Raw genomic sequence first — 104,560 nt, 5'->3', positions numbered from 1 at the left:
GTCTGGTTTTGCTCCCCTTGTCTCGTTAGGCCTGATTTGCCCCAGCTGTGTTTCCCTCCTGTTACCCATTCCCTGATTGCTCCCTCTGTGTATTTAAGCCCTGTGTTTCTTTGTGTCTGGTTGGTGATCTACCGTCATCTTGCTGTGTAAGTTTATTTTGGCGTCTCGGTTTTTGTTACTGTTTGAGTTTAGCATTAAAGCTGTTTTGAAGTACACTCTTGCCTCTGAGCGTCTGCGCTTTGAGCCCTCCTTACCACCACTCCTGTCTGCACACAGCCCTAACCTGACAAAAACTGATCGGTGCCAATGCCATTCCCAATATGCACTGGCTGACGTCGGGGCAGCACAAGTACGAGCATTTTTTTTTTTTTGCCGATGCCCGTGATGCCGCCCCCCACCACGATGCCACCCTGGGCAACCGCCCGTGTCGCCTAAAAACCACTACTGCCCGTAGTACAGAGTAGACAAAATCATTTTGTCTGGAATTAAAGTTCAATCCCCAATAAGTGTATCCAGACAATTGAAATCTGATGCTAATTTTTTAAAACAAAGGCTTGCTAGGTGCCTTCCTGCCGTTACGCCCTGGTAATCCCAGCGCAGTAATTTTCTTCCCATTATTATTCCCATAAATCTGTGAATTTTTAAACAGTTCCCACTTTGTTTGTTTTTGTATTTATTCTGATATAATTAATCCCCCCCCCCCCCCCCCCCCCCGCGCATCCCCCTGTTGTGCCACCCGTTAATAAAAAACCTGGAAACGCCCCTGTTAGTTGACACTCGTAGGTCAAACAGCTGTGTGCGTGTTTACATGAGCGCGTGAGACTGTGAGAAGACTCCAACACACAGAGAAACGTGTTATAAACGACCTTTTACGACTTTTATGTGAAAACACAAGCCTGAGCATCAGAAGCGCTCATCCTGCAGCTCACTGCCCTCTCGTACTTTGCATAGATACCGTCCTTGCTTCCGGACTTTTTTATAACTTGCGGGCTATAATGCAAGTTAACTTTTACTTCCTTGTACACTCACGCGGATAGAGGAACTGGCCGTTTTGCGGGTGGCCTTTTTGTCAGCGCTCTACATCCTCTCCTGTTTCACTTCAAAACTCTCAAATCATGATTAGATAGAAAACAAACGAGCGGCGACTTTGGGAGCTGTAAGGAATCGATTTCACTCACAAGGTAAGCCGGACACTTTACTTTTCTTTATTTTTTTTCCTTCTTTTCTGTTTTTGGTGTCAGTTTTCTAGCGACCGCGGTGTGACACAGTTCAGCTAGCTGAGGGGAAATCCGCTTTTTGCTGGCGGCAGCTGCAGCAGTGTGTGCGGGGCTGCAGAGGATGTGTCTGACCAGGCGGCTCAGCGTGGAGGCAACTCCGTGTCAGAGCGGGACCGGTACCTCCGAAAGCCTTCACGCACGGCGCACTTTACATTTCTTCTATGGGGAACTAGTTTTGAGGTGAACCGTTGGGTCCACGTGGAAGAGTTTCACCCATATTTAATTCCAATACTTCAAACTTCACTGTGTTGGTCAGGATAATAGACACGGGGCCCTCTGCGGCTTTAGTGTGGGGCTTTGTGTAGCTGTTGTGCCATTTTATTGTAGTTTTGCGCCACTTTTGTGAGACTTGTTCTATTCCATAAAAGTCGTTTTTGTGTGATATTGCATTTCCTTGTTGTTGCTTCTTCTCCTGCCTTGTTTGGGGTTATTTGTGTGCTTTTTGTCTTTGTTGGTCGTTTTACGTCAGTTTCACTGCTGGAAGGTTAGTTATTGAATATTAAGAGGTCGCAGATTAGTTGCTCTGCTAAAAATGTCTTGCATGAATAACTGTAATGAGATGATCTCATAATGTGGTTGTATTTTTAGGCAATTTTAAGTGATCTGTGCAGGAGACCTGATTTAAATCAGGGTGTGCACGTTATTTTAGTTCATGCCTCTTTCTCAAGTGTGCCAGACCATTAAAATCACAGCACCATAACCCGTAATGTCAGTATCTTTAAGTAAAGCACATTATGAGAACAATACGTCCTTAAAAAACTGTCAAATAACTAAAATATTGTTTTGGTTTTTTTTCCTCCTCAAGTTAGCAATCCATCTTTAAAACAGGAGTAATAGCGTCTATGTTTCCCACATTCAGTGACTCTGCTGTCTTTGGATCTCAGTGGAAAGGCACAAAGCTTTACATCTTCACCATTCAAACAACTAATTCACAATTCAGGTCTTTTCATGCCTGTGTGGCAATACTGGCATCACCACACCAGGAGCAGTGTGCTTTTTCTTTTCTGAAAAGGTCTTTGGCACAGGATTGTGTTTTCTGCATTAGATGTTTCCTCAGCAGCACGTTCACTGCTGCTAAACAAGTTTTATTCTATTTAGGGCCGATTTCTGATTTTAAATGGAAAAAAAAAATGTTGAATTTCCAGCTGTGCAAGGCACTCGTGTCAGACAACATGGCCCCTGCTTGGTGTGGTTGGCTGATCACAGGCATGGGCGACTGAACTTGCTAAGAGCATCACTGAGGCGGTGCAAATTCAAACCAGAGAACTGTTCAGAATCAGTGCTCAGACTTTTACTGGCAAACCTGTGGGGTCTGTAGATGCAGAGGGAGCTCCTTACAAAGACTGTTTTGGAGATCTTTGGCTACGTGGAGTGAAGGATTACAGGAATTCAACCAGCACGCAAGCTGCGGGAAATACTTGCACACACCCTTCCAAAAAGCCAGCGCAGCATTGCCTTCGTTAAACGCTGATTGGCTGTAAAGGTTAAACAGGAAAGGGAACGACCATAGAAGACTTTACCACAATGATAAAAAAGCACAAAAAACAACAAAGATCAAAGAGGCATGGTTAGAAGCAGAGACGGTGGACAGTTTCCACTGTTTTCAGTTTCACAACACCACCAAGGTCTCTGTATGTCGTGACATTTATCTTCTCTGTGGCAGGGATGAAGCTGAAGGACCAACAAGTGCACAGCACGAACACGAGTTTCTCACGTTAGTAGCTGTCCCTCAGATCTGTATCTCTGCCCCTTTGTCCACAGCGACAAGATGTAGACGTATTTCTGTAAATCCCAGTTGTGCTGGGACCATTTTACCCCTGATGGTGTTGCACTCAAATGTCCATCTTGTCCAGAGTTATGTGAATAAAGGCTTTCCTGCATGGGAAAAGATAAAAAACAAACACAATAAACCCCAGAATGTGAGTTCTACTGCACATTTGCAGCTCATCACAGATGCCGTCCACCTGTCCAAAACTCACAAGAATCGTTATTTGTCCTACAATATGGGTCAGAATTGAATCAAGTTTGCATTCAGTGTTCATGTAATGGGTCTAACACGAGGTCACCGGTTTGTCTCTGTCATTCTCTCTCACCAAACCTAAAGAACGCATCACTCTCTGTTTGTGCTTCACACACGGATCGTGAGCCAGATGAGCAGCGACATCTAGATTCCCCTTTATGATCACCAACGTTTGTATGAGGAGTTGTAATTTAAGGATTTTCTGAGCAACTGAAGTTTTCTTCCATTCTGTTGACTGCAGAGGTGAAGTATATCACAGACAAATTTGTCACATTTATTCAGGAATCTCTAAACATAATTTTCTCTTCAGTTTGCATCTTGATCATCATCTTGTGTCTCAAATTGTTTCTCAATTTCCTGGTTCCTTTTCTTCCTCTTTGCATTGCTTTTGATCAGTTTGAGTTCACACTGTGTCTGTTTTGTTTTTGGTTGTTGTGTATTGCTTTAATTATTGTGTCCATCTACGGTCATTCTTTGGCTCTTTGAGGGTCATTTTGCATCTGTTTCTTTTTGTGTATCATTTGTCATTTTGTGTCTCTTGCTTTTGTGGTTTGAAGTCCTTTTTGCCACACTGTGTCACCTTTTGCCCTTTTTGTATTTCGTTTGGGTCTTTTTGCCTCCTAATGATTTTGTCTGTCCTGTGTCTCTGCAGTTTTGCTTCTTTTGTCTTTTTTGTCATATTAGTCTATTTTTCCTCATTTCGTGTCTCTCTTTTGGGTCCTTATGTGCAGAGTTGCTATGTATTTTATGCTATTTGTTCATTGTGCATGCGTTGTGGTCATTTTTGAGTCTTTTGTCTTTCATTCTTCTTGCTCATAGCGCGCCTATTTTTGTATAAATATAGTATAAATATCCAGATGGAGACACAAATCATCTTCTATGAGAGGCAAATGACTTCAACAAGACATGAACAAATTCTAAAGAAATTCAAGGACTGAAAATAAGATTTCTGTTTGGGTTGCCATGAGAAACAATGAGACACCAAATTACCAGAAAAAGACTCAAATGGACCATAAATAGCTGCACGTTGCCTTCATTCAGCAGACGTGTGTCCTACAGCTCGTAGTCTCATAACCTTCCTTGTCCTTTTCATTTCACTGAAAAACCAATGCAACGACGTAGCTGTAGCTCTGTGGAGCGCTAACACAGCCGTCTGTGAAAGTAAAGCACCTGCAGAGACGTTAAAACTAAACGACAGACCCCAGAGTCACCGTATCTGTATCGCTGCTTCTTTTAAGGGCAGATATGCGGAGAACATTTTCATGCACGTCCTCTTGATCGTATTGATGGGGCTAACGGGTCTAGCCTGTTCTCTTGTTCCTTTTTTCTCACAGCCTTTGGCCGTAGATGTCTGTTGAAGTTGAATGAATACATTGTTGGCTGGCAGGAGGGAGATGGCGAAATGCAAACAAACACCAACAGTAATGTTCGCGTCCACCTCGTGGATCTAAACTCACTGTTGATGTTCACAGAAACACGCTGCTCCAGCTGCTAATAATCATTTTACTTCACTATGGCAGTGTTTGCTTAAATGGTTAATATTGATCCTTATTATTCACTGACACCGTCCTGTGAACTGTGTGCGTGTAAGTGTGTGCAATCGGTTTGTAAATACTGCAGCAAGTAATTAACTGGAATATTTAGTTTTTTTGATATTCCAAATAATTTCCCAAATATGTGATGAGCAGTAAAACAGCCGCCTTGAGTCAGTACTTACAACATAATGTAAAGTGTTTCATCAGGTTAACTGGAAAGTTTAAGCAGACTGACTAATCTCAGTATTGTAGCTAAATTTGTCAAAAAGTAAACTTTTTGCTGTTTGAAAAGTTCAAATCTGTGTGGCAGCCGTAGGAAATGGCTCTGCAAAAGATTTCTGCAAGAAAAATAGAATTTTTAACGCTTACCATTTGTTCTCTGCGTGAACAGAGAGGCCAGGCTTCAGTCCCCCGGTCTGCCCCGATTACCCACACCGACGACGTCCTGTCCTTGAAAGTGTTCGCACGTGTGCGTGCAAGTCCATGAAATGTTTTGAATGACTTCTGATAAAATTTGGCTTCCATCCATGGAGATCTTCACGGCCCGCTCAACGATTTATTGGTGGAAAATTTACAAAAAGCCTTTTAAATTAGAAACTATGATCCTTACAAGATCAAAACTGCGTGGACAGAGCAACATGTAGGAAGCACCATAAAAAGATTTAACATAGCATGTCATATTTGACCTTTGACCTCTTCTTCAAGGTTAAAAGAATGATCTAAAAGTGATAATAATGCTGTTTGGAGCTCTTTAATATGGAGATACGTTTTCAGATCGACATACGTGTTAGCATGGGATACTTACTGAGTACAGCTGATTAATTTATTATTGTGACTTTGTTATCCACCTTACAGTAACAGGTTATTACTGTTCAAATATATAACAATTTAAATACATGTGAAATATTACTGAAAAAGTTCCTTTTTTTTAGTTTTAGAAAAGAAAAATACACTTTTTAATTTTTAATATTAAAATGTAATTCAATAAGGTAAATAACTGTTCAAACTGCACTACAAACTCGTTAAGGACGTTAATGTAGAAAAAAGCCCCCAAAATGAACAAACTGTAAATAATTTGTTAAATCTCGTATCAGCTGGTAGCGTGATGTCACATATTTATTATCATTTATGCAGATGTTTGCAAAAAGAAAAGAGCAAAGTAACATTCTGCATATTTGGTGGGTTTTTTCTTTTCTTTTTTAAATGCATTTTAAAACTGTTTGATCCAAAGTTCATATATGTGTAATTGTTAAAGAAGCAATGAGCTAAAAGAGGCTAAACCACAGGTGTCCAACTCCAGGCCTCGAGGGTTTTAGATGTGTCCTTGATCCATCACAGCTGATTTAAATGGTTAAATTGCCTCCTCAACATGTCCTGAAGTTCTCCAGAAGTCTGCTAATGAACTGATCATTTGATTCAGGTGTGTTGAAACAGGGTGAGATCTAAAGCCTGCAGGACACCGGCCCTCGAGGCCTGGAGTTCGACAGCCCTAAACAATTTAGCAACTGTGTGAGGAGATAAATAATAATAATATCAAATCTCTTTCATGTGTTTATCGTAAAGCTTCAACAGTTAAACTTATTTGAATAAATGAGTCGAAATTAAGTTTTTTTGTTTTTGCCGCTTCAGCTCTTTAAAATCAGGTTTCATATATATTGCTGCAGTGAAGCGAATGCCATTAGATCTGCACTGTTAGTCCTCAGACTAAACAAGCTGAAGATGTCAGTTTGTTCTACTCTTTTCTTAAAAAGATGCGTAGCTAAAGTTGTTTTCATTACTGTTTAAATGGGTTTTTTGTTTCTCTGGTGCTTTTCATTCATATTTGGGTTGCATGTAAACAGACTCATTATTCTAACTTTCTTTTATGGCACAAGTGAGTGGATTAAAGTGAGCCACAGACTCAGTAATGCAGCCAAATTATGAATGCATCACCTCTGCGTAGGCCTGTGGGGTTTTGAGGAAGATGTGAGATAACGTTGTCCTATACTGCAGAAATGATTTGACTTGTGATAAATACCCAAATATTAAGACAATAGCCATACAGTTCATGTTGGGGATAATTCAATCCAGTAAAAACGCCGAGTGTAGAGCTTAGAAAGACCGACGGACACGGACATCTGTCCTCTTTCCTCTGCTGCTGCGGCGCATTCACTGCCTGCAGGTGTTGCTGCTAGAAAGTGAGAGGAGGCATTTCTCAGCCTGCAGCCAAGTTAAAAAAAAAAACTGCTAGATTTGAGAGTGTGGCACATTAAGCAACCAGCTGTTCTATATACATACATACATACATACGGCTCAGCGTTAGCTCAGTCAGAACAAAACTGCACTCTAACTACGAGCAGAAAAACACCAAATAAGAAAATAGACTGAAGCTTTTTTAGATTCTAAATGACACTTCTGAAGCGAAACGTTGCACAGGCAAAAATGAAACTGTTACAGAGACAACAATCCTTTTGTGGAGTACAAGAAAAAAGCATAAAGGAAGTTTGACGTCTGTATGATTTAAAGAGCTGTAGCGCGTGTTGCACCTCACCCAGCACCTCAGGCTGATGTGTCATCTTCAAGGTGCAAATCTTCATGCTCTTTCTGTAACATGCATCTCTGTATATCTGCTGTTAATCACCCGTAAATGATTCTTTTGTTCCACAGCATCTTAAACAAGTTGCTTTAGACTTTAGCTGGTACCTCACTGCAAATATTGATATTAACCAACACGTCTTTGCTGAGGATGAGCTGGATCCTTCAGCCTCTTCAGTGCACGTGCTGAACTCAGCAACTTTCTGAGTTGCTGAGGCCACAGTGGCCTAGTTTACAGACAACCACAGACTGTATATAAAAGATGGGCACAGCGACACAAAGCCACATATAGGTTTTGGGACATGGCGGTTGCTGTTCTGGCTGCTGCTCTGTTACTTTTTGGAGCCAGAAGCTGCACTCGTAAACTGCACGAAGGACACATACATGATTTGTTGTTTTTGTAGTTTTGCCTCTTCGCGCCACCGCAGTGGATTTTAAATCAAACAATCGATATGTGATGAAAGTGTAGACGCTCAGCTTTAAGTCTTAAATACAAGGGCTCATTAACTGGCCACTCATTTTCAGAGGCTTAAAAGTAAATTACTAACATCATTTTCAATTTAAAAATGGATGAAAATCATTAGCAGTTCATAACTGAGCCCGTGGACATCCCTACATGCCGTTTCCCCCCCGAGATGCTCTGCCAGGCTTTTGCTGTGGCTGACTTCTCTTGCTTCATCTGTTGCACAGGTTGCTTTCGGCTCATTGTCCATCTGAACTTTGAAGTCTGTCCACACGGTTTTGCAGCATTTGTGTGAATCTGAGCAGAGTGCAGTCCTGTCCACAGTTCATCATGAGCAGTCACATCATCAGTAAACACCAGTAACACGGCCTCCATGACCTGTTCGTTACCTACTTCATACTTTTGTCATGTCGTTATGTCGGTAAAAACAGGTTAACCTCGGTTTAGTTAGTTCAAAGAGGCTTGTTTGGATGTTTAATCTGCTTCTTTTAAAGCCTGGGCATCTCTTGATGACAGCGATACTCCTTCCTCCTCATGAGTGTTCCTGACTTGGTTAGATGTTGTGAAATAGTTTTTCCTTAACCATGGAAATAATCCTGTCATCCACTTTAGTTTAGTCTTTGGTCTTTCAGTCTGTCGGTGCATTCCTTCTGTTTATGAATGAATCCGATTGTTTATATGGTCAGTTTCTGATATCTTTCTAACCGGTTTATTTTTGGTATTTCAGCCTGATGGCCTCCCTCACATGTACTTATATTGTTTTCAGCTCAAAATTACAGTTAAATGCGATAAAGAAGAGAAAGTCTGACTCTATTGTTGCATTATAGCTTTTTTAAATTTAAATCTTTTCTATAGAGATTTCTGAAACAGGTATAAATTCTATAAAAAGGTAGGGACCTTAACCCAGCGGTTCCCAACCCCCAGGCCATGGACCGGTACCGGGCCGCGAGAGTTGAGGCTCGGGTGTGAAATGAATGGTTTTCAGGGTTTTTTTAGCGTTATTTATTCATTTATTTATTCATTTATTTCTTTATTTTACCATTTTTATCATTAACCTGGTTTCCCTGAGTCTTTTCCCGTGTGTTATTAATAAATCTTGGGTTTTTTTGGTACCAGTACTGGTTTTATTTCTCTTTGAAAATATTGTCGGACATAAACTGGTCTGTGGCACAAAAAAGGTTGGGGACCGCTGGGTTAACCAATCCCAAACCCCACCCATGACCTGCTGACCCCATTCACAGCAGTACAATGCTTAGCTGCCTACCATCCTCTTTAGCCAATACACTGGCTATGGAAGCATGTCATACAAGCCAAATATAAAAACATGCAAAGTATCCCTGTAAATAGCAGCTTTGTGTTTCTATGAATGCATTCCTTTGGCACCAAAGGTGGTTTGGCTGAAAGAAACATCACATCCTCATTTCACATAAACACATCTTCCTGAAATGTTTTCCATACAGTCGTGCAGGATGTTCACCTGACTAAGGCCTCAGTTTGTGCTTAATAAGTATGAGGAAATTTGTTAATGTAAATAAGATCCTTAATAGGGACTGTCCCTCACTGGACTTCAGTAGGAAAAGCAGGGGCATAGTGCTGTAATTATGTCAGTTAATTATTCACCTTTCCTCAGAACACTGAAGAATGCTCAGTGTTTAATGTTTCAGCCGTATTCACAGGAAAGCACATCCTGGATTTTTACACATACAGACGTACTTTTAATCATATGTAAAGATAAAAATGGCATTTCTTCTTAATCTATGCTCTGTTTTGACTGTAACTCTTCACTAACATTTCTTAATGTACTGTATTCAGTGTTGTGACACACTTCACAAGAGGTAACTCAAAGTTTACGCAGCTCAAAGTGAAATCTTTCATGTTGGAGGCATGTTCAGTCTCCAAGCGGTTTATTTGTTCTGTTTTTTTTCTCCTTCTCTTCACCCAACCCCTGACAAACAATTGTTACAACTACTTCTACTCAAAGAGCTCAAAAATATTAGACACATTAACAATGTTATGCTGAAGTGCATGATAGTCACAGTGTAAGGAACTTTCAAAGTGTTACGTTTTTGTGGAAAGGTTTTCACAGTCTCTGTGCAGTGCTGTGAAAAACTGCATCATCTGAGACTCTACAGGCCTCAGCTGGCAGGCTAAGTGTTAAAGTTCATGAAAGGACCATTAGAAAAGGACTGAAGTACGGCTTTCTCAGAAGGGTTGCCAGGAGGAGGAAGCCTCTACACTCTAAAGAAAAAACGACAGTCAGGTTTGCAAAGCTGCATCTGAACAAACCAGAAGACTTCTGGAAATATGTCCTTTGGACAAATAAAGCAGGATGCAGCAATGCTGCAGTGGTGGAGTCCTGACCTCAGCCTGACTGAAAGCTTCAGAGAGCTGTGAGACTGATGAAGTCATACAGAAAACAATTACTTCTTGCTGAATCATGAGGTGTAATTAGTTTTTCACAGGGCTGCATATTACAAGGTTTGCTGCCTTAAAAACCTTTCTTTTACGGTGCAGTTTTAGCTCCCGAGAGAAACTTGTTAGAGCACTGTTGCATCACCTTCATTTGGGTACTTGGTCCTAGTGCACATTTACCTCACAGTGTACTGACTTCACCTCATTGCATAGTGAGTTGATAGCTTCTCCGCTACATAATAACAAGCTTGTTACGTTCCCTCAGAGTGACTTCTTTAGCTCAGAGTTAGCTGTTGCAACTTTGAGTTTTGTTACACCAGCAACAATATCCTCGAAAGGCCTCACCACCATAACTGTCTCCACCTGTGTGTCTCCAACCGTTTCAGTAGCGTACAGCTGCATGTCCCATCCTCTGCAGTGAGAGTAAGACAGAAAATCCCCCCGTGTCATAAATTTGCTTTATTTCCTTCGTGAAAACAAAAATAAGAGAAAAACTTTGTGATATTTTTAGAGGAATTATTTCTTTTAGGTGATTAACATCATTAACTAACATCATTCACTTGGCATTTGTCAGCATCATCAGTGAAAGTTGTGGCAACAGTGGAGATGTTACTGCACCATCCTGGTAGGTGTTTGCTGGATCTTTGTAACATCTGTGTAACAGCCAGTGTTGGGTAAGTTACTTTAAAATAGTAACTTAGTTACATTACTAGTTACTTCTCTCAAAAGTAACTCAGTTACTTCAAGTTACTCGTTACTTTCAGAGTAACTAGTTACTAGGCAAAGTAACTTTGGTTTTACTCAGAATTCTCTTGTTAATGTGTTGCTTCCATAACTTTGCAGTCTTCTAGCTTGCTTACTTGCCACAGTGCACTGTGCCACCTACCAATAGAAAGGAAAAAATAATGTGCACATTTCCACGAGAGAAATCCCACGCCTGGACCGTCATTGACTGCTGCCATGATTCTAGCCTACGTCACAGCGTCATGTGCACCTTTTACATCAACACAAAAACTGCAGTCGTGGTGCTTTGACTGTACTCAGAACTCGGAAATTCTGCCTTCTGAATAGGAAGATGTAGGTAACACCAGACTGCAGATGAGCTGCATACAGGGCTGGACTGGGACAGAAAATTGGCCCGGGCATTTTGACTAGAGACCGGCCCACCATTATAGGAAAAATCATAAAGCCTTTGAATGATAATAAACACTGACTGTTGTGACAGTGATGTTCACTGTTTTGATGGTATATATGCATCAATCTATCAATCGTTTGTTGTAAGATTCAGATAATTATTTTTTAAAAGCTAGGCATTTTAAATGAGAATAAGAAAGAAAAGTATTTCTTTGTGCCCCCCTTTCCCTGTTAATGCCCTACATGGCCCCCTGGCAACACTTTGCTAGATCCGCACCTGCACAGTTACCAGCTGTCAGCTACCTAAAAAAGGATCCTGGTGTTATTTGTCTCTCAGAAACAGTTCATAACTTCCCTTCAACTCATTCATGTCACCTAAAAGGTAAACCTGTTTCTCCATCACCTGCTCAGCTCTGATGATCCAGTAAGGACATCTCCTGGTTTCATCTTCATGTTTCCCTCTCACCAGATAACCAAACCGACATCATGACCAGCAGCTTTACAGCTGTGGCTCCAGCAAACATCAGCTGATACTAGAAATTAATATTAAATAAATTCTAACAACAGCTGATCAAGCTTAAACGTGCTGCTGTTGTTTAGCGCGACTGGTTTCCTCTTTCGGCGCAAAGTGGGCAATAAACAAACAAGAGAGCCGATCAGCTGATCATTGATCAGTTTCATGATTGAAGTAGAAACAGGAGAGAGAGAGGGTGAGAGGATGAGAGAAGAGGCAGCTGTGCAGCGTAAACACAGAATAACACCAGCTTTGTGCCTTTTCCATTGTAGCTGAATTACGGGACAAACTGTTCCTTTTCACCTCAATAAGAAACGCGTAATATTTTCTCTGAATACCAGACGGGACGGTTGGCAACTCTAATAACTTATGAACAAAATAAAGTTCAACATCATTAACTTCATAGCACCCACCCAGCTGTATAGAAACTCCGTCATGCTAGCTAGCACGCAGTACGGAAAAAGTCAGAATAGCGAAAATAAACTTCACCTAAACCTGGTTTATATCTGACCCAGAGAGACTGCAGGTCATAACTTCTTACCTGAAGTTCAGTTCACACTCGGACCGGCGGCCGCCTCGGGTCTCTTTTCCTTCTGCGTCCCCTTTCCTTCATCCACCTGCTGGCCTCCACCACTTGCTAATGTTACTGAATCTGTGGAAGCTCCGCGACAGCCACCACACGAAGTAACGAGTAACGACCCTATCTAAATCCCAGTAACGACTAACGCGTTCCTGATTTTGGCATAATAACTAGTTACCGTGCTCGTTACCACAATAATAACGTAGTTACTGTAACGCGTTACTTAATAATGCGTTAGTCCCAACACTGGTAACAGCGAAGCCTGTCGACGTTACAGTAGGTTGCAGTTAGCTGCAGTACCAGCAGAGGGAGATATTTTATTTTAAGCCGATATGAAAATAATGAGTTTAAACAGACTTTACTAACACATGTAAATGCATATTAGCCACCTAGCTTAATCGTTCCTGGCATGTATTTCATACCTTCCTTGTTCACTAGCGATTTCTTGGCTTTAAATGTATCATCTCCCCCTGCAGGTGGGCTGCTTGGACCGGCGTGTCTGTTACGTGCTTTCCCGTGAAATTAGGTTGCTTGGAGACATTGTTTGGCCTGACAATAACAACAACAAAAAAGAATAACAAACAAAAGCTTTCAAGCTTGTCTAAGTTTGCACTGTGTCATGCACACCAACAAACCTCATGCTTCTCATACTGACCACACCCTCCCAGTTTGGTGATTTCTCTGATGTGTCAGTGATGCTGCCTGCAGCCCAGGCATGCAAACTCTAATTGTAGTTTGCTTCTTAAATGGAAATGTCATTTTAAAGCTTTTGAGGGTAATGGTATGTAGATGTTGTCTGTCCGTCTGCAGGCGTCTTGAGTTAAAACTGAAAGACGTAACCTTGGTATGCAGGACTGAGATAATTGTGATTAAAAATCGAATCAAATTGAAAGCGAACAGATTTTGGACAGTTTATAGACTGTATTTTTAAGATGGCACAGCATCTTCACACAGTGATTTCTGGAGGCTTGGGGTTTACACTTTGACCTTCTTTTTTTTGAGTTAGAAGTAGACACTAGATGAGTGTAATGGCGTACAGGTGCAACACACAGGTACACATATGCCTGCTAGTCGAGTTTCAGGAGTGGAATTAGCGGCGCGCTAGCTGCTACAGCTGCCTGGACCAGCACACATGCCACTCAAAGCAGCTTCTCCCTAACTTAACACAGTTGTTAGGAAGGGGGAAATGTTCGGCAGAGGTCAGTTTTTTATACTAGTCTGCAAACATGCATATTTGTGCTGCAAGTCCAAGCATTTAACTGTGGGGATCTGTGGCCGACTCACTTTGGAGTCAGCCTCAAGAGGCAGCTAGAGAAACTGCAGCTTTTTGCACTTTGCGACATGAGTGCTTATGTAATAATGTACATGGGTTGAAATGTCAACACACTGACCGGAGTTGCAGCATGTGTGATCTCAACTTCCACTTCCTTTTGTATTCTGCTGCCTTTCTGTTAGCACACCCCGCAAATGAGATGAAGATATGAAAAAGCAAAAATAGAAATGGTGCCAGATGTGGAGTTTGGACGTGGACCCACTCGTCAGAAAAGACGTGGGTGAGGTCAGCTTCCCATTTCAGGCTAAAGTAGAATCCAGATATAGTGAAAGAATTAACGTGTCGTCACACGGCTCAGAACATGGACATTCCTGTGCAGTGACCTGGATTCAAGTGAAACCATAAAGTCTGAAAACTGGGATGAGATGTAAATGAGTGATTTCTGTTGTTTGTCGTCAGCACCGTGTCAGCCAGAAGGGTCTGAAGCGACATGTGGCTATCGCAAGTCTCCCAAAGCAGCCAGATGACTGTAAGACACGCAGAACTACCACAAACCACACGGTCATGTTGCTATAGTCGTTTTGCTTCACCGGCTATGTATCATGCAGATATTTTGTATCTCCTAGTAGTTGTTTTGTGACTCTCACTGGTTGTGTTATATCTGTTTATGGCCAATTTGCATCTCTTCCTATCTTTGTGGTCATTTTGCATCTCCCAACCTGAATAAGAAGTAAAAGTTCACACTATATGGCTCGTTGTCCTGGGCAGTAATCCACACGTGCATTTATTCACTGTTTTCAGATCAAGTATGTGCATTTATTATTTTTTCTTAATTGTATGTGTTAGTAAAAAGCATCATACATTTCTTGTCTGAAGAAGGGACACATCAGTAGGGATTCTGAATAGACTCTAAATATCTGTTTCGCCTCCTTGTGAAACCGTTGTGTAGTTCAAAACTATTTTTAGGCTCTTGTGTTGTGTCATTGAGGGTCTTTATTTCCTATCAAGTATTCTCATTACCTGCAGATCTGCTGTGTTTTCCTTGCACCCCCTTCATGCCACTCCTAAACCGAGGGGTTCCACAGAGTTCAATCCTGGGTCCATTATTATTGTCTTTACATTAAATGATACCTGCTAAAGACTAATCTTTTAATTGCATTTATTATCACTTTGAAAAACACTTACTTACAATAAGTTCATTTACAGAAATGGCTCACAGAAAATTGTACTGTATGAACCTGTTAAAGGAATACAGAAGAGTAAAAACAAAGGAAACAATAAATGTCTTTAAAAACGATTTAATGAAACAGAACTGGGATGAAGTGTTCAGAAACAGGATGCGAATGGTGCTTATGATGAATTGCTTAGAATATTTACATTATTGTATAATACAAACTGTCCAATAAAGCAATATAGTAGAAAACATGAATATACGGACTGTCCACGGATAACAAAAGGTCTGCAAAAGAAGGAAAAATGCACTATACAGAGATTTCTTAAGAAAGAGAACCAAAGATACTGAAATTAGATATGAAAGATATAAAAATAAGTTAATGAATATACTTAAATATAGTAAGAAGGAATTGGGTAATAATAGAAATAATATTAAAAGATCATGGGAAATACTGAACAGTGTTATAAAACATGGGGCTGGACTAAACAACCATCCCACGTATTTCAGTGTTTCAATGAATATGAAGAATATAATATGGATGTTGTAGCAAACAGCTTTAATCATTTCTTTGTAACTGCTGAAGCAAATTTAGCAAGAACGATCACTGATCCTGGGACAGCAGAGGATAGACAGAAATCCTTATTCAATATTTCTCACAGCTGCCGATGAAAATAAAGTTTTTTAAATTGTCAAAAAATGTGAAAATCAGAAATCCTTGGATTGTAATGATACTGATATTCTTTGAGGGTATTTTAAAACCATTTACTTACATTTCAAACTAGTCGATTTTCAGAACGAATGAAAATAAAAAGTTATAGCTCGGGCAACAAACACCGATTCACAAACTACAGGCCTGCCTCTTTACCTCAGTTCTCAAAAATACTTGAAAAACTGTTTAACAACCGACTGGAAAATGTATAGATAAACTACTCACCGAGAGTGGGTACGGCTTCAGATGAAGAAGATCAACATCATCGGCACTATTAGATCCAACAGAATACATCACAAATTCCACAGACAAAAATCAATATGTGGCCGGGTTGTTCATAATCTTGAGAAAAACATTTGACCCTATAGATTAGGATATATTAATAAGAAAACTGGAACTTTATGGTGCCAGAGGCGTCGTTTTAAACTGTGTTCTGAATTATATAAGAGACAGGAAGCAGTTTGTGAAATGAAAGGGTTATTGCTCTTTATGTATGGGCATTGCTTGTGGTGTACCCCAGGGCTCAGTTTTGGGCCCATAATTCTTTAACTTATACATCAATGACACCTTTAAAGTGTTCAAAGTATTACAAATGTCACTCTTTGCTGATGATACAAACATTTCCTGCTCTGGTGATGATCTGGGACAACTAACCAAATAAATGAAGTTCTTTACAAAAACACATTGTCATTAAATTTGAATAAAACTAAACTGTGTTATTTGGTAATAGCAGTTTAAGTACAAATGTTAACATTCAAATGAATGAAGTTGATACTGAGTGAAAATACATTTCTTGAGGTAATAATAGATGAAAAACTTAACTGGAGAGAATAAGATATGATATATAACATATAATCATTCCAAAGTATCAAGAAGCATTGCAGTACTAGTAATACTATTGCAATGCTAGTTGCATTACTAGCATTGCAATACTAATCCAGTCCAATGCTGTTAGTATTAGACTGGACTTCATATTTTCCACTGTTCACTGGTTTCACCTTACGTAAGCTATTGTGCAGAGGTCTGGGGCAATAACTAAAAAACAACATTGCATTCACTGTTTACTCTTTTTACAGTTCAAATCATCCACACTGCAGGTTACAGGTTATATACACACTCACTACTTTCTCACTGTTCTTTTTGAGAGAAGGAAGTTATAACTTAAGGTGTTTTTGTAACTTCAAGCTGTGACTGTGTGATACCGGGAACAGTCTTTGTGTTTCTGTGCGTGCAGTGAAGCTGTGGACCAGTCCGAGTGTGGAGTTGAGGCAACGTCCAAACATAAAGCAGTTTAAAAAGAGTTATAAAGAAAGAAAAATGCTGAAATTCAGTGAATATCTCTGTTTAGCTTATGCTTACTGTATTATGCAATTAACTTTAAAAAGTGGAGGTATTGGACGGTGGGAGGAAGCCGGAGTACCCGGAGGGAACCCACGCAAACACGGGGAGAACATGCAAACTCCACACAGAAAGACCCCGGCCTGATGGTGGAATTGAACTCAGGACCTTCTTGCTGTGCGGCAACAGTGCTAACCACCGTGCAGCTTGTGGGGATAGGTTAATTGGATAACCCAAATTGTCACTAGGTGTGAATGTGCAAATGAATGTGAGTGCGAATGGTTGTTTGTCCCTGTGTGTTAGCCTTGCGACAGACTGGCGACCTGTCCAGGGTGTACCCCGCCTCTCGCCCTATGACAGCTGGGATGGGCTCCAGCGCCCCCCGCGACCCTGAAAAGGATAAGCGGAAGTGAATGGATGAAGTGGAGGTATTGGTTTTGTTGTGTGGAGTCACAGTTTACTGCAGATTATATCAGTAAGGAAGCTGATTAAATGTTGACTGATAACTTCTGGCGAAGGGGTGGGATTAGATACGTGTGCACGTATCCAAATATTAGCTCTATTTTTGTGGCATTTTTTCTAAATGAACTTCTGTCTATTGTTTACATGATTGAAACAAACAAACAATACTTTTTCTCTAAAGGCACACATTTTCAAATTAAAGACCTGCACATTTCAAAGTAAAACAGCAACCAAATGTATTGAATAAACACAACATTAATAATAAAACATGATTTTTTTTTCCTGTCATCATCGTATTTCGTAACTTAAATAAAGGCAGGATTGATTGAGTGATGCCTTCTGGAGTAAAGGATGATTTATGGAGCAGGAGGAGAGGTTTGTTTCTCGGTGAGTTTGTGGGAAAAACATACGCTCTGCTTTAAAGGCTATTGCAGGATTCATAAATGTGTCACAACAGGGAGGATTTTACTCTAGTATGCACCAGCTGCAAGGTGCCTGTGATGACTGATGGGTTAGTTGTTGTTTAAAATAGTCTCAGCCAGCAAAAACTCATGTTTCCACGTTTTCCTAATTATTCAAAAGTCACGCTTCGGCTTTCTCCCACCCTGTGTCAGCTGCAGAGATGGCTCGTTTGGGGCAGCAGGGCGAGATGACTGAGTACAGGAAGATCGTGATCAAGCGGGACCTGGAGATGGGCGTGGTCATGACGGTGTTTCGGCAGAAGGCAGAGCGCCTCACTGTGCAGGTCATCATGGAGACCCGTCAGGTGGCGTGGACACGTACCGCGGACAAGACCGATGGCGTCTGTAAGTATTTGAGTCTCAGTTGTACGACCTGAGGGTCCCACTGTTGTTTCCTCTGTAAGGCTTGTTGTCATACACCGTGATGCTCCAGCTCAGAATCTGTCAGGTTTGGTTCACAACTTTCAAAAATGGGTTCATCTGAAGCAGGATGTGACATGTTTTAAACCACACCATCCACACTCCTTTCTCTGTGACCTTATTTCCCGTTTCCTAGTATCTATATAGCGGATGTATGTAACCACGGTAACGTCCGCCAGTGTTTTGGGCATTTTAAAGCCACAGTGTTACCATTTTGGTCACTGCCTCATTTCTGTTTCTTTTCTGTGACCCTATGACTAATCACAACATCCCTATAAAAACAAATATCAAACCACACCTCAAAAAGCCAGGAGGCACATTAGTGTATAAGAGGTACCACAGCACATAGAACAGTACCTGTTATCTCCTGCACTTCACTGCTCATTGTGTAGTTTTGAATATCAGCTTCATGAAGCTTCAGAGATGACTGTGGCTAAAAAAGGAAGTTAACCATACATCATATACTCCAGTTTATAAAACAATGTGCATGTTTTGTCTAAATTTCTCCTTGATTGTGTGATTTCACTTTATTCTTGTATATGCATTTGGGGTATTTTAACCTTTATTTGATGGGACAGTGGAGAAAGACACAGAACATAGCCTCGAATCCTTATGGCATATGGGTCACCTGCTGAACACAGGGTGACTCCACTTTAAAAAGGAAATAAAAAACGAGTTTATCATATCTGTGCACAGAGGCCTGATATCTCATCACATGGCTCTGGGGAAAAGATGAGTTAATTATCCTGTTTGTGCGATATAATTGGTAAATGGGGTGGCTGTAACTGAGGTGGTCAGCTACTAAGTGCAAAGTTAGTGGTTCGAACCCAGTCTGCATGCCAAATATCCTTGAGCAAGATACTATGTGCACATAAGCTCCACCCCCTGTTTGTAGTAGGTTTGATAAAGGGGAGGATGAACTGAGGGGCCCAGTGTTAGTCCAAATCAAACATTTCTACTTTAGTAAAGTCTATGAATAAAGTCTAAGTTTGGAAATATGCATTAAAGGTCTCCTTCGGGAATGATGATGGTTGTATAGTTAAATCACATCCTTTAAAAACTGTAGCTGCTTTAAAGAAACACGTGTGCTGCGTTTCAGTGGACCTGTCTGAGATCCGGGAGATCCGTCCGGGAAGGAACTCCAAGGACTTTGAACGCTTCAAAGATGGGAAGGACAAGCGCGATGAGAGCACCTGCTTCACCATCTTTTACGGCTCCCAGTTTGTTCTCAGCACCCTCAGTCTGGGAGGTGAAGCTTTATGGATGTTCCACGCAGTGTTTATAACAGAATTTAGTAGCATCAGAAATATGTATCTGCTGCACAACAAACTCGTAGTTGCCAAGTGGATTTGCGTGATGTATTTGCATCTTCTTTTCATTTCCCACGCTTGCTGTTAAGTTCTTTTGAAGCTTTTCAGTGCATAAGTGCACCTGTTGCTCCAGGAAGTGCCCAGTGCAGGCTAATTTGTTTTAGGGGTAAACGGTAGTTTTGGTGTTACCTATGTAATATAACCAAATCCACTGGTGTTTTCACGAACACATCTTTGAGTAATGAGTCTTTTTTTCTCACTGTGCAGCTGATTCTGTGGATGAGGCGCAGAAATGGCTGGTGGGACTTGAAATGCTGAGGGAGGAGACTCGGGCATCACCAACCCCGGTGCTCATAGAGAGGTAGCCGTGCACGCTGCAGTGTTTACATCACCTCAGACACTGACATTTATTCATTCTGTGAAGATGTCCTCCAACCATAGCTGCCTCGAATTTAAAGCAAAACATTACCCTAAGGTAGCGGTGTCAAATATGTGGCCTGGGGGCCAGAACTGGCCTGGAAAAGACCAGCCTGCCAGACAGCTTTGGAAAATGTAAAAGATGGCAGAAAGTTTTGGACTTTTAACTGTATTTTTATATGTTTTGCAGCTTTTCCTGCTGATAAATACCTCTCCCGAGCCATTTCATCTGACACCGAAGTATTTAAGTGACAGATAAACATTTAAATGACAGGAAAGTTCCTGTTTTTCACTGTCTACTATATAAATTGTGGTTTTAAAAAAAAAAGAGAAATTTTTTTGCAAATACAGCACATTGTGGCAGTGAGCTACCAGAAACCTTATCACGTAGAAAAACTGAGAGGTGCTCCACTTCTTTATCTTATATTAAGATATTTCAGGGTTTAAATGTGCAGTCAAGCATCTTTAGAGCGACAGAATGTGAAGTTTCACATGTTCGGCCCACTTAACTTAACAAAGCGGGCTTTAAAAGTAAAAATGTGAACTGTTTGAGGTCTTTGTTTTTCCATGATCTAAACATAAACTACACTTTTATCAAGTCTTTGCTTTCAAATGTTACATTATACATACTGTTAGGATGCACCTAACAATATGAGTCATGCAAACACCTACAGACACACACAGACACCCAGCTGTGTTTCCATGACTTAACAGGACACACACACACACACACACACACACACACACACACACACACACACACACACACACACACACACACACACACACACTTCCATAGTTATTTGTGGCTGTGCTGCTCTGATCATTGCTCTCTCTGTGTTATTGCCCCTCCAGCTGGCTGAGGAAGCAGATGTATTCTGTTAATCAGACCAAGACAAACAGGTATGCTGAATATAAAGATTACCTACTAACTGTTTAGTTTATGATACTTACTAATATTTCTTTTTTTTTTTTACAAAATAAATCCAGTGGTTTTACCAGTGTGCTGCAGCCCCGATCTCTGGTCCCACCAGCACTAGCGCCTGTTTGCCTTCAGCCACCTGCTGTGTTTAATATGGATTCTTTAAAAATGAACAGAAGCTAAATATTCCAGCTGGCTATATTTAACATGTAGCTAGATGTCTCGAGCTGAAGAGTTAGTGAAGCAACAAACTGTGGAGAGAGCATGCTCAGTTGCTGCGACTCTGTGGTCCACGCCCTCCTGCATGCTCAGAGCGTGAAATGACTGAATGTCCAAACTGTTGTATGGAACACATAAACAGCACTTGACTGTGTTCATCATGTAACAGGATGAGAAATTAATTGGAACAAAGTTGAAATCACGGCAGGACATAAGTCTGGTAAACCTGTTCATGCTGATCCGACCCTTTAAAGTTTACCCATAATGCACTTAGCGATGCAAGCTTCTGTTACTCTGCAATGCGTCACAGATAGTACTACCCTGTGTTACTGATGCTGCGCCTTTCAACCTTGGAAACTTTAAAATTTCTTGTGGATGTAATCTGGATCTCAGAATAATTTCACATTGCGTACACTTGTAAAAAAATCTGTTCTATACCTGATGTTAAGTGGGCTTTTTTCTGCACACACGACAGTGTCTGAACATGCTATAACCAGTAATAATAAATGGTTTCCAGTCTGATCACACTGGGTTTTTTGTCTCATATCCAGCATCTCCTTGAAGGAACTGAAGGCACTGCTTCCTTTGATGAACTACAAGGCGCCGAGCTCTCGCACTTTGAAAGAAAAGTTCCAGGTATTTCCACTTTGCGGATGCATTTTTAAAAACATAGTTAAACCCCCTCAGAACACAAAACAGTCGTCTGCAGCTGCTCCCGTCAGCTTGATCACAGTTTTCATGCTCTGCTTTCGCAGGAAGTGGGCTCGAAGAAGGATCGCCTGGACTTTGAGCAGTTTCATAAATTTTACAACCTTCTCATGTTTGAGCAGAATGAGGTTTGTATGAATGAATGACATCACATAATATCACCAGACACAGGTTCTTGTTTTTGTAGCCCTTTCATTCATGCTGGGTTTGTTTTTTCTCAGATTCTTGACGAGTTCAAGAAAGAATCCTGCGCCTTCATTCTGGGGTGAGATCCCGTTTCCTCTCGTGTAAATAATAGCGATCTGATGAAGGATGCTCTGACGGCATCGTGTGAATGTGTGTTCCCTCTCTCCTCCGTCCTGCAGTAACACAGACAAACCGGATGCTTCGGCCGTTCTCCTGCATGATTTCCAACGATTTCTCATCTATCAGCAACAGGTAAACAAGCTACAAGGAATAACGAGCATGTCGGACAAGCCGTGACTATATTTAGGGTGAGGATTATGCAGGAAGCAGACACGGAGCAAACCTGGCACTCGAGGAATCCTGAGTAGAATTTGGAAACTTTGAAGGTGGAAAAGAGCCAAACAGATTAAATATAACCAATCATCAGTGTTGGGTAACTTAGTTACATTACTAGTTACTTCTCTCAAAAGTAACTCAGTTACTTCAAGTTACTCGTTACTTTCAAAGTAACTAGTTACTAGGCAAAGTAACTTTGGTTTTACTCAGAATTCTCTTGTTAATGTGTTGCTTCCATAGCTTTGCCAGTCTTCTAGCTTGCTTACTTGCCACAGTGCACTGTGCCACCTACCAATAGAAAGGAAAAGATAATGTGCACATTTCCACGAGAGAAATCCCACGCCTGGACCGTCATTGACTGCTGCCATGATTCTAGCCTACGTCACAGCGTCATGTGCGCCTTTTACATCCAACACAAAAACTGCAGTCGTGGTGCTTTCGATTGTACTCAGAACTCGGAAATTCTGCCTTCTGAATAGGAAGATGTAGGTAACACCAGACTGCAGATGAGCTGCATACAGGGCTGGACTGGGACAAAAAATTGGCCCGGACATTTTGACTAGAGACCGGCCCACCATTATAGGAAAAATCATAAAGCCTTTGAATGATAATAAACACTGACTGTTGTGACAATGATGTGCACTGTTTTGATGGTATATATGCATCAATCTATCAATCGTTTGTTGTAAGATTCAGATAATTATTTTTTAAAAGCGAGACATTTTAAATGAGAATAAGAAAGAAAAGTATTTCTTTGTGCCCCCCTTTCCCCGTTAATGCCCTACCTGCCCCCCTGGCAACACTTTGCTAGATCCGCACCTGCACAGTTACCAGCTGTCAGCTACCTAAAAAAGGATCCTGGTGTTATTTGTCTCTCAGAAACAGTTCATAACTTTCCTTCAACTCATTCATGTGACCTAAAAGGTAAACCTGTTTCTCAATAGCTGATCAAGCTTAAACGTGCTGCTGTTGTTTAGCGCGACTGGTTTCCTCTTTCGGCGCAAAGTGGGCAATAAACAAACAAGAGAGCCGATCAGCTGATCATTGATCAGTTTCATGATTGAAGTAGAAACAGGAGAGGGAGGGGGAGAGGATGAGAGAAGAAGAGGCAGCTGTGCAGCGTAAACACAGAGTAACTCCAGCTTTGTGCCTTTTCCATTGTAGCTGAATTACGGGACAAACTGTTCCTTTTCACCTCAATAAGAAACGCGTAATATTTTCTCTGAATACCAGACGGGACGGTTGGCAACTCTAATAACTTATGAACAAAATAAAGTTCAACATCATTAACTTCATAGCACCCACCCAGCTGTATAGAAACTCCGTCATGCTAGCTAGCACGCAGTACGGAAAAAGTCAGAATAACGAAAATAAACTCCACCTAAACTTGGTTCATATCTGACCCAGAGAGACTGCAGGTCATAACTTCTTACCTGAAGTTCAGTTCACACTCGGACCGGCGGCCGCCTCGGGTCTCTTTTCCTTCTGCGTCCCCTTTCCTTCATCCACCTGCTGGCCTCCACCACTTGCTAATGTTACTGAATCTGTGGAAGCTCCGCGATGCCACCACACGAAGTAACGAGTAACGACCCTATCTAAATCCCAGTAACGACTAACGCGTTCCCGGTTTTGGCATAATAACTAGTTACCGTGCTCGTTACCACAATAATAACGTAGTTACTGTAACGCGTTACTTAATAATGCGTTAGTCCCAACACTGCCAATCATACTGCAGCCAGCACACGTCCAGGACCAGCTGAGTGGTGGAATTCATCTTTCTTTTCACTGTCATAGCAAAGATATGGGTAAATGTACTTCTATTTATTATAATTGTAACTAGTGTGGCGTTGGTTCATCTGGTGTGATGAACAGGGATACTGTACATGTCTTGATGGGTACTTAAGTGAAGCTGTAATGTGTTTACGCAGTGCACATGTGTGTGAGAACGACAGTTTGCAGGGATAAAAACGTTTAAACGTTATTTGGAGGCAAAGTCAACAAAACTTCTGAAGCTTTTAGAATTTTCTGGTGATTCTATGCATGCAGCTTTAAGTCATATTATGAATCAGACTCATGACTCCACGTGAGGCTGTAAAATAATTGCCTGGATTCATCCTAACATGCCTGCTGAGGTCTTTGCTTACAGTTACACCCACTTAAAGGACATATATGTCATCATTTGTCATGGTCCTGGGTCATCTTACCCAGAGTTTGGATTATTGAAATATTTTTCTTTTTCAATATTGTTTCATGTATTTCCTCCTTTATTTATGCCGGATACTAGTTTCCGAGTTCATTCAGACTTGAGTTCTCCCCGCTGTTCTGTCCTCTTGTGTCAGTCCTCCTGTATTAAGTTCATTCTTGTCTGTGTTCTCTCACTTCCTGTTTTATTTTGATAGTTAGCCATTCCTTGTGCTTTGCTTTCAGTTTTGCTTCCCTTGTCTTGTCCTCTCATTACTTCCTGCTGTGTTCCCCACCTGTTTCCACTTGTCTCATCACCTCTTGTTGCTCCTGGATTTTGTTTCCTGATTTCAGCCTTGACCTATTGCAGCATAACTAAGGGAGGACTCAGGGTCACCTGGTCCAGCCCTAACTATATGCTTTAGCAAAAAGGAAAGTTTGAATCTTGAAAGTAGAGATAGTGTCTGTCTCCCGAATCCAAACTGGAAGGTGGTTCCACAGAAGAGGGGCCTGAAAACTGAAGGCTCTGCCTCCCATTCTACTTTTAAATACTCTAGGAACAACAAGTAGGCCTGCAGAGCGAGAGCGAAGTGCTCTAATAGGGTGGTACTATGATCAGGGGTGCACATAAGTGGTCTGCAGGTGCACATTCGCTGTCAAAATAAAAGATGCGCGCCAGATAAGAAGTTGCAACGCACGTTTGCGTACATAAGATTTTCTGGAGGAGGACAGACATTTGTTTAGAACTCCTCAAGATGTCGAAGAAGCTCCTTTAAGCAATTACTGTGGTGTTCCTCCACCTCCAAAGAAATGTCAGGAGTCCGAACCGCAAAAGAAGCACGTATTCTCGGAAAAGTGGTTGCAGGAGGTGAGCTGGCTTCAAACAAATGATGAACGCACAAAGATGTGGTGCGGAATATGCTGTGAAAATCCCACTCTAGCGGACGAAAACAGTGCCTTTTATATGGACGCAAACGCACATTGCAACTTCTTATCTGGTGCGCATCTTTTATTTTGACAGCGAATGCGCACCTACGGGCCACTTATGTGCAGCCCTGACTATGATATCAGGTCACCAGCGACTCGTCCAGGTGTAGGGGTAAGGTTGGGGTTTCTAAACGGGCACATTTTCAGAAACTAGAAAATGTTCATATGATATCATTCATTATTGACTTCCTCGCTGTGCAGAGAAGTTTATCTTGGTTTTGTTGCCCTGTTTTAGCCCTGCAGCTGTGCACTGAACTCGCCTCTGGTTTGATTTTTAAATGAGCTGCAGTACTTAAATCTATATGTTAGCAATATTAGCTTATTGCTAACAGAACGCACACTGAAATGTAACTCTTGTGTCGACAGTTGTATATTACAGAAATATATGTGGCTGATGAAGCTATTTTGGGCTGTACTAAAATGGTTCAGAATCGGTGTGTGTTTGATTTGGTAGATTTTATAACTGTGCATCAATTTGTTTTGTAATCTGGCTGTAACAGCAGCCACCTGAAGGCCACAGAGTGATGACCGAAGTGTCTCGCTGTCTGCCGCTGGTCTCTTTGAATGTCAGCACAGGGCTGAATGTCTCAGATGGAGCCTGCTTGGCCCCCCTGGTCAGCTTTGGCCCAAAGACAGTTTGTAGATTGCTGACTAGGTGGTTCCCAGATTCACCACAGTGCAGTCATCAACAGCTGGGACCAGTTATAGAATTTACTGTTTTTCCTTTTCTTCCTTTTCATTTATCGTGCTCTTACAGCAGAAGAGTTCAGTGTGCTCGCTGGACTGATATGCAGATTAAAAACACTCCCCTTCACACTTAAAAGGACCTAAATTAACTGTACTGTGGCCAGTGTTGTGAAGGTTACTTTTAAAATGTATTCCACTACAGATTACAGATTACATGCCCCAAAATGTATTTTGTAACATATTCTGTTACGTTACTCAATGAGAGCAATGTATTCTGAATACTTTGGATTACTTAATATATTATCATGCTTTTTGCAACTACATGAATGAACTATTGCTGTGTGATTTATTACTATTGCTGACGGTTACTCTCCATACCAACACCAACTAGATGTTTAAATCTTAATATAAATGAGTAACAGTAGGTGGACATTAGGTAAGGCTGCACTTTTTGCAGCGATCTCGTATATAAAACAGGTCCGCGGCTCCGAACTGTAGTAAAGGGACCTCTGGCTAATACGTCCGGTTCGTGTCGGGCTCGTAGCTGAAAACTAGCTTTACTTTGTTGTCTGGGTCAAGTTTGCTAGCGAGAGACAGAGAGAGGCGTTGAAAGGCTGCTTACAAACACGAACACAGTGTACAGTCGAGTCTTAACAGCTTACTTACAGCTGGGCTCGTCAGGCACTCTTCTTGGCTGCAGTGGTTATTATTATATTTACATGCTTCCAGCTCCTGGTTCTGCTCGGTGACAGCTCCTACTTTTCCTTTTTCTCCCTCCTCGCTCACAGAAACATCACGGGTCCATTCTCCCTGCAGCACGGACTACACTGCCCATCAGGCTACATTCTTTGGGCCGATGCCTGTAACACTCTGCCTATTGCCTTCATATTAAATCATTTTGTGAATAATTTTTTAAAATATTTCTTCAAGTCATTATGCGGCGTGCAACTAGGGGTGACATGGGCCGCGAGACTGAGACACAGACATTAGAGCCTCTTAATGCGTGTTTTGTGCATGGAATTACCAAAACTAGAGAGAGCAAAGCTGAACATATGAAACAGGAAAAGACTGCCGTGCAATCCATTTATCAGAATCAGAATACTTTATTGATCCCTGGGGGAAATTATTTATTTCAACAAAGTAACTGAATACCACCTTTTCAAACAGTAACTCTAACAGAATACAGTTACTCATACGGTTACTTAATTTACACTCTATCTAAAGCAAGCCATGTAGTTCCCCTCCTCTCTCTAAAGTCTGCTAAGGCTTTCATCTGATTTCCTCATATACAGAGAGCAGCATGTTTATGGATTTCCTCTTTCGCTGACATCACACAGCTCTGGGACTAGAAAAAAAGTGTTTGAAATGAACCGTCGCAGTCTGATGTGTGATTTTTAGTTATTTATTTATTTATTTATTTTGGCCCTTTCATCCATCAGGAAACTTGGGCCAATGATCTGAACCAAGTCAGAGAGCTGATGACAACCTTTATTGATGACACCATGAGAAAAACCAATGACCCGGAGTTCACCGTGAGCGAGGTATTCAGCACCAACATGAGTGGACACCATCTTCCTTCTTCTGCACCAAGTTTGACAATCGATGCTAAAACTGAGTTTTGGCAGGAATGCAGTTGTGTTAAAAAACTTGCTCGAAATTCTGATCAACAGAAAGCAGTCTTTAAGTTTTTGGAGTGTTTAAGTGAATACACAATCATCCCGTAGCAGTTCTACAGCGTTGTGGAGTCTGCAGGGGCGGGGCTGGGGGAACGGGTTAGATTACTCTGAAATCTGAAGTGTTTCTCCTCTTCCAGTTCCTCGGCTTCCTGTTTTCCAAGGAGAATTGTATTTGGGATGAGAAGTTCTCAGACATCAGCAACGTGGACATGAACAACCCTTTGTCGCATTACTGGGTCAACTCCTCACACAACACGTCAGTTTGACTCCGTCACACATACTAATGATGCTCAGTAATATTTCCACATACTGTTGGTTTAAATGTCTCTATGTGTGAAAGATAAAATGTCTCCTGTTGCTCTTCAACAGCTACCTGACAGGTGATCAGATTCGCAGCGAGTCGTCCACAGAGGCTTATGTCCGCTGTCTGCGTCTGGGATGCCGCTGCGTCGAATGTTAGTATCAAACTCCCGGCGTGTGCTGCACCCGAATGACGCCACTGTTCGGGCCCGGCATTAGCATGCATCCTGAGTGATTCTGTTGCAAGTGGACAGCTCAAAGACGGTGACGAAGGAAGGAAGCAAGCAGTGACGTCTGATCATTCAAACCAACGTCTCAGCGTAATCTGGGCTGACTGGGCTACGGCCGCATGCTTTTACCAGCGTGTGTAGATGTGTCCTGAGCAAGGCTGCCGATTTTAATACAATGTCCAAGTGTAAAAGACACTAACAAGTATTGAGTAGTCGATAAAGTCTTTTGTACGCCTTACAGACCAGCGAGCCAGCTCTAACACTCAGTAATGCTCCTGCCCCAATATCTCATTCATCAAATATGCTTCCAAAAAAAAAACGAAAGAAAGTTGGCTGGTGCAGGTCAGAGCGACTGCTGGGGTCTCCACGTGTTTGCCCAAAAACTCGCGGTTAACGTCACAGTCTCTAAGTTGTCGGTTCTCTCTAAGTGCACGGCTGCTGATTACACATTTGATCTTTGAAAATGGAAACTCTGTGCATGCTAGTTTGTATCAAAGTGAGCAAGAAGTGATCGCAGGCCCTCGTCGAGATGTGAGAGCAGAACTTTGATTTTGAGCTGTCCACTTTTGATTGGCTCCCTCAAGACACATGTTAATGTAGGCAGAACAAAAATCAGTGACTGAAATAAGATTTATTTTAACTCTTGTCTGTCTTATATGGTTTCTAACATATAAATTAACCACCCCGTCCACTCGATGTTTTGGGGCTTTTCAGCTTAATTTGGCCAAACTCTTATTTAATGCTTAGTAACGTTTGACGTAAATGTCACAGAACCACAGTTGATTGCTTTAACTTTGGACATGACTCATACCATTACATGTAAAACAAGAGTTTTTAATAAGAGTTTTTTTTGCTCACTCAGTGTGTTCACAGTGTCTCTTTGTGTGTTACTGAATGCAAACAGTGGACTGCTGGGAGGGCCCCGGGGAGCCAATCATTTACCATGGCTGGAGCAGGACGACGAAGATCAAGTTTGAGGATGTGGTCAGAGCGATAAACGAGCACGCTTTTGTCACCTCAGAGTAAGAATCAAAACAACCAGACGTGTTACTCAAAAAATGCTGCCTTTGACTGCTGTTAGATCTGAATATAAGCTGATGATGGATCCAGATAAATCAACATTGCAGTTCTGTGAATTCAAAGATCTGAGCTAAACTGCAGAAGCAGCGATTCAATGTGATGATTTAAGAACTTTTTGTCAGCCTCTTAATTCATTGGGAAGGATTCTGTTTTTTCATTGGACCATTCAGAACATCTCGGTAACCACGTCTCGTTGTCTCAGGTTCCCGGTGATTCTGTCCATAGAGGAGCACTGCCCTGTAGATCAGCAGCGTCAGATGGCTCGTACTTTCAGAGAAGTATTTGGAGACAAACTGCTGATCGAACCCGTGGAGCACCTGGCCGAGCAGCTGCCTTCACCCACGCAGCTGAAGGGCAAGATCATACTCAAGGTAATGTGGTCTGAGCGCATCCGCGCGTCAGTGGAAACGATTTGTCATAATTCCTGAAAACGGTGCTCTCCTTGTTTTCTTTGAGCAGCACAAGAAGATCAACATGGAGGGAGGATTCACCGTCAAGGATGTTAGAAAGGGACAGAAAGAAGGAGACCTGGAGATCTGGGACCCTGTGGATCAGGTATTACCCCACATATCAGTGTGTGCCATTGATGAGAGAGGTTTGAGGTTCTGAGATTAAATGTGTTCAGTTATGTCATTTAAATGTAGCTAAATCCAGTCAAATCCAATGAATTTCTCTGGATTCAGGGCTGACGGTTCTTGCCACTTTTTGCCTCTATTATGATAATATAGTGTTAAACAGCTGCGTTAGTACTGTAGCGTAACAAACGGACTCGTGTCTGCGCTATGCTGGGTGCTCATGTGCGTCTGCAATTTTTTGTCATCTCTCTGTAATTCATTGACCTCACTGAGCGAAAGCAGCGCCCGACGCTTTGTGTCCCTGTTGCTCTTTGAAAAGCTTCCTGAACAAGTGGCATGTTTTGCATGGGAAGGTGGAAATGTAAATGTTCATTTCTCTTTGTCAGCGCTGGAACAAGCACTACTGTGTGATCTCTGACGACAAGCTGTACTATGCAGAAGAGTACGAGGATGAGGAAGAGGATCCCAGGAAGGTAAAAACCAAAGTTTAGTAGCAAACTTCAAATATCAGGTTTATGCATCTTTTTTGGACATGTGGTGCAATGAGCTGTAAAGAAGCGAAAAGGGGATGTTGAATGATGTCTTATATTAAAATTTCAATAGATTAGTTATTATTTCCAAAGTACAACGATACTAAAGTGAAAGTACTAAGTATATGGTTTTAAAACAGAAAAATAGCTCCTCCTGATTCATTTGATTCTTGTTACTCTTGTAATAAAAAATAGCATTTTATGATTATAGATGACTAAGCTCGAGTTTATTGTAATATTCATCTTGTGATAATTTCACTCGTCATTAGCGAGAAATGCTGGAGCCCTAACCCTGACTCCTTCAGCTCCAAGTTATTAACAGAACTTTTACAATAATTTAGAAAAGTGTTGATAGAACTTTTGTTTTTGTGACGTTTCAGTATCAGGACCTTCACTGCTCGGAGCCGTGGTTCCACGGTCGCATGAAGGAAGGCAGGCAGATGGCCGAGCGGCTGATCCAAGATTACTGCAAAGAGACCAGCGGACGAGACGGCACCTTCTTGGTCCGACAGAGCGATACCTTCGTTACAGACTATACGCTCTCCTTCTGGTACAGTGTCCCATGTTTTTTTTCATCAGATTTACACACCAGCACTAATTTCTGTTTGTCCTTCCCCCTCTGTGTTCGCTTTCTAAGGGTGGGACCTTGGCGTCATGTAGTATAGGAAACGAGAAGGGCGAGAGATTTGAGAATGGGGCTCAGAAAAATGTAAAGTTTGCTCTGCTGTGAGAATGTGTCTTGTAGTGTGTGCTATACTACTATCTGACCATCACATCTCCTACTCCATGGTGGAAAGCACAGATGCTGTGTGGGATTTTTAAGAAATATTAAGAAATTATATAAAAATGTGCACTATATAAAACAGTCAGTAAATCAACAATAACTAAACACTGAAATACACAATAAAGATAAGCCTGAAGAATTTCTTCCTGTTTAGGGCTCATAGGAGGCATCTGTGTTCAGTAGTTTTTGCACTTAAACAACCTTCCTCGAGGTTTCTGTGCTCATTAATGATGAATAGGAATATTGACTTTATACAACATAACTAATGACCTTACCCACTAAATGATTTCCACTAATAAAATCATCATTTACATGAAGGAATATGAAAAACAGAAAATTCAAATTTTCCCACTTTAGTTAAAATAGGATTGTTGATTATCTGCAGTAATTTGTTTGCCAGCAGTGAGATCACACATCCCTGTCCTTCCATGCGCTTTCACAGAGGTGGGTTTCAAAGCGGCTTGCAGAGGCAACAGCAGTTGTTAGCAGGCTAAAGCAGTTTAACTGGCACACTCTATATCAGCTGCCAGGATAGCTAACTGAGCTTAGCTTCACGCTGTGTTCAATTTGTGTGGTTCAACAAGGATCTATTATTATTTTTATTCTTGTACTTAATCTACCTTTCCTCAATTTAAAGTTTAATGTAATGTGACATTAATGTAAGGCACTGAAATCATCCTCTGTGTGAAAGAAGCAGTTTTAGCTGATTGGCTGCGCTTCACAAATGGAAGGTTTGAACAGCAAATGGGCGGGGCTTCTGTGCTCACAGCCAGAGCTGTGTGCCTTAGATAGATGATGCTGGAGAGATCCTCTCTATCATACATAACCAAGAGTAAAAATAAAGTGTCTACTTCCTGGTGTGTCACAGTTTGCATTAAAGCTGCACCTAAATTTAAACCAGAGAGGAAAGGAAAGAACAAAATGAGAGCGTAGTTGAAAAGCTGGTGGTAATGTCTATAAAAACCCAACAAAAGGGTGAAACATCCAGGGAATGAAATTCCAACAAAATTCCTCAGCTTGAGGATAATGAGGGAAAACTCACAGCAGTGAAAACAGACCATCCAACAGAGACCACGGGGAAGACTGGAAACACACAATAATAATGGATTGCATTTATATAGCGCTTTTCGAGACCCTCAAAGCGCTGTACAATTCCACTATTCATTCACACACTGGTGGAGGCAGCTACAGTTGTAGCCACAGCTGCCCTGACAGAAGCGAGGCTGCCATATCGCGCCATCGGCCCCTCTGGCCATCACCAGTAGGCGTTAGGTGAAGTGTCTTGCCCAAGGACACAACGACCGAGACTGTCCGAGCCAGGGCTCGAACCGGCAACCTTCCGGTTACAAGACGAACTGCCAACTCTTGAGCCACGATCGTCCCACACACACTCTGTAGTGGGGATTGAACACAGGAGTTTGGAGACACAAATGAAACTGTTAAGGACAACGAGACAACAGGAAACCAACAATAGCCATAACTGAAACAAGGAAACGCTGAAACATGAATGAACTTCTAGAGGAGGAACATGGAAAAGGGAAGCGCGTAGGAGATAACTACAAATAACTACAAATACAAGAACCAAAAAACACAACGGACTGAAGTCATTCCTAGAAAATCACGACGTAAACAGAAACCAGACACAAACCAGACTCAGTAATTTAATAAGGAAATAAGGTCAGTAGAACAATAACGAAATAAAAACTGTAATCCAAACGTTACACTTTTGAACAGAAAATACAAACTGAGGGCGCCGGTTCAGCTCGGTGGGATAAGCAGCCGGTCTGGGCTCCAATACGACCCTCAGCCCTTTGTTGGATGTCTCTCCTGTCAGGCTTCACTGCATCTATCAAAATAAGGCCGAAAACACGTTTAAACTCAAATGGAAACTCGGACTAGAATATATTCAATTTGAATTCAGTTAGGGTTAGAAGCTGAATAGGTCAGCTGTAAACACTTTGGTAGCTTCATGTTTCTGCTACACTGGAGAAGAAAGCTTGATGTCGATGTCATCATTTCGGTCATTTGTTTGCACGTGTTTCAGGCGAAGCGGGAGGGTGCAGCACTGTCGCATTCGCTCCGTCACAGAGGGCGGACACACCTCCTTCTACATGACGGCAAACCTGCACTTTCCCAGCGTGTACGCCCTGATCCAGCACTACAGAGACAACCCACTGCGCTGCCAGGACTTTGAGCTGCGCCTCACCGATGCCGTACCAAAACCCGACTCACATCTGCAAGAAGGGTTTGTTCCACAGTGCTAAAATGCATCACAGACATCACAGGGTGCTGAATCATTTTGCAGTGTGGTGAGAAATAACGAGTTAATCATTCACAACTTCTCAGCTTATAATAAAAAACCAAACCCTTGTTTGATGCAGGGCTCCACATCGATGTCCAGTTTTAGTTGTGTTACTGTAGCTAAGCTTACATCTCACATTCAGTCCCACACACATATGCATAGCTTCTGTTTCTCACTTTCACACTTTCACACATGCACACCCACGGACGGGTAGTCACTGCCCTCTCACTTCTTTCAGCCTTTTTTTTAAGAGCATGGAAGAAAGAAAACTCCTGTTTCTGTCAAAGCCAAGCCATCATCTGATAAACAGACATGCCGCATAAATAGAATAGAATTCAACTTTATTGTCATTGCACATGTCACAAGTCCAGGCAACGAAATGCAGTTTGCATCCATCCAGAAGTGCTTTAGCCATGAGATAGATACATTAACAATTTCCTATCACTATAAGTATGTACAGGCTATGAACAGGATCTAAATATGAAACTATACAGAAATATGAACTATGCAATTTATAAACAGTTGTAGAATTAAAATGATCGTATTGTACAGAATGATTATTTATACAGCATTTACAGTAGTGCAGTTAAGATAAGTGAGATATGTGGATAATTTCTACAGAGGCTATATAAAGTGCTAGTGGTTGTGAATGTGTAAGGGTGTAACCCTCCTTGTGTTTGTGTGGAGCAGGTGGTTCTACAGTAACCTGAGCAGAGGTCAGGCAGAGGATTACCTAATGAGGATTCCCAGAGATGGAGCCTTTCTCATCCGGCAGAGAGAAGGAGAACCAGACTCCTTTGCCATCACATTCAGGTACCGTGCCAAAGGAAATTCAACAAATGTGTCTCCACTGAAATGTGTCATTTCATAAAGGGTGAAATAAAGTTGATGACCCCTCATTATGTAACTGTAATCTCCATAAAAACTTTCCATTAATTCAGACACTGATCCATTAGTGACAAAGTTGGGCTAAAATGTGTGTTTTCCAACCTAAATCTGATGATCGGGGTGACAGAGCCAGAACACACTGCCACCGTGAGCATCTGCATAACGGGTTTAGTACTGCAAACATAACTATTTGTTATCAACTTCTGTCATTCAGAGGTGACGGTAAGGTGAAACACTGCCGCATCCAGAAGGAGGGCAACATGTATCTGCTGGGCACCACTACGGAGTTCGAGAGCCTCGTGGAGCTGGTCAACTACTTTAGGAAGAAACCGCTGTATCGCAAGATTAAGCTACGTTACCCGGTCACGCCCGAGCTGGTCGACCGCTTCAGCACAGTGAGTTTCAAGAGATTCTGCCACTGTTGCAATAAGTTTGTGGAAACTAGTGAATCATTTGCGCTTGAGAAACAGGTAATTATGGTAGCCCCAAGAGTTCAAACACACTAACAGCTAGAAAACTCAAGGAAACTCACTGTTTTTGGTTTTTGCAATAATGCAACGGAACAGCTGCGGACGTGACAAGCTAAGAGTAAATGGCTGTTAGCAAACATGTCTCTGCAGTATTTTATGAATCGTGTGATTAAAACACTCATTACCTTGCATCTTTGTCTGCAGTGTTACATCCTCACTGCGTGCGACTCCGGAGACTGTGCTTGTCCTCTCTGAGCTACCATAGAATTTTCTAAAAAAAACAAAACACACACAAATAAAAGGAGAAACAAAAATCAGTATTTGATCACTTATTGTATTAACTGCCATGTTAGTTGTAGAGTTCCTGCTCGTCTCTGACTGTAAATTAGGAAAGTTTGTGGCAAAGCCAGTAAATTCCTCAGTGTCAAAATACATGGTGATCAGTCTGAGGAAGGTTTATCATTTTAAACTCAGAACATTTACTGTACAGTTTACTACAGAACATTTCAGGTCAGCGTCAGGTCATGATATCCTCCTAACAGTGCGCTGTGTTTCACAGGAGAAGAACTGTGCCTCTTTATATGATGTGAAGACGTATGTGGAGCCCAATGAGATCGAGCCCTCGCTGGTGTGTATGCAGTCAGATTTGGTCATGTGGTGTGTTGTCGAGTATTCTTTGATTATCGTTCCTTTAACGTTCTCAATTCTATGTGTTTGTCTCCTTTAGCCTAAAAATACTGTCAAGGCATTATACAGCTACCAGGCGAGGAGGCCAGATGAGCTGAGCTTTCAACAAGGAGCTTTGATACACAACGTGTCCAAAGAGGCTGATGGATGGTGAGTCCACACGCAAGTTTGTGTCTTTGCATGTACGTGGTTGGCATGGCCACGGACTGATTTAGTGACACAGATGTGGAGAAGGCCCTCCGCCCTCAACAGTAGAGATCGGACTCCAATTAGAAGTGACATGAAGTGGCTTTTTGTCTTTGCTGATGTATCTTAATGTAACAACTTTGTGTTGATTTTTAGCTAGTTTGTGTATTTCTTTGGGCATCTTGGTGTCTTCTTATTTCTGTCTTTTTGTGCTTTTTTTCTTGTTGTGTCTGTTTTAGATGTTTTGTGTCTCATTGTAGCGCATTTGGTCTATTTGTGGTATTTACCAATGTTCCCCCTAAGCTGCGCGCGTGCACAATTGTGCACTGCTGGCACGGTCTCTGCGCACAAAATCTGTGTTGCGCACAAAAATAATCTGACCTGAATTGAAATTAAAATTAAAACTTTAACAATTCTGTTTTGCAGTGTTAGTCAGTGAGTGACTGGCTGCTCCCGTATGGGATTAGAACGATGCCGCCTTATCCCACAGCCAATGATGCGATTCACATTCGTATATGTTTGGTTTTCTTCCTGAATACTGTCGTTGGTTATATTTACTGCGGGAAGAAACGGTAAAAACGGCGTTTTATAAGGAAAACGCTCGAAAGCGTGAGAGCAAAAACAACACCAAACCCCTCCCCCTGCCCTTTCCTATTGGTGGAAAAATGTACCATGTCGACCAATCAAAAAATGATATGGCAACATGGCATTTAGATGTTTAGGGAGGGGGAAGTTTTAGGAGTGACGGCGTGTTTGAGACGTGAGAGATTTGCGACGTTTAGCGCAAATCTTGTGTAGTTAGTGTGTAGTTAGTGTGTAGTGTGGTCAATAGTTTTGTTGTGTGTGTCAGAGCAATGAGGAAACTGCTGAATGTTACAGGTGTTACAGCAGTGACACATCTCCTGTTGTCAGGCCTGCAGGTATCAGGCTGTTGTTCTCCTTTATCTCATAGTGTGTGTGTGTGTGGGGGTGGGGGGTTGTTTTTTTTGATTGAATTTACCAATGAAATGATTCTAACAGTTACTTCAAACCCTCAGTAACCCTTACATAAACATGGCTAATTGCAAACACGGGACTTTTCACATCAACTTACACAGAAGTATCATTAAGGACAGCAACTTTATTATTTAGACTCTTTCTCTCCTACTGAGCTCTAAACTAACTTTAATAATGAACTCTGAGTCTGTTAGACTCCACGTCTTACCGTTAGTGCTTTTAAATTTGATTAGTTTGACTTTATTAACAGACTACATACAAACGGACTTTCAGGGTGGATGTAATAAAATAATTAGAAAGCCATTTCTTGGTGCAGCTGTCTCGTAATTAGAGACCAATCTTTAAGTAACGATCTCCTTCTGCTGGCCTCTGACAGTGGACTTGTCTGTGTGCTTCTATTGTTAGATCTGAGTCCTCGGTGCAGCATTTGATGCTGCTGACTGATTATTACACAGTGTAGAAGACATCATCAAAATGTATTGTGCTGGCTTGAATAGTGTTTAGCTGACAGATTCCAATGCGTTCATGAGTCTTCCTCACTCGCAGAAGTTATGTGTCAGACATGAGCTACATGGACTGCTGTAATTCCTTTATTCTCATGTTGTTTTGAAGGTTGTCAGAAAAGCCTTTAGTTGCTCCAAAATACTGACAGGGACTAAAAATAGAGCCCATATATTTTCTATATTGGCTTTTCTTCACTGGTTCCCTGTTGAATGCAGAACTTAAAATTCTTCTCCTGACAAACAAAGGCTTGAAAGATCAGGGCCCATCATATTTTAAAGATCTTAGCACCTTATTGTCTTAACAGAGCACAATGTTCTAAGACTGCACATATTAAACAAATATGTAGGACTGCTTTCTTCCACTTGCACAGTATCTCTAAAATTAGAACCATCCTGTCTCAGAGTGACGTAAGATCCTTCTCATCACATACAAGGTCTTGAATATTCAGGCCCCGTCTTATCTTAAAGACTTCGTCGTACCGTATCACTCCATTAGAGCACTTCCCTCTCACACTGCGGGCTTACTTGTGGCTCTGGTGACCCTCAATCCTCCCTTTGCTGCGCTGCACAGCACTGAGTGATGCACTGAGTGTTTCTTGTTCAGTCTGCTGGAGGTTTCTTCCTGTTAAAAGGGATTTTTTCCCCTTCCCACGGTCACCAAAGTGCTTGCTCATAGGGGGGTCGTCTGGTTTTGTAAGCTCTTTGCCTCACAGTATAAAGCACCTTGAGGCGACTGTTGTTGTGAGTTGGTGCAATATAAATCAAACTAAATTGAACTGAAGTGACTCATTCTGCTCATTACAGGTGCAGAGGAGACCACGGTGGCAAGTTACAGTTATTCTTTCCTGCTAACTACGTGGAGCCAGTGTCCAGCAACACCGAACCTGTCATCAGAGTGCAGGTAAAGATTAGAAGTCAGGTCAGAGTTCAACTGTACTGTATCTGTGTGGAAAGTGACTGAAAACGACCTCTATTTGTGATGTCTGCTAAAACAGGAAATGGAAGATAACCCACTAGGTGAACTATGTCAGGGCGTCGTGGACATCTCCAAATGCAACATTCAAAACTGTGAGTACTCGTTATCTTGGTGTGTCACACAGTCACAATGGAAAAGCACAGTTAATATACATTACACAGCAGCGTCGTCCAGTTTAGTTCAGTCCTGAGCATTTTTCTGTGGCTTTAACTCAGTTTGGACTAAATGTGTCATTACTGCGTTAGGGTTTGTATACACGTCGACTAAATCCTGATTCCTCAAAGTTTGCACAAAGTTTGGGAGTCAAACATCACTGGGCCTCTCTGTCTTCCTTTTTGTAGTGAAGAATGGTAAATACGGGAAGCCCCACGCAGTGACCTTGCAGGACCAGGATGAAGACAGTCTGCAGTTTGACTTGACTGCAGGTTCTCTGGAAGAGCTGTTTGAATGGTACAAGGTGGCATGGGACATTATTCAGAGAACGGCGAACCAGCAGTACAGCAAGGATCAACAGGTGAGTGCGATATGCTTCTGTGGAAGCAGAGCCCGCATCATAAAACCTGTTGGGATGCGATTGCTGGAGGTTGCAGCAAAACCAGCAGCAACCACAGACTTTGGTCACCTGCTGATTGCCATGGTTGCCTGTAGATTGCATGGAAGACATCAACTTGTATGCAAACAGTTGGAAACTAACCACCAAGCGTTAGTGAAACTGGAAAAACTGCAGCACAAAACAGAACGTTTGCATCCAAAGTTCTGCCTTTAATGCTGAAACCAACCAATGCAAATCTCACTGGTGATGGGAGGAATCTGCCCGCGACCAAAGCAATCACAAGCAGGTCTTTGGTGCAGCAGTGTATGCATCTTTGCAACCAACCCGTCCCTAGCAACTGGGGTGTCAACCAATGTTCTCTAGGCTTGTGTGAATGTGACTTTAAACGAGATACAAAGTGACTACAAGTGAATACAAAGTTACTTACTAACAACTACAACGACAAAAACTGCTACAGTGAGACACAAAATGCTCCGTTCAGTCAGTGGGGCTGGTTCTACTGGTGCTCTCTTCCTGTTAAAAGAGAGTTCTTCTTTCCCACCGTCACAAAGTGCTTGCTCACAGAGGATCATGTGGTATCTTATCTGATACCACAGATACGATGTAGGGCAATTTAAGACAAATGTTGTTGTAATTTGAAATCATTTAAAAATATACAAAATTAATGTAAAAACTAATAACTGAAGAAACTATAACTGCAAAGAAATGATGTAAAAGAGCATCATCTGTGTGAGCTTACGGGAAGGTTGTGTATTGACCGAAGCAAAGTGCAAGATGCAAAACCACATCGGCGTCTATATTCATAGGTGGTCTGTCCACATTACAGTGCAAACAGGAAGTGACTTGTTTTTCTGTTCGATATCAGATGAAACAACAGGTGGAAGTGGAGAAGAAGGCAGTGGTCGCCACGGAGATGTCGGAGGTGGTGGTCTACTGTCAGCCACGCAGCAAAGAGAAGGACCGCTTTGGTAAATACGTGTCAACTCACATGTCTAATGCAGACAGGCTGCGCTTGAAGCTTTTGCACGCTGCTTTAAAATGAAACCTTGCCTCACTTATTTAATCTGAGGTTAAGAATCGAAATCATTGGTGAATGCGGTGTTACCTTTGTAACTCCATGTCACAGTAAGATGAATTCAAGCTTTGTGTTTGAATCGCTTTTCTCCAGACCTCCAGTTATAAAAGCAACGTAGTTATTGTACAAAGTGTAAAATAAAACCACAAATACTCACACCCAGCCTTGCAGGATTAAAAAAGCATGTTTAAAGCCGGCAATGACAAACTGTCTAGCTTGCAACAACATTGTCCTGATCGGTGGATTTATTGATAACTCATCTGTTTAGTAAATGTCACTGATTGACTTTGGTGTGCCACAGGGTGCTCATAACTGTAAAAGTGCCTGACCGCTGCTAATCGGGGTTACTGTGTTTGGTGTGCTGGGCCTGTTATGTAGGCCACACACGGCAAACAGAGGGAGGTGACCTTTACGGGGCCAGCTGCCAAATTTCAATCAGGTATCATTTTTACCTTTTATAGGTGCAGTCTCTGTGGTGTCTCAATGAATAAGCAGATACCTTCTTCTTCATTTCTGACTTTTAGATGTTATTTTTTATGTTAGTTGGCGTCTAAACTTCCTTTCAATGACACAATTTTAAAAATATAATTGCAGTCACAAAAGCGTTTAGATGCTTTTACTCAAGAGCTGGTCCCATCCTGAAATGCACGTCCGTGACTCCTGTAACTACACAGTTTCTAACATTGATTTAAATGAGTCCTTCTAGCCGAGGAATTATTTGAGCTGAGGAAACTCGTCGTGTTCAGCCACAGGTTGTTGTACAAACAGGATGTGACCAAGAGGAAAGATCTAAAGACAGACGGTTTCCTGTGATGCACTGTCTCAATCTGGAAATAGATGCTAAAACTACATTCGCACCACAATTGATTTCTGTAGGTTCAGAATGACTCGGTGACATTTCCAAATAACAGATCTGCAATATCAGCTTCTAAACCAAATAAGCATCTGAAGGGAAAAAACGCGGTTAAATCTGAAAGCGTCTATAAACCTTTATCACTAGCATCCCCAGGCTTCTACCTTTCTACCTATAAAACCCGGAGAGCAGTCAAATGGTGGAAGTGGAAGCTAAATTGGCTAGTCATTCATATGTATATTAGGCTGTTAAGTAGGAATTCTGGAGGGAGGGGAGTGGGGGTGGGGGAGTGGAGTGTTTCAGTTTGCCATCTTAGGGAGAAATCAACACACATGGGTGTATGTCCTTTGTTGCTGACATTTATTGATAAAAACAGTACAAAAAACCAACCATTTGCACACATATTTACAAATAATAATAAAAAGTGAGTGAGTACAATTCAACATTGTCAGCAATCACTCACAATCCTGGCACTGCCATGGTACCTGTAGTCTGCATTTACCACATGTGTATCTTTTGCAGTGAACACATCGCACAGTGGCCTGATTTTTCTTGCATTTGTGTTTGACCTGACACGTGGCTCTTTTTCCAGGGCTAGGTGTGGAGGGTTCTGCCCGAAGCAACTGATCTTTTCTTGCCTTCTTTGCAGCTACATGAGAGTGAGCCAACTCTGTTGCAAGCGCCACCAGGAAGTCCACCCGTCTTTCCTTCGTCCCGGTGCATGCTTGATACAGCACATGTGCATTCAGTGCTGCCATGTCAATCATGTTATAAAACACGGCGACTGGCCAGCGCCGTGTTCCTTTGCGGACAGTGTACTCCCGAACCATCTGGTCCATCACATCCACGCCACACTTTGTTTTGTTGTAAAGGGAGACAGTGTTTGGCTTTCTTTTGGTGGTGTTATCAGTCTGAACCACGCTGTGCATGCTGCTAAGAATATAGACTGTCTTCTTCCGTTTGGCCACATACGCCGTCAGCGTGGCAGCAGAGGTTGAAAACACCTAAGAAATAAGATAAATTGTTATTTCCATAGCCCTTTTACACACAATGAAACACATAAACATAGAACCACAAAAGACCTGCAACAGACCTGAGTGGTGAATTCATTGCGATCTGTCTGTCTAGTGGATTGAGGAATTTCCCTGCGAATCCTGTTGACTGTGCCGAGGATGGTGGTTTTCCGTCTAAGAAGTTTTTGTGCCAGTGAAAGCGATGTGAAAAAATTGTCCGTGGTAACATTTCTGCCCTTGTCTAGGAATGGTTCCATCAGCCTCATTACTACATTTTCAGAAAGTCTCTCCCCAGTGGGACGACTGGGGTCCTTGCCAAGATATGGGAAGACATTGCAAATGTACTTGGATTTTAGGTCCATCAAAGACTCGGTGCTGTTTCCTGCAGTATATTGCAAGTAAACCTGACAAGTTTGGGATCAAGTTTTGGGTGGCTTGCGACCTAAAATCCAAGTACATTTGCAATGTCTTCCCATATCTTGGCAAGGACCCCAGTCGTCCCACTGGGGAGAGACTTTCTGAAAATGTAGTAATGAGGCTGATGGAACCATTCCTAGACAAGGGCAGAAATGTTACCACGGACAATTTCTTCACATCGCTTTCACTGGCACAAAAACTTCTTAGACGGAAAACCACCATCCTCGGCACAGTCAACAAGATTCGCAGGGAAATTCCTCAATCCACTAGACAGACAGATCGCAATGAATTCACCACTCAGGTCTGTTGCAGGTCTTTTGTGGTTCTATGTTTATGTGTTTCATTGTGTGTAAAAGGGCTATGGAAATAACAATTTATCTTATTTCTTAGGTGTTTTCAACCTCTGCTGCCACGCTGACGGCGTATGTGGCCAAACGGAAGAAGACAGTCTATATTCTTAGCAGCATGCACAGCGTGGTTCAGACTGATAACACCACCAAAAGAAAGCCAAACACTGTCACCCTTTACAACAAAACAAAGTGTGGCGTGGATGTGATGGACCAGATGGTTCGGGAGTACACTGTCCGCAAAGGAACACGGCGCTGGCCAGTCGCCGTGTTTTATAACATGATTGACATGGCAGCACTGAATGCACATGTGCTGTATCAAGCATGCACCGGGACGAAGGAAAGACGGGTGGACTTCCTGGTGGAGCTTGCAACAGAGTTGGCTCACTCTCATGTAGCTGCGAAGAAGGCAAGAAAAGATCAGTTGCTTCGGGCAGAACCCTCCACACCTAGCCCTGGAAAAAGAGCCACGTGTCAGGTCAAACACAAATGCAAGAAAAATCAGGCCACTGTGCGATGTGTTCACTGCTACAGATACACATGTGGTAAATGCAGACTACAGGTACCATGGCAGTGCCAGGATTGTGAGTGATTGCTGACAATGTTGAATTATTTGTAAATATGTGTACAAATGGTTGGTTTTTTGTACTGTTTTTATCAATAAATGTCAGCAACAAAGGACATACACCCATGTGTGTTGATTTCTCCCCAAGATGGCAAACTGAAACACTCCACTCCCCCACCCCCACTCCCCTCCCTCCAGAATTCCTACTTAACAGCCTAATATACATATGAATGACTAGCCAATTTAGCTTCCACTTCCACCATTTGACTGCTCTCCGGGTTTTATAGGTAGGAATCCCTAAAATGATGGCTCGCGGGGGTTTAAGTTGTACAAACAGGATGTGACCAAGAGGAAAGATCTAAAGACAGACGGTTTCCTGTGATGCACTGTCTCAATCTGGAAATAGATGCTAAAACTACATTCGCACCACAATTGATTTCTGTAGGTTCAGAATGACTCGGTGACATTTCCAAATAACAGATCTGCAATATCAGCTTCTAAACCAAATAAGCATCTGAAGGGAAAAAACGCGGTTAAATCTGAAAGCGTCTATAAACCTTTATTTAATCGCGTTGTACCTGAAACTCGTTTTACAAGAAGCTTGTGTGTAGCATTTATTTGATACTATTTAGGTTCATTTTTAAATGTGTTACTTTCAAAAACAGGAAAAGACCGATTTGAAGTGGGCACAGTCACATGAAACAACGCCACGGCCACTCATGGTTAGAGCCCCAAAACCCACAATCATCGTTTGATGACCACCACTTATCATGTGGAGTGTGGTTACTGAAAGGAAAACAGTAAGATGTGCTGCTGTGAGCAGGATTTGTATCTGATGGACCAGCTTCAATGTTCTGTGCTTGTTGCTCATTTTTGTTGAGCATGACATCCAGTTCAGATAAATTCAGTTAAATTTTATTCCTATGGAGCCGATCAACATCAATAGTGAGAGAAAATGTTTGCTGCTGTGTTTTGGGTTAAGTTAAAACCTTTAATGGATCAATAAAGTCACCGAACAGTGAATTATAACACAGCAGCCTGAGACAGCTCTCTGGCTCCTCTTATTCAGCAGCATTGCACATCGACAAGTAATCGAGGGCCATTACAGTTTTTATATGGCAGCGGACTAACTCGCCCGATGTTCTTGAGACTGTGCAAACACAAAGTGTGCAGTTGCGGTTTTTGTCACTCTCTGATCAAAATTGACTGAACCAGCAGCAAAAGAAGATCAAAACTATGCTTCTCGTTTGATAAACAACATCATTTAGTCCTTCTTACTTTGGCACTTTTGCTTCCACCACGATAAAATCACACTTCCTGTGCAGCTCTTTCTGTCTCTGTGTACTTCAAGACCAGAAATGTAAACTTTTACAAATGATGCCAAACTGCTCTCAGCCGTGTCTCTAATAAAACCTCTGTAACTTTGCTCTGCTTCACTTCAGCAGCATCAGGTAATGTTCATATGTTGATTCATGGTTTTCTTCTGTTTTTGATCTACTGCAGAATATTTAAGGTTATCTGCTATAAAAAGCCAGAACAGGAAAATCTGCTTCATGTTTTTGTTTTATTCTCAGTTACTTCCACAGAAAAGCATCTGCTGTGATGCTTCCACCTCTGATAAAGTCTCACAACTGTCAGCTTTGTTTTTATACAAAGATCTAAAAATATGGATTTGTGCTGATAAATGATCAGAATTATAATATTTCTGACTGTCTGAGTGAAAATGTGTGAGAGGGTGGGGTTTAGATGCAGTTTAGACATGCATCCTTTCACAGTCTAGTCCCCAAACAACCATCCCTCTGAAATAAATCCAGTTAATTTGTTTAGCTCACTTTAACTAAATGTCAGCTCCCTCTCTTAGCAAGCAGCGAAGGTGAGGTGGCTGAACCACTGAACTCCTCCCCTCTCTCCTGCTCTGCAGACAGTTACAGCTACAAGGAGGTCCGCTCCTTCGTGGAGAACAAGCTTCCAGGGAAGAGCCGCACCAAAGACTTCCTGCAGTACAACCGCAAAGCTCTGAGTCGTATCTACCCGAAAGGCCAGCGCGTCGAGTCCTCAAACTACGACCCTTACCCGATGTGGGCCCTCGGCTGTCACATGGTGGCTCTCAACTTCCAAACAGCAGGTACAGCAGTGCTCATTTATCACACAGCGGAGGACAAAGGAGACAGTTTTGAGGGCTTTATATTTATCTTCTTATGACAAGAAAACATTCAAGTGAAGCAAAGTACAAAAACACGCTAAAATATTTGTGACAGAATATAATTATAAATTTAGAATAAACCTCCGCCTGTAGGTTGAGCAACACGAGGATCGGCACATTGAAAGGACATGAAAATGCAGAAATAAATAAGTCTGAGGAAATAAAAGTGTGAAAATGGGAAATAATAGAGGATTTAACACTAGCATCCCCCAGGCTTCTACCTTTCTACCTATAAAACCCGAGAGCAGCCAACTGGCTGGTAGGCTTTTAGCTAGGCTTTAGCTTCAGCCAAGTGGAAGCTAAATTGGCTAGTCATTCATATGTAAATTAGGTCGTTATCTGGGAATTCTGGAGGGAGGGGAGTGGGGGTGTGTGATTGAGGGGGTGGGGGAGCTGCTAAAAGCTGTGCACTTCCTTTTGTGTTTCATCTTGATGCATTCTCAATCATCCAGGGAAATAAATCTCCAAAAGTCACCAACTTGGAGTGTTTCAGTTTGCCGTCTTAGGGAGAAATCAACACACATGGGTGTAGGTCCTTTGTTGCTGAGATTTATTGATGAAAACAGTACAAAAAACCAACCATTTGTACACATATTTACAAATAATAATAAAAAGTGAGTGAGTACATTTCAACATTTTCAGCAATCACTCACAATCCTGGCACTGCCATGGTACCTGTAGTCTGCATTTACCACATGTGTATCTGTAGCAGTGAACACATCGCACAGTGGCATGATTGTTCTTGCATTTGTGTTTGACCTGACACATGGCTCTTTTTCCAGGGTTAGGTGTGGAGGGTTGTGTCAAAGGCAACTGATCTTTTCTTGCCTTCTTCGCAGCTACATGAGAGCGAGCCAACTCTCTTGCAAGCTCCACCAGGAAGTCCACCCGTCTTTCCTTCGTCCCGGTGCATGCTTGATACAGCACATGTGCATTCAGTGCTGCCATGTCAATCATGTTATAAAACACGGCGACTGGCCAGCGCCGTGTTCCTTTGCGGACAGTGTACTCCCGAACCATCTGGTCCATCACATCCACGCCACACTTTGTTTTGTTGTAAAGGGAGACAGTGTTTGGCTTTCTTTTGGTGGTGTTATCAGTCTGAACCACGCTGTGCATGCTGCTAAGAATATAGACTGTCTTCTTCCATTTGGCCACATACGCCGTCAGCGTGGCAGCAGAGGTTGAAAACACCTAAGAAATAAGATAAATTGTTATTTTCATAGCCCTTTTACACACAATGAAACACATAAACATAGAACCACAAAAGACCTGCAACAGACCTGAGTGGTGAATTCATTGCGATCTGTCTGTCTAGTGGATTGAGAAATTTCCCTGCGAATCCTGTTGACTGTGCCGAGGATGGTGGTTTTCCGTCTAAGAAGTTTTTGTGCCAGTGAAAGCGATGTGAAAAAATTGTCCGTGGTAACATTTCTGCCCTTGTCTAGGAATGGTTCCATCAGCTTCATTACTACATTTTCAGAAAGTCTCTCCCCAGTGGGACGACTGGGGTCCTTGCCAAGATATGGGAAGACATTGCAAATGTACTTGGATTTTAGGTCGCAAGCCACCCAAAACTTGTTCCCAAACTTGTCAGGTTTACTTGCAATATACTGCAGGAAACTGCACCGAGTCTTTGATGGGAAAAGCTGTTCATCAACGGTGATATGTAGACCAGGGTTGTAGCACGTGATGCAGTTGGTGACCAATGATCCCCACACACTGGAAATTGCAGCGAACTTATCAGTCTTTGCTCGATTTGCTCCATTGTGGCATCAATCAGACCACTGGTATAATGTTGAAATGTACTCACTCACTTTTTATTATTATTTGTAAATATGTGTACAAATGGTTGGTTTTTTTTGTACTGTTTTTATCAATAAATCTCAGCAACAAAGGACCTACACCCATGTCTGTTGATTTCTCCCTAAGACGGCAAACTGAAACACTCCAAGTTGGTGACTTTTGGAGATTTATTTCCCTGGATGATTGAGAATGCATCAAGATGAAACACAAAAGGAAGTGCACAGCTTTTAGCAGCTCCCCCACCCCCTCAATCACACACCCCCACTCCCCTCCCTCCAGAATTCCCAGGTAACAACCCAATTTACATATGAATGACTAGCCAATTTAGCTTCCACTTGGCTGAAGCTAAAGCCTAGCTAAAAGCCATTTGGCTGCTCTCCCGGGTTTTAACATCCCATTAATACAAGAAATCTTCTATTTGTAGTATCTGAAAGCTTATTTCAGTATATTACTCCACTTATATGTAGTATTTTGGCTATGAATAGCTTTATAAACCCATATATTATGTGTTTAGAGACACTATGTCTTTGTCTTTTGAGCTTAGTTACAGTCACGGTAAAGAGAAAATACACTATCTGTACATTACTAAGAATTTAAGTGTCAGGACAAAGTAAAAAAAAAATCTAGTCTTTAGCAGGTCGTACATTTGGGTTCGTATGAGCTGAGATGAACAACAACACCTGATGCTGTGTCATTATTTAGTTAACTAGGGCTAAACCAACATGCAGAAGCAGTGCGTCCACCCCATGGTTCTGTAGCCTGTGCAGTCTTTCAAATACCTGTTCTCTGTGTGAGGTTAACAAACATGTTGGCCTGCTCTTCATTACAGTGTTGCTTCAGTTCGTTTGTCCACAGCATCTCAGTCGGGCTGTGGGACTGATGGGCTCACATCTGACTCCAGAATACATGAAAGGCGTTCAAGGAGTTCAACGTTTTTCACACGTTACGTCAGCACCTTGTCTTAGTTTTTGTTCAATAAATAATGGCACAGTGCAACGTGTCACGTGTTGGGATTCATTTAAAGTTACATTTACCTCATTTTAAGGCCTACTGAGGACCAGGTCATTTTATTATGTCCTGATATTTAAAGATATGCTGATGGGTTGCCAGTGCATCACTCTGCACTAAAGCTAAACTCAAACTGCCCTCTTTATGTTGTCTGTCATGTCTTTGGGGGATATCTGTCTACTCCAGCTGAAAAAATAACACAGGTTACACTATCGAGTCTACCTGTTAGAAAATTATCAGGATTTGCCTGAAGGAGAAGTGACACTGTGAAGTTATTCAGGTTCTTGTGTCCACCCAGATAAATACATGCAGCTGAACAACGCCCTCTTCAGTCTGAACGGACAAACGGGCTACGTGCTGCAGCCGGAGTTCATGCGTATGGATAGCTACGACCCTCATCAGGACAAGAAGGAAGTCAAATACAAAATTGTGGTCAAGGTGTGCCGCCACACGCACACACACTCTCTGTGCCTCTGTCATGATTATGAGTCACGTTCAGGGTCCACTTATGTACAAAAATGCACTTTGGGCCTGATTGTGTGCAGAGAATAAGAGCAGTTGTGTTCGTCCCTTGCAGGTGATTGGTGCCAGGCACCTTCCGAAGCCAGGCCGCAGCATCGCCAGTCCATTTGTGGAGATCGAGCTGTGCGGGCACACAGAGGAGAAGTACAAGACCATCGTCTATCGTAAGGAGATTCTCCAGCAACCTTTCTATTTTCCTCTGTTTCATCTAGTTTTTCTCTAACTATTAAAAATGTAGCTTGTGTTCGTTGTTTCAACGCTTTCTGCAGGAATTAGAGATTTGAAAGAAGATCGATGGTAAAATTGTAATAAGGTTGTGTTTGTTGTGTATCTATATCAACACTGAGATTTGCCTCGTCTTTGTGGGGCTTTCGATCTCACAGTGGAAAAATTGTGGGACGTGGGGGGCTGGAGCCTGTCCCACCTCTCACAGGGCAAAAGGCGGGACGACCCGGGAGAAGTCGTCCATCACAAAATATAATAATAATAATGAAAAACCTTAAAATAGTCAGAGCTCGAGCAGCTTCGGCCTTAGCTGCAATTCTGCGGGAACTTTTATTCTTTTCAGCTTGAGGTTCTGGGGACTTTTAATTTAATGGGGACTTGAGGCTTCACAGGTAAAAGCTTTGCACGTTTCTGCCCCCTGCAGGTGACAATGGTCTGAACCCAGTGTGGAAAGGCTCAGAGCGCATAATCTTGAGTGTGTATGAGCCTGAACTCACCTTCCTGCGCTTCATCGTCAACGAGGAGGACATGTTCTCAGACCCCAACTTTCTAGCTCAGGCCACGTTTCCTGTGAAAGGCCTTCGCTCAGGTGGGAATTCATACACGCAGCTTCTGTTACCGTCACTCTCAGGTAGTGCTCGTTATCATTATTGCATGAACTGAATGTTACTTAGAAGCAAGATTTAATGCACACTGAGAATACTTTCACCTGAGAACTATATCATGTGGAGCTCAAGTTAATTTCCTCGTTCACCAGTTTTCTCACAGGTGTGCTCGCTTTTGCTGTATTAACTTTTTGTATGGGGCTCATATTTTAATAAGAAGAGACACTCCACGTCTCAAATTATAAATAATGAAAGAGGTGAAACAATCCTGAATCATTTGATATTTAAGTAATGTTAGACAGTGGCTAGCTCATGTCTCTTGTATCCTGGCCAAACTTTAATGTAAACTTTTAGATTCTTCGTAATCGGGGAGTTTCCACTCTGAGTGTGACGCAGCTTTAATATCTAATTTTAGCAGGCTTTAGTATTTTGAAATTCCACAAAAGACTGACACCACACACTGAAGTGACCTCATTTGGAAGTGAAATTAGGTTGTGACTCATTTTAAGACTTTTTAAGTTTAGAGGGAACACAACTCACACAGTCACGTTGAAAACAACGGTTTTTTTGTATTTCTGTAAAAACTAAACTAGGTCCATCGTTACTGCTTAAGATTAAAAAAAATGTAATTTTTAAAAGTGATTTTAAAAGTCGAAATGAACACGAATGAATCAGGTTATAACACAAATCAAGGTGATGTGAATAAATGAAGGAAATGAACTGTTTTGGGTTTGCTTCCACAGGTTACCGCTCTGTCCCTCTGAAGAACGGCTACAGTGAAGACTTGGAGCTAGCTTCTCTTCTGGTCTACATCAGTGTGCAGCAGGCCGGGGTGAGTAACGCACCAGGAGCGCATCGACGTTTATGTCACTGTGGCGGGATTTCTGTGATCTGCTGACTCGGCACGTATCGTTCAGAAAGCGGAGGAGGAGCTGTACTCGTCTTCCAGCCAGCTGAAGAAGAAGCAGGCAGAGCTGGGCGAACCCTTCCTGTACGACACACACAGCAACCTTCAGCGATCCTCCCTGGCTCAGCCCACCAACAACCTCATGAGGAAGGGCAGCACTGGTGAAAATCCAAGGTAAGTCTGAAAAGTGCAGGAATACTCTAGCAGCGACAGTCTATTCACGGAAAGGACCCCGTTCGTCCGCTGCTGTCGTCTTCGGGTCTTTTGCCAAGCTTAGTGATATTTTGGTTGATTTTGCTGCCGCTAACATCCCGCCTATCTATCAGACTAATTTCATTGCCGTCAGCGGATGGCCTGCTTCACTTCAGTTGAGGTCCTTAGGCTGCCACAGCTTCCAAATTTCAGTGGCGAGCTCAGAATAAACTGATTAGGAAATTCCATCCATAAAACAGCTTTTTGGTGGATTATCTAATTTGCATTTCATGGTGCATACTGCAATATGTACATATACTGTAATATATGACAACTAATTTGTGATACTTGTTACTCTCTGCTCTCAATCTGTCCGTCTTTCTCTCCAGGTCAAAAGAAAAGAAGATAAACAACAGTAAATTTTACTCCTGAGGACTCATTTGTCTAACCTGTGTGAGCAGCAGGCTTCAAATCTAGTATCAATGTTTGCTATGGGAGCTGTGATCTGGAAGAGCTTTTTTTTTTTGCCATCTTTCCACCGAAGATGGCAACATTCCAGTATCCCGAATGGTTTTCTATTTATTTAAGATTGGAAAAAAATTGTTCCTAACGTTTTGGAGTTTTTGAAATATGGAATTGCTGGAGGAAATGTAAGAGGCCGTTACAACGGTCCAAGTAGCCAGCGTTGTGCTTGATATGTTTGCATTCAGTCTGTTATCAAACTGCATCGTGTTACACTGATGGTATTTATTTTTCATTAAAGAGCGGAGTCTGAAATAATGACGATTTCACTGCAGTGGCTGTTCTGCTGCCAGGGAGCTTGTGTTTAATTCATTTTAGTCATTTTGAATGTGGTTTTTTTGTGTTTTTTTGCTGTGCAGTTTCACCAGTGTGACGTTTTTCTTCAATGTTTGTTTGATATGGAAATCCGATCTGTAATCTCATGCAGTGAGTGTTTCCTCTATTTAATATGAAGGCAGATTGTGGTTATAGCTGTCCCAGAATTCCTCTGACTTCCTCATGAATCGAGTCAATAAAGTATGCTTGGTGAACGACATTCTTTATCTGTATTTATTGCATTGTTTTCTGCTCCACCGCATTTTAAAGTAGGCTGCAGGGACAGCAGTAGGCCAAACGCTTGAAGTGAGGAGCGTAGAGAGGCCTCGAACAAAAGAGCAAGTCCTCCATCAAACACTGGGGAAATAATTACCTGTAAGTTTGCTCACTTACAATTTTTAACAAAACATATTCCATAAAGGAATATACTTCAGCCTGTGGATCTCCAGCTTCTCTGAAGACTCATAGGCTGAAGTACAGCATGGAGAAATATGGAAGTAATGAGCCTGTAACCCTGGTAGACAAGAGCAGTGCAGCTAAACCAATGACAGATGCATCTACTGAGCATGAAGCGTGTGGCTGGACTCGAGACAGAGAACGAGTCCCCAGCTCGTCTCAACACAGGAGATGTTTGCAACACTGCCCTGTGCTCCATCTCCACTACCAGCATCACTGAAACCACTACTGCTCTACAACCACTTGGGTATAAGATCAAGGATGCAAGCAGAGGAAGACAAAGGCTGGAAAGATGTTGATGCGAGTTGCAGAAGGGTGTCAAAATGAGGTACAGCAAGCTGTCCATAACACAGGCTCTAGATGCTACCAAACAAAGGCTGCAAGCGCTGAGAAAAAGGCTGAAGAGATATACCAGAGAAGAATAAATGGCCTTCTGGCAAACCTGTGGCGTCCAGGTATCATCTCATGCAAGCAGCAGTGACTCTGACTCCAGCTAAATGAGAAGAAACTGTCCAAAAAGATGAGGGAAACGTGTCCACCTGCAAAACCATTTGTGTTTCTTCTGTTTTCTCACTAACAGCTAAAGCTTCATGTTTTTCCCCCATTACACTGATATAATAACATGAAGAAAAGAAAAAACACACCCGGTTGATAACATATTCACAGACAATTTATTTTTGATTGAAATTATTTCACATCATAGTTGTTATTTTCCTGTTGAAGATCTTTTGTATTTTTATTACAACAGCCACAGAGCAGCAGCAGCAGCAATAATAATAATAACTCGGCAGGAGAAGCAGATCAATGCGACCGAAAGACTGAAAAAGAGAGAGAAACATGATGGGCGCCCCTTTTCCAGCTGCCAACAAAATGATTTTACTACAAGGAATGGGAAATAAAGTTGAAGTAGTTGCATTTTTTCAGTCTGTCAGGTTTGTCTGACCCTGTTCCTTCCATAACAATGGTTAAGACTCGAGCACAGCTGTACATGACGCAGGTGTGGTAGAAACTTTACAAAAAAATGTTTTTCTTATTTAAAAAAGGTGACAGATGAACGGGGAGGAAAGCTCAGTGAGCTCCACAGGAAACAGGAGACATGGCCGAACAGGAGAGACGGTACTTTTCAACCAGCACGTTCTATAGTAACACTTAAAAAAAAAAAGAGAGAGAGAGAGAAACATAATCATCTCAACATGCTGGACCCCAGGCTCACAGTTTGGACAAGTCAGCGTGGCCCAAAACAGCCCACTGTGGGAAATGGGCTCATCTGCTTTCATGCCAAGTTTGATGAATTACCTCTGGGATTAAGGGTGAAGCTACAGCCAAGCTCGTTACCTCAGCCAGTTTCCCTACTAGTACAGTCTCTGGAGGAAAACGATGCTACGCTGCACTGAAGCTCAGTGTTGTGTTGCAGGTTGCTTGTAGCCTAAAAGCTGCATCACAACCTGGAGACCACCAGGTGATGTTTGTTTTTCTGCTTTCTTATTTTAATGGCATTAGTCATACACCCTGTAAAACCCCCCATAAAGGCCACAAGCACACTGGTCTAGCAACAAGGATGTTTAAAATAATAGCGTAGCTGGAGTTCTGATCCATTTAGACTTCTTCCCCCGTCCTTTGTGTGCCTTGGAAGCAGTGCGAGAAAACCCTTCTAGTCTGTTTTAGCTCCTCCCTCCTCCAGCATGACATCATAAAGACCCTAGACCAGAAAAAAGAAACTCGTGGATTACTCGCACATACCTCATTATCTGAAACTCTGTACTGGAAGGACTATTTTACCTTTCGATAAAGTCAAGGTAACCATTTCTCCTGATACGCTGAGCTAAGCAGCCGATGGCTGTGGCTTCACGTCAACCAGATAAACGTGATATTGGTATCAGGATTCTTCATGTCACTCTTAAAATAGAGTCAAACCGTTCATCCTTCAAAACCATCGGGGATAAAAACAACTGCAGTAAAATCAGACTGAATCATCGGGTCGCTGATGTGTGGAATCACCAACTTTATTTAATATGACCACAGTCAGCGTGATCCTCATACGATACGACTCGTGATATAAAAAATGGCCATCGTTTAAATGATTAAATCTCGGCTTCAGTCCAAAGGCGCCAAGTGTCATTGGCTGTTTTAGAAAATCAACATGAATAAAGCTTTAACTGCCTCAAACAGCAGGCTCGTGGGTAGATCCTGGCTACGACCAATCACAAAACAGCCGGATGGGATCTCTCCATTTCAGTCCTCAGCCTGGTGAGATAGTGATCAAACCCTTTATGGTATTTTTACAAAACAAAAATTACAAAATAACGAAAAAACATATTCGATGACGCGGCAACATTTACGTGCAAAAAACCTTAAACAACAAAAACACCGGAAACAAATGTTTGATTAAAGTGATCGAATGAGAGAAACATAAAATATAACACACATTGAAAACAGTTTTTTTAGATTACAGAGCACTTTGTGTGAAAAGAAGAAAAACAAAACAAAAACAACCACACACATTAAGATGAAGGCAACAACAGCCTGCCGAAGAAAAGGAGGCTGAGAGAAAAACAGAGAGGAGATGAAGAAGGGCGAGGATTCAAAAATGGTTCAAAGAGAGAAAGGAAGGAGACGACTATATACACTCATATGTACATCATACAGGATATGAAAAAGAGCACGATGTCCTAAAGCTAGACTCGAAGATGGCCGTACACAAACCGCACCTACAGGCCAAACAGAAACCTGTCGTGGCACCCAATAAATAGGAAACAAAGCGCTTCGTAGCGGACGGCGTCCTGTCCTCTGATTCAGCAAGCATCTGGAGCGTTGCCCAGGTCGACACGAATAAATAAAATGGATGGATGCAGTTGCGCTTGCCTTGAGTTTCCAAGACAAATCCGCCCAAACCACGCGCACACGGGGAGAATAGATCCTGACAGACTTGCAGTGTGTCAGGGCAGTTACCACATCGTATGAAACGCTGCCACAACAAACAGGCAACACTTTGAGGGAATGTACACAGGCAAATAGAAGGTGCCCCACCCTCCCCGATTACTCGTCCCTTATTGTGATCGAATATGTACAAGAATTTTGTCCCATCCTCTGATAAGAATTAGCCTAAAAATGTCATCCACGTGATATGGCGTAATATAAATACAGCAGAGTGATTCAAAACAGGTCGTGGGACAGGTAAAAAGACAAGTGACTCATCCGCTAGAGGCACTGCGACTCCTCCGCTCAGGACAGGGGGTCGGAGAGGCAAACGGCATCAGGGGGGCGACACCACGCTCAGGTTTGCCTCAAAAAAAACAAAGCAGAGGAAAGACGTTTGGCGAGTTCTTTGCTTCAAAAGCATCCCAAAGCACCTGCACGGCGGGGACCAAAAACGAGAGGGGGATATGAAAATATACAACTCTCAGCTGGTGATGGGTCTGGTTCAAACAGGTCCGATTTCAGAAGTCCACTCTGAAGTTTGCCACCGCGGCTTTGGTACATGGACGTCCATGTGCGGCGGCGACCTGCGAGGGCTTCTTGGATAATGCGATGCAAAAAACCCCAAAAAGCTGTGTACTTTGATACCTCCCAACGAAATCCAGGAAAGACAATGTGTCAGAGGTTTTAAAGACAACTTATAAATATCAGTCAGTCCCAGACCACCCAGCTACTGCTACACAACTGTCCTATTAAATAGAAACAGGAGAGCTTCAGCACGCACACTGAAGGCAATTTAAAAAGGACCAAATATTGCCATCACCCTTGACATTCCTGCAAAGCTCCCAAAATGTCATCGTTGGGGAGGTGATGGGGAGGGAGGTGGGCATCTCCTTATGTTTTCTATAGAAAGACACAATATATGAAAGCACAGATGTCTGGAAAAATATGTTAATTCAAGTTGATAAAAACCGTTTTTGTTTTCTTTTTCTCCTTTTCGCGAGTTGTACATGAGGAGTAGGCACAGTCTTCTTTTCTCTGAGGTAGCACCTCATTTTCCCAGTGAAAGATTGGAAAAGGCCGGAATTTGATCCCGAAAACTGACAGCAAAGAGAGAGCGAGGACTCGATAACAGTTGACCGCGTCCGTCGGGAGAGCTACATCGTGGATCGGATCAAAGACGAACTGGAAGGCGAGCTGCTGCGTCCGGCCTTCGTTCCATGAGGGGCAAACGCCAGCGAGAGGCTCCGGGGAGGTGGAGCCTTCCTCGATTCTGGATTTCATTATGAGGTGCACACGCAGAGAGGGAAAAAAACAAGAGTGATTATGAAAACTGAGAGACTACGTATGAAAGGACGAGGCAAAGGGTAAGGACAGAGAGAGCAGGGTTCCAGTATTTCAGTACATCGGGTCCTCTCGTTCTCTGATGTCGTTTGTAAAAAAACAAAAAAACAACAAGGGCCTTCGAGGTAAGAGGAGCGATGAGTTTCACAAAGTTCCTTCCCGGTGACGGTGTCACTTTGTGGGATCGGTGATGAAACTGGTGACGGCTCCTCCTCATAGCAAGCGTCTAATCAGACGGGGTGATCCTCAGGCCGGGTGATGTTAGGGTTCCTGGTGTAATGATGGCGTCGATGTAATGTGTGAGTTTGTGTGTGATCGTGCTTGTGTGTGTCTCGGCATGTAAAGAGGCTGCTGAAAGCTTGGCCGATCACCATGCTTCAGTGTACCGAACATCAACATCCTTCAGGTTAGGCAGTTTGGCCTGGAGAGGAACACAAACAATATACACTTCAGTTGAGATCAGTTTTATTTAAACAGCAACAAATTCAAACAGGCGCTTTAAATTATAAGATAAAGGCCCAATAATAAAGAAAAAATCCCAACAATCAAACAACCCTCCTATGAGCAAGCACTTGACAACAGTGGGAAGGAAAAACTCCCTTTTAACAGGAAGAAACCTCCAGCAGAACCAGGCTCAGGGAGGGATTTCATTCATAACTGTGCTTAAAGATTCAGTGGAGGGCATACAATAACTAACTAAAGCACCAAACAACTGATGCAGATGCACTGATGTGTTGCATGAAAAACACCAGCAGAGAGCAGTCTTTAATGGCGATAAGTGCAGCTGAGCTCAGAGAGCTGTGAAACACGGAAACAGGAAGTAGTACACCAACTATTTTAACAACTACTGTTTGTCAATATTTTAGCATTAGTCCCAGTGATAAAGGTGAGCCAGCAACATCGACAAAGCTGTGTTTAAGCTCCTTAGCATGCACAACAACAACGCAAGCCCAGACATGTCTAAGAGCGAGAGCCACGTAAACACTAAGCTACCTAAACACCCTTCACGGCATCACAATCACTGGCAAGAAAACTGTTCCTACTAAAAGGTGAAAACAACTCGTTTCACCACTGGTGACAAAAACACACTGCTGAGTACAGCCAGGCTATGAAGGCACACAAGGAGGAGATGCTAGCAGCTGCTGATGTGCTGCCCAAAAGTAAACAAATGACCCCTCCGAGCATTGTTATTGCTCGCTAGCTGCACTCCATGTGAGAGGAAGAATAAACAGTGGATGGAAATTTCTGGTGCAGTTACATAGTGGAAAAGCAGAGCTTTAAGCAGCTGGTTAAAAAGCTCAGCCAAGAATCAAAATCAAAATATTCCTCAGATTCAGTTTTATTATGTGACGATACTGCCTCGACCGCCTCGAGGGATTGTGCAGCTTAATGTTAAATGATCAAATTGACTTTAGCTGTCAGTTAAGCACAGTTTAGCCATCATGGGGTTAGGTGTTGGTGGCTTTGTCAAAACCATTTATTTTCACTGTATTAATACAAAAAATATATATATGCATCTATCAGTCCATTCAAAATTTATCTGTGTAGACATCAGATATAAGACCTCTCTTCAAAGCGATAAAGGTCCCGAGGCGTGCTTTTTTCCATTCATTTAGCATTAGGTGCCACACAGAAACAGAACAGCAGGAACCTTTAAAGAACCTTTAACACTGACTGAATTACCTTGAGGTCCTCGTATGTGTCTGCTGTGAGCTTGGTGCTGTTCATGTTCAGACTGCACAGACTCTTCATGGCTGAAACAGACATTTGCACTTAGAGTTGACACACACACTATCAAGGACATTCACCGTGTCATAAAAATGCTTCCTATGCAAGATGTCTTACAACTGAGCGCCAGGAGACCAGCATCAGTGACGGGAGTCTCACACAGGTTCAGAACCTGAAGGCAGGCCAGATGCTCGGATAACAACCTCAGTCCTGCATCCCCAAACTGAAGCATGGAACAAAGCAAGGAAAGGGCAGCTGTTAGGCATCTGTAGACTCATAGACAGTCATGATTTCCTTGTGCAGCTGTTTGTGTTGGGTCCGTTTACCTGTGTGGACCAGAGGTTGAGCTGTTTGAGTGAAGGCAGCTTGATGAGCTGCTCAGCACAGGCACTGGTGACATTGGTGAAAGCCAGGCTCAGGTTCTCCAAGTTCCCAAAAGAACCTGAACTGAGCAGGCGGGCCAGGTCCGCATCCTAGAGAGGTGATGACAGGTTATTGTAAGAGTCAAATCAAGAGTTTTGCTTCTTTTCTAAGACGGTGTCTGTGTCAGCAGTGTGATCTCACCGTGGACTTGGAGGGCAGAGTCAGCCGGGTAGGGCCTCCTTTTCTTTGCTGAGGAGAAAATAGAAAGAAAGATGGCGTCTGAGCTTGAGGCCTTGCAGGAATCGTTGCTAACAGTAGATGGCACGTGTGAGCAGCTGCAGGCGTTTCCCACTGAGGCACGTCTATGATCACCTCGTGTTTAATTTCAGTAATAAGATGCTTTAAAAATGCTTCCCATCCTGCTTCAGTTAGAACCACTGATAAAAACTTATTCTCCTACAAAACATAAACGTGGTGTTTCTGGGGCAAGATTTTGGACTGCACAGTAATGACCTGCTGATGAAATTCAGTTCTGCGTCATCAATTGGGAGACAGATTATTACGTTTTAATCTTAAACGGCATTTTGTTTTAGCTCTATTCTCTCTCCTTCACTCACAAACTCTCCTTACATCCATTTTATTCAATTATGTAACACTGCATTTCGAGTTTATTGAGAGATAACGGTGTACCGCTGTATTGGTGTAATAAAGAAAACAGCTGGTTCCTGGGAAGGCCTTTTAAATAGGAGGCGAGATAAGTTATGGAATATAGACATGTTTATTTGAATTGCAAATAAATGGAGTCTACATATCGGCGTAAATGACGTATGTTAAGCAAATATTAGATAAATGTGTTGTTTTATCGCTTATTTTAACAACTATGGCAGCAGTAACAAGCAGACGCTTTTTTTAATATAAAGTTGTTAATTTTACAGATTTAGACTGCTTTGCTTCCATAACATGCCGTCTTTTTCAGATTTTTAAATATAAAATGTGCGTTGTGTAAATCGTCTCAGGAAATGTAGTGACATTCATATCAAATATATACTAAAAAACACAAACTTTTATAATTGGAGAAGAGTACAAGAGTCTAAACTTTACTGTGAATTTGAAAAGTGTGTGACAACCATACATTGTAAGCACACTGGCAGTTTCACATGCATGTATTTTCTGCAGATTCTAGCTATCATTATTATTATCATCAGGTTCTCCATCACCCGTCTCTGCTGCTGCTCTGAAGGAAGGAAAAAACTACAACCTCCAAAGATTTTTAGAGTAAACGGCAGGATTTTATATCCAAACGTGTTCATACACATAATATTTAACATGTGGATGCGTGTAAATGCACCTTATGTCTTCCTTTTGTCCCTAATGTGTGCATGACCTCACCAGTGTGTTAGAATTGCAGACTGACAATTATCTACAGCCAGGTCACATGCGTTACTGACGACACATGAATTTGCAGTAATGAGAAGCTGGTGACTTTATTTTTCCGTGCGCCGCAGCAGTGCGCCGGCAGCAGCGGCTGCAGGCCTCGGCGCTCCTACTAAATAATGGGAGTGAGAGGTGGAGTTGGAACTCACCAGCTCTTTGAGCTCTCTCTGTCGGTCGCAGAGCTGCTCGTACATGCGGAGCCCCACCTGGGTGCTCTCCAGGGTGGAGATGATCTGCAGCTGGGTGTCTTTATTTTCAATGATGTTGTACTCCAGCATCAGACACAGGATCTGGAAACATGTCATGCACAAGTTAAAGCTGCTGATATACTGAAACACCAGAACATGCGATGAAACCAACACGTAGTGCAGCCCAGTGTTGGTAAATGGATTTTCTACTCTTAATCACCTCAACCTGACTCATTCACAAATTCACACAAGTACTTTTTTCTATGTCTAAGACTCACATTCACCCTCCAATTAATCCTTTTAGAGCAGCTTGGCATCCAGCATGTTGTCCAAGGATACTTTGGCATGCGGACTGGAGCAGCCAGTGATCGAACCACCAATTAGTCAATGACCTAAACTACCTCCTGAGCTACAGCCATGCCAGATAGTAATAATAAACTCCCAAACTGCACATGGGTGGACTAAACAGAGACTAAGGTGAGAATAAAATGACCAAAATGCCATGCAAAACAACCGCAAAGAGTCAAAATGTCCAAAATAATGAAATGATCAGAAAGCGAGATGTGGAGAAATGAACAAAAACAAGACAATATAGCAATAAATACTAATTTTAAAAGAAGAAATGATTAAAACGAGACTGGAAACATCCACATAAAGAGGTAAAGTGACTTAAAAGTGAGACAGATATGGCCACAGTGTGGCCAAAAAAAAAGTTACTAGAGTGAGGAAACGACCGGAAAGTGAGGCTGAGGAGCAACAAACCAAATGTGATGCAGAAAATCTATAAAGTGATAAAGACTAAAATAAAATCTGTACACAAACTACTGCGGTGACACTAAATGACCACAAACAAAAACAAAGAGATAAAAAATGGCCTCAGAAATGTGGTCAAAAGTGTCCACCACATGAGCAGGATGACCAAAATGTGAAAACGTACAACCAGAAAGTGATAAATTACAGAGATGTGAAGCGATAAGACCAAAAAGGTTAGAATAAAAACAACCACGGAGCAGTGTAGAAACACCCCACAGTGACCCAAAGAATCCACAAAAAGACACACAACTGCAAAATGTGTATATATTTAGGAGAGCAGGACATAATTCATAGTTATAAGGTAGAAAGATCATCCACCTCCACCATGGTTTGGTTTCCACGGAGGGCCAGCAGCATGCAGGGGCCCAGCTTATTTTCAGCCAGAGAGAGGAGGAACTTCTTGGTCTTATAGCAGGAGCCCATCAGGATATGAACCTGGAGGATAGAAGGAAGAGCAGGAGGTGGGTCACGTTACAGTTCAGCATGACTGTGTCGATGCTTACGTGTGTGCATGTGTGTTCATACACTCACCATACTGGCAAAGAGCTCTCCGTCGTCATCACAGGCCACGCCTCCTGGACTGTAGAGCTGGAACCAGCCATCTTTCCCTGAACGCACGCTGAGCAGGCAGGAGTGGACCTGGAAAGCACACATACAGGGTGACTCTCCTTTCTTAGGCTTAAAGCAGAGATCAACCTGAACACACACACACACACACACACCTCCTGCCGAGGGTCCTCTGCAAACCTCTGAATGACATATTTCAGCTCCCTGTTTAGAGACAGAAATATCAAGACACAAAGGTCAGTTTGTTTGAAAGCTCGAGTTCACCTCATTTATCAGGAGCACGTCTCGGTTACTTACTTTGTGAATTTGGCATGTGCAAGAGCCCTGCAGAGAAGACAGAGATATGTGAGGTGTTACAGCCTTAAATACAGGAACGCATTTTTACATGCAGCGTGACTCAGAGCTGATCTTTATGGCACATCCGTGCCTTTCTGGAAGCTGACATCACGTCTGCGCTTTCTCTAACGGTGATGTAAAGCTGCTGACACAGAGGCATGGTGTTACTTTGTGTTGGTGGATACGGTCCACATGCAGAGGGAGTGCAGAGCTCATTAGGACTTTCCCTGCACTTGTACGCATGACTTCTATGAACTGTTTGTTATCAGTGATTCCCAAATGGCGTGCCGAGACACCCTGGTGAGCTGGGAGATGAATCCAGGGATTCTGGGACAACTGTGCATTTTTGTTACAATGCACAACTGCACAGAAAGTCATGAATGAATTACTTGACTCTGTGTGTACTTCGCACTCGTTTCCTCTATAAAAATATGCCACAGGTTCTGATCTGCAGAGTGGATCAGATTCTTGTGAGGAGCCAATGACAACCAGAGACCATCTGTAAAAGATGGAGCAATGCTACTGAACGTCCCCCCCACTGTTGTCATAACAATGCAACCATGGGTGGAAAGTACAGGGAAGACACGGAGGGCCATTTTTCTAGGAAAAACCATGTTGGTGCTCATCAGTGTGTCACTGTAAATATACAAGCACAGTAAAAAGAAAGCACAAACTTTCTATTGGAAGATTTTTACATATCGACACTTAATAAATGATCTAATCCTTAACGGGTCTTAAAATTAGGAAAGTACATCCAAGAAAACCTGACATGTTACACTGTGCCAGCATGTATTAAACAAAATCTAATTCAAATGCTTTAGTAATGTAGTAATGTAATCATTTTCTGCAATGTAGCTTTGCAAGCCTGAGCTATGCTGCCATGTTCTTCAGAGAGAAGAGGCGTTCTCCTGCAGGCCTTCCAAAGAAGCCCGACTTATTCAATTAACTGTATTTTAACCTTTTATCTAAGCCTTTGAAGATTGCCTTGGATTTTTTGTCATGAATCTTTCTCACTGTACAACAATGGATTACAGATTATAACCTTTCTGAGATTGATGCACAGCAACTGTTGCTCCTCTAAGATGATGTCTTTCTTCCTTGGCGTTACGTTAACACACACCTGACTGCTCCAGAACTGCAAACTGCCGATGCCTCTGCTTTAATGGAGCCTTAATCAAGTGCATCTGATGTCCTGATACATAAATCCTTACAACTGACAGTCTTTTCTTATAGCCATGACTATAATTAGCTGGTGCACAGTAACATGGAATGCACCGAAAGCTCGTGTTTACATATTTGTTAGTTTTTACAGCATAAAACATCCCGTTTCCACCTTATTCAACAGATTTCACAGAGAATGTTTCGTTCTCATCTAAGTCATGTCTGTGACTGCCAGACTGCCACAAACATTCACTTGGCTCAAGGATGAACGATTAGATCTTGGCGGTCAAAGATAAAGGTTGCTGTGACCTCACAAAACATGTTTTGGCTAGCAGTAAAGAATTTCGATGCTGGTCACTGAAAAGTGTCGAGTGGAAAGAAGCGTCACCGGTTAACCAAACAGCTTCCGTTGCTTCGTTTGTCTATCACAGAAGCTTTGGCTGGCAGACCGCGGTGTTTCCAGACGTTTTGAAACGGTGGGAGCACGACTGAAAACACAGCAAGAAGATCCCACAGTGAAGCAGTTCAAATATCATTTAAAAGTATTATTTAAAAAGACTTCATATAGCTATTAAAAAACCCTCTTTGTTCGTGGCATTATTCATGTAGTATGGGATGATAATTATGGAATCATTAACGTGTGAATAACAACTTGTCATGTGTTAATTAGTCCTCTGCATGCATATGCTTCTCACTTTGTACGAGATGACTCACTCTGTCCAAAGCTAAAGGGTTCTGGGGAATATTGTTGCTTTTCCTAATGACGCCTGAAGACATCAGCCAGGTAACAGTGGCGCAGGTGGGTTCCCCAGTTAACGAAACAACAAGTTGTTGTCTAGTTGCCATTAATGAAGCTCGGGATCAGGCAGCCAATTACAAAGACAGCTCTGGGCTACTTATGCCTAACAACAGCGGGCTCGCTGGGGGTAGGAATCCGCCCCCCACCCTAGTCTGCGATCCTTTGGGAAGCACGGTAATGTACCTCACCACGTCAGCAGTGACACCCCCACGGGTCCTCATCAGAAATATGTGCACACCCTGAGAGACAGCGACAGCGCGTCTGTGGGGACTGGCTTGTTTTTGGAACCAGGCTCAAGTGGCCACAACAGGAACTGCAGTTTTTGTTGGGCTTCCGCACAGCTTCACTGTTCAGCCCCAGAGGCACACGTTTGGTTTTAATTGACGTTCCCACAGCAGGAACCCCAAATTCTCTGCTGTTTGGAGCAGTCCCCAGTGCTCTGTGTAGTGCAGCGGTCCCCAACCCCCGGGCCACTGCCCGGGCCGGTCTATGAGTCGTTTGGTACCGGGCCGCGAGAGTTGAGGCTCCGGTGTGAAATTTATGGTTTTCAGCGTTTTTATCGTTAACTCGCTTTGCCTGGCTCTTTCCCCTGTTGTAGCTGCGCGTCTTATTTTGAAAGAAATATTTACGCGTTACCATAGCGACCAGAGAGGAGGATGTTACTCTGAATGTCGTTGGCGCATTTTCAGGAGGACGCTGCTAATAAAGTTACACAATTACACGGTGAATTCACTTTTATTATTATATTTACAAAATCCCACAGTTTGTCTCGGTCGTATCGTTTTATTTTGTTGTATTTATCCGTGGCACAAATGAGGTTGGGGACCGCAGGTTCAGTGGCCTCAATGAACACAAGGTGCTTTTTGGTCTTTCATCATTAATAACATAAATGATATTATCCAGCATTCTAACTCATACAATACTTTTTGATAGTTCGACACATTTTTAATAAGAAAAAGACGTTTTTTGGAGATTTTTCTCCAAATCCGAGTTCTGTCCTTTTTTTCTTGGTCATTCAGATTAAGATGAATGACTGGATGAGTGAGTAAATGTGAATATGTGAAAACAGAGGAAAAATGAATGCTCTGGTACGAAAAGGTTTGGTGTCTGAAGGCAAAGTGATGGTGGGTGTTTTCATCAAACTGGATACTAAAGTTGCTTTAATCTGCTGAAATGTGGAAGTGTAGTCTTCACTGTCTACGCTGTCTTAATTCCACACATAAAAGAAGTTAAATTCCTTTTTATTAGTCTGTCATTTAGCCCCACTCAGCTAATATGTGTCTGTGTGTTTATGAATGGAGCCTGCTCAAGCCATTGGGTGACATCATGGTGGATTTATCTGGTTTTTTTAAATTTGCATATCCTATTATATTTGCAGCGTGCAACATATGCTACATTATCTATGATGAACACTCACTCTTTAGGGAAGGGGATGGGCTGCAGCAGGCTGGCCAGAGCAGGTCTCCAGTCGTCATAGTCTGACCTACAGTCACAAAGCAAGAACACAGAGTCAGTGTCACCCTGTCAACCCGGAGAAAAATGGTTTTGGCGTGCTACAGCACTGACGCATTAACTCACAGCATCTTGAGGATGAGAGCGAAGCAGCCCAGCACTCGGTCAGCCTGCGCCGGCAGCTGGATGGAGAGCGTGTTGACGGCCGGGCTGACCAGCAGACAGTCGATAAGGTTGGGTTCGCTGTCGCCCCTCGTCGGCCCGCCCTTCCGCTTGGTGTTTGCCGAATTGTTGTTCCGCTCTAGCTCCACCAGGATCTCGCTGGAGTTGACGACGGAGGGAGGAGGAGAGAGCGGCAGGGAGGACGTCGGAGAGGAGATGGGGATGGTTGGAGCCACGGGGTTAGTGGGGGCTGGGGGAGGTGGCTGAGGAGGACTGGGGGTGGTAGAGAGCGGTAGGATGGTGGCAGGAGGTGGCGTTGGGGGTTCGGGCCGCAGCAGGCGTAGCGGCATCGGGGGTTTGCGGTCGTTCTGCTGTTGACAGCCGTTTCGGATTTCCTTCAGGCTGGGGGAGTTGTCCCGACTGCAACGAGCAAGAGAGGAAAACATCGGTCATGCTGGAGAGCGTGCATGAAAAAGCGTAAGCGCAGATGAGAGACGCAGGTGAGGTGCAGCTGGAGGCAGAAGCGATGTTTCCTGGAGTGACAGCTCCTTCGTGGGTTAGTGCTTTGGAAAAAGTGGCTCCTCTCTGGGGTGAACAGCGCTAAAGGGATGGTGATAATGAGCTGAGAGGGCCCGTCAAACCACCAAAGAGTCCAGATGGGAAACACCAGAAAGACACATTTCAAAAAAATAGTTCTAAAATAAATAAAAACCAAGTCCAAAATGCTGATGTTGAATGTTAAATCCACACACCAATGGCTGATGCCACAGCATCCACAAGCACTGAGCTGCATTTAATAAGAAGCAAAACTGGAAACTGTGAATAGTCCTGCAAGAACCCAACAAACCTCAGGTTATTCTTCTTAATAAACATAATCAGCTTATGTATTTAATTACTTTCCATTTATTCTTTTGTATATAATTGCTCATGTATTTCTGTGGCACTCTGGAACATTGCAGATTAGTTTAGGGCTATAAATGGCATAATGTGGTCTGATGATCGAAACAGTTACCGTCTGCTTTCCTGGTAACATCTGCAAATTGGTGTTTGTATCGTTTCCTTCATATTAGTCCTACAAGATGTGGGAAATTACCAGTCATGTGTTTGTCTAATCAATGACAACGTGAAGGCAAACAACAGAATAACCCTTCTGCCGGAACAGCAGCAAAAAGGAGCCTTAGAAGCAATGGTGTAAATACTCTCGATGAATGCTGTGCAGTGAGCTTTCTCTAGTATAAAAAGTGCAAAATGAAAACTCTGAGATGATGCAACAACAAGCGTACAGGCTGAGTGAGAGTTGGAAAGAAGAGAAGGACGAATGTGAAGGTGGTAAGACGAGTAAGCGTTTATTAAATGAGTTCAGGGAAAAGACAAGAAGCAGAAGAAGAAGCAGATACTGTTTGCGTGTGGATATGGGCGTGACTGACCTGTTGATGAACTCCTCATAACAGGAATAAATGGCAGCCAGACACACTGCCACCAGGTTTGGCAGGACACGTGGGTGAGGGCACTGGCCTGTGGGCCCGTGCATGCTGCAAAGCAAACGTGCAGGTCAGAGGACGACTTGCAACTTATCTAAATCCAGTGTGAGTCTAACGATACTCGTCCTCTAAGCTGATGCTAGAGGACTATAGGGAGTGCAGAATTATTAGGCAAGTTGTATTTTTGAGGAATAATTTTATTATTGAACAACAACCATGTTCTCAATGAACCCAAAAAACTCATTAATATCAAAGCTGAATGTTTTTGGAAGTAGTTTTTAGTTTGTTTTTAGTTTTAGCTATTTTAGGGGGATATCTGTGTGTGCAGGTGACTATTACTGTGCAGAATTATTAGGCAACTTAACAAAAAACAAATATATACCCATTTCAATTATTGACTTTTACCAGTGAAACCAATATAACATCTCCACATTCACAAATATACATTTCTGACATTCAAAAACAAAACAAAAACAAATCAGCGACCAATATAGCCACCTTTCTTTGCAAGGACACTCAAAAGCCTGCCATCCATGGATTCTGTCAGTGTTTTGATCTGTTCACCATCAACATTGCGTGCAGCAGCAACCACAGCCTCCCAGACACTGTTCAGAGAGGTGTACTGTTTTCCCTCCTTGTAAATCTCACATTTGATGATGGACCACAGGTTCTCAATGGGGTTCAGATCAGGTGAACAAGGAGGCCATGTCATTAGTTTTTCTTCTTTTATACCCTTTCTTGCCAGCCACGCTGTGGAGTACTTGGACGCGTGTGATGGAGCATTGTCCTGCATGGAAATCATGTTTTTCTTGAAGGATGCAGACTTCTTCCTGTACCACTGCTTGAAGAAGGTGTCTTCCAGAAACTGGCAGTAGGACTGGGAGTTGAGCTTGACTCCATCCTCAACCCGAAAAGGCCCCACAAGCTCATCTTTGATGATACCAGCCCAAACCAGTACTCCACCTCCACCTTGCTGGCGTCTGAGTCGGACTGGAGCTCTCTGCCCTTTACCAATCCAGCCACGGGCCCATCCATCTGGCCCATCAAGACTCACTCTCATTTCATCAGTCCATAAAACCTTAGAAAAACCAGTCTTGAGATATTTCTTGGCCCAGTCTTGACGTTTCAGCTTGTGTGTCTTGTTCAGTGGTGGTCGTCTTTCAGCCTTTCTTACCTTGGCCATGTCTCTGAGTATTGCACACCTTGTGCTTTTGGGCACTCCAGTGATGTTGCAGCTCTGAAATATGGCCAAACTGGTGGCAAGTGGCATCTTGGCAGCTGCACGCTTGACTTTTCTCAGTTCATGGGCAGTTATTTTGCGCCTTGGTTTTTCCACACGCTTCTTGCGACCCTGTTGACTATTTTGAATGAAACGCTTGATTGTTCGATGATCACGCTTCAGAAGCTTTGCAATTTTGAGACTGCTGCATCCCTCTGCAAGATATCTCACTATTTTTGACTTTTCTGAGCCTGTCAAGTCCTTCTTTTGACCCATTTTGCCAAAGGAAAGGACGTTGCCTAATAATTATGCACACCTGATATAGGGTGTTGATGTCATTAGACCACACCCCTTCTCATTACAGAGATGCACATCACCTAATATGCTTAATTGGTAGTAGGCTTTCGAGCCTATACAGCTTGGAGTAAGACAACATGCATGAAGAGGATGATGTGGACAAAATACTCATTTGCCTAATAATTCTGCACTCCCTGTACATGGTAACTGTGTACAAGCTTTCTGGGGGTACAGCCTCACCTGCACTTAAACAAAACACTGTATACTTGAATTCTTTAGGAATGCCAGTCACTAGTGACCTAGCTAGGAATGCTAGTGATTCTACTATGAGTGTAGCGGGCTACACCTGTCACGCTGGAGATGATAAGGACAAGACAATGACGGTGTTAGCTCAGAAATGCTACCGATTTGGCTCAAAATACTAGTCGGCAGTTCCAGGAAGTGTAGAGGTTGGTAAAAGTGAGTGGCTTGTCTCACGCAGTGAGGAGAAAGGTCATGCTGGCCTGTTACTTTGAACTGCTGGCCTACCGCTCTTTGGTTTTCACACAGATTCAGTTCCTCCTTGCGTACGGGAAATATCTGCAGTGTGCTGCATTTTATCCAACAGCCTTTGGCTTCAAATTATATTCACTTCCTCTTGGATTGTGAATCATTCAAATAAAAAACTAATGTGCTACTTATGTGTTATTATATTGTCTATTATGAGATTTCAAAGAGCTTGTAGAGTTGGTGCCCAGTTCCTACCACGAGGACAAGTGGACAAGAAACACACACCTCACACACACTCAGTGTCATCAAACTCGATGTTATATTATTGATAAAATAAATAATAATAAATAAATAACTGTCCAAGTGTTCAGGCAAATTACAATCTGATGGTTTGGCAACATTTTTCTCTTTTTCTTAAAACTTTCATCTCAATAAAGCTCAGCTGAACACACGGCCTCTCTCAGGCTCGCCGTAGCCTTATTTCTGGTTTCCAGTAGACTGGTCTGGCTTTGGTCTGCGCAGCATGTTTACCCAGTATTGAAGGCAATGCCCCAAAAACGTTTTTCCCCCTTTTTAAACATCCTGCCATCCTAACCGCGAGCTACAGCTGTGGCCTCCAGAGCAATTAAATCCCACCTCACTGCATCTTTAAATAGAGGCTGTAGTCTGAAGTTATTGAGTCACGGATTACAGATTTATAGCAGCACATGCTCACCTGTGAATAAACTTCTTGACCACCTCCATTCCACCGTTGAGCTCATTAAGAGCCAGGATGTACTCCTGAGTGAAGAGACGCAGACGAGGGCACTTCCCGAAATCCTGTCAGCAACAGCCAAAAGCAGAGTTAGGAATATATCATCCAAAATACAAAATTGAATGATGAATAAAGGATATGCAGAAATAAAAACTTTTCTTATTCTCATTAGCTACTGCATACACGTTTATTAAAGACAACTAGAATTTAGGTTTCTCTATGAGAGCCACTGACAGATGAGACTCACACTGATTACATCTCTCGTGCTCTTTCTACTTAATCACCATTTCTATCTATTAAGTTGCTGCTCATGAACCAAGGGCTTGTACAGGACTTTATGGACACTTGTGGGAACTTTACATGGCAATTCATTCATTCATGCTTTTTAAATTCTCACAGAACTGAAGACAGCAGACGGATTTAAACTCTCTCATTGAGCAAAATGCGCGTCGTCATGGGCTACGTGGAACCAGTAAAGATTTTTACAGCAGATCTATCGTTGCTGGGAATCACTGGTCTTGCAAAATCTTCTGCTTCCTAAAAAATTACTTTAAGAATTCTAAAATAAGAAGAAGATAAAAACGGCGCTGTGCAGAAAAGCGGTACTGGACTCAGCCGATCTCACCATGTTGTGTTTGAGGATTCTCTGAACCACAGGAGTGAACACTTCGATCACAACGCTCGACCGCGGTCGCTCCCGACAGTGCTGCAACACACGAGATCGACGGGCGTCAACAAGGAAGCGCTTTTAATTATTTGCAATATTTACGACAGAAGAAACGTGTTCAGCATCCGATGCACAAGAGCTCACCTTACAGAAGAACTCGCACAGATCAGGTGGAGGGTGGTTGTTTTCCAGAAGAGGAGCGATGGCCTGCACAAACACACATGTACACACACAAACGCACACATACAGGTGACTATTTCCATATCATATCTCTTATTTACACAGGCCCAGAGCCAGCATGCTGTCAGGTGAAGGAGCTGTGTGAAAACAGGCCACAGGTGAGCTACACAAACATTGCAATTTCCCTAAGCATCAAGCTCCCCCTGCTCTGCCCAGTTACCACCGCGTGGGTATCGACCGCCACGGTCGAAAACACACAAATAAAAAAAATCTAGCATAAAGAGAGACACGGGGACAATCTATATTCTTCAGTCTAACGAGCAAAGCAACTGAAGCTTGTTAACGATTAATAAACTTGTTAAATATCAGTTTAGTGCACAGTGACAGCAAACTTACCACGATGATGTTTTCATGATCCTGAGGACTGAGGTTTGAGTTCTGCAAAGGAAAAAATCAAAAATAAGGAAGAACTAATTATGAGTACGGAGTTAACAATACGTCTAACGATGGAAGCTCTCCACCTTAAAGGAAACGACATCATCACAGCAATGTCACGCAACACGAGTGAGTGTGCTACCTCAGCCAGCAGGGTGGAGATGATGTGCAGTGGAGCTTGGTGGATGGATTCATCCTGCAGCGGTGAGGTCAGAGCCATGTCCACCAGCGCTCTGATCTCCTTTAGCGCCACGTCCCAGCGACTTGGGTTGTTTAGGACCTTGCGATACTTGTAGATCTTTTTCTGCAGGAGAAACGATGCGATGAACAGCTGAGCACCGGCCCAAAGGCCGCAGGACTGCACATGACACATCAGGGTGCTGCGTTTGTGTCTGTTTGCACAGGTATTTGCCTTTGGAGGGCCCAGGAAAACTGCTTGTGTACAATGCTCCAACAAAGAAAAAACAGCCACATAGCTCGATGATGTAGCTGAGTGACAGCTGAGTTTAGCACAGACAACAGAGCAGCGAATGCTTTTTATCGTTTTTAATGTTCAGTTTAACTTCAGCTTTTTCTACATTTGAACTTCGCTCTTCTGCAACTTATTGACCCACTAAAGCACAAGCGACACCAACCCACAGATGGTTGTTTGTGCCACTGTTGGTGACAACAAACAGCTACTACATGTTGGCGAAGGTGCGCGAGGCTGTCCGCAGGCAAATACTTATGCAAATGGATACAAATCCAAGACCGTAAATCCACCTTTAGACAAAAGGAACCGCAAAGATATGCAAAGAAAGAAAAAAACTAAGCTCACACACAAAAAATACACAGAAAGAAAACAACTGTGGAAAGACACAGACCGCAAAGAGAGACAGAACAGCTACAAAGAGACAAAAAGTTCCTCATAGTTGGATGGAGCCAAGAAAAAAAAGGAAAAAATGTACAAAACACCTAAAAAAAAGCCAAATAAACGTATGACAATGATAAGCAAAGCAGACACAAATCATTAGGAAATAATATAAAAGTGGTTTTTGTCTCGTTGGTCCTCCTTTGTCACAGTTTCCTCCGTGTTTGTGTTGGACTTTTATTTTAAAGGTGTCCCAGGAAACGTGTGTGTCACACACTAACCTGAAACATTTGTACAGTGCAGAAGTCATTGCAAGTACTAAGGCATACTTCCTTGTACAGCTTTATTTAGCTCTGTGAGCACAGCATGGATTCAGACCTGACAGGTTTAGAGGTCTAAATGCTGTGTGGGGTTGGGGAAAGGTGTGCAATAATAAACATCCATTTCTGATGTTTTGAGATGATAATTCTGCAGTAAATGTCACCGTGTGTGGTAATCTTTACAAAGTGGAGGACAGGGTGAAGGCTGCAGCTTTAATGAGGCTGAAGAAATGATTGAATTCATAGTTAAAGAAAGAAAAAACAGTGACCTTACCTTCCACTGCAGGGAGTGAAACCACTGGTCCCTCAAGTAGCTGTTTGCAGCCTGCAGCAACACACACACACACACACACACACACACACACACACACACACACACACACACACACACACACACACACACACACACACACACACACACACACACACACACACACACGCAAAATGTCAAATGATTTCGAGTATATCCTGAGACAAACTTTTGCTGCTGTGCAAAAAGTCACAAGTTCACCTTTTAGCCAGCATTAAATGACCAGATCTACAGTTTTATTAAAGACTCCTGCGCTGTGAAGAAGAGAAACAGATTTAATGCACCCATGAAAGCAAACCTGATGGTCAGAGAGCTGCTAAAACAATATCAAAAACTTGCAGTGCTGCAACTGTCAGATGCACAGTTAATAATAACAACCACTCTGTGCATCTGCCAAGAAATCTCTAAGTAATCAAAGTAATTGTAATCTTAGTAATCTAGTCTAATTTAAAGTCTTTTAACTAGAATAAAAATGTAATAACTGGACATGTCGGACTTCCTGATAAAGTTGATGGCGTCCACAGTGAGACCGTTCCACTCGTGTCTTTAGAAACAGAGCCGTGGCTTCAAATCGCAAATATTTTGCTTGGTGATATCGTCTCAGTGGAAGGACACCAAATATGGATGTTTTATTAAATAAATTAAAATACTCTCATCTCCTGCACCCCCATCGTGACACATCGCACAAACTCACATTAAACCAGCTCAACTGACAAACCTCCAACAAATACGACACAAAGAATCGTCGCCTAAGCTGTCATCCCTGATGGTCATTAATTGCTGTATTATCAGAAACTGATTGCATGTTATTTCCAACCCCATTCCATCGCAGTCTGATATCACAGATTGATATATTGACTCTGTCTTATGGCAACACTTATGGCAGGTTTTAGCAACAGTGTTGACAGCCTGACAATCTCATTTAACAGGAAATACATAACTGCAGTGAGATAACTTTATCTTATTGGATAAAATAGATATTGACAAAAAAGTCAAAGGAAAAAAAGGTGATAAATACTCAGGATATCACGAAACGTTGAAACGCCGCCGTGCTTGCAGCAGCTTAACGTGAACGCGGATGAGCTCCGGCGTTGGATTCATCTCTACGCGTTTAGAAAGAGTTCAAACCTTTTTTAGGTATTCGACTTACACAATGTGCCGACCCAACCCATGAGCGACTGTTACGACATTATTACTTCAAACTACTTTGTTAATTTGCGCAGCGCTATCATGCTGTGTGCTACACAAACTGCCTTTGTGGTTGTTCCTGGTACAGTACGTACCAGGAACAACCACAACCACATACAACCGTGTGTGCGGTTGTATGTTTAGACAAACATACAACCGCACACACAACCAGAAATCAAAAAGATCACGCACAGAAACACTGCATGCAGCGCAACATGACCACAAAGAGATGCTAAACAACAGTTAAAGGAACAGTTTCTGTGCAGTGAAACAGCTAGGCTTTCAGTTTGTTGATTTTGTATTAAAAGCAGATGTTGGGGCAAGTCAAGTACTAGAGTACTTAAATATAGTAAAGTACAGTACAATTACAGCCTTTGGTGCTCATGAGTACCTGCCTGCTTCAGCTTAACCTACAATATAGCGTCAGGTTGGGGTTTCTAGTCATCAACTTGACCTTCAAATCTACCATCCATCCACTAAACACTAAATGCACGTCAGTGTTCTTTACATAGCTGAAGATTTATTCCAGGTTTGCCAGCGTTCCACGACCAGCAAAGCTTCAAAGTGGGAGCATCGGGCGGTGGTCCAAAGAAGGCCAGCAGGCACAAGCAAACACAGCTGAAGAGGCTGACATTCACTGTTGACCCCCAGCACCAATCATAGGCCGAGCTGTGTATCCAAGGTAATTGGGCTAATGGGTAACGGTACTAAATGTGCCCCCTGAGCGGCTCTGGTTAATGCTGAAATGAAATTTTCTCAGAGTTCAGCAGGTACATGGAGCAACAGGCCAAAGACAGGACCTTGTGTTGTCCCAAGCCAAAGCAGACAGACAAGCTTTAATAAGTTAAAGATCGAGGTAAATTCAGACTGCGTAAAACCGTAAAAATACTCATTTAACAATGCTACAAACAAAACAGCATTTACACAATTATCTGCAATTATTTAACCTTTTGTCACATTCCAGCTGTTCATAGAAATACTTGCTAATAATGAAACTAAATAAATGAAAATCAATGTGACGGGCGCAAACAGAGTGATGCTATTCCAGCTTTAAACATGGCCGCCTAATAAGAAGAAGGATCAATGACCTGATGATAATTTTTACCGTTCTGTTGTGTAACAACAACAGTGACCAGAGCACAGAGCAGAGAGTCTTGATCCAATTATCCACTGGACGCCACATAAGCCACCTCTAAATGTGGCTGCTGCCCACAGAGGTGTCGGCTCCCAGGTTTGTTCCACTGTAGCTGGTCTGGAGTCACCGGTGTCGCTTTGTAGTCATTTAGTGAAGTAAGCGTTGTATTGATGTACAACTGTGATCAAGTTTAAACTTAACCTTTAAATAAGGATCTGTAGTAGGATAGGGCAGATCAGATTTGACAAGCTGACGCAACCAGATGTGGAAAGTGTGTTTTGACCGTGAGTTCCTGGAATGTGCAAATCAAGCCACAATGTTTTGATCTAGTTTCAGAAACTGTCTAGTTACAGATACGCTCCGAAGGAGACAAAGAGTTACGTTTTCATGAGACTTCAGCTGCACGGAGGACTTTGCTCTTAGTAATTTACTAATTGTGCTGAACACAAGAGGTTAAAATTATTAGAGCAACAATCAGTGCAACACTGAAAACATCCACTAACCTCTCTGGACAGCATTAACATTTGTGAGAACAGTTTTCTACATTTTCATTCTGTTGTCTTTGTTTTTAAAGTATTTATAAAGTTTGCAGCGCTTTTGCTGTTTGAAACCTATTTAAATATACACTCTGTACGTTTTTAAGACATGTCAGGTCGGTAACTTGTTGTTAAGTCTGGTTAAATGTTTAGTTAGAAATATGAAGTGTATATCTACATGCTGACAACATCAACCTTGTTTCCAAATGTTAAGTCTTTTTCTCACTTTTTGACCAACAAATCGTTCGGCCGACCTCGAAGCCCTCGGTGTGACGGATCGTTAACACGACCCTGCTCACAGCTCACACATGCTACCAAAAACATAACCTCCCTGGCGGAGGCGAAAATAGTCGTAATAATGATAATGAATTACCTGCAGCAGGACGGTGCCACCAGGGAAGCTGAGCTGCACGCAGTACTTTGGGGCATTGTCCCAAGAGAGGAGCTGCAGGTCCTCTATGGAGCTGTAGGGCAATGATGTCTCCATGTAACCGGTGGGCTGGGGAGGAGAGAGGGAAAGAGCAAGAGGATATTAGTCTGCCACTGTCTAACATTTACAGTACATATTGTATATTTAAACAAAGCAGGAGGAGAAAAAGGCATTTATTTTTTACTGGCAGTCAGCTGGAAAGACAAAAAGAAACATATCCCAGGCTAACCTGCCCTGGGTAAACACGAGGCCAAACAAAACCTCCAAATACAGCCGAGTGGTAAATGCTGTGAAAACAGTACACAGAGTAATCTTTATCAGCTGTGGTGACATTTGATTTAGTTCCAAGTAAACATTCACCGAATGCAAGAGCAAAGTGGAAAATCAATTTAGCAAAAGCCATTAATCACGCAAATACACAAACATCAGCCAGAAAGACACGACGGCGGAGCTTTAACTCAACGCGCATGCAGGAAAAGGCCCTTTGGTGCGATGGCAGAGCTCTGATCGCAGTCTCATCGCAGTGCACACGAGTAACACGCCACAACCCGTTTGCTAGTCTCAAAATGATTACAGAAACGCTGACAAATGACCACAAGTTTCCGGACTCAGGAACAGAAGAGTCTTCAGAGAAAGGGAGGCGGGGGGAGCCAAGCAGATAAAAATAACGAGGCTGAGAGAAAGCCACAAGGAAACAGAGCCTGTATATCTTCTAACCCGCAGGAGGAGCTTGAAGAGAAATGTTTAATGCCACTCTAAAATAAGACGAGTGTCGGCCAGCACTGCAGAAACAGCAGCAAATGAATCATCAGCTGATTTCCCAGACGCCGGCGTCACTGCGTGATTTTCGACCAATTATTGTCGATGGCAAGATTAACTGTATATCCACACAAATGGCCCGAGTGGACATCATCTGTAGTGGCTTTCTCTGCATAGCTCTGCTGGAATTATCGTCCTTATTTTGCTTTTCATTTTTCTGAGGCCATTTCCCTTCAGAAACTTTGGAAAACACAGAGTGGAGAGGCAACATTTTCTCTCAGGGCGGCAGAGCGAGTGTGAAAAGTTTCACTGGGAGCAACTTCGTCACACATACAGGACGTCCCGCTCTGAAAGCCATTTCTGTAATCTGTGAAACTGTACAGATTGAGTTTTTATGCCAGTGGTTAAACACAGATAACACATTACAACTTCCATTTTGGCTTTCTCGCGGTGACTTGATTGCAAAACACCGGGTTTGCAAAAACGTCATGAAGTTTGGCATCTAAAGAGAGAAGTGACTAAAGTGTCGTAGCTGACCTGCTTTATTTGGCGTGTTGCTGACTGAGAATGAAACTGGGAAAGAACCACAGCTGATCTGCTCCGTCAGACGTAGGTTTAATAATGCAGTAACCAGGTCTATGTATCAGTAGTAACAATGTAAATATAGTAGCACACATGTAGCTGCCCACCTGACTGAGATGGGCTAAAGTTAAGGACACCCCCTCCTTTTTTTCCTGTTTATTGTATTAATAACATAAAAGTGCAGGCGGGCAGATACAGGAAGCTTAACTCGAGCCACCTTTTCTTCTTTTAAAGCACAAATAATGCAGCAGTTAAACTATTCAACCATAACTGAGAAACGCCACATAAACAGACATCGTTGGTGGGCAGCAGAAGCATTATTCATTTCATTTCAGCGCTCACTGGAAGAGTAAATCTACACGTTTCAGTTCAGGCCTCTGCGAGCGCCACATCTGCCCCTCAGATAATGTTTCTGATGAAATCCCAGGAAAATCTGCTCTTATCTGATTACAATAACACATGCTTTGGTATCAGTGTGCTCGTAACAACTTGTGACAAAGAAGCCTTTTCCGGATGTCATCAACCTCCCTGTAGTCATCTTTAGGCCTTTTTTGTCATCCTTTGATTTTCAGGTGAATTTGAACCATACGCCCAGGCCACTGTGAGACCTCCCATGATGCTCTGAGCGCTTTCAATCCGCCCCTCGTTCTTTTACAAAGCACTACTGCGTGCTGTCGTCTGGCTCCTCTGTTCTCTTTCCTGCTTTGGTTCCAGTACAGGATCTTCCCGCCTGTTCATTTGGGTTCTGTCTCCAGTTGAAGTCTTTAAAGCACCTAAGGACGAGCGCTGCAGTGAACAGGCACAGTCTAAATAAAACGGACTGAATGAGCTGAACATGTGTAGCTTTGTGGCGTTTGCCTTTGCAGCTGTGTTTTCACTCTTTCTGTACGTGGGGCCTCTCGCTCTCTTTTTTTAGTGTTCCAGAGACATTTGTTAACAGTGACTTTAAAAGTATACAAGGCCCATCCTTCCATGACTCCACTGCATCTTCTTCCCTGCGTGTGCTTCCACACAGATAAACAGCACGTCTGCAGCTCCAGTAAACACAAACACATCTGAGCAGCTACACGAGAGCAGCAGCAGCAGACGCCTGGCGTCCCTCTGCAGCCCGCTCGGGCAGACAGGTGGTTCTCGTCCATCTCTCTCTATAGAGCAAACAAACAGCTCCGCCAACCCCACCCTCGGTGAAGAACGTACATGCTATTCCTTTATTTACACCTCCCTCCACGACCGATGGGTGAGCTGGCTTCTTGGTGTAACCCCGCCTCCCCGCACACAGGATACCTGTTGTGCGCCTGCACCCGTGCGGGATTTTCATTACAGACGACGTCCACGGCAAATATTGGTTCTGGGCAAGATGTCTCATTTCCTCGGAAGAGTAAACCTCAGCCCCTGCCTCTGTCCATCCCTCCGCCTCTCCGTCTGCATGTCTCAAAGCTGCCAAATAGTGTTTGCGGTGGTTTTTTGCACGCACATGACACACTAACAAGATGAACTGCAACATTAAGAGGAGAATATGAAGCCGGGAGCTAAAGGAGACGATAAATGCATTTCTGAATAGGCAGAGGGAGAGCAGAACGGAGACAAACAGAGGAGACTTCAATTTTCTGATAACCGGCCGAGGTTACCATAGATACTCCTTCCTGCACAAGAGCGAGCACTGATTGCCTCTCTCTACCCTTTCCTCTCCCTCTCCTCCTCTTTCAGTCCTCCTCTTTCTTTTTTACATCTTATTCCCAAACCTCTCCTTTTCTTTTTTTTGGCTTATTCTGTCTCTTTCTGTTGTGCTTCTCATCACGGAGAAGGGCTGGAGGAGGCTACGGCTCCTCATCTCCTCTCCGCTCTGCTGCGTTGCTATAGAAACAAGAGGATGGAGATGTATGTTATGTTTTTTTGTTTCCAGGGAGAAGCAGACAGCGAGCAGTGATGGAAGGAGAACGGAGGAAATAAGACACAAAGAAAGAGACCGTGACGCATGAACTATATTTTACAGTAAAACGTTCGGCTCATCTGTGCTGATCACCTCTGCATCACTGGCAGGATTATGGACAGATTTCCATTCAAAACCACCAAAATGTAAATCAGTAGACTTTAAACACCATTTGTAGCGATGCGCCCGTTTATTGGCTGACCATTGGTATCTGCTTTTGTCTTGTTTACAGCCATCAACAAATAAGTAAACAAGATGACATCACCGTGGCAGCGGTCGATGTTGATCTGTTGTCTCCCATCGGTTTTGGCATCCAGTTCCTTGAGTTGGCGATGTTGAATCTGTCCTCATTTAAAAAGACTCCTGATCACGAAAAACAATTTGAACGGGAACTGGAGCAAACGGGTGTTTGGGGCCGAGAACGAGCAGAAAGGAATGTTTGAAGTGTCGCTCCAAACAAGACAAAAAGACAACAGTCGAAACCTCCCCATCAGCACTGGGAAAGGAGGTGGAGGAGAAGTTAAAACCGGGAACAAAGATCGTTTTTCTCTCCAAAGATTTTTCCAGAAAGTCTTCTGTGCCGATGTATCATCGAAAACCAGAACGATCATACTTTTGCATTTCAATCCACGGCACCCGCTCGAGGTTACAAAACCAAGGCGGTGCACGACTGCGTGGCTCAAAGGAGACCAAAGTGTGGCTTGTGACGGCAGATGTGGCGTCACTTTTGCCATGTGGCACTGTTCAGGAGTGCGGCAACGTCAGGTACAAGCTCTGCTGTAACAGCTGGCTATCGGCCACATTTTTACATCCCTAAAAATGTAACACTGTGGATATGAAATGATGCTCGCTCATGTGAAGAACCACATCTCTTTCCCACATTTCGGTAGCGAGGCGTGGGTACATGCATGCGAGTACCAGGTAAGGAGGTGCTTTGCTCTCTTATATGACGACGTCATTAAATAACACATGATCTCAGTTTCTCCTCTGCAAGTATCCGTGCCAGCTCAAGTAAAGGCTCGAGTTAGCATGGAAGCGTTGGCTTTTCTGTGCATGCAACAGTATACATAAGCACAGGGTGTGGGGCGTGCCTCCTCCTTTACCTTTCAGGTGTGGTGTGACCTTGTGTCAGCATTTGTAAACCCTGACTCAGTCCTCTACAGCCCTGACAGCTCGTCGATACACTGAGTAGAGTTTGCAAAGCGCCGCATGAAGGAGGAGTTTTCTGTTTTTTTTAAACGGCGTGAATGATGAGTCAAAGCAGGAAGCGCATCAGCAGCCAGAGAGAAAGACAAAGAAAGAGAAACCGGAGGAGGGTGACAGAGGAAGTTGCGGGCGACTCAAACAGCTGACTGAACGGGTGTGAGGAGTCACCTGGCAGGTGTTTCACAGGCCAATGACAAAGGCCAGAGCACTGTAGCACATTCACCCCTGGAAGAACTATGAAAGCTAATGTGAGTCGTCAGCCTGAGCAAATTAAATCCACAACTCAACAGGATATTAATACGTAACTTTATATGTAACCATTTATTTTAAAAATGGAAATTATTTGCTCTTCTCAAAGGAAAAATTCTAGATAAAAACCTCAGATGCAAATTTAACGTCGACTAACATTATTTTTCCACACATCTACTTCCTGTTTTACTCCTTTTACTTCCTCATCCAGCGATACTTCCTTCCTTCCTTTCCCCCCTTCCTTCTCATGCTTCTCCTACTTCCTTAAGCTTATTTCTCGCTTCCGTCCTTCAACTCTTTTTTTCAGTTCTCCTCACCTTTTGGTATTTTCCTCCCCCTTTAGTCCACAAATCCTCATGTTTTTCATTTGACATATTTCCTATTCATGCCCCCATCCTCTCACCATTTCCCCAATTTACTTCCTTCTCTTGTGTCTTGTTTCCCAACTTGTTTCCCCTTTCCTTGTTTTCATTTCCTAAAGCCTTCCCCGTCTCTTAGTTCCTTCACAAAGCCCTCTTCCTACACTTCCTTCACTTAACATCTCATTCTTTACTTTCTCTTTGCTTTCTTTTCTTTCCAACTTCATCCATCTTTAATTTCTCCTCCCTGACTGAATACTTTTGTCCACTTCCTTTTACCTCGACCACCTTTTTCTTTTACAACTCTCCTTCAACATCCTCCACTGCTCCTTTCTCTCTGCCTTCATTTACGACACAATACATTTTTTCTAGATTTCATTCTCATCGGTTATTCATTTACTTTCTAATCCTTCTTCCTTTTCCTTCCTCTGCTTCCTCTTACTTTTTCTCTTCACTGGATTGGAACCATTTCACCTACTTTCACCACCTCCTTTTGACTCCTTTACCTTCTCCTCCCTCTCCCTCACACCTTCCTCTTTTCACTTCATGTTTCTGCTGTTCCACGTAAGTCATATCACTGAGCGTACTGACAACAGATGAGGACAAACAGAGGATATAATGACGCAGGATGTCAGATATGTCACCGTATCTAGAAACACTGAGGAAACTGAGAGAAGTCTGGTTGGAGAAACTTTATTGGCGTCTTGCAGTCAACACCATTTGGTGCACTACACACACTGACAACCGCAGCCCTCCTGCTGGAGACAGATAGCAAGAGGAAAAGCAGGCTTTGGAGGGCTGCACATTTCTTCCTGTTCCTGTCATCGTGCAAACATTACCCTTTCACATCCTGTGTTCCTGCGTGCTCTTATTTACCAATAACAGCCTTTCCCGAGCAGATGGACGTTCAGCGGCGACCCAGATTTGAGGGGCGGCTACGGTAACGGAGAGACCCCCGCTCAGCGTGACCAGCAGGTTGATCACACGCTAACATAAACATGTCACGTGTTCTGTTTAAGGGCTTAGTCACACAGCAGAACTCGTGCAAAGCTGCTCGACTCAAAGCATTAGAGTCACTTCCCTCAACGATAAGCCGCTGCACTTCTCCATTTGCGAAGGAACGAGCAAACTGCAGCTCGTAAACACACCCGCGGCGCACTGTCAACAAGCCGGCCGGCCGGGCCGCCCCAGCGTTTGGTGCGCTGCGGCTTGACACGGTTCCAAGAAACGTTTAAAGTCAAGGAGCGCTTCGGCCTCGCTACAGCAGGAAATGAGGAACCCCTCCAGCAAAGACTTAACGCGGGACGGTGCATGTGGGGGAACAGTGTGTGCACACAGCAGCACCAAACTCACTGAAGGTGTTAATATTTACACGTGTAGCTTAACGCTGCACTTGATTAATGCAACTCGCAGTGTTGCAGCAGAAAGAAGAGCAGAGCTTTGCATGTGCAGGACTGAGGACGGAGACAGAGGGACGTCCACTTCCTGCTTCCAGCATCAAGACGAATCGCATTTAACAAACATGACTGATTCAAGTCGTCATAAATCTTCATCGTTTATGTTAATTGTTTTATTTATATAGCAACAAATCCTGGTATTACATTAGATATATATTTGCAGTCTTACAGGTCTTTGATATCCTCTCAGTATACAATATACAAAAATAATAAATTGCTAGTTTAAATAATTTCGAAGACCAAAAAGTCAAAGGAGGAATGTCAGTTTTCCAAAACAACTACACCGGTTTTTACTGCCACATTTGTGCCCCTGAGGCTCGGCTAAAAGCACAAAATGGGTGTAAACATTCTCCACAAACCACAAGTTTTCTTAGAAAAAGAGAGAAAAACGAGCACATTCTCTTCTTTTTCTTCAGTAATATTTAAGTTTACAAGAACAGGAACGGGTTAGTGTCACTTTAAGTTTGGAGCATATGTTTAGAAGTTTTACAAGCCGTTCATTTTAGGACGGGACAGCGACCAGAACATCATCTGTTGCCACATTTTCAAATACAAGCAGATAAAAATAGATCCTGGAAAGCTGTTTCTGATTTATTCCTCACCCTTATTCCTGCGCTAACAGTATGTGGAATGTGCTCAGCACACAAATGATATGATTAGCCTTTAATTTGAAAACTAAAGCGGTATTAGGGAGTGTGTTTAACACCAGCGAGACATCAGGATATACTGACCAAAAAGCAGCAACAACTAAACAAACAGCACAGTAATAATGGGTGTAGCGGTTCCTGGCAGCGGTTCCGTGAGCGGCTCGACTCCGGCTCCAAACGGAACGTTAACCCAAACAAAACTGTAAATCACACTCGAGAAGCTCACATGCACACGCACACGTTGCTGTGACTGTGGAGGAAGGTTGCTGTGGAAAACAGGCCTGCCGTGAGCTGTCGTTATTCCCCGCCGCAGCAGGTCGACGCTCGGTGTTGTGACACACAACAGACCTGAGCGCAGACACGCAGTTACATCAGACAGTGTGAAAAGCGTGGCTGAATATCCTTCTCCTGTTCAGGTATTTAATGGAAATACTGGAGCAGCAGAGCGAGCGATACGTCAGAATGCAGATTTGATCGCAGTTCACTGACAAGTTGTTTAGCAGGTAACATGTAAGACCTGCTTAACTGCACACACAGCATCCCTGCGACAAACTGCAAACTTTCTATCATTGCACCTCGTTACCTGCTGGATGTAGCAGCTATTCCTCACACTAAAGAGTCTAAATACTTTTCATCCACTTTCTTCCGCCTACTCAAGTCATGGTCAGCTGGAGCCTATCCCAGCCGCTGTGGCGCAGGAGGCAGGGTGCACTCTTGTACAGGGCCGCTTTTCACATAATGCCATCTGTATGAATGCACAGGGCTTCACGTGGCACTGAAACTGTCCTGTAGCGACTTTGATTTCTGGCTGAATGTCAGTGCTAAAGCTCCGAAACTGCAGCAGCTTCAACCGTCACCCAGAGAGACTAATGAGTTTGTTGCTGGTTACGTTGTGGAGGAGATGCTACAGTGATCTCTGTAAAGTCAATACACTGAGGTAAATGTGCAGCAGGCTACACACCCTATGAACAAAACCAGCATGTGGATGCCGAACTCAGAGGGCTGTTTATCTTTGGCAGCGCAGAAGTGCTCTGATGACTTCTCCGTCTCTGCAGGTAAAGCAGCAGTGTAACCGAATCCCTTTTTATGGCTCTAATCTAACATGGCAAGTAATGTAATATCATTAATGACGACAACAACTTAAACACTGATCAAACACATTAGAATTCCAGCCTAACACTTATCTGTAAATATCCTAACACACAGGATTCGAAGCTTCTTTTATGACCTTTTAATGGCATCTGAAGACGTGCAGACAAACTGAGGAGTAACGTCATTTCGTATATAAATACGCAGCGATTTAACTGCCTGACAGTCTGTTCTGAACCAACACTCAAATTCACTTTAGCCTTCAAGGTTTTGTTCCCTTGGTGGTGTTTTTGTGTTTTAAGATTAGATTGCGATACTGCCCCTGACGTTGAGGCCATGGCTTCACTGCTCATTGTGGTCTGGTGATGAATGAGCTCAAGACGTCACCAGCAAGAAGGCCAGACAATACATCAGGGGCATCGGGCACCGGTTCTGACCCCCCAAACACTAAACCAAACTGCTGCAGTCACTTCCTGAATAAAAGCAGTGTTGAAACGCATTCGTCCCTCCACTTTTTTGTTTAAATATATGCTTTTTCAAATCAAGTTGCCATATATTGTGAAAGTGTAGCCTGTGATTTGTTTTTCTGACTCATCAGGTTTCAGGGCTGATTTTTTTCTTATATGAATAAAAATCTTTCATATCAGTGCAGATGATTCAACAACAGGAACATGCTTGGTTGAAGCTTTGTAATTAATGTATTATTAATTCAGAAATACGTACAGTACACAGCACCATCAATGCAACAAACACTACCGAGGTTTTCTTTTGCTTAGTCACTCATTTATTTCTGCTGAAGATGCTCCGAGACCACCACGTGAACTACTTGATCCTGCGTATTCTAAGCATTTGGCGTTGACAGCACAATAATGGGATTTCTTGCCTCCTGCCATTCACAAATAAAAAGGAGGTTAAATAAATCTTGAACGCTACTTTAAATGTTTTCTAAATGTGCGTCACGTTTCCACGTCTTGGTTGAAACTTTGAACCGAGGTCTGCAAATTTTGTCATTAGACGGCGAGCGTGAGGCTCTGAATGGGCAGCTTTTTGTCACTCCAGCTGTTCACGTCCACAGCGGAGCATAATGTAAAGTAATGGCAGATGAGGTCAAAAGGCACCAATGAGAGGAGGGCAGTGTGTTCATTTTAAAGGCGTCACGTGTGACTCCTGCTTCCCACACGGCACCATAGCCCCAGTATTGTTTTCGTCAGCCTCCTCTTTGCCAGCTCGTCCTCCACATCTGCAGACGACACTCATCGCTTCTATGAGTTTGACACAAACTTGTTCATGAGGTCACGTGACCTACAACTCGACGAACAAATGCTTGTTTGGTCGTCATTCTGTATGCATGCGTGCTTTTCTTACTGTTCTGGTTTCTGCAGCCAAAAACAACACAAAGAAGCAACAGCTGTTTAGAATGGAAAAACTGATTTTTTTCCTTTTCCTGGGCTTTTAACCAGACTTCTCACCAGTCATTTCATCTGATGTTGGCTCCAAATAGCTAGGGTCACTGCTGACGGTAAAATACTGCAATCTTAATGCACTCCAGAGTTTTTTTTCCCCCTCATTAAAAACACATGCTTATTTTTACATTATTCTTTTTTTTTTTATTTAGCCAGAGAACACTGTACGAGCGAGGTAAAGAGATGCAGAGAGTAAACTCAGAGGCAGTTTATTAATCAAAGAAATGACTGGCTTGTCTCTGGTTAGTCTATCAATCTGCCTATTGGTCCGTATCAATACATTTAGCCGTTTTACTGTCTTGTTTTATTAGATACAGCACAAGGAATCCAGGCTACAAAGCACAAACTCTGCATCAGCACCTTCACACGATGCACGGATACGTTGGCTGATTTATTTGCACTCGTTTCCTTTCATCTCAGTGTGGGAGTCTTTACTGCATGCTCCTGTCATTTACCGTCACATTGAATCCACTTTTCCCTGCTGTTACTATGTTCCACACACACGTGAAGCTGGAGACGGACGAATAAAGTTAAAAAACAACACGTGCATTAAATCACACGACCGTTTAAGAGAGGATGAAGTCGATGAAAATGTCATCTGAACTTTTCTTTTTCAAATTTTGGGCAGTTCAGTCAAAAACTGCCGCAAATGAAAAGAAAAAACACTGCCGGGGTAGCAGAAACAGCTCCAACCTGCTGACTCTTTGGTGTTAGCCTCTTCAGTGTTACATTAGTCCTCAGTCACGCAGGGATCTGCCCCCTGTTGGAAAAATGCACATTCCCTATCCGGTTGGGGAGTGGTTGCTAGAGGTCGCTAGCAACCAGTGTTGCCAACTTAGCGACTACATTTAGTGAGTTTTCAGACCCCCTTAGCAAAAATTTTCTAAAAAGTGACTAGCGACAAATCTGGCGACTTTTGCTGGTGTTACTGGAGACTTATAACGACTTTCTGACGTGAAAGCAAGTATCGCTCTCACACTCAACAAGCACGGGTGCTGCCGTGGGCACCTCGCCCTTACCAAAGGCAGCAGATAGTCCTCAGGCAGCAGTCCCCCCCCAGCTGCCATCAGAGTTCACCCCTACACGTTCAAACCGCTAATGAACGGTGCATTAGCGAAGCCGCTGCTCCCGCGCTGATTGTAATGCAGGGTGGGAGCAGCAGTAAATGTACAGTTTTCTTTGTCTAAAATAAATCAACTCCATCTTGTACATCCGATTTCGACTAACGCTGTTCTGGTGAGGTTTGCTATGACCATTTTGATTGTTAATGTAGTTTGTTAACAACGCTATGGTTAAAAATAGTCTTCTTTCACTGTTACTTTTTGTGGATCAAAAGTTTTAAAACTACTTCATCATCATCATCATCATTTATTTATTTATATAGCACTTTAAAAACACACCTGGTAGACCAAAGTGCTGTACAATACTAATATGCACATAGTAATAGACATAGCAATAAAGTTAAAAAACAATAAAAAAATAAAAATAAAAATAAAAAAATAAATAAAATTAAATAAAAATGTCAGTTACCCACAGAGTTAAAAGCCAGGGAATAAAAATAGGTTTTTAATAAAGACTTAAAAACTGGCACTGATGCAGCCTGTCTAATATGGAGAGGAAGGTTATTCCAAAGCATCGGCGCGGCAACAGAGAACACTCTGTCTCCTCTAAGTTTCAGCCGTGACTTTGGGACCGAAAGCAGCAACTGCTCAGCTGACCGAAGGGAACGAGTGGGGACGTGGGGCTTCAACAAATCAGACAAATAAACAGGTGCCAGACCATTTAGAGATTTAAAAGCCAATAAAAGGACTTTAAAACGGATCCTGAATTCAATTGGAAGCCAGTGTAAAGAGGCCAAAATCAGAGTGATGTGATCAAATTTTCTTCTACCAGTTAAAAATCGTGCCGCAGCATTTTGCACTAATTGCAAGCGTGACAAAGTGCCCTGCCCAACCCCTGTTAAAAGAGAATTACAATAATCTAAACGTGAGGTAATAAAGGCATGAATAACACTTTCCAAGTCACGCTTGGAAAGAAAGGGCTTAACCTTTGATAAACGTCTGAGGTGATAAAATGCTGATTTTACCACCCCGTTTACATGGTCATCAAAGGTGAGTGCAGAATCAATTTTAACTCCGAGATTTGTGATCGAACTCTTTAGTTGGGAAGTCAAAGCTGCAAGATCAACATCCAGAGTATGAGAAGAACGATTTGGGCCAAATAAAATTGCTTCTGTCTTCCGATCATTAAAATTTAAAAAGTTGTTTGCCATCCATGCTTTGACATCAGTAAGGCAGTCAAGCAGAGGTCCAGTTGGGAGACTATCAGAATGACTAAGAGGTAAGTAGAGCTGGCAGTCATCTGCGTATAGATGGAATGGCACTTTATGCTTTTGGAAAATCGCGCCAAGGGGCAAGAGGTACAATGAAAACAATAACGGCCCAAGAATAGATCCCTGTGGAACACCCCAAAGCAGAGGGGCCACAGAGGATGAAGCCGACCCCAACTTAACACAAAATGTCCTATTTAACAGATAGGACTTTAACCACAAAAGTGCCGAACCAGTAATTCCCACACCGTGCTGTAAGTGGGAGATCAGCAAATCGTGATCCACAGTGTCAAATGCAGCTGTCATGTCCAACAAGACCAGCACTGCATATTTACCACGGTCTGTCGCTATCAGGATGTCATTCATAACTTTTACGAGGGCTGTCTCCGTGCTGTGGAATGGCTTAAAGCCGGACTGAAAGATTTCTGACAATTTAGAGTCATTCAAGTAGTCCATCAACTGAGTATAAACAATCCTTTCCAGAATCTTACTAAGAAAGGGAAGCTTAGAGATCGGTCTAAAATTTGATATGACTGAACTATCTAAGCCTGGTTTCTTAAGTAAAGGATGTATGACTGCATGCTTAAATTCCCTAGGTACTTGACCAGACAAAAGACTAGTATTAATAATGTTCAGAATATGTGGTCCGATGATAGGAAATACCTTTTTAAGAAAACGGGGAGGAACAACGTCATTTGGAGAGCCACACGGTTTAGCATTCAACACAAGTTTCTCTAAATCAGATAAAACAATTGGTAGAAAAGCAGAGAACAGACTTGAGCAAGAACCATGCATGGCTGGGTCAGCAATAGGTAGAGTCGGAGGTCTCAAACTAGCAACCTTTTCCACAAAATAATTAAGAAACTTATTGCACATAACCGCAGAAGAGTGCAAAAGAATATAGCCTTCCGGATTAAGTACAGAATTTATAGTGTTATATAGAACACGAAGGTATTGCGAGCTGGCAGCAATAAGTTGAGAAAAATAGGAGTGCTTGGCAGCCTTTACTGCTCTCTGATAGACTTTCCAGCTAGTCTTAAGAGCTTCCATAGAGACGCACAGCCTATCTTTTTTCCACCGTCTTTCACATCTTCTACATTCTTTTCTAGCGGCTCTGGTAAAATCAGTTAGCCAAGGACTAGCCTTTGGCTTGCATTGTCTGAATATAAAAGGAGCGACAGCGTCGAGGACAGATTTACAAGCAGAATCCAAACAAGAAACTAATCCATCTGAGATGGACAACTCAGGAGGATAAGAAATAAATTGGTCAAACAATATGGAAAACCGCTCGGCAGTATCTGAGCCAAAAGCACGATAACATCGAGCAGGTACAGCACGCTTAAGAACAGGATTAAAAAGAACAATATCACATAAAATAGGCATATGGTCAGAGAACACCGCATCCTCGACAAGTACGTTTTGGACAGATAAACCATGTGATAAAACCAAGTCCAGTGTGTGACCACGTTCTTGAGTGGCACCTTTAACAGACTGAATAAAGTTAAAAGAGTTCACTAAGTCCAGAAAGTCCTTAGCCAGGGGCTTCCCCGGGCAGCAGACGTGTATATTAAAATCACCAAGTAAAAGGATCTGGTCATACCGTGATGCACAGTCAGCAAGAAACTCTGAGAACTCGGATAAAAACTTCTTGTTATATTTTGGGGGCCGATAAACAATCGCACACAACAGCGAAGACGAGTGGCCCAGTTCACACAAACAGAGTTCAAAACTGGTGTGGCGTGTTGATGGGGATAGCTGCTTAAAGTCAAGATGTGCCTTAAAAACAACAGCTAGCCCTCCTCCGCGACCAGAAACTCTCGGAACACTAAAAAAGGCACAACCAGCCGGCAGTAATTCAGAAAAGGCACTTAACTCACCGGGTGGAATCCAAGTTTCAGTCAAGCAAAGAAAATCCAGTGCATGGGAAGCGAAAAATTCCTTCAAAATGAATGTCTTATTTGCCACCGATCTGGCGTTAATTAATCCCAACCTGAGAGGAATTGGCTCGGGAGCTTCCGAGGCAGCAACAACCAGATCCACAGGTCGGAGGTTTGTTTGGTCCACTCCACGCCAACGCAGATGTCGGAGAGGAGAGGGTTTTGCAGAACCCTTCTCGAGAGATCCCACAACAGGAACCAAGCAGGAGTCCACCGGGTCCAAAGCACGCAACGGCACCAAGAGTAGCGGGCAGGATCGACAAATTGAGCGAAGCTCATGAGGAAAACAAGAGATCCTGAGTCTCAGTTTGACAAGGCTGTAATGATAGTTGCTATTGTTGAAGCTACCCACAGGGGGCGCTCTGGAATCAATAAGATATACAGAATAGAAGAAGAAGTGATCGTGGTAGAGGGAATAATAAACAGCTAGCTGAAGCTAGCACCAGGAGCAATTCTTGATGTTTTATTCACAGAGGAATAAGAACATTACAAAGGCGACCTCCACGGTTACCTCGTCTCCTGCGTCGCTTCCGCACATCCAGTGGCAATGGTAAGGAGCGCCAGTGAGGTGGCACTCAAAAAAGAAACTCCGCCAGTGCCTATTTCGGGTCACCAATTATGCAAATTAGGCGATGAGGTCATTTAGCAACTTCTAGCGACTTTTAGGACAGCCAATAGTGATTTTCCTTATTGCTAGCAACTGATGCTGCACTGAGAACTAGTGATGGGATTTCCGGCTCTTTTTAGGGATTTCCGGCTCTTTTTAGAGATCCGGCTCTTTCGGTTCGGCTCACTAAAAAGAGCCGGCTCTTTCGGCTCCGAACCGGCTCTTCAGGTTGTTTTGTTGCTTTAATTAATTTATTATTAACAATAATATAAAATTATGCACAAAAGGAATTACTAACGTAAAAACAAGTGGTTTTATTTATATATGTTTATATATAAATATATGCGGTGGCCCCTAGAGACAAAACACGTACAAACTCCAAAACACATTTCTAGCATGAACTGAACTTCCAAAGCAGAGCTACTAGATCACTTAAATTACACAATTGAAAGCATGTGTGTATTGTTTGTATATTTATACACAGGCACTCATATATATATTCAAATAATTTAAAAAAAAGTTCATTTACCTGTTACTACGACACACCAAATCCGGTCGTTGGTACTTGCTGGCTTGTGTAGCCACAAGATAACAAAGGCTCAACACTGCGCCCAGCATCCTGGAGCACTTCTGTTGTCTTTTGTACGTGTTTTGAGTTTTTATGTGCTTCTGAGTTTTTATATGCTTCTGAGTTTTTACGTGCTTCGGAGTTTGTACGTGTTTTTACGTGTTTTTGGAGTTTTTACGTGTTTTGGAGTTTGTACGTGTTTTTACGTGTTTTGGAGTTTGTACATGCTTCAGAGTTCGTACGTGATTTGAAGTTTGTATGTGCTTTGTCTCTAGGGGCCACCGTAAATATACTTTTATTTATTCACTCCACATAAAATGTAATAAATAAATCATATAATACAAAAATCAACTATTCACATTTCAAGTTTTAACTATTTAAATTTTCAGCTTTTTCCTTTCACAAATTTAAAGTGAAAAGAACACAAAACACTGCAAACCACAACACAATTAAATATAAATTATAATATGAAAACTAAAAGAACATGCATATTCTCTGTCATATGGACCTGCATGAATAAACTTTCTCAATCCTTTATCATCTGCAACCGAAAATAGTTGTGGATGATTACTATACCTTTCTAATGTTGTTGTCCCTGCCTCTCTTTCTCTCTCTCTGGCTCTGTTCCTGTGCTACTGAGTGTAACTACCGCCCCTCCCCCCTCTGCCCAGCGTAAAGCATAAGGCTCGCGTGCAGAGTGAAGCGGAAAAAAGGTGCGAGAGAGAGGCTGAGAGAAAGAAAAAAAAAAAAAACCCACGTGACGGCTCGCGATAAGGAGCCGGCTCGCGTCGTTCACGTCAAAGAGCCGGCTCTAAGAGCCATTTCGTTCGCGAACGACCCATCACTACTGAGAACCTCCTCACAATGGTTTTGGCCACCAGCAGCACTCATGGTCTGGTTGTAAACTTGGGTAAACTACTCAAACAGCGCTACGGTGAAAAGTGTGATGGAAACGTGTTAATGAAAAACTTGGGCTGAGGAAAACTTGACTAAAATGTTGACAGCTCAGTGAGTTAACTTAAAGACAGCTGCTACACAAAGCTATGCTAGTACGGAAAGTATAACATGAACAATCCATTAGCTCTTGCTTGTTATCTTGTGACACATTTGTGCATCAGCCACTAAATCATGCAAACGATTAGACAATGCGCTGCTGTGTGACATCAGAGAAAGCTTAAAATGCAAACGGGCGGGGGGGGGATGTAAATTTCAGTTGAGGTGGAAAACAAGTTTCACAGCGTTTGGCTACAGAAAAGCACTGTGTGCAACTTCCCACTGCCCGAACTGACTACAGCTTCTTCTTTTTTTTCTTCCCCAGCTGCCTTAAAAACAGCCCACAGTTTTCCTGAAAGACACGACTAAAAACAATAGAGAATAACTGCTGCTTGGCTGCAGTCTACATTCTTTTTTCTCCCTCCTGACAAACTGTCGTTTGGTTTTCTCTGTTTTCCTTCACTTTATCCATCACTCGCTGACACACATAACAAGGCAGAATAAGGGGAACGAGTCCAATTCCAATCCATTCTAAATATCATAAATCAATATGGCAGGGAGCACCATCATTCCTGACTCCAAGTCAGATCTTTGCCTAATGGCTGCATTGTTCAAACACAGACTGGGAGGATCCGTTTTTTAAAGTATGAACACGTATGGTGGCCTGTCAGGGAGGTCTGCTCAGACCTGTTTGGGACTCTCTTGCCATTTTGTATTATCAGAACTGCAAAAACAAGATCCTTCTGCTTTTGGGAGCAAAACATGTGACCAGCTGATCTGGATGTATACTTTTATCCTCTACTCTCCTGCACAAGCTTTCTTCACCACCTTCAGAGTAAAAGCTTCAGGATTGGCAGCGGTCACGTGGTTAGCAGCGTCACCGCACAGCAAAAAGGATCTGGGCCCAAAACTGCCGGCCAGCTGGAGGCCTTGCTGTGTGGAGTTAGCATGTCCCAGTGCCTCGGTGGCTTCTCTAAAAGTACTCCAGCTTCCTGCCACAGACCAAACACGGACTTCTTAGGTTAATCGCCGATTCTAAATTGGACACAGCTGTGGATGCAAGCCAGGTGTAGAGCTTAAAGACGGTACGATATGTTGCTGCGTGAAAAGGAGTGCAAAACTTTTAAACTTTTAAGGAAAAATCCAATTAAAAGTTCAGGATTTTCAGTCCTGCAGTTCAAGACTGCGTCTGGATGTAATCAAATCTATCGCTGCAGAAGCATCTCTGAAAACAGGGGCACATTTAAAATGGTTCAAGATATCACTTTTGAGGCTAGAGCAGAGTTTCCTGTCTTTGTACAAATCATAACCAATCAGCTGCTGCTTAGACCTACTTTAGAGATGGTGGAGATAGGTGGCTTGGCGTTGAGGCCTGCTCTATGAAGTTGAATGACGCATTAAGCAACCACATCAGGAAGTCTAGCTGACTTTTCTTTCCTTTTTTTAAAGAAACTAGGGGAGTTCTAACAGCTGGGCTGAAACTAAAAGCATCAGTGATGTGACACTTTTAAAAACAATTTCTGTCCTGAAAATGAAAACTAGAATACTATGAACGCATATTTTCTCAATGTATAATCAGCAGCTAATTGCTGTTTTCTAATTAGTGAAATGTAATCATGTTTACCTTTAAACTTTTACACTGTAAAATGGATCTGAGTGCAGCAGAATAGGTCCTCTTTAGGAGTTTTGGAATTGGGCTTGCTTCACTCATGGAGGTGAATCATTTATATTGTCAGTGTAAAGCTACAGCAGGTCCTAATACTTCTTTACTGTGAGCCTGACTCTGTGTTAAGAGCTCTGTTAGCATCTCACTAACAGCTGCTGAGCTGCACACCCACAGCTCCGTGCAGTGCAGTTGTGTCGTCGAGGATCAGTTTGATCTACGTCTTCTTTAAAGATGCAGCTCTGCGCCGTTTCTTCTGTGCTCCCTCAAGTGTGAAACTTCCACGCCTCCCACTCGTCCCACACGTGACACTGCTGGACACCTCGGCGTGAAGGAGTTAGGTGTTACAACTCAAAGTTAATCCGAAGTGTAACACGTTCAGCAAGGTGACAATAACACACGGGCTCATCCACACAGTGACTGAGAATAACAGGCACGTGTTTTCATTAATGTGAAACCTGTTTGTGCGACTTCAGCCGCTCACACTTTAGGATTCGCCACACAGCAAATCACCTGAAACCACCTACAAGACTAGTTTTCTCTTAGAGAAACAGGACGTCCCTCAGGTCTGCCTCTGTCCTTTTGTTTGTTCTTCAGACACTTAAAAATGACTAAAAATGTCATTTACAACATTTTTGGTCATCTTTTGCAGTCTTTTTGAGGCTGTGGTCATTTTTCATCTTTTACGGTCCTTTTTGCTCTTTTGTCGCGTGTTCGTGCAGTCATTTTGAGCGCATTTGTGTTCATTTTCCATCTTTTGTTGTTGTTTTTTCTCGTTCCATCAAGGAAACATGGTCTCCAACGCTCCGACTCAATCAGTCCAGCACAATGCTGTGAAAAAATAAAGTTCCATGTAACCAGTTTATCTGTTCTAAAAGTGACATCATGGGTCACACCAACGCACACCAAGATAGATCAGCGATGTTGCTTCTTGCTAAATATTTCACCTATAAGGACATGCGAGATAGCGATTCTTAAATGCCAAGTTCAACCTCACCATCTAAAATGAACCCAAAATAATCAGGTTCCTTTCATCTCTCGCCTTTTGTGAGCGAGACGTGATATAGGAAGTGCTTTCCTGCACTTTGCAGCCTTCTTACATAAATGTGATGTAGGTTATGCTTCTGAGCACAGCCGTGGCAGGAAGGTCTGTCGAAGCAAGGAATGAAAAGTGAGTCACAACCCTCCCTCCTGCTACTCAGCGAGAGACAGAAAAAGCATTTAACAGATGAGTGAAAGCCTAAGCGACTGCAACTGTCTACACTTGTGTACGCATGAGAAGGAGTTTAGAAAAATGGCAACCACTTTAATTTAATTCAGGTGAAACCCTCTTGGCAGCGGCGCTCAGTTTCACAGAGCTTTTTGTCCTCACAATCATCTCGGTTATTTGCAGAGCGTGGGGATGTTGTTGGAGACGCAGAGTCGACGCTCTGTGGAAGCAGCCCTGCTGGAAGAGCGCAGAGCAAATGGGTCAGCATTGTTCGTCGGCCCACATACCGGCTCCGCTTGACGCTGGGCACAAAAACTCCACTGAGGACGTGCACATTCACGCTCCCGGCCTGAATAAAACCCTGTTTGCTCAGATTTCAGCCTCTACGGGGGCAAAGAATAGGAGACGGCTCGCAGGCGCACCGCTGCTGCATGAGGATTTCTGCATAAACGCCACATGTGACATAATTCAAAGCAGCATTAACGTCACACGGTAGATTTCCTGAAACGAAGCAGGCTAACAGACATTTTGTGATAAATGACACCACTTGGTATTTGCAGTATGGTAAGAAAATATGCGGTGCTGAGTGAAGGGCTGTTTGTTGCTGAGCGATTTACAGGATAACATATGAGACATCAGCCAATAAGCTTCTAATATGTCATATTAAAACAGACGACACAGCATGCAGTCAGGAGGTTTGTCAGAGCAGGACAGAAATGTCCAAAATGAACTGACTTCTAGTTTGCAGTTTTAAAAGATTCAATCAGAAAATTATTGTTTTTTAATGCTTTTGAAAATAAAACTAAAAAGATTGCATGAAAAGGTGGAGGCTTAACTGATACCTGCAGGTTGTTTTTGCATTCTCAGCTGCAATAGTTTCACGACTAGTGTTCACAAAGCACGAGGGTCACAGACAATGACAATGACCCCTCAGTGTGGTTATTTTTAATCAGTATTCTGACGCATATCCAGACCCACCCAAGCAGAGATGCCCAGACCTCCTCCAGCTCCTCTGGGGTGGACACTGAGGTGTTCCCAAGCCAGCTGAGGGACACCTGTCCAGCGTGTCCCGGGTCTCCTCCCAGCTACAGGTGCCCACAACACCTCACCTACGAGGCCTCCAGGAGGCATCTTAGTCTGATGCCTCTGCTTGATCCCTTCGATATGATAACGATACATGGACTGAACCCATTTACGCACATTCATATAGGCACTTCTTTTCTCCATCTAGCTGCTTACTGTCTAACATTCAGACTCCAATCAATGCATCAAGGGCAACTCGGGGTTCAGTTTCTTGCCCAGGGATACTTTGCCACGTACACTAGAGCAACCAAGGAATTGGCTCACCAATCCTGCGATTAGTAGATGGCCTGCTCTACCTGCTGAGCCACAGCCAGCCCATTATGGAGCACCTGAAAGGCCGAGCTCCTCACCCCATCTCTAAGGCTGAGCCCAGTACAGAGTGTACTACACATTTATAAAAACCGTTAGTTTTTCATTTTCAAATATTTTTTGATTTCAAGTGTTGTTTAAATGTCTTTGTTATCTTTAAATTAATATATACAAGATATTGGATAATATGGTAAATGGCCTGTATTTATATAGCGCTTTACTGGTCCCTAAGCACCCCAAAGCGCTTTACACATCCAGTCATCCACCCATCCACACACACATTCACACACTGGTGATGGCAGCTACGTTGTAGCCACAGCCAGCCTGGGGCGCACTGACAGAGGCACCCCAGGGTTGTTGGAACTTTACAATTTGCAAAGTCAAAAACCGAAGAAATCCCCCCCACACACCTCCCAGCTACTAAATTATAGTTTATACAATTACTTCAAACTGCAAACATTTTCTGAAGTTATCAGCAGATTTTAAAGAAACATCTGCTATGGCTTTACATCCAAAATACCAACAAAATATCAATTTAAATTAAAATAATTCAAGTGGGGCCAATATAGCAGCGCTCTATCAGTATCTGCATTTATAACAGCTGATAAATGAAAATGTAAAAAGTAAAGAAGAGATGAAAGAAACACCCTTCAGCCATGTTGTAAGTGTTGATGTTACATCTTTTGCCCACCAGGGGGCACTCTGCAACTTCCCTGTCAGGAACAGAGGGAAGTTTATGTGACAGTAAAATTATTTTTTTAACTGCATTGATCAAAATATCTTAATTACTGGTAAATATCTGCACATAACAAACGTTGGGAAAATGTGTTCGCGATTTGTGTCTTGCAAAGAAAAGAAAAGGACAACGTATCATTTCATCATCATACATCAGTACCGTTCTTACAAATCTTGTATTTGAGGCTACAATGAATAAATAATGATAATTACAAAAAAAATATGGGATGTATTTTTGTGTAATCCCACTTTGAACCACAAGATGGCACTGGGTATTTAACCTGGCACACCGTTAAGGACATATTCATATTGGTGCCTTGGAAAGGGGCAACTCTGATGTTAACAGTAACGTGGTAACTTTGAATTAACCGCAATAATTGCTTTTGCAGAGGCTGGTTACACAAATAACTACGGAGTCGTTATCAAAAGAGCTGCACGTTATTTTTCTATTAATCAGCTAGTTTCATGATACCTCATCCTGTAAATGAAAACACTTGCATATAACCCCTGATTCCTCGCACATATCTCAGGGTGTCACGGACTTGCTGTGTTACGCCCATGAGATAATGCAAAAAGGCGACCAACAATCAGTGTAAGGCAAAAGTTGAGCCGTGACGTATATATATATATCCATTTTCCCTGAAAGCTCTATGATTTCTCGAATGTGATATTTTGCATGAATTCAGAAAGTCATCAACTATATCGGAAAGTCTTTTCTGAAATAATAACAGCTGCCAAGGTGTTGCACACTGCAGCAAACAGTTCTGCAAACTCCTCCAGCGTGGGTGTGATAGGCAGACGTCCAAAGGGCCTTTAACAAGGTGTGCTGATAAAACACGCTTTGAGGAAAATGTCACGAGATGATAACAACAGAAGGGGGAAATCACAGGGTTTAATTGTTCTGCTAACAATTACAACTGATCCCTACTGACGCGGGTCCTGTTGCAGTTAATGCTGTAATTACAGAGTGTGTGATTCCTCCAGGCTCTTCAGCTCCTAAAATAATGGCCATGTTGTTTCTTTTGAAAGGGGGAAGCTGCTGGATTTCCTCCTTTATGTCTACTGGTTAAACAATCCCATTAGATCCCATCCAGGTCTGTTTTCATTGGCTCAATCAGCTGATTACCAGGACCTATAGGCCTGCACATCCGCAGAGGAAAGAGCCTCCATGTGATCACATGACCAAAGAGACGTCACCCCGTCAGAGCATCCTCTTTCTCTTGGCCTCCCTCTGACAGGCAGGAAGCAGCAGCGCTTTGTTTGGTCAGGTTGCTGGAGTAGACCTTCAGCTGGTTTCATGTTACACACCTAAAGCCTAAACCCCCCTCCCCCACAGATGGCTTTTATTCCAACACATTAAAGGAAGAAGATCTTAGCTGTTAATATTTAAAACCCAAACGCAACAACCCCTCCCGGAGTCAAAGGACGAGCTCAAAGCGAGAGAGAGGCACCTGGGAAGCCGGCAGGGTCCCGGGAAGGTGAGGAGAAGTGATGGAGGCGTGGCGGGGAGGGGTTCCAGATTAGGAGCAGGAGGGAAAGCAGTGACAGGCTGCCTTCTTCCAACTGCGTCAACAGCAGACTGTGCGTAATCTGGGTGCGCGTTCAGACACGAAAAGGCAAACAGCAAAACTGGAATGTGAAACGCAGCATATTATGAGGAAAGTGTGTGTGTGTGTGTGTGTGTGTGTGTGTGTGTGTGTGTGTGTGTGTGTGTGTGTGTGTGTGTGTGTGTGTGTGTGTGTGTGAGAGCCGGAAGGTTCCTTACCGTGGCCGAAGTCAGGCTGCTGTCCGCGAGCGTGAGGTGATGCGGCTCCCATCTCCGCAGGAACTTGGAGGTGAGGATCTTGCTGAGGAAGGTGCGGGGGTGTTTGACCACGCACACCTGGATGTCCCCCTCATGGAGCAGCTTGTATCGCATCCCGCTGCTGCTGCAGTGATGCAGGGACCTCTTGCACGGCCCCGCGCCCAGCTTCGTGTTGTTATTGCTCTCCGACATGTCCGCCAGCAGAGGCTTGTTCTCCTCGCACTGGTAGAACTGATTGTTGTGCGGCTCGCTGCCTTCAACGCCGCCGCCGCTGGTGAAATCCATAGTTGTCTGTAATCCAACAGTTTCTGCTCTCAAGGAGGGGAGAGTGAGCGCGTCGCCACGACACGACAATCCGACATGAATATGTAAAAAACCAATATTAATAATAATAATTTTTTTAAAAAAATGAGGTCGTTCAGATCGAGCTTGGGGGTGGGGGGTGAGGGGGGTACCTACCTACCAACCAACTGCTACAACACGACCTCGGTTACTGTAGACAGGCGCAGAAACGCCACCGATCAGTGTCTCAAGGCAGGAGATCCAGATGTGGGGAGATTTTCGTGACACACTGCAAATAATCCACCATTTTCCTCCCCGCACAATGCCCCATAAATTGTCTCCACGGTGCGCGTCTCGCCTCCCCCTCCACCACCGCCACCAACGAGCTACTCAATATGTTAGGGCCATGGCCTTATCCATTCCGTCCGCCCTGGCTCCAAACGCAATAATCCACAGCGAGAAACGTGCGGGATTCACGAGGAAACGGGACGAGTATCCAATGGCGGCGACCGTGGGCTCCTCCGTGGGATTTTGTGGTCATTACAAGCTAACTGGCACGGTTTCCTTTTATTCAGTCTTTTCCCCCTATCTTGGTGTAAAGCAGCCAGCACTCTCCGGCAGCGCCGAGCCGATTGGTCCTCGCTCGTTCATGTGACACCGGACTGACGTCAATGGGGAGGTGAGCGGATGAGCCGTGTGTCTTTTGCGCTTGAGTGTCTGCCGAGGGCGCACGCTCGAGCTTCGCTCACCCTCCTCCCCCGTGCGCGCAGAAAAATGGAGGAGGGCGCAGCGACTTCAGGCGAATCCTCATTTTCTTTTCCCAGTTCTGAGGAAATGATGCAGCGTCGTCACTTTCCAGGGAAGGAAAAGACGATCGCTGGCGGGCTGATGCGTGCAGGCGACGGGCAGTTTACACAGCTCCGAGCTGCTGATCGAAATCTGCCCCCACAGCCAGATTAGATGCATCTGCCATTTGCAAAGGCAGAGGTTCGTTTTCTGTGGCTCTCAGAGACAACTTTGTGAACAGAAATGGGGAACAGAAACGAAAGGGATTGATTTTTTTTAAAGTAATATACATTATGTACATAAAATGAAGAAATTTGTATTTACAGGCCTATATGTTGGATATCATTTGTTATAAATTCTGAAACCAGATCGGACAGAAAAGTAAATGATCCCTTTAAGTGTATAGACTCAGCAGTTATGATAATATGACAGCAGCTGGGAATGATTATTTGAAAGCAGAACATAAAGCCTGAGAGCTTCACTGCATTATATTCCAGTATGTGTTGAACCTGAATCTTTTGCAAAAATGAATCAGTATCATGAAGAGGCTGCTATGAAAGCTGCAACCACCAAACACCTGCAGAGGGTCAGATAAGTCCTGAAGAGTCAGCTGCATGGGAAGAACAAGATCTGGGCAATGAACACCTAAGCCCTGCCGGTGATCAGGTACCCTGCTGGGATAATAAGCTGACCAAAGGAGGAGATAGGAGCCACTGACTCTGACTGACATGGGGGCTTTCTCCCCAGATCCAGCACCCTGAAACTGTGTGCTACGTGGAAGAAAGGTGGCTGAGGACTAGTGAGTGTCAGAGCCGCTGTCCAGGAGGAAACAACAGATCCATGAGTAGCCTACATCTGGAAGATGGCCACAACTGATAGTGTGCTTAGTGAATACCTCAGGCAGCAGCAACCTGAGAAAGGGGAGCACAGCATATCTGATAGAAGAAGTGACTAAAGTGGCTAATAATTGAGAAATCCTACCAGTGGCTGAACAAAGTTGAACTGAAAGACAGCACAGAGGGACTAATCATGGCAGCACAGGAACAAGCTCTGAGCACAAGCTCCATAACATAAAATAAGTATACATAACAGCAGGGTGCAAGATGCTAGCAGGCAGGGCATACATGGAACGCCATGACATGGAAGTCATTCTCGAGTGATCGAGCGGAGAAACTGGTGATGGCTAACCAACCGTACATAGTGGTGGTAGACAAGCAGAGAAAGATGGCCGTAGTGATAGATGTAGCGATACCAGATGACAGCAACATCAGAAAGAAGGGAAACGAGAAGCTGGAGAAGATGTGGAGGGTGAAAGTAACAGTGGTCCCAGTGGTAATCGGAGCGCGGGAACAACATCCGAGATCTCTGTTCTAGGAACAGCTAAGATACTGCGCAGGACCCTCAAGCTCCCAGGCCTCCGGTAGGACCCGAGCTTGACGGATAAAAGACTGCCTGCAGGGGCAAGAGGGGAATTTATATATGTCAGCAGGTGCAAGCTGAAGGCTTTCCTGTGGCCCTAAGAGTCCCTGAACCGAAACCTCATCTAAAATCTGTGCATAGCCTCAAAAGCATGCAAGACAGACGAAGACAGACGAAGAGTCTCATCAGCAAGAATGTGACAAGCCACCACAAAGGAGAACTGAAAAACCCAACTGCTACAAAAAGCATGTACATTTACATAGGTGCCATAACATCTGTCACATGTGCTGTGTGACTGGCATTTGGACGTTTGGACGTCATCCTGTGCTCGTGGAGTCTTATTCTGACAATTTGGTCAGAAACCTGCATCCAAGTAGCCCACTCAAGGTCATTTTATAGGGCTGTGGCAGCGGTCTCGCTGCTCCTCCTCTCCCAAAGGAGCAGATACCAGTCCTGCTGCTGGGTTGATGGCCTTCTACGGCCCATCTCCCATTATCTCTCCCAGACTCTTGAGGCTTTGGAAGCCTGTTGCCTCCACTAAAAAAAAAGTATCCATAACTCGAAATTTTGACTTAGCGCTGCCAATCAGTAATCTACGTGAATTATGTCATTTCCTTGTTACCTGGAAGCTAAAGCCCTCAGCTACAAATGTTACAACTAACCTACCAGGTCATGAATGCACAAATTGCTGAGTATTTTCAGCATGGCTTCACAAATGATGAAATCCTTCTGTTATTAGCTGAATCACATGGCGGAAAATAACTTGAAATTTCCATATGAGGCTGTTCTGCAAGACATAGCAAACTTTGCATGATCTTATAAAAGTCTACTGGCTACGATATGACAAAGACACAGACAAAAAGGTAAAACTAGAGAAACATGAGTGAGGTGGGACAAGATGAGAGCAATGGTACGTGGAGAGCACTTGCAAAACTATCACTCGTTGGATGTTGTTTTATTGTTGCTTCTTCAGTGCACATATGTGTCTGTGTCGGTTCTCAGTCATCCAATCATCCATCTTGATTGTTTGCAAAAAGACAGCTTCCAGTTATTGTTGTTTATCAAGTTTTCCCTTAGTTTTTTTGAGAAGCCTAGAATAAATAGACTTTCTCAAATTAAAGTTGACCCCTGGTATTCGCAGGGGTTAGGGACTAAAACCGTGAACACGTGAGACCTGTCTAAAAATGCTAGAAACTGCCTGTTTTAACAGGTCAAACAGAAGATATACCTTAAGGTATCATCCTAAAAACACTTTGCAAATGCCAGCCAATAGGGTTTAAGTAGCATTGTGCCTATTTCAGCTTCCCAAAGCTGCATTTTCTTTCCCGGAAGCTTTGTGTTCGGAATTTCCACATAATTTTTTAAGAACAAAACCCAAACATTTTATTGCTATTTTACTGTGTTTACATTAATATATTAATATTTGAAAATTAGTAAATAATGATTTTTATCATTCAAAAATGTATTTAGTCATGAAAATACTAAATATATTTTTGCCCCAGCAGAATGACTAACCAACAGGATTATGTCCACATCCGAAGGAATGTAATGAATGCTGCAGCCGTCAGAGGATATTGTATATCTTTGGTTTTACTCTCGTCCATCAAAAAAGCCACCAGAGCAGCTTTGGACCCCGACAGGTTTATTTTGGATCGCAAAGATCAACTTGCCACAACTTGCTAATGTCCGTCATAGATGTCTCATCCAAGCGGATGTTGAACAATACGAGCCCCGGAGTCATGCCTTCCCAGCCACTGCTGACAGTCACCGTGACTCATGTTTCCACTTACTCACATACACAGGTGGGTCATAAAAAATGCTTCCCAGGTAGATGCTTTACATTAAGGCAATGGCTGATTTTCCTAACCCTCTGTGCATTTCAGCTCTATTACCTGTTTAGTCACATTCATGGCAGAACTTCTACCCACAGAGGCTGTTTATCTGTGCATCATACAAATCAGCAGAAATACAAACATGTATTTGAATGACAAATGCACAGGTGATGAGGGGGTGGCGATATTTATCCATCATGGGTAATCTCCCTTTGATTAAGTGTGATCTCTGTGGTTTTTCTTAAGTATTACATTCAACATCCTGAACATATCACTGATGAAAATGATGAGAAAAAAGGCATAAAAAATAGAGAGTGCCAAGCCCGATTGTGTTCTGTGTACTTAATGACATCATGAGGCTCCAAAGTAAGAGTAACTACGCATTTGTTACTGGACAGTGACAGAACTCAGTTTCAGCATTGAGAAATACAAATAGATGGAATTTAAAGAGAAAACATCAGCCTATCGAGATGCAATATGATGCAAACAGACACGTAAAAAACATAAAGTTAAAATAACAACAAAGACAAAAGAGAAAACGACCCCACAGAGATGCAATGTGACCACAAAGAGACACAAAGATACTAAAAGGAGCTACAAAAAACCACAAAGAGACAGAAAGTTATTACAGACAAAGCGACACCAGTCGCTTCTGTGTTTTTACAAACATGTAAGTGTCAGTGAGAGCAAAGGTTCAGAGAGCGTTTAAACTCTGCCGACATAAGTTTGATTTTACTGAACAAGCTATAGGCTGTGCAAGCCTGTACCTGGAAAAAAAAGATGTTAGATGTCCTAAAAATGTGGGAAATAACCATTTTTTCATCCCTCAAACACTTCAAAGGGGGATCACATCTTCATATATACACAGGGAACAAAAAAAAGGTTTGGGCATGAGAAAACCTTATTAGGATTGGAACATGCACTCCACAGATACTTTATTATGAACACATTGCTAGTGCCGGGCTGGACGCCCTTCTTCACAGCACAGATTCAAGGTGGTGAATCCTCAGAGATTCTGGTCCGTGTTGACATCACACAGTTGCTGTAGATTTGTCGGCTGCACATCCACGACAGGAATCTCACGTTCCACCACATCCCAAAGGCGCTGCGCTAGTTTGAGATCTGGTGACTGTGGAGGCCATTGGAGTGCAGAGAACTGGTTCAAGAAACCAGTTTTGAGATGCTTTGAGCTTTGTGACGCTGTGTGCTGGACGCACCCATCAGAAGATGGGTACAGTGTGGTCATAAAGGGACTGACACGGTGAGCAATAATACTCAGGCATGCTGCTGCATTTAAATTATGCTCATTTATTTCTGAGGGGCCCAAAGCATGCCAAAAAAATATCCCCACTAATCTGAACCACAGTTGTGCTGTGTGTGGGTTATCTTGTCTGGGCCTCCGTACCTGTGTAAAATGTAGGGCAGCTCACATCTATAATGTGGGCATACTGTGGGTACGCCACGGGCCCTCACTGTGAGCCTCTCTCTGTTTAGTGTGGGCTGTCCACACTAAACAGATTTCACACCTGTACTGGGCCATAGTGGGGTCTGTTCATACCCCGAGTGGGCATTTTGCAGGGTTTTCACCCAGAATTATCGCTTACTGTATATTTCTCAGATTATTCTCAGGTAACTCTACACA

General features: G+C 42.9%; 2 protein-coding genes across 2 annotated transcripts; one reads left to right on the top strand and one right to left on the bottom strand.

Annotated features, from left to right (window-relative positions):
- The first annotated feature begins 816 nt into the window (after positions 1-816).
- Positions 817-51,830, top strand: plcg2 (phospholipase C, gamma 2). Its single transcript, XM_085414959.1, has 33 exons — positions 817-1,181; positions 18,080-18,271; positions 19,446-19,595; positions 19,924-20,017; positions 20,929-20,976; positions 21,766-21,850; positions 21,970-22,050; positions 22,144-22,187; positions 22,288-22,360; positions 27,739-27,840; positions 28,113-28,231; positions 28,345-28,430; positions 29,410-29,527; positions 29,788-29,956; positions 30,045-30,140; positions 30,547-30,633; positions 31,071-31,240; positions 33,519-33,719; positions 34,467-34,589; positions 34,879-35,059; positions 35,694-35,762; positions 35,862-35,971; positions 38,311-38,407; positions 38,502-38,574; positions 38,824-38,996; positions 39,901-40,003; positions 45,227-45,430; positions 48,621-48,760; positions 48,900-49,008; positions 49,494-49,658; positions 50,418-50,506; positions 50,592-50,755; positions 51,163-51,830. The coding sequence occupies exons 2-33, from the start codon at positions 18,088-18,090 to the stop codon at positions 51,203-51,205; spliced, it is 3,750 nt and encodes a 1,249-aa protein (XP_085271085.1). The 5' UTR covers positions 817-1,181; positions 18,080-18,087; the 3' UTR covers positions 51,206-51,830.
- An 888-nt stretch (positions 51,831-52,718) lies between these two features.
- On the bottom strand, positions 52,719-99,548 carry cmip (c-Maf inducing protein). The gene is made up of 22 exons (XM_085414958.1): positions 99,059-99,548; positions 98,561-98,907; positions 75,564-75,689; positions 72,296-72,346; positions 70,994-71,155; positions 70,813-70,854; positions 70,381-70,443; positions 70,195-70,275; positions 69,531-69,634; positions 66,757-66,861; positions 65,294-65,749; positions 65,133-65,198; positions 61,717-61,743; positions 61,575-61,623; positions 61,384-61,491; positions 61,171-61,287; positions 60,001-60,141; positions 58,619-58,666; positions 58,381-58,527; positions 58,172-58,277; positions 58,010-58,080; positions 52,719-56,747 (listed from the first exon to the last, which is right to left on the bottom strand). The coding sequence occupies exons 2-22, from the start codon at positions 98,882-98,884 to the stop codon at positions 56,694-56,696; spliced, it is 2,448 nt and encodes an 815-aa protein (XP_085271084.1). The 5' UTR covers positions 98,885-98,907; positions 99,059-99,548; the 3' UTR covers positions 52,719-56,693.
- Positions 99,549-104,560: the final 5,012 nt, after the last annotated feature.

The sequence above is a fragment of the Rhamphochromis longiceps genome, linkage group LG7, assembly GCF_057381845.1.
Source record: "Rhamphochromis longiceps isolate RC_006_pf linkage group LG7, R_longiceps_female_GT1.1, whole genome shotgun sequence".
Classification (NCBI taxonomy): Eukaryota; Metazoa; Chordata; class Actinopteri; order Cichliformes; family Cichlidae; genus Rhamphochromis; species Rhamphochromis longiceps.
This window is presented reverse-complemented; position numbering and strand designations above follow the sequence as displayed.

What these genes read in the sequence shown, in the direction of transcription:
- plcg2 (XM_085414959.1), top strand. Translation starts at nt 18,088, where the DNA reads ATGGCTCGTTTGGGGCAGCAGGGCGAGATGACTGAGTACAGGAAGATC. An exon ending in AGGGCAAGATCATACTCAAG is followed by an intron (nt 29,957 to 30,044) that starts GTAATGTGGTCT and finishes TTCTTTGAGCAG; the next exon opens with CACAAGAAGATCAACATGGA. An exon ending in AGGAAGAGGATCCCAGGAAG is followed by an intron (nt 30,634 to 31,070) that starts GTAAAAACCAAA and finishes GTGACGTTTCAG; the next exon opens with TATCAGGACCTTCACTGCTC.
- cmip (XM_085414958.1), bottom strand. Translation starts at nt 98,884, where the DNA reads ATGGATTTCACCAGCGGCGGCGGCGTTGAAGGCAGCGAGCCGCACAAC. An exon ending in GCAGCCTGACTTCGGCCACG is followed by an intron (nt 75,690 to 98,560) that starts GTAAGGAACCTT and finishes TCTCCTCCCCAG; the next exon opens with CCCACCGGTTACATGGAGAC. An exon ending in ACACATACGAGGACCTCAAG is followed by an intron (nt 56,748 to 58,009) that starts GTAATTCAGTCA and finishes GTTCCTCTCCAG; the next exon opens with GCCAAACTGCCTAACCTGAA.